The 118,184-nt window shown below is 38.7% G+C and overlaps 4 protein-coding genes, 3 long non-coding RNA genes and 1 pseudogene across 10 annotated transcripts; 3 read left to right on the forward strand and 5 right to left on the reverse strand.

The window, feature by feature from the left end:
• The first annotated feature begins 323 nt into the window (after positions 1-323).
• LOC148850899 (putative receptor-like serine/threonine-protein kinase At4g34500) lies at positions 324-6,144 on the forward strand. 2 transcript variants are annotated; one of them, XM_088944654.1, is made up of 8 exons: positions 349-1,309; positions 2,298-2,402; positions 2,508-2,630; positions 3,627-3,713; positions 3,813-3,983; positions 4,081-4,210; positions 4,336-4,545; positions 5,829-6,144. In XM_088944654.1, exons 1-8 carry the CDS (start codon positions 708-710, stop codon positions 5,949-5,951), a joined length of 1,551 nt encoding a protein of 516 aa, XP_088800780.1. In that variant the 5' UTR covers positions 349-707; the 3' UTR covers positions 5,952-6,144. The 2 variants fall into 2 exon arrangements, with proteins under 2 accessions (XP_088800781.1, XP_088800780.1); XM_088944655.1 differs by lacking the exon at positions 3,627-3,713 and having other exon boundaries at positions 324-1,309.
• A 10,647-nt stretch (positions 6,145-16,791) lies between these two features.
• Positions 16,792-18,023, reverse strand: LOC148850900 (uncharacterized). Its single transcript, XR_016098923.1, has 2 exons — positions 17,882-18,023; positions 16,792-17,343 (listed from the first exon to the last, which is right to left on the reverse strand). It is a non-coding gene; the product is annotated as an uncharacterized LOC148850900 (long non-coding RNA).
• A 2,405-nt stretch (positions 18,024-20,428) lies between these two features.
• Positions 20,429-23,335, forward strand: LOC148850901 (uncharacterized). The gene is made up of 3 exons (XR_016098924.1): positions 20,429-21,254; positions 21,400-21,533; positions 22,500-23,335. It is a non-coding gene; the product is annotated as an uncharacterized LOC148850901 (long non-coding RNA).
• On the reverse strand, positions 22,677-28,043 carry LOC148850902 (uncharacterized). Its single transcript, XR_016098925.1, has 2 exons — positions 27,920-28,043; positions 22,677-22,896 (listed from the first exon to the last, which is right to left on the reverse strand). It is a non-coding gene; the product is annotated as an uncharacterized LOC148850902 (long non-coding RNA).
• A 19,340-nt stretch (positions 28,044-47,383) lies between these two features.
• LOC148850903 (SCARECROW-LIKE protein 7-like) lies at positions 47,384-51,302 on the reverse strand. Its single transcript, XM_088947769.1, has 2 exons — positions 50,379-51,302; positions 47,384-50,286 (listed from the first exon to the last, which is right to left on the reverse strand). The coding sequence occupies exon 2, from the start codon at positions 49,605-49,607 to the stop codon at positions 47,778-47,780; it is 1,830 nt and encodes a 609-aa protein (XP_088803895.1). The 5' UTR covers positions 49,608-50,286; positions 50,379-51,302; the 3' UTR covers positions 47,384-47,777.
• Positions 51,303-67,439: 16,137 nt separating this feature from the next.
• On the reverse strand, positions 67,440-69,244 carry LOC148850904 (flavonol 3-O-glucosyltransferase UGT89B1 pseudogene; annotated as a pseudogene). The gene has a single exon (XR_016098972.1). The product of XR_016098972.1 is annotated as a flavonol 3-O-glucosyltransferase UGT89B1 pseudogene (transcript).
• Positions 69,245-72,861: 3,617 nt separating this feature from the next.
• Positions 72,862-77,859, forward strand: LOC148850905 (uncharacterized). 2 transcript variants are annotated; one of them, XM_088945527.1, is made up of 5 exons: positions 72,862-73,319; positions 74,046-74,089; positions 74,214-76,475; positions 76,616-76,724; positions 77,071-77,859. In XM_088945527.1, exons 1-5 carry the CDS (start codon positions 73,208-73,210, stop codon positions 77,679-77,681), a joined length of 3,138 nt encoding a protein of 1,045 aa, XP_088801653.1. In that variant the 5' UTR covers positions 72,862-73,207; the 3' UTR covers positions 77,682-77,859. The 2 variants fall into 2 exon arrangements, with proteins under 2 accessions (XP_088801653.1, XP_088801654.1); XM_088945528.1 differs by lacking the exon at positions 74,046-74,089 and having other exon boundaries at positions 73,103-73,319.
• Positions 77,860-79,156: 1,297 nt separating this feature from the next.
• On the reverse strand, positions 79,157-104,998 carry LOC148850906 (succinate dehydrogenase [ubiquinone] flavoprotein subunit, mitochondrial-like). The gene is made up of 16 exons (XM_088945529.1): positions 104,623-104,998; positions 104,123-104,284; positions 99,482-99,569; positions 98,895-99,041; positions 98,673-98,813; positions 97,294-97,379; positions 97,109-97,201; positions 96,945-97,008; positions 96,659-96,802; positions 95,955-96,142; positions 95,588-95,762; positions 95,338-95,508; positions 95,143-95,212; positions 94,934-95,054; positions 94,813-94,850; positions 79,157-79,659 (listed from the first exon to the last, which is right to left on the reverse strand). Exons 1-16 carry the CDS (start codon positions 104,734-104,736, stop codon positions 79,557-79,559), a joined length of 1,905 nt encoding a protein of 634 aa, XP_088801655.1. The 5' UTR covers positions 104,737-104,998; the 3' UTR covers positions 79,157-79,556.
• Positions 104,999-118,184: the final 13,186 nt, after the last annotated feature.

Consider the following 118,184-nt stretch of genomic DNA (forward strand, 5'->3'; position numbering starts at 1 on the left):
ATGTGCTGTTGCTGTCAAAAGATGACCCAGCCCAGCCCAGCCCATTAACTAATGTAATCAGTTAATCACCTATTTCAAGCAAACAATCGGTGTCAACTGTCAACACCTATAGGCTATACCATTACTTGTCTTTTTAATTCCATTTATATCCCTATTCATTTATTTTATTTGTTATGACCCAGCTCCCTAATTCTCAACCAACTAACCTCCGTCAAACATCGTTTCTAGGGTTATTTTGGTCAGTTCACCTTTCTCTAACTGGGCGTCAGTCGGGGTGGTACAAATCGTAAATATTTGCTGCAGCCAAGGCCCATAAAACTGATGGGCCCTTCTTTTGGCTCCCTTTCCGCCTTTTACCTGGTACCCGACTACCCGTTGAGAACGCACTGGCGTTGCGTTGCTACTCTCTCTCATTTGCCCAGTAGGCAAAGAAGCACATAACCCCCTCCTCAGTGAGTCTTCACTGCGACGCTCAATGCGTCTCCTTCTTTCCCTCTCCCTCCCTCTCTCTCAACTCAGAATTCCAACGCGTCGCTTTCCGAGCATTCATCCATAGACTTTTTAGGGTTTCTCTTTAGCTGATGCACTCAAACGTCTTTCCAACGGATACTTGATCCCTCTCTCTTTTTCTTTGAAATGCGGTGGAGATTCATGGTGTCTTTTCTCGTTGGTGGGGATCAGTCCTTACCGTTCTCATCTCCCTGCAGATGATGGTGGCTTCCGGAAAACACACTGCCGAAGATCACCATAGCTCAGATACATCTCCATCTCCTAAGCTCATGGCGAAGACGCCAATTTTCGGCCTAAAGCTGTACATCGTTATCGGAATCTGCGCCGTGTGTGTCATCGCCGTCATTCTTGTGATACTTCTCTCCGTCCGTCGATGTCGAAACTCCAGGAAGCGACGAAAGCGTGCAAAGCAAACGGTAGGTTTAACTTCGACGGTCTCTAAGGAGATCGTAGATATTAAAGTTTCGGATCCGAGTGAGGACGACAAGATCGGCGACACAGATAGGGAGGGGAAAGAGGAGAAACAATCTGTCAAAGTGGACTCTAACAAGGCGACTAATGCCAGAAGTCGGAGCACAGAGAGCAACGCATCTGGTGGGAGCCAGAGTTCGTCGTCGGGTGTTTCGGCCGAGAATTCGAATATCGGGTGGGGCCGGTGGTATGCTTTGAAAGAGCTGGAAATCGCCACCAATGGGTTCTCCAGCGACAATGTCATCGGAGAAGGCGGTTACGGAGTCGTTTTCAGAGGGGTTTTGCCTGACAGTTCAATAGTTGCAGTGAAGAACCTTTTCAATAACAAGTGAGTATGGCAAAATAATATTATTAAAAAAAAAGAAATCTAATATTTTTTTCTTCTGTTGAGAGCGGTGCATTTTTTTATTATTTGCATTTCTTTCATATATGTTTTTTATTACTTCTTTGTAAAAAAATTTCTTCAAGTCGTACTAAAAATTATAAGTCGAGATTATCGTCTCTATGTCGTTTGGCTCCCGTTTGTGACGGAGGCCGCCGGTACATGTTTGATCTTGACCATGTTGTTAATGACAGAGTGTGTGCCGACTCATTTCGAAGGTCTCGAGAAAAAGGCCAGCGTAATTCTGGAAATTAATTGTACTGGCGCAAATTAGAAGACTTATAGACTGGGCTGTTTCTTTTACTTTTTCTGGTTGTATGCTTAAAGAAAGACTGTAACCAGACAAGTTACTACACTCTGAACTCAGTAACTAATTATTTAAAGGTAGAACCTTTTTCTTTTGTTACCTCATAGTTGGTCTATATGGATACCCATATGCTCCCCCTTCAAAGGTGATTGATCGTTATTGCTTTTTTAATATATTAATAATCTTCCTAGGCATCTGAAACGGTTTGTTTTTTCTAAATTTTTAAAAGTTTACAGAAAATTCCTCTGGTAGATTTTGGGGAGGCTTTTGAGTTTTGTTCTCATTAGATGTTGAAGACTTGGGGATATTGCTTAGTTTCCATGATTGAGATAATACCTTACTTGGGCTTTTAGTGTGGTATCAGTTCTTGAAGGTTTTCCAGAAATAAAGAACGCAGGATGTAATTTTACAAAGAACATGATTCATCAAAAAAAAAATTACAAAGAACATGGAAGAACGAAATTGTTCTTCATGAATTGTAATATAGAAGTAGAACTATACTGTAGGTTTTTCTTTTCCTTTTTCTTTTCAGCTTTAAACTTGCATGTATTGCTTATTTTTTACTTCTATATCTACTGCAGTAATTTATGGGTGAGAATTAACTATATGTGATCATCTTACTTGTAGGGGTCAGGCAGAGAAGGAGTTCAAGGTTGAAGTTGAAGCCATTGGGAAAGTAAGGCATAAAAATCTTGTAGGACTTGTTGGATATTGTGCAGATGGTCCTCAGAGGTATTTCCTATGTGAGAAATTTGGGATGCTATCATTTTCTCTAGATGGAAGTGAACAAGGATTCCTTATTTTTATTTTCCTAAGATGCTTGTACTGGTTTTTCAGGATGCTTGTATACGAGTATGTAGATAATGGCAATTTGGAGCAATGGTTGCATGGTGATGTTGGGCCAGTTAGTCCTTTGACATGGGATATTCGCATGAAAATTGCCATAGGAACAGCAAAAGGGTGTGATATTCTATCTTATTATCAGTTTCTTCATCTTTCTTTCTTTTTTACAATCACTAAAAGAAATACTTTTAATTTTAAATGCATTGATTAATAAGGCTTATTTGTTAATTTGATTGACCTATTTAAGCATAATTTAGAAACTTCTAGTGTGAAAATCTGGTCATTTTGTGAACTGTTAGTCGCAGGACATTTTTCCATATTGTATCAAATTCTTCTTAAGAGATGATAGTGTGGATTAATTTGTTTAGTTTTTTTGTGTCTGTTTATAAAATCCATTTTGGGTATTCATGGTCAGCATGTTTTTGAATGCAAGTTGCAACAAACATATCCACATTCAAACAGATCCCATATTGCAAATTCTCGACTCAATCAAGTTGCATATTTACATTTTATGGATTTGACTAAAATCAGACTTGGATCTTTTAACCTTTTAAAACTCAACTAAAATTAGTCCTCCAAGAGAGTTTGGAGACAGTGCTCAAGCTAGTTTTACTGATTGAACTTTTGTTAATTAGATCTGCTTAATCATATTGAACTGAGGTTTTCGGTGAATCTTCTCATTAAGATATATGTTTGGTTTTATTTGGATCGGATCCAAATTATTATCTAATCCATTAGCAGCCCTACTTGTACCGGAAATTGACTGAGATTACATTGAAAAAACTGAAAGTCGTGGAGTCTTCTCACTGAAGGCTTTTGATGGGGAATCAATTTTATGATGCAAATTTTTGTTGTACTGCTTTAAGTTTGCAAATTATTTTTATTATATTACTTTTGAACCCAATTACTTGTGTTAATCTAATATTGCATGACATTTATCATATAATGACATTAAAGTTTTTGTTCAGTTACAACAGTTACATGCTTGTGGAACTTACAATACAATAGACTGCACAAATCTTTATTCTAATATCTGTCACATTTTTCTCAGTTTTGTCTCCCCAGTTCCAGCCAGATTTTCTACTCACTTTCTCTACCTGCGCCTGCCCACAGGACATTGCAGCCGCATATCTCACAATACAAGATGGCGATGTGTGGCTGCAATTCAAGGCGGGTTGAGAGTAGTGGGCAGGATATCAGGTTTGGTTCTGTTGGCTGTTTCTTTTATTTTTTATATATTCTTTTGTCACCAGTGGAGCCTCTTCTACTCTTTAATCTTTCTTATGTGTTTTCTTACAGTTTAGCTTATTTGCACGAAGGACTAGAACCAAAAGTTGTGCACCGTGATATCAAATCCAGTAACATTCTTCTGGATAATAAATGGAACCCAAAAGTCTCAGATTTTGGACTGGCAAAGCTCTTAGGTTCAGAAGCAAGCTATGTAACCACACGAGTAATGGGGACATTTGGGTTTGTTCTTTCTTGAATCCTAGATGATTCTTCTATTTATTACTAGTTATTTTGGTGGGTGCTAATAATAATATGTATTGGCACTTCTTTGATGCAGATATGTATCTCCTGAGTATGCAAGCACGGGTATGCTTAGTGAGAGCAGTGATGTGTACAGTTTTGGTATACTACTTATGGAAATAATCTCAGGGAGGAGCCCAGTTGATTATTCTAGACCATCGGGAGAGGTAATCAAAGCTTTTTCCTTTTTCTTTTATCTGTTTTTTTTTTTTGGAAGATTCATTTTTCTTTTATCTGTTGTGCTCATGAGATATGTTACCTAAATTTGCATGCATCCGAATCGCATTGGCAGGTGAACTTGGTTGAGTGGTTTAAAGGGAAGGTAGCAAGTCATTGCGCAGAAGAAGTGGTAGACCCTCTGATTGATGCTCAGCCCTCACCAAGAGCATTGAAGAGGGTAATGTTGGTTTGTCTTCGTTGCATTGATCTAGATGCTAACAAGCGGCCAAAAATGGGGCAGGTTGTACACATGCTGGAAGCAGATGAGTTTCCCTTCCGTGCTGTAAGCCCAATTATCCCAATTATTCTTCTACAATTTTGTGTTGCTTCAAGAGGTGCAAAATGTGCTACAAATGATTTTGTTAATGGCTATATCTTACAATATTTCATAATTTCCAACTACTAATCTAAATACTCTTAGGGACTTCGTAATTGTTTCTCTATCAAGAGTGGTTGCACCATCAGAGTGTGGCCAATAGATTTGGACTTTTTTGGCACCTATTAGTAGTTCTTGGATGCAAATAAAACTCTTCATAGGGTTTTATATATGTTGGCATTTGTTTCTCTTATATCAATGGTCAACACGAGAGAACTTGTTTAGGAACTTTATTTGACAAGGAAGTTCTTGAAGAGCTCTTCAAAAGCTAGCTAATAGGGTTAACATAGTATTAGTAAATTTCAATGAAGTTCTCTACTGTGTAGGCTTAATTGGGTACTAAGGAAACTGTTTGATAACATATGAAGTGGCTGAACTAAAATGCTTATTGCTTTGTCTCCTAGTGAAGAAGTTTTCAATGTGGTTGTGAACTCCTTGATGGATGAAGTAATTGGGTAGATAACCATACCTTTTGATAGTTTATTATTTAATTATTTTATCCACTAAATGACAAAGCAATAGGTCATTCAGTTCAGCAACTTGAGTTGTTATCAGTGGCTCTGAAACTTTCATTTCGCATTGATCCTTTCTACTTGGTTCAACATATCCAGGCAGTGCTACCAAAAGAAGCCCATATTATCATATGGCCAATATATCTATGGTTTGTTTTTGAGCTAGAAAATTGATTGAATTGGGCCCAAACATTAATCAAATTCTGCGAATGGAATAATTCAGACCATCCAATACCTGCTTGTGGACAATCCAGGCAGTGCTACCAAAAGAAGCCCATACTATCATTTGGCAAATATGTCTATAGTTTGTTTTTGAGCTAGAAAATTGATTGAATTGGGCCCAAACATTATTTTGCTTGACAGAACCCAGTTGTATGTCTCACATGGAAACAACATTTGAATTTTACGATAAATTCAAAGTTCCATATTGCATCTGCATGTCATCGAAGTACTTGCTGGTAGAAATTACTGGTGGAGGATTTCTAAAAACATGATTAATGCTTGCATTCTTTAACTCCATCTATTCCATGTTTTTTATTCATCTTAAGATTGCAAGTGTTTGATTCTCTATTAACTTCCTTGGGTTCAATTTTCAACAAGCATGTGTACTCTGAAATTGTTAATATCCATGAGTTATTATTGGCTGGTACTTAGATGTGTTTGTTTCATATTCTGTAGGAGCACCGGGCAGCCCGTGAAGCCCCCCTTCCTCCCCGACCAGGCACTACTGTCACTGATAGAGCACCGTTCTCGTTTCCATCCAAAGCTGCAGGGGGAGGTGATGTTGAGAGGTCAAGGTGAAGATGAGTTGTCCGTTTGGGAAGTACACAACAGTATAGGAAAAGGTGAAATAATTTTGTAGTTTGTAAAAATTGCCATTAAATTATAAAACAAATTCTTTTCACTCATTAGTCACTTCAATTATTCTTGAGTTTATTTATCAACAGCATTCCCTGTAAATACATTTCTGTTCTATATAATGTGGCATTATTCACCTTGGTTTTGGTAAGAGAAAACGATTCATCTTTTTTTGAATGAGAGGACTAGGATTGTTCTGTACAGTGTCAAGAGGGTGAAACCATAGTCAAAACGTCACCACAATTTCCAGATTTGCAAATGAGTTTGGGCTCAAAAGGGTTCTAAAAGCTTTATTATATTCATGAGAAAAAAAAGCCAAAAAATGCTCACCTGTGACTGAGTTTGGGACTAGGATTGTTTCCAGTTGCTTAAGAGTAGGGATGATGCAAACTGAACGGGTCTCGATCCAATCCGAAATCGAATCTGATACGATTTACCAGATTCAGATACCCCTGCCAGGATTTTTAATCGGATCGTATCACAAATAATAGGATTCTTTTCAAAATTGGATTGAAGTCAAATCGCCCCTATTGGATCGAATCCTAATAGCCAATATCAGATTGGCGGTTTTTGTAAATTATCATTTCTACCTCCATTTGTAGGGGTGTTCATATATGGTTCAAACCGCAAAAATCAAATTTAATTTGTAGTTTGTTTCGGTTTATATTCGATTTAGGATAGTTTATTCAATTTTATAAATTGAATTAAATCATAAATCGTAAATTGAAATTATATATAATATATCTGAATGGAATGTATAAAATTATAAATATATAGTGAATTCTTTATTTTATAATAAAATAATAAATAAATGTTTTAAGTTTTAATTTTTAGGGGAGTTATTTGGGCTTTCTAATTGGGTTAAACCTAAAAAAATCATAAAATGGTCCAAGATTCCCAGACCATATTAGAAACTGCACCAAACGGTTTAGTATGGTTTGATTTCCATACCAAAATGGTTTGGTTCAACTTAGAAAATTTTTAAACCGTAATTTACTGGTTTGGTATAAAATCTTCTCCAAACTGCACTGAATTAGACCGTGAACACACCTAGTTTGTCGATAGATAGGTGAGAACAAGAGAGGAAGAATATAGAGAGAGTGAGCTAAACTAGGGTAAAGAAAAGATGATAATTCCAGTTCGCTGCTTCACATGTGGGAAGGTGATTATGCCGATGCTTTTGGTGGATATTATCTGCTTCCTTAGGTAGTTTGTCTTTATTCAATGGCACATCCTTCTGTTACTAATAAAACTATGGCGAAGAACTGAATAGAAGGCAAGGAGTGAGAGAGCTAATTCTATTCTAAGGTGGTTGATGCTGCCAATTCTGAAGCCGAGGGCAATGGGATAATTTTCGAGGTCCGAAGGCTGTGGGTCTCACCTGCTAAGAATAAAAAAACGTTAATGTTTCAAGGGTGAGAATTCTAACGGTCAAGTTAACCGAGAGTTCAAAGTAAGTAAATGTCACCACAAGAGTGTAAGTGATAGCTCAAGTATGTGTATGTACCTATAGCTGTAGTGCCCCTTTTATAATAAGACTTGACCATATGGAGAGTAATGCACAATGTACAACTGTCCCATATATTGATCATGTAAGAGGGTTTAAAAAGGCATTGGCCGACCATGACCCCATGTTAGTGGCTCAGGAGCAGATGCACCCGACATGCACCTGCATTAAATACTCTACGATCGCAAAGGGTGGGAATTACCCGAATGCCCTTAAGAAACTGTCATACTCTTGACCAATGCCGCGTGCCAAGGTCCGATGAACCGACCAAATATGCCTACATCAGTGATGGTTCTATCACCAAACCAACAATTGAACTCACCCAATCTGACAATACATTCCAAAAATATACGCAGCTAGAGAAATACGTCTTAGTAAAGACGTCTGAGGCAATTTTCTCGTCATTACTTGGAAAACTGATGACTTGCTCCAGCCCCAGGAGCTACGAGGTATTTGTAGATTTGATAAATTGAGTGTTGCCTGCACAAGTTGGTGGGTTCAACAGTATTAACATTTAGTGGGTCCTAACTGTTAACACGCCCAAAGCATTTGGATAGAAAAGGGTGTTGGACTGGAATGCATGGTATGGTGTGCTCATTTGTGTTAATTATTTAGTCAGCCAAGAAAGTGAAAGCATAAGGGGAGGAAAATTGAGAAGAGGACAGGGAGTATCTTCAGGTCAGAAAAGGTGCTCATTTGGGTCACCGAACTGCACTTAACAATAGACCCATTTCTGAAAGTACCCATCTCGAGGTTTTTAGTTCTGAAACTCTGAATCGCTTCACTGAAAGAGGGTTTAATTTCTAAAACCCAGAATAATTTCATTGAAAGGGCATGCAGAAAACGTATAATATAATACCACATCTGAAACTCAAATAACTCCAACTTCTCAAGATAAAGGTATAATGACTATTGCAGACAATTGGCAAAGAAACCAAAGGCAGGATATCTATTATTACTGCAAATGTAGTCATGAAACTTGAAACCTTACAGAAAACAACAATTGCATTAAGGCAGTAATTTAAGAAAATGGTTTAGTATAGACCTTGTCAACAATACCAAAAACTTTGGAGACACTTGGGAGCTGTATAGCCAGATGTGGTTTCACAATAATTGGACATAAAAGCTTTAACTTTGGCTCAAATTCTGCATCCAACATTCATATCTGTAGGCTTGAGAGTTGAAACTGTAATTAAGAAGTCTATCTTTCTTCCATGGTTTTTAAGACCGAACCGGTTAGGGTCCGATTCGAACAATTTGACCGTTCAACCCAAATGGTCAACCTGTTCTAACAAAAAAAATAAAAAAAAATTTAATAATAGTCAAAACCGTTTGAACGATTAACCGGCTGGTCAGCAATTTGCTAACCAAAATCAACAAAACAATGAAACCGGTTTTTCCACTCCGATCATCCAGTCCACTCCGATTTTGAAAACCATGATTTTGCTACTTGCGTTCAATTAATAACCAGATTGAAATTCGAATTTTGAGATTTGCATCCAATTAATAATTGAATTGAATTCGAATTTAAGTTTGTAATATTTGCAAAACTATGAAACTCCAACCAAACTAAAAACCAATCCAAACAATTACCAATGTTTTCAATCTATCATTGACCCATCCATATACAAATATTTTCAACCTATCATTGAGCCATCCCGTTAAACTATTCAAACAATTACCTGCCTTAATTCCAGCCCTTTTGTAAAAAAACATTGACCTCAAAAAAACCACCTAACCTGTAAGAGTTCAACTTGACCCATTCAACCCAAAAACTGCATATTTAATGTATATCCATTCAAACCCAAAAACTGCATATATAATGTTATATACAAAATCTGGTTGAAGTAATCGTTTTTTTTTTATTATTATTATTTTTAATTTTGAGTAACTCTTCAAAACCAATGCGTCCTAAGTCCTAAGGTGTCTATAGGTAATTTTTAACATTTTTATAAAAAAAAATTAAAAATTAAATTCAAAATATAAAATAATATATATTTATATAAAATACAATTATACATTATTTATTAATAAAATATGCATTTATACTTAAATACATACATATATATATATATATATATATATATATATATACATTTATTTATTTAACTATGACATGGAATGGGACTTGATGGAGCGCAATCCGGCCGGTCTTAGCTGTCAACGAACTCGCCTCTGAGCTGGAGCGTCGGGGAGCCTGAAACGGGAAAGAAGAAAGCTCCGGGGGGAACCCGGTGTGATAACTCCGAAGCTCAAGTTAGTAATCTCTCAAAGGCAGAGTGTAGACCAGATAGCGCAAAGTTCACATACCTTGTTTGTTGGGGGCAGGGGGTTCTTATAATCACTTCGCGCACTCGCTCTGAGGCCCTTGTCAGGTCGGGTATGATTACTCTTGCGTCCGTCAATTTAACCATCGTCCTTTCTGCTGGGACAGAACCGCCACTGCCTAACCGTCTCTCTAACTGGAGATGGCGGTGGCAGGTGGCCGTTTTAGAGTGCAGTTGTCAAGCGTCAGATCCGAAGTCAGTCGGGTGCGGCGCCCTCGGGTACGGACTTCCTCAGTGTCAGGCATGGTATGACTTGTTTGGTTTTGGTGCCCAGAAGGTGATGCAGAGTGGTGAACGATGCAAAGTCTTGAGTTCGGAGGCATGTATAGGGCGGGCCAGTTCGACGAGGTGTATCCCGAACTACTACAAGGTTGGCCAGTTCGGCAAGGTATATCCCGAACTGAAGGTAGGCCAGTTCGGCGTGTATCCCGAACTGTTTACAAGGTTGGCCAGTTCGGCGAGGTGTATTCCGAAATGTTACAAGATCGGCTAGTTCGGCGAGGTGTATCCCGAATTGTTACAAGGTAGGCCAACTCGGATTACTTTCTGGTTTGGGGCCAAGGGTGAGTTCGGGCCCCCAGTAAGGAGTTTGGTCCGCTGGTGTCCCCTTGGTGTTCGCGCTTTTAGGCTTGCTTTTGTGCCGAGCTGTTGTCTTTGCCACGTGTCGCATAACTGTGAGGTCGGGCCAAATCTTCCTTCATCAATTGCCCCCCACTCCTCGTGCCAAGGGTCTTGCCCTGGTGCGGGGAGTTTTGCGAGGTGGTAGGTGGATTTGTCCCGTCCTTTGAATCTTGACTGCACGAGTTGCTTCTGTGAGGGTTCTTCGGTTTTCGAGAAGGCGGGAAACTGACGGCGCATTTTGAATTTCAAAAATTCACGCCGCTGGGATGTGACAGCGGGTCAGAAAAAGGTGCGTCACTGCTGGACGTGCGCTGGCATTTGTCAGGGAGACGTGCGGCGCGGTCAGTTACAGAAAGACGTGCGCTGACGTTTCACTTTTTTCGGAAAGACGTGCGCCAATCACGTCTTGACCTCAGGGGACGTGCGGTCAGCGCAAATGTGGGCCGTCATATCGTCTTTGATCTGCACGGTCGGTTCTTGGTTACTGTAGCTATAAATAGTGGGGGACCCCAGCCGATTTGTCACTTCTGCGGTTTGCCTATTGAGCTCGCATCCAACATTTCAGCTCGCATCCAAGTTTTTTTCATATCGCGTCTAGGCTAGTTACATATCCTCCAAGGTTTTTTGGCTTGTTCACGTCCCTGGAGCCTTCAAAACTTTCTTCCGGTGAGTACTTTCCTGAATCCACCTCCTTTCCTCAATGTCTAGCTTTGATAGCTCAGACGACTCTTCAAGTAGGACTGACGTAGGTTCTACAAACCGAGCCGTATCCCCCGACTGCCTCAGTGATCCTGAGGTGGAACCTGAGGACTATGAACCAGTAGGCCAAGCCGCTTCGGGCAGTTTGGCGTCTACCTCTCGTCGAGGTCGGATGCTAGACACGTTTGGTCCCTTGACCATGATGCTTGAGGGGCTTCAATCTATACTTGTGTCTTACAATCTGCCTGGGGGTATACATATTTTATTCATTCGGGTAGCTTTCCTTGGGAATACGGTCCTGATGAGATCGTGATTTTTCGAGAGCAGCTTGCTGCGGGGTTGCGACTTCCTTTCCACCCCCTTCTCGTCGAAGTCATAAACCACTTCGGTGTCACCATTAGCCAACTTCATTCGAACTCTATTCGGAACCTGGTGGGGACAGTCTCCCTTTTTTGCGAGCAGAATTTCCCTTTAGACTTAGAGATATTCTCCTCCATCTTGATGCTCAAGAGACAGGCGGGTTCTCTTCCTGGGGGAAGACGGTCGTATTACCTTTCTCCTTGCCCGGGCTTTAAGCTTCTGCACGATCTTCCTAATAAAGTCCCTGTGTGGAAGCGGGACTACTTCGGTGTGTGAAGTGCACAAGGATGGCCCTTTCAGACTGGGTGGGGTGAGGCTGCTCCTGATTCAGGTGTTACTCTCGACAAAGAGACGGTGAAGGGCCTCCGGCAATGGGCGCGGCTAGGTTTGAAGTGCCATTACTACTTAACGGAGGCCAAGCTTATTGCGGCCGGCTTGAGTTCGGGTAGGTTTCTAGTTCTGCGGTTTCTTGTTGCTTTGTTCCTTTATTTTTTCTGATGTCGAACTCGTTTCTGCAGGTGTGATGGACACGGAGAGAACTTGTGGGGGGCGTCTGTTCCAAGGTATGAAGATGAGGAAGCGGGTCGCCAAGCGAACTCGTACCGAGCTGCCCCCGGAAGAGGAGCCTCAAGTTCCAGACAACACGCCGGAGGATCTGCCTAGGGAGCCCGAGGTGACTCCACCGATGCATGAAGTTGCCGGGGTGCCTTACGCTGAGACCACTTATACGGGCGCTCCTGCAAACTCAAGTGCTCCTGCTCACTCTGGGTCCTCGGGATCGGGAGCTCAAGGGGAGTTCAGGAGCGTGTTGACGCTGAACTACGCTCTTCAGAAGAGTAAGGAGGCTACTTTCCCTGAGGAGATCGAGGCGTGGACCGATCTTCCTGTGAACCAGGTCTCCTGCCGTGCCGTAACTCATGCTATGGTGGTAAGTCAGATTTTGTCTGCCTTTTTCATTTTCTGTTGCTTTTGCTGTCATTGCTCAATTGTTTCTTTTGGTAGATGAATTCTTCAATTCATGCCTTAGCAACCCAAGTGGAGAGGAACTCGTGACAGGCGCGAGCTGCTGAGGCTGCCGCTCATGCTGCTGAAGAGGCTTTCCGTGCTGTAGAGGCGAATACCCGAGCTGCTGAGGCGGCTGCTTATGCTGCCGAAGAGGCTGCTCGCGTCGCAATGGCCAGGCAGGCGAGGTCTCAGCATGATGCCAAGGCCATGGGGGTCGTTGTCAAGCACATGGCAGACTTGAAGTTGGATTTGCAGCATCAAGTCGAATATCTTCAGGAGGACATCAGGGAGAAAACGCAAATTTTTTCCCAAGGCATTGAAGACGCCAAGAAGAAGGCCGTTGAAGACTACATTGCCTCTCTGCGTTTTGACGATCTGATGGTGGATTCTTACAGGAGGGGGTTCAAACTGAGCCGGTGGATGATCCAGAACACGTACTCCGACCTTGATGTTAGTGCCATATCCACTTCGCGTATAACTCAGGAGATGGCCAATGCTGCCGATGGCGAGCCGGACTCTGAAGGAGAGGCAGGGCCTTCGGGTGTTGTTGAAGTGCCTTCTGATGGCGAAGAAGTAGCTCCGGGCATGTAACAATTTTTTTTTTGTAAGTGCCTTCTGATGGCCAATGTACTGTTTCTTGCAACGGAATAGATAATCTTTTTGCCCACATGTTCCTTTTTCCCGAACTGTTTCTTTGTCGAGTTGATAATATGCCCTTTTCTTTGCTTGTTTACGCCGATGTTCCTCTTGGCTTTGCATCATGGCCCATAGGACCTGATTTCGTCCACTTCGTTTGGCGGTTTATAGGTAGTATCGCCTTAAGTTCACGATGTTCCACGCTCGAGGTACTTGTTTGCCTTCCAAGGTTTCGAGCTCGTATGCACCCTCGAGCGCTCTCTTTACTTTATAGGGCCCTTCCCAGTTTGGTCCAAGTTTGCCCACGCTGGGTTCGGGCACCATAATCTTACGAAGGACCAGGTCGCCGACTCGAAAACTTCGTTGCTTTACTCTGGCCTTGTAGTAGCGAGCTACCTGCTGCTGGTAGGCCGCTGTCCGGATATGCGCGAGGTCCCTTACCTCGTCCAGTAGGTCAATGTTGGTACGTAACTCATCTCCATTTGTCCGATCATCGTACGTTTCTAGTTGCAATGTTGGTACTTCGATTTCCGCCGGGATCACTTGCTTCAGTGCCGTAGGTGAGGTTGAAAGGGGTTTCTCCCGTGGCAGTTTTTTCTGTAGTTCGGTGAGCCCACAAGACACTTGGTAGCTCTTTGGCCCACAGTCCCTTAGCTCGATCCAGATGTGCTTTCAGTCCGCGCAGGATGGCTCTGTTCATTACTTCCGTCTGACCATTTGCCTGCGGGTGCACGACTGATGTGAAGTTTTTCCGAATCCCCATGTTCTGGCACCACTCTTGGAACTTGATATCTTTGAACTGTTTGTCGTTGTCGAAAATTAGTACCCGAGGTAACCCGAAACGACATACTATGTTCTTCCAAAAGAAGTTCTGTATGTTTCGGGCCGTAACAGTTGCCAGATGTTCGACTTCTATCCACTTCGTGAAGTAATCTACTGCAACAACTAAGAATTTTCTTCCGCCTGTTGCTGGCGAGAATGGTCCCAGGAGGTCGATGCCCCATTGTGCAAAGGGCCACGGGTTGGCGAGGTATTTTAGGTCGAAAGCAGGCTGATGGTGGATTGTGGCGTGTTTTTGACACTTGTCGCATTTTCTGACGAGCTCGACGACTTCTGACTTCATCGTTGGCCAGTAGTATCCTTGTCGAAATGCTTTTTGGGCGAATGCACTGCCCCCAAGTGTCCACCACACAGGCCTTCGTGAGTGTCACAGAGTACGAAATCGATTTCGACAGGTCGCAGGCAACGCAAGCAGGGGAGCATGTAGGACCGTCGGTATAACCGTTCGTCTATTATGTCGTATTTAGCTGCCTGGTGCTGCACCCTCTTGGTCGCATTGCGTTCTACAGGGAGGGTTCCATCTATCAGGAAGCTCACAAGTGGGTCGATCCAGCTCGGCTCCGCTTCGATGACGGGAGCGACCTCCTCTACCCCCCCCCCCCCCCCCCCCGAGATTACTAGGCTGAGGTAAATCCTTTATGTACACGGTTCGGCGAAATGTATTCCGAACTGTTACAAGATCGACCAATTCGACAAAGTATAATATAAACTGTTACAAGATCGACCAATTTGGCGAAGTGTATCCCGAACTGTTACAAAATAAGCCAGTTCGGATTACTTTCTGGTTTGGGGCCAAAGGTGAGTTCGGGCCCCAATAGGGAATTCGGTCCGCTGGTGTCCCCTTGGTGTTCGCACTTTTAATCTTACTTTTGTGCCGAACTGTTATCTTTGCCACATGTCGCATAACTGTGAGGTTGGGCCAAATCTTCCTTCATCAGGACTAACTGATTTACCAATGATGGTTGAAATAACAACCGCACCCAAAATAGTGGGTTAATTTAAAACATTGACCAGTGTATCTTGATTTTGTCAATTTTTAGTATGAAAGGTTAGTTTGGCTTGTTAAACAAAACGCTGAAAACAATAATTTAATTCATGGGTGGGCTTCCATTGCTCAAAATTCCTCCCATACCATATCTTTTTATACGTCATAGATTTTCCTATTATTAAACCCATTTTAATTAAATAATTATAATTAACTGTTTTAAATATTTTAATATTCACTGAATTCCCTAAAATACAATTATTTAGTTTTTTAATATTTAATAATTAATAATTAATTACTATAATTACTCATCTTTATAAATGATTACATATTCATTTTATTAGTTATCAATAAATTGTTTATATATTTAAACAAACCTTATTATATCCATAGTTAAAACGGTCAATTGACATTTTTCAGAATAATTCGAATTTCGAAAACAACATCCAAAACTAGGTAAAATACAATCCTCTCAAAAAATTTATTTCAATTTCATACATTCAATGCAAACGAACAAACTTTTCCTCTCAATTTGGGTGAAGAGGAAATAAACAATTCTCAAGTATAAATCGTTTAAGAAAAATAGGTTTTTGTTTTTTTTAAAGTGTAGGGTGGATTGAAAACATAAATGAAACTGAAGTATCGAAAAATACGACCAACAAATTACTTCATATAGACAGTTGAAACTTGTAAGTAGGGAACCATTACAAAAGACATACAAAAATATCGAAAGAGAAAAAATCCCAGAATAAGCTATGATCCCGGTGGATTCGAACCACCATCCTCCCACAATGTGAGCGCTCTACCAATTTTGAGCTTAAGGATCATCATATTTTAAGGTTAAATTCCAACAATAAGGAAACGGCGAGGATGAGAGAAATTAGATCGATGCCAATCAGAAACCACGGAATTAACAGATCGGTGGAATCTACTGTTTACCTAGAGGCTTTTATGATCTAATTGTTGGAAGATAAGTCGGTATGAATTGGTGTTGGGTAGAACCATAATTCCCAGAGGTAAAAGTTGTTCAAAGACATTGGAAGACCAGCATTGCCGCCAAAAGAACCCTCCCCACTACAACAGGAGGTAGACCAGGCAAAAAGTTGACCCAGCCCCGAAAAGATGGGTTGGGTCATAGATAAGTATTTTTATCGTCTTTACGCCTTGTTTCAAGTATTTCTATTTTATATTTGAAATTTTAAGATCTAATTTAGTAATTTTCAATTATTTTTTTGGGATGACCCGAATAGACCCACAGGTCATTCCTAACCTGAACATTTAGGGTTTAGGGTTAGGGACTAGAATTTGATAACCCGGCCCAAATCAACCGGAAGTGTCTTGACCCAACCCAAACCCAACCGAATTGCCAGGTCTGCGCATCGGGGTCGCATTTTATGTCTACAAGACTGGAAGGAAATATCAAAAGGAAGTCTCGAAAAGCAATTATACCTGAGAGTTTAATGTGCAAACAAAAGCATAAAATTAGCACCAAATTTAAGCCAAATACCATCCATCAAAGGCAATACCAATGATAGAAAAGGGGGGCTAAAATGAGAACTATTTGGTAAACCTTGCCAACATCTACAGTACAACTAAGGTAAACAAACAAGGTTTTGTATAATCCTCCCCGATGGATGCTCGTTATGATTCTGGTTTAAAACTATTTATAATTTCACTTATGGAAAAAAAAATCACATGAACAATTCGAATGACTGATATTGGCGACGACGGATAGACACCATAGATGATACATACATAAGAGTTGATAAACTATAACAAAACATTCCCCTAAAAAGGCAAGAATAAGGAAGCAACTATATATGAAATTGATAACAGAATTGTGCAATATAAAAAGAAAATACAAACAAGAAAACCACGATGTAAAATCCATCTATCAAATGAATAATTTAAATACCAACATTGAACCCTCTTCTATATTTTAACTGAAATAGACGAATAATAAAAATTACCATAACCGTTAGAACGCCTACTTATTTCCGAGTTAAATGCTGTTTGGCTATCGGCGTCGAATTCACCTTGGTTTACCTACAAAGTAGCATGCAGAAAGCATTCTTGCAACGATGACACGTCAACTTCGCCGCCATGTACAGCTGCAATACTACACATCATCGGCAAGAGTAGTAGCAGGCATGAGCAGCAGATACGGGCTCGACCAACTATCGTCACTAGACCGCCATAATACGCGCCATCCGATCAGCAATTTAGGAGTGTGACTTCAGTTAAAAACCAGAGTACGCGTTCAGTGGACCAAAGATACAAATCCAATAAATGAATCGTAAGAGCAACAGCAGAGCCACCAATCTCCAATTCTGACAACCGCCGTGACGAGGAAGGCTGAAACATATAGAACCAGTTCTTTTGCATTGACGCAATACTACAACCACATTCCAAAATTCTGATGCAGAACGAAACTAGGGTCTCCACATGGGGACGCCCTTCACAACTGATTCTTACATCAATGGTAGAAAAAATGGAGTTGACAACGTAAAACAAAGATTTACACAAATACAATATATAGAGAATTCAAGTTGGTTAAGATTATCATGTGAACTGTGAGAAGATGTCTTTTGGACTGATATTTGGCATGAGCAAGAAGTGCAATACCGCGTATTGATATGCAACGACTATGTGCAGTGATTGGGACATGATTGATAATTCATACATGTTCTTGTATCTGAAGAATTTATAATCTTCAATTCATAACGCGGAAACCAAGTGCTAGGACTGGAGACAACATGAAAATATATCGGTAGGATATATCTTCTTGTTCATCATATATGATGGGGCCTTGAAAACAATCTTGATGGATATCTAAAGTAATTTTCTTAAAAATTATGAATGGTAAAACTTGAAATTAAGAACTGTCATTTACCTTATGAGTCGAGGATGACGTATCAGTTCTTCTGTGATCTCTTGATGATAGTGAAACGTCGTTGAGATGTGCGATTGGCCGATTCTGTAAGTAATTCAACAATCGAAAAAATAGAGCAGGAGACGGCACACAACTGGAGAGATCCCGGGCAAAAACCCCGTGCGATCCCCCCAAAAAACCAAAAAAATAGAATTTTATTAGGGTTTTTTGACCTGCCATGCAAGCGCACCTGACATGGCAAAGGTCCGATGACAACAGGGCACTTTCCTTCTTACATCTTTTACAGGGCACCAGCAACACCTTCTCGAACCTCCCACCATTTAAGATCAGAACATATATCAGATCAGGCCACATCTACCTTGATTTACATGGAGACTCGATAGATCGACATGTTGTTCATATTTTCCTTCAGATTTTTTAGAACAAAGACCAATCTTCTCCAACGCCAATAGATCTGTACAACTACCATGCTATCACCGTAACGACCGGATCTACAGCCATGCTGCGTTTCAAGGGAGATAGCATCGCTCGACAACATATATAGAGACGGAGAAAAACCCTGCAAGAATAAAAACAAAAAACAAAAAACAAAACATGGATTTAATAAAGAATATCACCAGATAGCGATCGGTGGCTCCAATAAATCAACCAATTTCCCAGATCCGCAGAGGGTATCTCTCCCACGAGGCGAACGACGGCGAAGATGAACTTGCACGCGAACTACAGAGGCTAAGTGAAAAACAAAACAGAGAAGAAGGAGAAGAAGACAGAAATTCTTGCAACGATGTCATGAGATTCGTTGTTAAAGTGGCATGAGACACAGATCAGGTGTAAGAAATCAGGAAAGCACCGACCAAATAGCACGAAAATAATGATCTCGCCAAGCAGAATAGACTGAAAACCCAAGGAGGAGAAATTAAACGGAGACTCGCAAATCAACGATTTGAGCTAACCAGATAATCGCAAAAACTGGTGAAAAGCAGTATCGATACGTAGATCAAGCCCAGACCTAACAGAATTTGAAGTGAAAAATTGAAAGAGAGGGAAGGGAAGAAGTAGATCTAAGAAAAATTGAAGAAACGAAAAATACAAAATATGGAGGAGAAATCTGCAAGAACCCAATATGGGGAGATGATAAGAAAAGAGAGAGGGCACCCTTATTTATTGAACCCTAGATAGAATCGACGGATATGATGATGTGTGAGCTGTAAAAGATCGACGGTCCATGTGCGCCAACATACGTGAGGCTGTTTCGCTATCTGAGCCTGGGGGCTAAGGCGGTGAGAAGGAATCGTGTACAGTTGTGCAACTGTCTTTATCTACTTTTTGTCGTGTGAACCGGTTGAAGACACGTTTCTTAATCTCCTGATGCTTATCTTCTGATTGATGTCGCGTGTCAGTCAAGCCCAATGTTTGCCTTAATTTATACGCTATTATTTTTTCAGAAGAAACCTTGGGTCGCCAATGAAAAGACTATAAACACCCTGCTTTAGTATTAAATAAATTATGCAAATTATGGGCTTTTTCGATCTTTTCAATTGTTGGGTGATTCAATTGAATTGCCTCGTTGCTTCCTTGGAGAATGGAATTTTAGAGGCAGCAGAATGCCAGATGCTGCTTTGTCCTCTTCAATTCTCGAACTTTCCATTTAATTATCTACCACCATTGTTTTCGTTATTTTCATCTTAACCTTAAGATTGATTCCGGTTTGGATCGTTACGTGGGCTCTCAAGAAAGAAACAATTGGACGAAGCGAGGGCCACGTTAGACGCATGTTTGGGGTTTGAACGAGTTGACCGTTGATGCAGGTGTAATGTGGGCCGATCCGAGTGAATGGTTTCTATGTTGTAGCCTGTAGGTAAACTTTGCAAATCAATGTACAACTCTGTTATTTGCTTTAGGAATGCGAGAATTTTTATGAGAGAAGAGTCATCCACCAACAAATTTTATGAGAAATTTTAATTAGTCAGTTGACATGATTAACCTGATTCCATTCAATAAGTTGTAATGCCTTTAAAACAATGAGAGCTTCAATGAAAGTCTAATCGGTCATTTTTAGATAAGTTTATGGTAGGCTGTATTTGTATGTCATCGATTTGTTTTTGTTGGCATTTGGTAAATAAGTATAATCATTATTGATGTAAAATTATGTTTCATGCGTTTGGATGAAACATAAAATCTCATCACATTTAAAATTTTACATATAATTTATAAAACTTTAACAATTTTTTACACAATCATATATATATATATATATATATATATATATATATATATATATTTAACGTTCCTTGTAAAACATAATCAGTGTATTGTATTTTACACCTCTTCCAAACTGTAGCTTTAAAATCTCAATCCTAAATGCTAACAATTTTGCCTCTCTCTCATCTCTCTTCCATGCATTTGTCTTTTTCCTACCTTTTGTGTCTCTTTCACTTCCTCGCTCTTTTCCCCCTCCTCCCTCTCTCTTGACCTCTTTCCCCCCTCATCCGTCTCTACTTCTCACTTATTTATTTATTTATTTTGTTTATGGGTTTTCCTCTTTTCTGTTATGGTTTTGTGTGCCTTTTGGTTTTCGTGGTAGTGGCAGTGGAGGCGGTGGCATTGTCAATGGGGCTTCTAAGTTTGGCCTCTTTGCATGGTCGACGAAACCGTTTGCATGGGGAAATCGGAATTGCTCCTCAACACGCCTCACAGTGACGGAACTGTTTACTCTGTCTCCGTCGAGTGGGAAAGAGACAGCCAGTTGGTGGTCCCCAAGCCGAGTGAGTTTTACTTGCATTTTGATTTCATCGTAGACAAAGCAGCAGCAGCGGAATAAAATGGAGGCAAAGTGACTCTTGAGTTTGGATTGCAGTTCGCAGAGAGAGAGAGCGGACATGCTGACTGCATGAGGTTTCTCTACATTTTCACATGCCTCCCCTTCTCCTCCATGTTTTTTCTCAAATCGACTCCAATATCCGTCACGTCCCACCTTTGTCTCTGTCTCTCTATTAACACACCAGATCACCTGTAAACTAACGGATTCCAATTTCATCTTCTCTCTCTGATTCTCTTTAGGCATTGGGTTTCTTTACATTTTCATCCGCCTCTGCTTCTCCTTCGTGTTTTTTTTTTCTAAAACCGACTCCATTACCTGTCACGGCTTCACCACCTTTGTCTCTCTGTTACCCCTACTAGATCACCCGTTAACAACTGATTCCAGTTCCATCTTCTCTCTGCTTCTTCGTAGTTTCGTTTTGCTTGTACTTGGTTGGGGTTAGCATGGGTTTTTTTTTTTCATGTCTTTCTTGTTAGTAGACTATTTTATTGTTTTTTCACGGCTTCACCATCTATGTTTATTGTAGAATATTGAAGCGTTTCTCTCAATATGGTAAGTAAAACCAGATCACGTCTTCACCTTCAAAAAGGAGCAGAACAGAATCAAGAATAAAGAGAGAAAAATACGTATTTGGGTGTACATATGATGAAGGATTTAGTTTACTAATTATATTCTATTTTTGGATCCTTTTGGAGAGCCCTCTACTTTGTTGTTGTGGCAACCATTGCTGCCTTTATAGGGCAACATGTAGTGAAGAGGCTTATATTAGGGGGGCATCCCTCATCATCTTCATCCTCTCCATCACAATCTTTGTCACTGCAATCTCACCAGGTGAGTATCATATGCGAATTGTGGGGCAGAAGTGGAAAATTCTCATTATGAAATTTCAAGATGAAAAAAAAAAAAAGAGTAAAAATGAGAAACTATTGTCACGAACCAAACGTTATTTTATTAAAAAATGATTTTTTTTTACGGCAAGAATGAGGGTAATATATTTGTAACCTGTTTCGTTACGAATTTCATTTTCATTCATCTTTTTTATTAATAATGTACCATGCCGGGTCTACGTAAAGTGTGGGTTGTGCCATGTTGCCCTCTCCTGCGATAATTTGCCATATATAGATTGTACAACCCACGAACCTAAAACCCCACACCCAGCACGGCCTACACGATCTTGTTGGTCTTTGGATGGATACTAGAAGCTCTGCCTATTTATCAAAAGGGCAGTCCTGTTTCTTCCAGTTATTTCACAAATCCTACTCAAATGCCATCACAAACAATGGATACCATAAGCCTGAAATGCACCCAGGCATCAGAATATAAAGATGCTGAATCTGGTATTATCTCTTATCTCTCTATTTGTATTTCAACATTCTTATATCATTTAATGGATGATACAAGTATGCTTGATCATAATTTACTTAATATGTTCACTATCAAAATCCTATGTTTCATTGCAAGTTTGCTGAAAATTGATATGGCAGATAATTGCCAAGCAAGTTCCAGATACCACTCTTTTTTTTGAGTCACAAGAATGTGAAGGCGGTGCTGTGATGAACAAGTTGGACACTGGCCTGCTGAACTCGTACCATCCAGTGGACTGTCAAAGTAAAAAAAGAAAAAAAAAAAAAACTTCCATATATCTTCCCCCCTCCTCTTCTGGTGTATTTCTCACCTGTTGCAGCCATATGGCATGAATGTATTTGTGTGTGGATGTTTAGCACCATATTTAGATTCATGAATGTATTTCTGTGTTATATCCGTCTTCCTGAAGTTCTCTTTGTTTGGTGATTCCAGGTGGTCTAATGTTGCACAACATCTACCAGGAAGAACAGACAATGAAATAAAAAATTAATGGAGAATAAGGGTGCAGAAACAAGCAAGGCATCTCAAGATTGATGCTAACAGCATGACGTTTTGGGATGCTATCAGATGTTTTTGGATGCCCAGATTGCTTCAGAAGGTGGAAGAATCTTCTTCAGCTATGAAGACTCAAAATTCGTCGACTCTTCTACACCACTCAATCAGACCTCTCAGGCATCAGCTCTCCCACCACCACCACCTCTAGAGGGGTCAATCAGAATCAGCAAAGCAATTAACAGTTTCGATCATGAGAAGAATTCAAACCCAGAGAATTATTGTACCAGCCCAAGCACATTTTCTTCGGATTCCATGATGAGCATCTCCAAATTCCCTGAAATTTCAGATTACCCAGCAAAAAGTCTTCATAATTTTGATAACAACGATTATAATCCAGTTCTAAGGAGCTCTTTCTATGTTGACAACAATAGTAGTTATGAAATGGATGACTTCAACATGTCTGCTATGTCAGTAATGGGAGGATATGAGACTTCTGATTGCCACGTGGCAGAAAGTAATTGGGCCTACGATGATATGGCAGAAAGCATATGGAACATCGACGAGTTATGGCAGTTCAAAAAGTTACAAGATAGGAGCATCTAGTGTTTGTCATTATCTGATAATCCATTGTTGATTAAGTTTGTAACATATATATATATCTCTTGTGTGGTGCGATCAAGTCGTGTGGTGGGAAAGGAATTTTTCTAGTTATGCACCAAAGCTGATTAAAAGTTGCGAAATTTTCAATATATGGATATTTTTATGTTGGTTTATGTATGTGGCTGCATTAAATTTCTAGAAGTGGATGGTGAAGAAGCCGTCTGCAATGAAATTATTTGTTCCTTGACCAAAGTCTCTAAGGTCAACTAAGAGTATCATATGTGACTATGTGTGATCAATTCAATTAATTAATTTAAGAGAGAGAGAGAGAGAGAGAGAGAGAGAGAGAGAGAGAGAGAGAGGTTTGGGTGGTTTAAGTGATTTTTGAACCCTTTATTTCTTTTATTTGTTTCCTCCAATAGAAGAATGATTTAACCATCAAAATCACTAATTAACTAAATATGTTTAGCACCAAACATCCACACATTTAGTGGAGATACTTGAAAGAAAAAAAAAAAAAAAAAAAGATAAACAAAATGCCTTTGGACAACAAAAATATTACTCTAAGTATAATAATAGGACAGACAAGAACTAGAGCACTGTGCATTATATGAATACAGTGGGACCCAACACCCATTCATCAGTCATTAGTGTATGAACAAGTTACATAAACAACAAGAACGGTAAATATTTATTTCTTTCTTAGTGCTCTCCAGGGAATTTCCTAAAAGAGCAAAATAAAAAAAAAAAATCCTGGGAGTAATGGTTTTCAGTCAATATATTTGGGTGAATCTAGCCAGTCAACTATGGAGCTCAAATATTGAGAAATATATGTTTCCAAAATTAGTGTTTTCTGGGCATAAGCGCATTGGATTATAACAAAAGATGTAATCACTTCACAAAAAAAAAAAAAAAACACTAAGAGATTTTGAAAAGATAAGTGACAATGAAAGTAGAAAGTTTTAAGTTATATGGTGGACATAGAATAAGCTAAGCGTAGTTGAATGCCATCAATCAATATATCAAAGTAGGCATTCTGTTCTTATGAAGCTTCTGAAGTTTTTCAAAATTTTAGCTTCCTGTGGTTCCAATGTTCTATTTCTAACAAAATGAATCCATGAAATTAAAAATCTTAAATTCTTGAGGTGCCAATGGGCTCATCCTCTTCTAGCTCAGTTGCCTAAAAAATTCTTAAAACTCAATCACAAGCGGATAGAGGAAATCTAATTAACAACCATATCAGAGATGACAACAATAATTAAATGAAAATTAGGAAGAAAACAATAGGGAAATAAAAGCAAGACTTCAGGAAGTGGCAACCAATGAATTGGTGCAGGACATGAGGCGATCTATGCAAGGTGGAGTCATGGGTATGGTCTTACTTAGATTCTAATCTGACATCAAGAAAAAAGGTTCCCCCTCATATCTGGAATTTCAACGATAAGAGAAGAAAAATGAAAATGCAAAGTAGTAAGTAAATATGGAATTTCAACACCACCAATGCTTTTATAACTAAATTTACTCCTCCCCAAGACATTCATATGGAAATGGATTGAGGTGTACAATGGGGATGCACACTAGGGGATAGGCTCTTGGCAGAGTCATCCCTGCTCCTTCTGTCATGTCAACTTCTATATTTTGTTTATTTTCTCAGTCACCAACCTTCCACTCAATACACTGGATTATGCTTGCAAGGGTTGTTTCCACAACTTGCAGTGCTAGAGAAGTTCCAGGTAACTCCTCCTCCCACTTCCAAATGGCAAGAAACGGAAATGGTGGCCTCTAACATCTAATTGAGCTCCACTGTTGATGCCGTCTTGAGTTATGAACCTCTCAGGTCGAAATTTGAGTGGGTTATCCCAGTGCTTAGGGTCCCTCCCAATTGCCCATACACTCACATAAGCCCTAGTTTTTGCAGGAATATTGTAACCACCAATTACACATTCTTTAGTGGATTCTCTTGGAATTAAAGGTCCTACAGGATGGAGCCTCAATGTTTCCTTCACAATTGCTTGGAGATATGGGAGATTAGCTAGGGATGTCTGATTCTTCCACCAATCTGTTCTTTCCAACAATAAGAACACTCTCTATAACACAATACATGCTGCATTAGACGCTGATGCTGATCAGGGAAAGTGCCTCCAAGTTGCAATTGAAGGCCCTTATGGGCCTGTCTCCACAAACTTCCAAAGGTGAGAAGGAAATTTTATTCCTTTTAAATTGTCTCATAGCTTTAGAGATGGGTAAGAAATTTTGTAAAATCCAATTGGTGGAAGTTCATTCATGAGGTCACTAAAAGTGTAGACTTAAGCTATGCTGCAGTGCAGCAATAGGGCAGTTTTATTGAAACAAGGGAAGCAAAACCACAAAATGTGCAGGTACAAAAAAGAAAGAATTATCAGTATCATGAAGACCTCTATTTAAACTCTTAACAGACTCATCATGGCTTTCATTCCAGAATTAATGATGGCATGGATTTAATTTAGCAACTGTTGTAATGTTCTCATCCTTGTCTTAGATAAAACTAATAGATTAGACTGATTATGTCCTAACCTGAAGCAATCTGTTTCTGCAGATATGACAGCCTACTTCTTGTCGCAGGAGGAATAGGGATAACTCCATTTCTAAGTATTCTTCAGGAAATTACTTCTTCTCCAAAGAGCAAGAGCAAATTTCCGACACAGATACAACTGATATATGTTGTGAAGAAGTCTCAAGATATCAGGCTGTTAAACCCAATCTCATCTGTAATTTTGAACCAGAAGGCTGATCAAGGAAACAGTATAAAACTAAAAGTTTTTGTAACTCAAGAAGAAAGATCTAGTACAACACTAAGAGAATTATTGAGTGAGCTCTCTCAGGTTCAGACAGTCAATTTCAAGAGAAATTACTCGATTCATGCAGTGTTTGGATTTGAAAGTTTAGTTTGGATGGCTTTTGCAGCTGGGTTTTCCTCCATTATTTTCCTCATTTTACTTGGGTGCTTAAGCCGTGCCTTTCTTCATCATGAAAGGAAAGCCTTTGAGAAGAACCCATCATGGGTTACAGATCTTCTCATTATATGCTCATTTTTTATTGCAGTATCTTGCACCACTTTGGCCCTGGCTTTTATGAGATGGAGAAGAATGAAGAAAGAAAATTTTCAGGTCACCCAGAATCAACACAAGAGCACTGAAGTGATTTCCATTGAAGCAGGGGATACACTTGAAGAACACAAATTCCATTTTGGAAAGAGGCCCAGCCTTCAAGGTACTATTTTCTAAGATTTTCTCGGTAACTTGTTTAGGAAACTAAAATTCATTGCTTTTAATTCAACAGTCATTAACATTGGATCTGGAAGTTCTATCTTAATGTGTATGTCTATGTGTGATCTAAGCAGACATACTTGCTCAATTTCCAACTCAATCTAGGGGGTCAAATATAGGAATTCTAGTCTGTGGACCTTAATCAATGAAAGAGTCAGTGGCATCGTTCTGCAAGAAAAACTCACAAGGTCCCAAGATGGAATCCAAGAGGAGCAAACCTTACATCAGTTTCCACTCCCTCAACTTTGCCCTCTAATTTCACCTTCTTGGTACTTTCTTGGTGTGTGTTCCTGCTGAAGAATGATCTACTTCCATCAATAGCATAGAGGTAAAGTCATCTATTTTGCTTGTTATGCATTTAGTTTGCAAATTTAGGCAGTCAAGGATTAAAATGTAACATAGCAGTGAACTTGACAGTGTAAGTGTATAGCTAGCAAGTAATTATCAAAAAAAAAAAAAAAAAAGTGTATAACTAGCAAGTAAAGTGACTTTTACACATAATCTTCTACTTGAGTAGTCTGTTCTTTGAGCAGCCCTCCTGATGTGGCAGAAACCAAGGGCAATAATTCAATTCAAATATTAGTGGTTGAGGACATAGCTAATAATTCGTCTATTAAAGCAGAGAAGAAGACTAGGTGCTTATTTCTATTTCTAGAATAAAAGATAAAAGGTCAAAACTTGAATCAAGCAAATGCAATTGGATAAAATATGTAGAGTGAATATACATTCACTCAGAATGTGTAATTGGTGGTTACAATTATTAGCTAGCTAATCTCCAAGCCCTAGTTTGAAGATTTCCATTTTCTGAAATGGCACAAATCCGAATCAACCATATTAGCAAATACCCCTCAGAATAATTGAGTCAAGCCTGGCTCATACAGTAAAATATCAAAATTAACATGAATATTTGCGAAGCCTACCTTAGTTTTCAGCTGATCAAATTCATTCAACCATACCAGACTGTAAATTAAAGGGCGGTCAACTTTTTAACCATAAATTAATCTCAGGGGCTGCCTAATGACAAAGCTAGCTCAGCGGTCAGCTCAGAGCAGATTGCTTAACTGATAAACCGCTTGAAATATGCGCTAACTGTTCAAGTATGCCATTAATGGCAAAATAGTGGATTAGCAGTTTTCAGCAGCCAACCCAAAACCAAGGGTACGTCTTAAGCTTCTAGTTCCAGGAGTTGTCTTTCCAACTTCTAAATGGGTGGTTAGGTGCTCACGATCGAAGAAACTCTTAATTGTATTAGTGCAAATTAACTATGGAAAACGTCAAACATAAAAAAGCAAAGCAATAAGATCAAGATAAACAATGGCAGAAAAATAACAGCAAAGCAATAAGGAAAATAACAACAATAATTTATACTTAAAAAATGTATAAATTCCATAATAATTCGAACACACAAATACTAATAAGGAAAATAATGAAGAGACAAAATTGATCAAATACCTTAATCGATGCTGCTTTCTTTTAATGCTTAGAGGGATGGTACTGGTGGTCAACCCAAAAGGGGAAAAACAGAGTAAGAAAAAGAAGAAGAAAAAGAAGAAGAAGGAGGAGGAGGAGGAGGAGGTATCCATCTTCTGTGCGCAGCTTGAGAAGGAAATGAAGAAGAAGAAGACGAGAAAGAAAAAGAAGAAGACGAAAAGAGAAAGTTTATCTTGTACACAGAGAGAGACGATTAGTTTTACCTTTTACAGACTTCAGCAGATCGAGATACCTCAGCAGAGAGAGAGAGAGAGGGACGAGAGTTTACCTAGTACAGAGAGAGAGGGATGAGGGTTCACCTTGTACAGAGAGAGGGACGAGGGCTTAGAGACTTCAAGTCGAGACGAGCTCGAACGAAAAAAAAAAAAAACAGACAAAGGTTTTCGTGCCACCGGTAAGAATGAGTCTTGCGGTAAGAAAACACTATTCTTGCCCATTCTTTTTCTGAATCGGCAAGAATTAAAAGAATGAGGCGATTGGAGCGAACCAAATATGGCCTGCTGCAATTCAGTGGAAAATGAGAATGACTACCCCTTCCCAAGTTATTATCACCATCCATTATAATGGTAGATAAAAACATGACTAATAGTAATAATCTATTATTCTCTATGGTTTAGAGCTGAGTGGTGAAGGAGATTTTTCAACTCCTTTTCAACCACATATTTCTGCTTTTGCTCCAATGCAAACACAGCTTAAGTAAAAGACCAAACAAACTATTCTTCTGCATTCACCCTCAAAAAATTGAGCTTCTTTAGTACTGAAGGCCCTTTGTTTTATTTAACAGGTGGAGTTGGTATATCAAATATGATTTATAAGATCGAGAATAATGAGTACATGGATTTTGAGAACCTCTGCAAGTATGATGCTTAGTCCGATTTTTATTCTTCACCTCTCTTTCTTGTTCTAAGTTGTGCTCGTCAGGCACAAGTTGAGTTTCATTCTTTTGTATCAATTTTTCAATTGGTAGGATGATTCCATAGTTGGTATATTTAAGCTCAAATAGACTTTTTCATTATTTAATTTAATCTTGCATTACTAGTGGGAATTCTGGAACTCCCTGTTTCTGGGTTCTGAGCCTTTTGGCACATGATCATTAATAATAAAATTTTCATTGACTCTAGACATAAAATATATAATTGGATGGAGAGATCAGCCTACATGATGGATTGATTAATCAGACTTTGTACCATAAATTGTCTTCTCTTATAAAAGAAGCAATTAAATACACAATTTCAATCTCAAAGATGCACATGCACTTAAACTATACAAAATCAGCTTCTACTTGAGCACTAAATATGACCAAAGAAATGGCAAGCATCTTTATATGGATTCTCAAAGTGGATCATGGCTTTCACATACCTATATGATACTTTAAAGGGGGTGTCAATTGGATTGGATTTGGTCTAATCCAATCTGATGAATACTTTGGACATTTTGGACCGGTCTGAAAGATCAAAGGCTTACTGAGCTGAGCATGGAAATCCGGGAGGCAAAGAAGGCTATGGTCTTAGCTGGTTGGACTTGAAGTGAGAATGGGTGAAGTAATTTGTGATAGGAGCACTTTTATCTTTCATTTCCTGAGAACCAAATAAAAACAATTTGGTTATTTTTATCATTTTACACAATTGTTTCTTTTTTGGAATAGGTTTGATATTGCAAAAATCTTAGCAAACTTGTAATTCATATTATGGCTTTGTTTAAACCTTTAAAAATGTGAATAAAATGTGGGAAAATATAAGGTTGTTAATTTTAATAAATTCTTAGTTACTAAAGAACACTAATTAAAATTTTGAAACATTTGAAATTTAATATTTACATAGTTGGATCAATTATCAATCCCATTTAAGATAATCAACCACTTATCAACTTCAACTTGTTCTTGCAGATTTTTTAACGTACAATTGTCATCTCCCTCGATTCCTTCAAAGGTCCGACTCTTCTATTGAATAAATTATTTTCTTTCTTTTTCCATCGGAGATATCATCTAAGATTTTTTTTTTCTTTTTGCAGGTTACCATCAAACCCCAATCTCCCCGTGTCCCCATTTTGTAGGAATTTTAAGATCTCAACTCTTCATCGTATTTCTTTTTTGGACTAAAATTACCCTCTACTTCTTTGTTTGAGAAAGACAATAAGAGTCATTTTATTACTGTTTTAGTGCAAGCTTTAATAGCTACTAAAATGCCCATATTGTGTATTAATCCATCTCTAATTACACATGTTGAAAATGTAACTTTAATTATTATTTTCTACCTCATTTAATCAATTCTCATTAAGTCTTATACTTAAGGTATTAACTCTCATTTTTCATTATTAAATCGTATATTTAAGTCATTTTCACTAATAAATGATGCTAATTAAATCTATGTCAATATTTTTAACAAAATAATTAAGCCTATATATTTTAAAATTGACTCAAAAACAAATTCATTCTTTATCCAATTGGTGGCTAAACAAGTCAATAATCCAAATCAAATTGATCAACCTATGAAGTCATAGTTAGGTAATAAAATTTTTAAAATAGAAATAAATATAAAAATTGTAGAAAAAATTAGACACATTTATGATATTTTTATTAATCAAATTAAAAAATGTAATAAACAATAATTATTTTTATTAATAATGAAAATGAAATACATAATTTGGAACTTAATTATTTTATTGTTTAGCAAAGACAAATAGTTCAATTTTTGTGTGAAATGTGTTAACATTTAATGTCATAAATAAATAATAAATATTAATAAAATATACAAATACATAAATTTTATAAAAAAAATATTCAGAAACATGTATAATATCATATTAAAAAGAAGTATGAATAACATATCATAACTATTTTTACAAACATAAATACAGAAAAAAAATGAATACATCTATAATTTTATATTTATACTACTATTAAAAATATGAATAAGATCGTAGAACTTTTTTTTTTACGAAGATACTCAATATTTTTTAATTTAATCTTTATTTAATGTGAGGTTTAAGTTGTAAATTGAACTTCTATTTTTCACCACATTTAATTTTCTCTATTTAAATATTACACTTTATTGATAAATGAACAAAAAATTGTATACAAAAAAGATAAAACATTACAAAAAGAAGAGACTATCCAAGTAGATAGACCTGCCAATGATACTTAAATTTTCATAACTCAATCAGATTATCACATATTTTGTGTTTATGTGATTAGATTTGGTTTTTGCAATCTACATCCAATTAATAACAAAAACAAAAAATAAAAAATATATAAGCAATGTTTTCTAATTGTCATTGACCCTGACGGTTGGACCATTCGGCCCAGAAAACCACCCAGGCAACCATTTTGTTTCACCCTTAACCCGTTCTTGGGTCATAAAACATTGATTTGGTTAGAGAATAGCCGACCCGAGCAATGGTTCACGTTTTCATAGGATGAAAGAGGTTGAGAGATGGGGAGAGACTGAGACTCATATCTAATATTAGATCCTAGTGTGTGTGTGTGTGTGTGTGTGTGGAGAGAGAGAGAGAGAGAGAGAGTGAAGAGAAGAGAAGAGAAAAGAAATATTGCATATCAGAAACTTAGATATGAGATCTTAGAAAGATCCGAAGTTGGCACCGTTGCATTTTCTGTTGTCGCCGTTAAGGGTGTAAACAATATTCGGGTATCTGATTTCGAATTCGATATCCGATGTAAATGAATCAAATTCAGATTATTTGATTAATTTAATGGTCGAATTCGAATTAAGTTTTAGTACTGATTAATTTATCGAATCAAATTCGAATATAGGTTAATTCAATTTAATAAATATTCAAATTTGATTAAATATAAATATAATATATATTATAATATAAAATATATATAAATATATTGTAATATAAGATTTCATGTCTTATACATTTAATACTCTTACACCTTTTCAGAAAAAGGTGTAAGAGTATTATCAAAGACAATTAAAGATGTACAACCTTTTTCAAAAAACTAACAAAAACCAACTCTTTCATCGAGACATGCATAACCCCTCTGTCTTCATCGAGCCTCTCCCCACAACTCTTTCACTTTTACAAACTCTTCTTCTCTCTTTTTTCCCCACAACCCCCCTGTCTTCGTCGAAATATGCATAACCCCTTTTTTTCTCCCCTTTTCCTAACCTACAACTCTTTCACTTTTACAAACTTTTCTTCTCCCCATCTTCTAACCTGCAACTGTGCTTCTCCCCATCTCCATCTCATCTCCCCCTCCCTTGGTCATGGTCGTGTTATCATAACTTGCAATCAGAGATTCGAAGGTAGAAGGGAAAAAAAATGAAAGAGCACCAGGTTTCGTTGAAGACAAATGAGCTTCATGGCATTCTTCTAACTTTTTCTTTTTTGCTCATAGGCCACATCAAAGGGGTTTCTTCTATGTAACCTAATTTCTAGATTTAAGATTTTTAATATTTATAAAATCAGTCGAATTCGAATCGATTTGAATATTCAATATTCTAATCGAAATCGAATTTAGTTGAAATTTCTGAATATTCGACGGATTTTGAATCAAATTCAAATCAATTATTTTGTAATCGGAATCGAATTCGAACATGGCCTGATTCGGTTTGAATTTGCTTTGTTTACAGTCCTAGCCGACACTATTGTCGTCGCCGTTGTTGTCGGTGAATGTCGGATGCTCATCCTCCCCTTCCTCCTTCTTCCCTCCTTTCTTTTTTTCCTTTCTCTCCTCTTTCTTTCTTCCTTTCTCTCTTAACCAACAACCACATCTCTTTTTGAGTTTTTTCTTATAAAAAAGACTAAGGATATAAAGGCCTAATTTGTCAATCTGATCAGATTGCTTGAATTGTTTGACCCAGACAATCGAATCGCTAACCCAAAAACTGGTGACCAAAGCGGTTCCATTTCCGGGTTGGTTTTTAAAACCTCGTATATAAGTTTATAAAAAATTTTTGGATACATTATTATTATCATTATCATCATCTAGAATTGCCACTTGCAAAGCACATAGGCACTTACTAGTATTATATATAAAAGTGTGGATACAATGTAAAACTTTTTTTTGGACTAAAATTACCCTCTATTTTCTTTGCTTCAAAAGGGGTATAACATGTAACTTCAATTACTACTTTCCACCTTATTTAATCCCCTCTCATTAAGTCTTATACTTAAGGTATTAAATCTAATTTTCTCTTATTAAATCTTATATTTAAGTTATTTTTCATTAATAAATACTACTAATTAGATGTATGCCAATATTTTTAATAATATAAACCCATATATTTTAAAACTGACCCACAAACAAAATTATTCTTTGTCAAAGAGGTGGTTAAGCAATTTAACCATTCGAATAATATCGACCAACCTATGAAGTCATAGTTAGGTAATAAAAATTTTAAAATAAAAATAAATATACAAAATTACAAAAGTTAGACACATTTGTGAAATTTTTATTATCAATCAAATTAAAAGATAAGTATATTGAACAAAAAATATTTTTATTGACAGTAAAAATAACATGCATAATTTAGAACTGAACATAAAATATAAAAATTAATAATAAATAGTTCAACTTTTGGGTTACATGTGTTAACCTTTAATGTCATAAATAAGTAATAAAAATTAATAAAATATAAAAATAAAAAAGAAAAATACATAAATTTTGCGAGAAAAGTATTCAAGCACATGAATAATATTATATATTTATCATATTAAACAAAAAGTAAGTGTGACATATTAGAATTATTTTTGCGCACAGAGAAAAACTTGAATAAGATTATGAAACTTTTTTTAACTAAAATACTCAATTTTGAATTTAGTCATGATTTAATTGTAAGGTTTAAATTCAATCCCCTCTATTTAAAAATTGCATTTCTTTAATAAATGAACAAAAGAAAAAAGATACACCAAAACAATGAAACATTACCAAAAGAATAATCTAGCTAAGTAGGTAGGCCTGATAATGATATTTGAAACTTTACAACTCGAACCAATTATCATATATTTGGATGAGGTGTTTATGTAATAAGATTTGGATTTTACAATCTACATCCAACTAATAATAAAAAACAAAAAAAATATAAAAACAAAAAATAAAAAATACATCAATTTGATAGAAAATTTTGGATACAATTTCACTATCATTATCGTCATATAGAATTGTCATGTGCAAAACACATGCACACTTACTAGTTACTATGAAAAGCACTAGCGAAGCCTAAGATTCTACAACATTACTTGATTAAAATACCCCTAATTTTGAATTTAGAAACTCTTTATTTTGTGGCAAAAAATGTAATTTTAATACCACTATTTATTTCATTAAATTCCCTCTCATTAAATCTCATATTTAAGGTATTAACTTCTATTTATTTTTATAATTTTTCTTGGCAAAAATACCCTCATTTTTAATTTGGACATTCTTAATTTTGGGGGTAAAAATATAATTTCAATACTGTTATTTAGTTTATTCAAATCCATCTCATTAAATTCCATAGTTAAGGTATTAACTCGTACTTATTTCTGTAATTTTTCTTAGAAAAAATACTCTTCATTTTGAAATTGGACAATCTTCATTTTGGGGGAAACATATAATTTCAATACTGCTATTTAGTTTATTCAATTCCCTCTTATTAAATCCAATATTTAAGGTATTAACTCCTGTTCTTTGAATCAAATATTTAAGGTATTTTTTTATTATTAGATTCTATTAATTAAGTCCATATTTCAAATATAATTTCAATACTACTATTTAGTTTATTCAATTCCCTCTTATTAAATCCAATATTTAAGGTATTAAACCCTTTTTTTTCATCTAAGTAGTGGGCAAGTAGTTCAATCATCTAAGCCAAATGGATCAATCCAAAATGATAGAATTAAATAATAAAAATTAAAAATAGATAAATATACAAAAAATATAAAACAAAGAAAATTTATATAAAATTTTGGGCATATCACTATTATTATATATCATCATATTAAACACAAGTGTGCTATCTTTTGTAAACTATAATTTTATGAAAAGAAAAAACGAAATATATACAAAAGAAACACCCAAAATGGAAAATGTAAAAACAAGGGCACACAATGACAACCCAAAGAATAAACATGATAAATATGAAGTATTTATTAATGATCAAAATACGATACAAAATTTAAAATCAAATAGAAGTGAAACCATTTTCTATATGGGTGGCAGATTAGTGGTTCAACCATTTGGGTTAAATTGGTGATCCCAAAGTGTCATGGTTAAAAAAAAATTAAAATAAAGAAATACAAAGAATTGTGAAAGAATACAAAAAATAATAAAACAATTTTGGGAGCATATGTCTAATATTATATATTTGGCATATAAAAACTAAGTGTGATAAATAAGAATTGTTTTTATTAATGATAGAAGTAAAACATAGAAATTAGAAAAATTGATGTCTAATTCGTGATCCCATCAACTAGGTTAAATGGTTCAATTAGGTCATCATGTTGATAACCACGTGAATGGTGTTCTGCAAGTTTTGGTTGTAAACAGACTTGGAATCATTGTTAGGTGATGGGTTTACCTATTTCACCAATTAATTTGACCATGAGATAAAACCAATGTCTTAAAAGTTGATTGCAATTGCATTTCCCTCCCAGCAAAAGAGTTAACTTGTGATGTCAAAAAATTAATAATGAAAATACAAAATATTAAAAAAAATAAACATGTCTTTAACAAGAACTAACTTAGTTGTACATATTCTTTATATCTATGATGCTAGAAAAATATGGTACCAAAAGAATCTCTTGTGACAAGTTCAAATAGGCAAAATTTTTGCAATTCTGAGTTGGGAAATCTAGAAAACTAGAAGCCATATGGTTTTCAATGATTAGCCTTCGGACTTGCTAGTAACTACCAAGCATGCTATTAGATTTTTAGGGTCCGTTCATTTACTCCAGTCTAACATCCGAAAGTGCAATAATTACATTAAGAGGTGTATTGGTATTGGTGGATTTTTCTTTCCTCTAAACTCTGAATGCATAGAATGTTGTTTTGAGTTCTGAATTCTGAAAATTATCAAATATCTATTTGACCCCATATATGAGAGTTGTTGTTTGTCTTTTTGGAGGTATCATTGAAAAACAAAAAGTTGTATGATTGCACTTTAAGAGATAAGAGATAAGAGGAAACAAACAACCATTTTTCTCTTAAAGTTAAAAGATTCCTCTCAAGAGATAAGAGTTAAGAGGAAACAAACAAACCCTTAGTTTCAAAACAGGAGGTCTCAGTTAAGTGCCCTACTCCAACAACGGAGGTTAGGACATTGTTCAATGTTGAAGCTTTTATCCTATGTGATACGAGCATGGACAATCAATCAGTAGAAGCTGGTCTTGCTTGTGAAATTTTTAAAGATGATGGGTTGTTGGTATTGGCGGAAGCGTGTCGTTAACTACTTTGAAACAATAGTTTAGAGATTTATAACTTTGAAACAATAGTTCAAACCCACAGAGAAGTGAGGAAAAATTTATTATTATTTGTTATGGACAAATAGAAAGAAAATAGAATTGGGAATTGTAGAAAATAAGAAAATAAAATTTATTAATGATGAAATCAAAGGTTCGGAATTAAACAAAACAATAATTAAAACTCATAAATAAAAGAGCATTGGAAGCAACAAAAGAAATAAATAAAAGTGATCCAAAATTCGGATCTAGTGGCGGTAGCTGTAGATTTGCTAGACTGTTTGCAAGAACCCCTCCTAACAAGATCTGGGTGTCCTTCCCTTCTTCAGCCCTCGAACCCCTCGAGACATCGTAGCCTTGAACCAGATGAATTCGATTCTGCAAAACACACAAACGAACAAAAATTAAACCTAAAAAATTGCTGAAATAAAAATAACATGAAAGAAAATAACGAAAATAAAAGGATGGTTGATCAGATCCAGTGGCGGTAGTTGCAGATTGGCTGAACTGCTTGCAGGAACCCCTCCTGACAAGAACTGGGCATCCTTCCTTTATACAACCCTTGAACTCTTCAAGAAACCTTAGCCTTGTGAACTGAGTGAATTGATCAACCCCTTCTTCGAGGCCCCTGGAATCCTTTTTATAGACAAGGGTGGACATAACTGGGATTAGAGAGAAAGAGGGGGGTGGCAACTGGGTTTTTGCATAAATATGGGTGCCCTAGGGTTGAGAATGGAGGGTTAGGATTGTTCTAAGGAGATCCAAAGGCTGAGAAGAAAGGGAGAGGGCACCCAATATTATGTAGGGCTAAGATCTAGTGGAGATTAAAAAGAGTGGGTGGTACCCTAGAATGGATGGCTGAGATAGAGAATGGAATAGAGGACTAAGATCTAGTGGCTAGGGGCTGAATGGTGAGGATTAGAAGTTAGGTGGCGCCCTAGGGTTAAAAAGCTAAAAAGAGTGCCCTATAATGAATGGTGGAGATTAGAAGAGATGGAAGGTGGAGATTTATCAGCTAGGGGCGGCTAGGGTTTGTTAAGGATGAAAAGAACGAGTTACGAGGGGGGAACATACTAATATAGTAGGAGGGGAGCATGCTAATACAATAGGAGGGGTGCCACCCGGTTTTCCACAACATTGAATTTAACTACGAAGATGGCACATTTTGACTATTCTAAGGCTAAAAATACCCCTGAAATGATGCCCTTAAGGTATCAAAATACAGAGTTATCAGTTGTTTGCTTGGTTGCTAAAGGTGATTACTATCTTATTTCCTCTATTATTGGAGCTGAGATGCAAATGATCAAGCTCGGGATCTGAGAAGCCCTATTTTTTTGGATTCAAAAGGCAGTAGTTTTCCTTGACTCGATAACGACAATCAATCTCCTTGTCACATCGTAAAATCTGGAGTTCCACCTGCTTTAGTCTGTTTTACTAGAGACCATAATTCTCTAGCCCATCTCTAGCTAATCGGATTCGACTAAACATGGCGGTTTTCAACACTTCTTAGACTTCCCACCTGTGGCTTCAAGAAATCTTAGCTCTATCCTTCCAAGATTCGTATTCCCCTTTAGGGGGCGTTCTTTTTCTGGATTTTGAGAGGGGGGAAAGTTGGTCAATGGGATTTTGATTGCCATTGACCAAAACTCTATGTTCTTGTTTATCAATAAATAATGTATAATTATATTTTACATATTAGCATATGCAGAATGCAAAACCTTATATTTTATATTATTTTATATGTATTTGTGCTGTATATATTTTTATTTGTATTCTTTCCAAATTGAGCCTTAATAACCAAATTACCCTAAACAGTGACTGATTTTTTGGTGGTTATGTTGCTAGCTCTTCAATAAGAGAAGCCATAGTCAATCTTTCTCTTCAAAAATCAATTGTTCCGATCTATAGTCCTTTTTTTTTGGTAATGTTAATCTGAAATTCAAACTTAAAGCAGAATACATTAATCAATTATAGTCTATTGTGAATCGTGATCTCATGATCTGTTGTGCTGTTAATATTCCATTCAAAGAGACTCTATCGGCTTCTCATTTCGTTTATTGCCTGACCTTTATCTAATTGTTTATTGTGAATTGGTCTATGAGAGATGTTTTTGTTTTCTGTTGGATTTTTTAATTGGGTTTTGTTCTATCTAGAATGAATTTGTTCACAAGGCTTAGTTTAAAAGGAATACAAATGTAAATATGTACAGTACAAATGTATACAAAATAGATTAGGCTCAGCTTGAAAAGAGTACAAATACAAATATATGGGGTGCAAAATCTTATATTGCGCATGTTTATATTTGTGTTCTTTCCAAACTGAGCCTAAATATATACAAAATACAAAGTTTTGCAATCTATATATTTGTATTTATACTCCTTCCAAACTATCTAAATACATAACAAATAAAAGCTAAGTTTGGCAAATCTTTCCGTGTAGGTTTTAGACTCTTTAGAAGCTGAAAGCTTAAATTCTGGGCTTTTCCCGTTTGGCAATAGAAAGATCTATTAAGAAAAAGCTTCAACCCATAAAAGATGCTAACAAACTCTCATTCCAAACTATCTAAATACATAAAAAATAAAAGCCAAGTTTGGCAAATCTTTCCGTGTAGGTTTTAGACTGTTTAGAAGCTTGAAAGCTTGAATTCTAGGCTTTTCCCGTTTGGCAATAGAAAGATCTATTAAGAAAAAGCTTCAACCCATAAAAGATGCTAACAGCCTGAATTTGGGCTTTTTCAGGAAGCTTTTACAATCTTTTAGTGCCCCTCGTCTTCTTCGAATGTGTGGCACAATGCACACACTTGGAAGAAAAATGGGTTTTTTTCACAAAAAGCTTTTTGAATGTGTAATTGGGACCTACCAATGGTATGTGAGGCCCATCTTGTAAAATGTATATGGACCCCATATACATGTCCACACATGGACCCCACATATATGCCCATACATGGACCCCACATGCATGTCCACCAATGATATGTCGGACCCACCTTGTAAAATGTATATGGGCCCCACATACATGTCCACCAATGGTGTGTAGAGCCCACCTTGAAAAATATATGTGACCCCATATACATGTCCACACACGAACCCCACATGCATGTCCACCAATGGTATGTAGGGCCCAACTTGTAAAATACATGTAGGCCCCACATACATGTCTACACATAGACCCCATGCATGCCCACCAAAAGTATGTGAAACCCGCTTTGAAAATTATGTGGGCCCACATACATGTCGACACATGGACCCGACATGCATATCCACCAATAGTATGTTGGGCCCACCTTATAAAATGCATATGGCCCCCACATACATGTCCACCAATAGTATATAAGGTCTACCTTAGAAAATGTATGTGAATTCCACATGTTAAATGAAAAATTCATTGACCCACATACAAGATATTCATATTCATAAGATAAATAAAAAAGTCTTTGGATTCCACGTGTTAAATGAAAGAGTCATTGACCCACATACAAGATATTCATATTCATAAGATAAATAAAAAACAGTCTTTGGATTCCACGTGTTAAATGAAAGATTCATTGACCCACATACAAGATATTCATATTCATAAGATAAATAAAAAACAGTCTTTAGTCTTCAGATCTATTTGGAAAAACTTACCCTATCTTAATGTTTTTTAACTATCAGATCTTATAACAAATATTCTGAAAGACACTTACTCAGATCTATTTGGAAAAACTTACCCTATCTTAATGTTTTTTAACTATCAGATCTTATAACAAATATTCTGACACTTACCAAACAAGCACAAAGTTTTACAATCTATATATTTGTATTAATACTCCTTCCAAACTGAGGAATACAAAAATATATATTTGCATTAATACTCCATTCAAACTACCATAAATCCAAACAATCAAACCGTTCAACCCAAAAACCATCTAAACAACCAATTTCATTTTACCCCATACCTAATTCTAACAAAAAAAAACGATTGAATCAATAAACGATCCATTAACTCAAACGGTCAAACTGTCGACCCACCAACCCTTTGGCATTTTTTTTATTATTTTATTATTTTTTAATTTTTTATCCGAACGAGCTATACATTTAAACCCAACGATCGAAATTCCATTTCGGAATCGTTTTTTAAACCATGGATTTTATACTCTACATATTCAATAAAAAATTAACCAAAAAGCTCCATTTCAAAATCACCCAAAGTACAAAACGCCCAAAACAAAACGAGCTTCATGCGTTGACTACCGGGATTCAAGAAAAAACAAGAACACGGACGGACTACCGGACTTGTAAGTAAAAACCGACAGTCCATGCAGAAAAACGCGCTAAAAACGTTTAACAGATTAGTGCTCTACGAGCAAATGTGCATGATATCTCTGCATCCTGCCAGACTAAACTGTTGTTTGCCTTTCTCCTTCTCATATCTAACTACCCGAATGTGAAAATAACCCGTCAACTCGCTGACCCGATTATTAACATTATTTATGCATTGCTTTCTACTCTTTAATTTTTTTATTTAATCTTTACTTTTACTTTTTGTTAAATATTCAATTTTTTTAGAAATTTAAGATTAATTTGTTTAATTTTGATATTTTTCATATATATATATATATATATATATATTTAAATTTTAATTATTTTTTAAAATAATCCGAATTGATCCATAGGTCAACCTTAACTCAAACCTGGATTTGACAACCCAACCCAAAATAAACTCGAAGTCACTTGACCCAACCCGAACCCGACCCTCCCAACCCAATTGTCATGCAAAAAATCATGATGAATTTTAGATGATATCCCAAACTTTCGAGGCCCACTCTGCCTGGGTAGATCATATGATTGGGCCAGCCCAAGTACCCATTCCTATAGACATTTATGCGATGATCTGGATTTTTGATAATGTGAATTAATGCGCCCCGGATTTGAAAATTAAGAGAACTTTAACTGCAAAGAGAGAGAAATCCTTGAAATAAGGAATGCAAATGCAACTACTTGGAGAATGGTCCCGCCCTTAATGAATAACGAGTCTTCCAAAAGCAAAAGCACATTATACTAATTAAAGACGGACATCACTCACTCGATTATTTGTGGAATTGGAATTCTGCATTGTACCTACTTCTTTAGCTATATATCATTATATTCTACCAACCAGGTAGTTAGCTCTTTATATATAACCAGATATTGCAGCAGAGTGAACCAGAAATTACAGTAAGTGAGATAGAGATCATAGATATGGATCGTCTCTTCTATTCGACGTTGGTCTGCTGTCGCCCTTTCTCCTTCTCTTTCACTTCACTCCCTTGTGTCTTGTCAAAATCAGAGCTTTCTGGGTTACAAGCTTTGTCCACGACGGACTTCGGGAGGGCTTGATTTCCTCCATAGATCCCTCCGAATCCTTCCTCATCACTTCGAGTGGAGTACCCTTCCCCAAATGAATCCGACATCAAAGCCCTGTCACTATAAGCCGTCATTAATGGTTGTTTATTCAAAAGGTTCTTAGACGATCCGAACCATCTATATATATATATATATATATATATATTCTACAAACAAATCAGATCACAGTTAATTAAAACCAAAAAGGTTGAAGGAAAGAAGTAGAAGTAGTTACCCAGATTTGTCTTTCTGGTGTTGGGTCTTGTCCATGTTTTCGCGCTTTTCTGGTTTCCTGGACTCGGCCCTTGCTTGCGGGAATCTAACGATAGAATCATACTTCCGTCTTCCTTTATAGACGACGTCATAGATTTGGTAATTAGGGTTGTCGCAGAGATCGAAAAAGAGCGATTATCTTTAACAAAAATCAAGTGCACTAGAACCGAAATTGTGTTGGATTTAAACGAATTCATCATATTTACAGCAGGAACATGTGGCAGAGAGAGAGAGAGAGAGTCGGACACCTTCGTAAGTTGTAAAGTATCCGGAACAACGTAATAACAACCACCTGTTGGGCTGCAATTATGCATGTCGATCTTTGGTGGCACTTACTTATTCCAGAGCTTGAATTAGCTCTTTGCCTAGTCAAAGTATGAAATCCCCTCTTTCGATCTCGAACAATTTGGATACGCGCCCAGGAAACTCATGGGCCCATAATGCCCATTATCTACAGCCTAGCGTTACTTCGGGCTCCGGTCCAGTCAGGATACTTAATGGGCTGCCTTGGGCTTCACCTACTGCGAAATCGCTGGCCTGGTGTCATTTCGAAGTGGTTGGATAAGATAAGATCAATGATAAGGCAGTATGATTGGGTCTGAAACTTGGAGTGAGAGTAGGAAATCAGGAGTCACGATTTCAAGGCATCATCCGATTTTTCTGTCCTAACACAGTTCCACAATGTAAGTTTGCTGTTAGAGAACACTTCAACGTAACTATGTGATGTCACAGAATTTAGAGTGAATGGTACGAAGTTCCTAAGAGTGAAGCCTATAGGATTTGGATGTGGATGAGACCGATCCAACCCGACTCAACCCTAACTAATCTACAGTGCAATTGGTGGATCTAAATATCCAATTGTAACTAGTGTAGTAAGGTTAAGTACGAAGTCGAAGTCTCTTTAAAGGATGAAGGAAAGGTGAGGGCAAATGGTAGGCTGAAGGTTATACTGAATAGAATATCCTTCTTCTTTATGATTTGATCCTTTTTTTTAGTAAATATTTCGAGGTTCTGAAAAGAATGAACTAAAAGCATTTAATTTTTTATTATGAAAAAAATATTTAATTTGATGTCGGATGTTAGGAACATTGTTAAGGTTTCATCACCTGTTTTAAGAGATATCTTAACGATGATGTTTCCTTTTATCCGAGGATTTTCATAATACACATATATCACTTCCTTTTGCGAGTCTCTTAGATTGTCATGACATGAATGACGTTAATACTTAATTCACATGTCTTTCTAATTTCATTGGGCATTATATCATGCACGTTGTTAGTAAAACACATGTTTCTTTACTTGCTTTTAACTTGCTACGGACTTGAGCTCACCACAAGTTTGTAAAGGCTCAGAACTCATCAGAGTCTCATGGCGACTCATGCTCATCACACATACGTGACGACGAATCTAAGCTCATTGCAGCCTCACAATGAATTTATACTCATTACAAGTTTATTTTAGGATCTAAATTCATCATAAGTTTTCAAAGACTTAAAACTCATGGCAAATTTATGCCGAATCTTGAATTCATCATACATACCTTTGCCACTTTGATTTTACACCTGAGTAGTATGAGTTACTACAGTCGTCTTGATCAACATATAACTACACCAATACTTAATTTGGGCACATCTAACTGGTTCGTGAATATCCAAAAATCAATCCTGGCCCAATGATATCATACCTCTTTCTATTCGCAAGTGCATTATAGAATAAAATTTAAGGTGGCTACCTCTACGTTAAAGAATGCACGGGCTCCCCACAAGGGATCCGCCAAATGCACCCAACAAACCTAAAATCAGTTTTTTTTTTACTGTTGGTATAAGATAAAAGAAATAATAAACAAGATATCTGGATTATATCAAATAACCTTGTAGAGCAGCGTTTGAATCACAACCAATGGCTAAGATATCTGGATTATATCAAATATAACTACAAGAAGGAGGATAAGATAGAGTTCAAGCTTGAAAAGGATATATAACAACAATGTGTAGGAGAGACTCTACAATCAACACGCCATGTTTTCAATGCACCTGTTCACTATCAGGTCTAGTCACCTTGGTGCCTACTGGTGTGTGTGTGTGTTGAGGTGTCAAAAAATGTTAAAATCAGATTTTGTCTTGTTTTTTTAGATAAAATCGTTCAAAATATTTAATAAATAAATTCTATTGATACCAATAAGTATGCATTTTGGTTCCGTGTTTGTTTCTCGAAAGAAATGAGCAAACACCCTTGCTTTGTATGTAGGCGTTTTGATTTAACCCACCAGCCTTTTATTGATACGAAGAAATGCTTTTATTTTTTAACCCTATATAATGTGTACCGGTGTTTGACTGTCTTAAATAATAATAAAAAAATGTTGTATTGGGTTTTTGTATACACCTCTCTTATTTTTACGCTTACCATGAATATTTGAGGGCACAACTTGCCCGCTTGGGAAAATGACAATGGTACTAAAAGACAAGTTTGAGAGTGCTTAAAAACACAAAATTTTGAAGTTTATCCTTGGCTCAGTTAGGGAAGAGTGCAAAGATAAACTTGTTTCCAAACCTTGTGTAGTGTAAAATCTTGTTCACGGTATTTCTAAATTGTATTTTAAACTTGTAATTGTACTGCGTATATTTGTGTTTGCAGTTTGCACTCTTCCGAATTACAAATTTGTTTTGGTATATATATGTACAAGAATATCTGCAACAATCTAGACAGAAAAGTATAATGACAAACGGAGAAAGAAGATAGAAATCAAGGCAAGTGAATGATTCTTGCTAGATAAACAAAAAGCCAAGCCACTAATAGTGAATAATTCAACAGAACTAACGAAGGAATAAGCTGATTTATGATTGTAATCGAACCTTCACGAGCTGTGGAGGAATTCGAGAAGGTTGCAGTTGCTACTGTAAAAATCACATATTGGAATTGGCTTTTCAGTATTCTGCTTTCGGTCTTTGTGTCTTCTGCCCTCAACCCTCCGGATTCTGCGTGCAAGAAAGAAACTGGAGAGTGACGTTACAGGACTGAGTCTGATGGACGTTGTCGTCTGCAGGCAAAAGAGGCAGTGAGTGATGGAGACGGAGAGAGCTCAGAGTATGCTACCAGTACTATACTACCCGTTCGGCGCGGGCAGCGGGGGGTTCTTCTGAAAAGACCGATCCAATTCAAACGCTATAAACGGGTGAATAGAGTGTGTGACGTAAGCTATACCTGCCCAAGCTGCCCTACAAACCTACAACTAGCACCCTGATATTTTAGGCTAGATGTTACGTACACCCTGAGGCGGACGACGCTACGGATTTTTTGAGTCGCTTTGGCCTTTGACACATCACGTTCCATTATCACTTTACCAATTGCAGATTCAAATGACTAAGTTACCCCTTCTTAGTATAGGACCCCGACGAGGTTAGAGCTTAAAGACAGACCTCTGAAGTTGAATTGAATCAATAGCCTGCCAATTGGCCTCATCCCACACAAGAAGTCGAAATGGATAACACGTGGCACCGTCAAACGCAATTTAGAGGAAAAGTGGATCCCACGGGGGGGGGGGGGGGCAACAAACCCAAAGAATGACGTGAGTGAGCACCATTACAGTCTCCCTCCCGCAGAGAGAGAGAGAGAAAGAGTCCAGGCGGGGGTGGGTTTATTTCAAAAGGACCTTTCAAATGTCGTCGTCCCTTCTGGAAAGAAGGACAAGCTTCTTCCAGACGCCAAACAGAAGCCAGCAGAATCTCTAAGTGTTCTCAATTCCAGTCGTTTTCTCTTGGCCTCTTCTCCATTAATCCGATTTAATATCTAATTTCTCTTGGGCGTGTGGACCGACTGGCCTCTGCCGCTGAACGGGGGCCTACTGCTGGCCCCGCCTCCGGAGCTCCGAGATGACGATGAGACTCCACCCCCAAAGATTTAAATACTTCAGTTTAGTTCACTTCTTTTTATTTGCATTTCAATTTGTACTAATAAGATGATTAACATCTTATGTGATTTGTGATTGAATTTCGTTATTCACCATTATTTAGCCAAATAATGGGCATCACTTCTTTTCCTTTTTTTTTTTTGTCAAAATGCTTGCGTGTCGGTAAAAAACTGTTAGAATTTGATTCGAGATGGAATCCAGATTTGGGATCACATCACGATTTCAGCATTTTAACAAGTAGTTGGAACGTATAAATAAATAGTTCATGGATAAAAAACTTCCAAGTTTAGAAAAATAAAGCAAGTCATCTAGTTATCAGATAGGATTTGACTAGGTTCATATAGATAAAAATTAGGATAAGCTAACCGGATCGTACGAAAAGGAGCGCGCTGATTTAGCTGATCTGTTTGTAGTTGTTCTAGTAGACAAAACAGCCATTAACCAACAAGCTTCAGTAGGGCATTAGGGCTTTGATTAGTTGCTCTCTGCATCGGACTCTTGTATTTCGTAAATGACGGAAATCTTCTCTATCACTCGGTCTAATATTATAATTGGGAAAATAGGAAGACAGCAGTTTGATATTAATCCAAAAAAAAAAAAAAAATGGGAACGTCATCTTGGGTGTTGTGACACAAGATCCAACATAGCTGGCCGATTCCCGAGTTTCAAATCGAGCTCCCTCGCTCGTCTGGAATGCTTCTGAATCTCTGATAAATTAAGATGATAAATAATCTAATCTGCACGTTGTGCTTGTGGTTTGGTCGTTTGATCTCCAGCAAACTTGATAGCTATGGCCATCCGACCAGGAGAGAAAGAAGGGAAAAATGGAGGGTATAATGGAACTTTCGTATAACCGAAAACCAACGGTAAAATTTTCGAAAATCTGGAACGGACGGAGATTGATTTCAATCAGTGCACATCCGTTCGAATAGCCTTTACAACTTGCATTGGGAATATCTCCGTACTTCTGTGTTTGATTTCATTGAGATATTCACAATGCAAGGCTTATAAAGGTCGTTGGAACGCGCCTTGCACTGACTGAATCCGGATCCCGACGGAAATGCAGGCCGGCCTAAGTTTTCCACTGCAGTTTAGAAAAAGACGGCCATTAAAGCCAGTTTAAGGAAAGAGGATAAAATGGGTCAGAAAATTGAAGATTGCCAAGAAAAATTAAGGAAAGAAAAAGAAGAAAGGGAAAGGTGAGAACTGTAGAAGGTTTCTTTCATAATTCCAACTTTCCGCTATCCTGCACTCGATCTAACACTAGGGCATTTGTCAGGCCCCCCTGAAAGAAAATGACCCATTTCCACACTTAGCTTTGCTTTACTCAAATTGCAAGTATTTTGATGAACATGGTGACTGGCGAGAGATTCCAAATTGGAAAATCTGGAACAGATACAGAAAAACCTCAGGGAGAATGGTAAAGATAAGCTCGCTCTCTACTTTTCTCACAGACATTGAATCAGAAGAGAGCCAAAATTATGTACAGATAACTAACGAAGAAGATCCCTTTTTCTTCTTTACTTTTTACAGCTTGTCCCAATCAAACCTATGAAGGAACCAGGATAAGAATACAGAATGGAAAAAAGAAAGATAAAAAAACAAAATGGCAAAATACAAAGCAATTCATTTTTTTTTTTTTTTTCTGATCAAGAAGCTCCAAACATGCACTAATGGCGAACTATCTAAGCCAGTTAAACTTGGGTTAGGATTATCCATGAGAATAGCTGAGCTCCATAACAAGACCCACTCCTCATTGTTCCATCCAAAAGCACTTAAGCACCTAAGAGAAGAGCAGAGTAATCCTTCCACACCAGAGAAAAAAATATCCAGGTGGAAATTATAAAAGAGCTATCTAAAGATTCTAAACTCATCAGCGCCATGACGAAACAGTGAGAAGGGGAACGCTATTCCATGCAAGCGAAAGAAACCCGGGTGGTGATTCCACAAGAGAATACGAAGAACTGTAATTGTAGTTCCACAGAAGAATCTTTGCCTGACTCATCGCATAATGGCTGAGAGCCACAGATTCAAATCCACACCCTTCCATCAAAACTCTCCACTGCTCTTTTTCCTCCATACTTTCTCGTCTCATTGGCCCTTCTTCCCGTCCAACAACACCAGATATCCGCCTCCCAAGCAGCAAGCTTTCAATCCGGAGGCGCTCCGTAGAGTCTCTTGTCAAGCTCGGCTCAAGCGACTCAAAGACCGCCGAGTAGTACCGCAATGCAGTCTTAAACCGGTTCAGGAAATCAACCCGGTTCAAGCCCGCTTCGTACTCTCCGAGCGTCACGACCTTGGGCTTCAGAGATTTCGCCAGCCGCAAAGCCCTCTCCACGGCAACTGTTGTCTCGTCCAACAGGTTATACAACTGAAGCATGAAATTCACTGCCAAAACCTCGTCCGTGACAATTCGGAAGCTTGATTCGTTAAGCTCCTGAATTGGCGTCAAGATAGGCTCGAACTCAAAATTTAGATCGAGAAGCTTGGCGAAATCACGGAGACGATTGCCAGTGGCGGACAGAGATTCCGCCGGTGACCCCCCAAGTGCGGGAGCAGGAATGCCAGATATTCGGATGCTAGAGGGTTTTCCGGTGGACCGAGTTGCCAGGGCTTGGAGGAGCGCCGCCCACTGAACTCCTTTAACTATTCCGAAGTCGACGATGTGTATCCGATTGGCCGTCTCGGTCGCTTCGAGTATCGCTTGGTTCGCCGTCAAATGGGCAAACTTCGAATATGGGCAGGCGTCGTTTAGAGCTTTATAAGGGAGTGTGAAATCCTCCGACGAGGTCTCAAACGTTGGTGCGGTTCTCGCAGTTTTTGAAGAAACCCGACTGTAAAGAGCTTCAGCGAAATAAAAGACAACTCTTTCCGTCGGATCGCCACGTTCGGACACTGATTCCCGGAGTCGAATAAGTGGTTTGACGGCTCGTTCCGGTGCAGAATCGGCCAGTCGGGCACAGTCCAGGAGAGATTCCAGCATCGGCGTCGTAGATTCCGTTTCAGGTGATTGAGCTATAACAGCAGCATCACTCACCCTGTTGAACGGCGGCGGATGAGTCGTTGGGGAATCATCAGCTAGTGGTGGTGGTGGGGGTGGATGTGGAGGTGGCGGCAGCAGTGGGGTCCACGTCGGGACTTGAGCTTGGAGCGTGTTGGGATTTTTCTGGGTATCTGAGAAAAGGAGCCGATTGAGGTCGGACGGGGAAGGAGAGGAGAGATTGAGCCGACTGGAACTACAAACGAAGGGATCGCCGCCGCAGAGAGAGAACTCGTGATTGTGCCATGCGTCGCAGCCGGAGGGAAGCTCCGAGCTTTCCGTCGACTCTCCTCCACCCATTAAACTCTCCATCCATTCGTCGGAGTCGAACTCGCCTCCATTGTTTCCCCCCAAATAAGAAAACCTAAACTCGGTTGCATGATGTGGGTCGTCTAAGTGCGGAAACGGGAGGACAGGTTCACCAGTATCTGACGTTCCGGCTACGGGAAATGGATCAGAGAATCCGGCGCCAAGACCATAAGCAAAAGAGGGAGGGTTGGCGATGGGATGATGGGCCCCGCTCCATGGGTTCAGAGAAAAAGTGTTGATTCCTGCGAGTTGCTGTTGTTGTTGCTGCTGTTGTTGCTGTTGCTGCTGTTTCTGTTTGATGACTTGTTGAGCGATCGCCATTAGGTTTCCACTGTCGGCGCACATGTACGCCATTCTCCGGATGAAGGGTTGCAGAGGAACGCAACTCAGAGTAGCAGACTACCAGTTGAACATGGTGACGACGACAGTGATGCAATGGGTGGTCTCTTTATGTATCCGATCGAAGACAGATGAGATCATAGATTGGTGAATGTGATTAATACCATTTTTCTGTTTGTTTGCACTTGCAGAGCTGCTGCAGCACTGAGTTGTAGATTAAACAAAGGAAAATGGAATGGGGCTTGATTGTGGGCTTTGGCCAAGTATAGAGTATGGATGAGAGAGAGAGAGGGAGAGCAATCGTTTACCTTTTTCCCCTTTCTCCTTTGAAAAGAAAAAGCCCCAAAACCAATGCGATCGAGCCGTGAGAACTGAGAAGCACTTTTCGAGAAGCCCCCAATCCAACGGGATCAGAAATCAGGTTGGGAAATTGAGAGAGAATCAATCTCGCTGGTGATTGAACCGATTTCGGGTTTCAAACTGAAGTGAAAGTGTGTGTGTTGCGCGAGGGGGAGACGGAGAGAGACTCCCGGGGGAGAGCGTATTTGAGAGGTGACAGTGAGAGAGGTTCGTCCCTTCATTTTTAAAGGAGCCCCGTCGGACCACAACCTCAATCAGCAGGATCGAGGACCCACGATAAGAAACCAAAACCCAATGGGTCCCACACTACAGACACCGGCACAGCACAGAAGAACTGCACTCAAATACAATTACCAAGCGGCAAAAATATCAAAATAAAAATTAAGAGAAAAAAATTTGAGAAAAGAAAAGAAAAGGAAACCCTACCTCGCTAGTCGCGGCCCCCAGAGCCCTGCCATGCACGAGTTGCTTTCCGAGCCCCACCATTCCCATCTCTTTCTTATCTGTCTCTCTCTCTTTCCTCTTCTCCATCTCTCACTTATGCGCCACTCATGACGTGGCAGCAATAGCATTTGAAATGACACCACCTGATCTTAGACTTCCACGTGTACTGTTCTGACCCTTCTCCGCCAGAGTCACTCACTTAAACGGGTCCCTGATCCTCCATCCATCTGCTGCGACCGCGGTCACACTATTATCTGGCTACCTCCAATACATATTAAACACGTCACTCAAAGTTTATTCAATCAAACTAAACGTTAACGGCTCAACTCTACATTTAATGGGCCGGTCTGGCCGGACTTCTAAAAATTTTCAAAATTAGTTAATTTTTTATTTTTGGTTACAACAAACCCTAACCGGCTAACCCCCCCACTCACCCCTTTCGTTCCTCTTCCTCTTCTCTGCTAAACCGGGACATGGAAAGCTCTCAACGACAACCCCTCAAACTTTTGATTCCGGCGACCCGCACGGTGGTCGGCGAAGAATTCCGAGAACTAAAGATAAGAGGAAGAGGAAAGGAAAAGTTCCAATTGGATGGCGGTCCGAAGTGAAAAATAAAGGTAACGGAGAGAATTACAAATTACAAACATGAATATGCGGATGAGGATATCTAGTTGATGGTCGTCCGAAGTGAAAAATAAAGGTAACGGAGAGAATTACAAATTACAAACATGAATATGCGCATGAGGATATCTAGTTGATGGTCGTCCGAAGTGAAAAATAACCACAATTGTTTCAAAATGAATTTGGTGAAGAAGAGATTCTGGAGATAGCAGCTGGTTCTCTGGCAAGTAAAATCTCCTGCTAGTTGTGTAGCCAATTTGAACGAAATAGAAAAGAAATTCTCGCTATAAAGCTTTTTCTGCAATTTATCTTAAATATGCACTTTCTATTACATTGGTGCATATCAAATCCCATATGGGTCCCGGCGGTGTGGAACGGAAGGAACGCTTCCCTTGTCACCGGTGAAAAAGCGTTTGGGTTCGCCCCTGTTTGTAAATTGTAACCCAAAAGAGTAAAAAGTTAATTTGAAATGTTGGGATTGTGTCCGCGATGGTGAGTGAGTAAAACTTAGACGTTATCGTTTATTTCAAATATCTTTTAAGTTGGATGACGTGTTCCAATATTATTGGCCGTCGCATGATTATCCTGCGACAGGGGTCGCAGGAGAAGGAACTCCATCATCTAATTTTCTATCGACACATCGGTATACGGCGCGTCTATGTCGCTGTCAATTGACGTCATATAGTAGCCTTTTCGGGAAAGGAAGTAAATCTCAACCGCCCATTTTGTGATTCAGTGGTAGCACCAATGAAGCGAAGCCTGGGACCCACATCGAGGCTCTTTTGAGTATATAATGTTATTTTATTTTTTGCTTGGGTCAAAAAGGAAAACTTGGAGGTAAAAAAGAGAAAGTGCGAAGGAAAGGCTAAACTAAAGAAAGACGTTCTCTCCTAGTCCGAAAGCAGCCAGCGGTTGATTTGTAAAGCGGACGAATTGCGGTTTCGTGGATTAGCCTCCGTTCTTTTTGGACGGTTGATGGGTCTCATTATTCTGAGGGTGAGAGGGGACTACTGACCATGGGAACTCCAGGGCCCACCCCACCTATATACCTAGAGTAGCACTGTGGCACTGTGGCACTGTGGCAATACGCAATCGCGCTGGGAATTTGGGCTGACTCGTCGTGACCCGGGTCGACTCGTGTTGGCTCAGAAGGGGACCAGCCAGGTGGATTGCTAATGCGGGCTGACCATTGTTTTTTTGTTGGTGCCGACGTGCCGTTGCCTTGCCATTAACAAGTGCTAATGGACTCTGGACAGCCTGGAACCCTGATTGTCCAAACTCAGTAGATGTGGGCTGACAGTCCGGGCCGTGGGCCCAATGAGAATTGGCTTAGCTATGGCCAAACTGAAACAATATTGCTAGTCCAAAAGAATATTATGGCTGGGTTGGTTAGAAATTAGAATGAGTACAGAGTGGGCACTGACATTTATGCCCAACTGGCCTCCTTCCCCCTTTCTGAATTATTGGATATGCAAGTGAGGGTTTCGACTTTCGACTTTCTAACCAACCCATTGTGTGGGTTGGTTAGAAATCATTTTCTTTTGAACTGTTTGTTCATGGGGATCCAGTGCTTGATTCGCATTTTACAGATGAAGCAGAGAGAGAGAGAGTCTGGGGTTTGTTGTCTATCTCTTCCATCTCTTTCTTTCTTTCGAGTTTCAAAACATCCGAGTTGGATATTAACTCAGAACCATCTCATGCTTTTTTAATGCATTCTTTTCTCGGAAATCTTTTTGTTAGAAAAGCAAAAAAAAAAAAAGGAAGTAGTTCTTTCATCTGCCGTGGCGTGGGCATTAAAAAAGAAAAATAAGAAAAGCAGAAACTGGTTTGGAGGATGAATGAAATGGAGACAAAATCAGAGCTCGTCGTCCGCCGTCAATGGTTGGATGATTTGACACGAAATCGACGTTTCTCTTATACACACTGATGTGGCCCCACTCGAGCTACCCGACTCCTTTAATCTCCTCCTCTCCTATCCTATCTATAGATTTCTTTCTTTCTTTCTTTCTCGTTCAAGCGCTTAAGCTCAGGAAATGAAATCCTAACGCATTGATGTCGTGACGGATGATCCTATGAGTTCGCTCTTATCGGAATTAGCCGTGAGCGCTCTATCGTGTTTGTCTTGGAATGTCGTCGATCATCATTGATTGCAAAATTGGAACAGCTGTGCCAAAGGCAGTGGAGTGGGGGATATGGTGAAGGCGAACACGGCATGGCGCTCATCGTCTCATGGTCTACTCGGTGAGAGCGCGCTCATTGGATGCCCACTTCATCAGCCAAACACATGTCCAATACAAGGACAGCCACTGAATGACTGAACGAATGGGTCCAAATGTCCAATCCAAACGTATGCGATAACCTATTTTAAGTGATAAAAAGACTTTGGGACTGATTGCAACTGTGTACCTATATGTCTCAAAAAAAAAAAAAAAAACAAGCATTTAAAGCTTCAAATAATAGAAAATACGATAAATCTATTGTAAATTGATTTTGATATTTAGGATGTTCCTCTATTTTAATTTCAGAAACAGTTTTTTTTTTTTTATTGAAACTAAAAGTTTTATTTTTCTCTAATTTCCACCAGTAAGCATTGTAAGTTTTCAAGGATATATAGCAAACCCCTTGGAAATGATATATTGACTAAAACAGTGAAATATTAATAAATTATATTAAAATGTTATAATAATTTTAAGGACATGATTTTTAATTATTGTTTTGATGGCAAGGATTTAGTAGAATATAACATTGTTTAATTTAATCTATATTAAAATAATTAAGGTTCTATCTTTCGTCCATTCTTTACTACCGAGAGAACACACTCCAGAAATTCAGTCACTGTCATTGTTGCGCAATCAAACTAAGGTGACCCAAGCATGCATGGCTAGTGTATAAATAAGTAGCTTAGAATGGACCACAAGCATTTAATAGGCTTGTTCGTGGGATTCTATACTTGCTTAAAAGTTTTGAAGCTATAAAAATGTACACATAACCAAGAGTTGTAAAAGCGTGACAACCCCTTCTGCAGTTGAACTTTTCAGTCCTAGAATACAACCTTCATATCTTCCTCAACCAAATATATTTTGATAAAATGATAGAGAGTTCTTGCTATTGCTACTCCTAATGGATTCAGGACAACACTTTAATTTCACTCTGAAGCCGAGGGCTGGTTGAAGAATCCGAAGTCTGTAGTGGCCCAGGGTTGGTAGATCATAGGTAGGAAAGAGAGAGAACGTCAGAGGACTCGGATACTAGTTTGAGGCGGAGACTTTAACGGTCAAGTTAATACGGGTGTAACATCAAGTGGACAGGTTCTTAGACAATGGCACTTAGACAAAGCTGTGAGAGAAAGACAAGGGGAGTTCTTAGAAGTGAAGAGTCTAGATATCTACCTTGAAAGGGTTGCCCCCTATTTAAAATTAAAGCCGTCTTAGGGAGCGTAGTCATCCGAGGCCGCCGCATGTGGCCACGTTATTGGTTTCGTGTCGTGCGCCAACCTATATTCTACGTGCATCCTCAATGGGTCCGCCCTAAGCGTCGCCGCCATCTGCATGTATGTGTGCCATTGGTTCGGGCCATGTGCGCCTACATCACTTGTCATACCTTTTTTTATTAAACACACAAATTAGCTATTTCATGTTAAAATATGTGAAAACATTGGTATGCTTTTTTTTCCTTAAAATCAACTTTTAATAATTTATTATTTCTCACAAAGTACTAGTAAGCCTGTTAATAAGTATATGTTGGGTTCTATAGGTATTTATAGATGGGTCATTTATTATTTTAAATATTTATTTGTAAAACTTTACTTTTAACATTTTTTACTATAAAGTTTTTTTTTTGTTGTTTGGTTGGACGTTACTTTAAATGTATCTTACTTTTCACCTCATATTAATACCCCATAAAAACTTGCCATATAAGTATTTCATTTCAAGAAATAATGGGGTGTTGGTAAAAACAACAATTTGATGTTTCTCCAAAAGCCTAAAACACATAAGTCCAAGCGTTTATGATTTTTAGTATTTATTTGATAAACAATGAAAACAAACAATGGTTTCATGCACAATAAACACCAATAAGTGTATGATATTGATGTGATGGCGTTTTTTTAATAAACCCCACAAAACCAAAACAATAAATTGATGGAAACAACCAAGATCAAAGCTTCTCCTTTGTTTATCTTGTAAGCGAGTAAACCCCACAGAACCAAAAACAATGAATTGATGAAAACAACCAAGATCAATGCTTCTCTTTTGTTTATCTTGAAAGCGAGTAAGTGTAGTAAACTAGGAAGAAGCCTCTTTTCATTTGCTTTTAAGGATAAAGAGTTCATGGATATTCATCTTCTCTCCTTCCATGTAACAGGTTCATACTAATGAAATCATCAACATCCATACTAAGGGAACGCATGAAGTATTCCGAGCTCGCTGCAAAGTAGCTCGCAGACGAGCCACACGAGCATTCCGTAGGAAAGCTTCTATCTGACAGGCCGTACCAATCAAGCTGCGCCATATCCCTTACTGACGGCGTAGTCTCTGTCCTTTCGTCAGTCTGCGCCCACGTCTCTCAGTAGACAGAGGCGTGCCTGTCACTTTGGGGACGTGTCACTCGCCCGGGTAAGGAGTACGTCGCAACGGCCACCTGCGCAGCCCTGGCAGGTAACGACTGTGGCAGGGGGCCCAGTGGCGGTTATGCCCGATCCCACAAAGAGCGCCCCTATAAAAGCCCCCAGGACAAAGGAGAAACTTCTTCTTGAGACCCCCAACCTCTCGAGTATAAGAAAAAAGCGCAACCTCCACTCTAAGCGTTTGTTTTTCCCTTTACTTCCTATACACAATACTAACTTAAGCATCGGAGTATTCCCACTGGGTAAATCTCCGGGAATCTTTCCTTTCATCTTCTCAGGTGCCATTCGTTGCTAACAAGGAGCCAGTCAACAGTTAGCTAGGAGTGCCCAGATCGCGCTACATCATTTAGAAATTTTTGCATGGTTCACGGCAGAAATGCTCGGTATAGACGCCAGACTCATAAATCACAAGCTGAGCACTGATCCTGTAGTTAGGCCCGTTAGACAGAAGAAATGCAACCAAGCCCCGGAACGGTGGAAAGCGGTTGACAAGAAAGTCGAGAAGCTCCTTGCAATGGACTTCATAAGAGAAGTCCAATACCCGAGCTGGGTATCCAACCCAGGCCTGGTAAAGAAGGCCAACGGCAAGTGGCGCATGTGTGTTTACTACACTGACCTAAATAGGGCTTGCCCGAAAGACTGCTTCCCGCTCCCCCGAATCGATCATCTGGTGGACGCGACCTCAGGGCATGAGTTGCTAAGTTTCTTGGACGCCTATTCAGGATATAACCAGATCAAGATGGACCCAACAGACGAAGAAAAGACTGCCTTCATCACGGAGTTCGGCCTATACTGTTACAAGGTTATGCCCTTCGGGTTGAAAAACACAGGGGCAACTTTTCAGAGGCTTGTAAATAAATTATTTGCGCCGTTAATCAGCAGAAAAGTAGAATTCTATGTGGATGACACGATCGTCAAAACTCAATTCTCACATGAATTAATATGAGACTTGCGTTCAGTTTTTGAAATTTTGCATAAGTTTAATATGAGATTGAATCCAAACAAGTATGTGTTCAGCGTAACCTCAGGTAAGTTCCTAGGATACATCGTTAACCGGCGTGGCATTGAAGCCAACTCGGATAAGGTTAAGGCCATCTTGGACATGAAACCACCCCGAAAGCTTAAGGAAGTTCAGAGGTTGAATGGCCGCATAGCCATCCTAAGCCGTTTCATGTCTAAATCAGCGGACCGTTGTCTACCATTCTTTAAGCCAATAAAGAGCAAAGGGTTTGAGTGGACCCAAGATTGCCAACTCGTGCTCGACGAGCTCAAAGACTACCTTACTAGCGTGCCGACCTTAACCCGGCCCGACGAGGGCGATGCTTTAGAACTCTAACTCTCGGCGAGCGACGAGTGGTCAGTTCGGTACTAATTAAGGAAGTAGATCGGGTCCAATGACCCATCTATTATGTTAGTAAAGTATTGCATGGAGCAGAAAGGAGATACCCAGAGATGGAAAATCTAGCATACGCATTGATAATTGCAACTCGGAAGCTCCGCCCTTACTTCCAAGCTCATATTGTTATCGTCCTTACTGACAAACCTCTGAGGCAAGTATTGCTTAAGCCCGAGGTCTCCGATCAGTTGACAAAGTGGGCCATTGAGCTCAGTGAGTACGACCTCCAGTACAAGCCGCGAACTGCCATTAAGGCCCAAGCCTTAGCAGATTTCATAGCCAAATGCACATTCAGCTCCGAAGCTCCTAGTCCGGTTTAGCGTGAGGCTTCCACCTCGGGTGAGCCTGAAGCTCCCGGATCGGTCGAGTCCGAACCTCGTGAAGTAGTAGCCAGTGTGGTACCTCTCCTAGCTCGGCCAACCGCGAGCTGGGATGAGGAGCCCTGAATCATTCACATAGATGGCTCCTCAAACCAGCAGGGAAACGGTGCCAGAGTAGTTCTGCATGGCCCATGCGGCATAAAACTGGAATACGCGCTACGCTTCGAGTTCAAGGCATCCAACAATGAAGCAGAATACGAGGCGTTGATATCCGGACTAGCCTTAGCCAGAAAAGTAAAAGCCAAGCACATCATTATTTGCAGCGACTCCCAGCTCGTAGTCAACCAAGTCACGAGCGAGTATGAAGCTCGCGATCCGACCATGGTCGCCTACTTAGCCAAAGTTAGAGAGGCCCTACTCAACTTCCAGTCACACTTCATCAGACGGATCCCTAGGTTGGAGAACACCGAGGCCGATGCCCTGTCCAAGTTAGCCAGCATTAGCGACATCACCATGAGAACCGTGTACATAGAGGACTTGTCTCAACCTATCATTCTCGGGGGGGGGGGGGGGGGCAGAGGAGGTCGCTTCCGTCATCAAGCAGAGCCAAGCTGGATTGACCCACTCATAAGCTTCTTGTTACACGGGACCCTCCCTGCAGATCGCAATGCAGCTAGAAGGGTGCAGCGCCAGGCAGCTAAATACGTTATGATAGATGAGCGACTATACAGGAGATCCTACACACTCCCAGACCTGTGTTGCTTCCGACCTACTGAAGCCGAGCTCGTACTCCATGACACTCATGAAGGTCTGTGCAGCGGACACTTGGGGGGCAGGGACCTTGCCCTGAAAGCGCTTCGGCAAGGGTATTATTGGCCAACAATGAAGGCAGACGCCATTGAACTCGTTAGAAAATGCGACAAATGTCAGAGACATGCCAAAACACCGAGCTATCAAAGACCTCGGTGTGAAGAAAGACACTTCAGTGGCGAAGGCAAGGTATGACAAATCAAAAGCGTAAGCAGCTCCGGTTTAAACCCTGTGAAGCATAGCTCATCCCGATACATTGGTAGAACTGAATAGCCAACCAATGCTTAGCTCGGACATACATTGTAATCACTCCGCGGTATACAACAGGGGCCTTAAGCATGACAAATCGGGATAACGCCTACTAAATAGCCCTACTTCAAGTATGTAACTTTAACAGCTGAAATGATGAAATTGCTTTAGTAAAAACAAAGGGAGTTCATCATACTCAGAATAAGGAAGAAACTTTCATTGACAAAAAAAAAACAACAAAGAAAATAACAAGTGCAGTAACCGAGCTAAACAGCTCGGGGAAAGGTTTGATCATCATAGGGCAAACCTTCCAACCGAAAACTTGTGAAAGACTGGGTTTACGGCAGCCGGAAGCCACAGAATCCCAGAGAAACGCCACCTCAAGAATCTGCCTCCTCATCCTCTGGAGAATCAGGCTCCTCTTCATCCGCTTGGTCCGGTGTCTCAGGAGACAGACCCTTCATAGTAATGCCATCGAGGTTGAGCCCGAAAAACTTCTTCCGGACCAGCCACCGGCAGATCTTAAACCCTGAGCGATACGAACCCAAACCATACTCTGCCTGGTTAAATTCCTGGGAGTCCTTAAAATCTCAGACCGCTTTCTCCCGCTCAACCTCCACCATCTGATCAAACTTTCGGGTCTGATTCAAAAGAGTGGACTCCAAGTCCTGCACCTGCTACCTGAGAGGCTCCCTCTCCCCCGCCATCCTCGACGATTCCTCCCTATAGCGTGCGCTCTCTTCAATAGGCCGAGCGATTTGAGCCTCCTGGTTGTGGACGAGCAGGCCTTGAGACTCACTCCCCTTGTGGGTGTGATGGAGCTCGCCCCGGATCCAGTCAAGCTCGACCTGGAGCTTCTAGTTGTCAGAATGCTGGTCGAGGGCGTCGACGAGATGAATGCGTGTCTGGAGAGCCATGGCATGGATGGCAGAATTTACGTATTGGCGAAAAAGAAAGATCAGAAGACAGCGGAAAATGGCGAAACAAGAGAGGAAGAGGGAAAATGGTCACTTACCACCATGCAGTGAGCAGAGGCTCACGCGGAGAGATCCCCGGGCTCCATGTTTCGCCACTGAGCGATTTCATCATTGGTGATTGCCTTCCAATTCCTCTGGCGAGCTACCAGATATTCATTTACCACTTCCCAGTTTTCCACTGGGAATCGAGGGTAAGGACGGGGCTAAAGGGGGTTACAGGGTACCTTCCCCGGCTGAGGGAGCTCGCTTCCCCTAGGGTTAGTCCCACTAGTCCCCTCAAGAGGGGGCATCGGAACCTTGGGCGAAGAAGAGGGCAGGACCGACTCGGCAGACCAGAACTCAGTGCTTCATGAAGGCGGGGTTCGGTCGGGGCTCGTCCTCTTCACCTGGCGTCTTTGGCTGCCCGAGAGAAGGCGGCACGAATCGGCACTAGACATGATGGTTGCCACAAGACCACAAGGCATTAGTCCAACAATAAACAAAATGCATGTGTACACAATAGTCAGAAGGCACTTCGCGACCTAAAAGACCGACCTACCCGGGCTCAAGCTTGCCTGCACGAGCTTCTCCTCAGCTAAGTAGTCCGAGCAATGGAAGCCTACTGACGCCCAGGACAACATCATTTTCTGAGTCTCAGTGTCCAGCTCGGCCCCGGGGTCCTGGATAGCGCCCCTCCAAGCCGTGGAAAAGGGCCACCCCTTGGGGTTACGGACCACAAAGTAATCCCGCTTCCAGGCAGGAATCTTACTTGGCAGCTCGTATAAGAGCTTATAGCTGCGACGGGGGGTGAGGTAATAAAAGCGCCTCTCCAGATGAGACCTAGGAGCAGTATTCTTTATGCAAAGGATAGATGCAAAAATATCAAGGTCCAAAGGAAGGTAGTACTCGTGACATAGGGATATAGTTCCAACCATGTTTCGAACAGCGTTGGAATGAAGCTGGTCAATAGTGACATTAAAATCATTCAGCACCTCCACTATGAAGGGGTGCAGGGGGAGACGCAAGCCAGCCTCGAGTTGTTCTTGAAAGATCACTATATCATTGGGACCATGCTCCCAGGGGAAGTTGTCAATAGGGAGGCTGTAAACCAGGTTCCCAGGGAGGCGAAAGTAGTGGATGAAAGACCTGAGTCTCTCCACTGTCATTAAAGAAGGGCCAAAGTAATCAGGCTCCCTCCCCCTAGAAGCAGACACCATGTCGCCAGAGGCTTCCCGAGCCTTCGGGATATGCTCCCAGGCTCCTCCCGAGCTCAAGGGAGCATCATCATCCTGGCTATCGCCCCTATGGTAGGTATAGCGTGGGTACCCAGACATGGCTGACAGCGATTGGGACTCACCAGAGCAAGACGGAATGGAGCAGACTGAGAAACTCGAGTAAACTAGGCAAACTACGCGACCTCAGAATCCAAAAGATGGTGTGGAGAAAGATAAGGCCTAGGGGGCCCTATTTATAGCCCATGTCCTTTCAAACTGATGGCTTGGATCAAAGCAGATCCAACAATCCACAGATATCCTGACCGCACGCCTTCTAAAAACCGAAGGCGATTGGCGGCACATCTTCCACGATCAAGGTGGTTGCAGCCGCATGACGTTCGGAATTAAAGGCCACCTCAGCACGTTTTCAGAATCCGGAAAGTCAGGGAAGTCAGAAGATCTCTTGATTCCCGTGATTGCATTTAATGAGGGCGCTCAATCAAGTTTGAATTTCGGTCAAATCAGTCCATCGCGCTTCATAAACTCCCTGCGCTAAGGCAATATTCTTAGCCCGAGGAGTGGGGGGCAATTGATGAATGATGATTTGACCCGATCTATGAAACGGCGACACGTGGACACTGACCCGATGTAAGCGACAGCTTAGTATTGCAGCCCAGCAAAGCTAAGTAACGGGCCCATAAAGCAGCTCACCACATCATATCATGCAAAAGGAGAAGCTCGCCACGATGCAAGCTCCGGGTTCCTCGAGCTACCCCCGAAGGGATATTCCGAGGCAACTTCAGCTCGCAAGCTAAGAAAACTAGCTCGCCCGAGCTCCTAAGCAAACAAGTCATCCCGATAACTAATTCTACTAAGGGAACGCATGAAGTATTCCGAGCTCGCTGCAAAGTAGCTCGCGAACGAGCCGCACGAGCATTCCGCAGGAAAGCTTCTATTTGACAGGCCGTACCAATCAGGTTGCGCCATATCCCTTACTGACGGCGCAGTCCCTGTCCTTTCGTCAGTCTGCGCCCACGTCTCTCAGTAGGCGGAGGCATGCCTGTCACTTTGGGGATGTGTCACTCGCACGGGTAAGGAGTACGTCGCAACGGCCACCTGCGCAGCCCTGGCAGGTAACGACTGTGGCAGGGAGCCCAATGGCGGTTATGCCCGATCTCACAAAGAGCGCCCCTATAAAAGCCCTCAGGACAGAGGAGAAATTTCTTCTTGAGACCCCCAACCTCTCGAATATAAGAAAAAAGCGCGACTTCCACTCTTAGCCTTTGTTTTTCCCTTTACTTCCTATACACAATATTAACTTAAGTATCAGAATATTTCCACCGAGTAAATCCCCGAGGATCTTTCCTTTCATCTTCTCAGGTGCCGTTCATTGTTAACAAAGAGCCAATCAGCAATGAACTAGGAGTGCCCGGATCGCGCTACCTCATAATTCATCAAATTTCAAATCTGTATGCTGAGAACGGATTCATGGGATAGATATTGCAGAATTGGCCTCTTCAATTCAACGCCCAATTCCCATTTGCTAATAAAGGAATGCCCATATATTTTTTAATCACTATTCCACAAGAAAGACATTAATAGTTTTGATTAATTTAAAATTTCACCTTGATAATAGACAAGCCTATAAGTGGGGTGGGCTGAAACTTTTTTTTGATGCATGGTTTATAGTTTCACACTTCCACTCCAATGAAAGATGATAAGCAATCTAACTTTGTCAGTTTCTGTAGAATGTGAAACTAACTTTGTCTTCTTGTGCTTAGCTTCATTCATTTGTTTTCTTTTACTTCTTGTGCTCTATAAAACTTAAAAAAAAAAAAAGGAAAAAGAAAAGAGATGGAGACCTCGTATATGGACCACAGCCAATTAAATTTCCTTATAATTCCCTAATGTTTATGTTGTCTATTTATGTTATTACTATAGAATAAAAACCTATTCAAAGACTTTACTTTTTGTTGAAAAAATTTTAGAGATCTCATTTAACAGGTTAAGCGTTTAGGTTGTATGGTTTTTTTAAGGTTCAAAGTATTTATACACCTCTGTGTATTTAAAATCTAAAAAAATATAATACAATACATCCAATACAAGGTATATCGTATCAATACTTTAAACCTTCATCTTTTGAGATGATATGGGAGTTCGTTTGACGGAGTTATCTAGTGTTCAATCCTCGCTACCCAAATAATTATTTATCTATATGACTTCAAATAGATCTCAATTGCTGCGTTATTTGCAATGTACATATGACCAGGGTTTATGAGGGCTGTTAGAAACACAGATAGCAGGACTAGGAGACCAAATCGAGCTCAAGAAAAATAGTTTAGTTAATTAGTCTTATTATTTAGTTGTGATTACGTAAAAAGTTCGAAATTAATAAATCTTCTGGTACATCACAGTCTGGCTGTGTTGTGGTGGTGCTGGTGCAGTATTCTATATAATAATTTGGGTTTTGATTCTCTCGAGACACATGATAAGGTACGTTGAGTGTCTCTCTAGGACAAGTTGATAATTGTTTGGAAACCGTGTCATTTGTCTTGGCCATGCATTTGGGAATTCTTATTCAGGTTTCAACTTCTGCACCGTGTGGCGCTAATCACGCCTGCAAATTAATGCATTATAAGAAGAAGTATTTTGGCTTGGCCAATATATATATATATAACCAAGTTAATAATTAATGGAGCCAAAAAGAATTAATTAGTTGAAGAAGCCTAAGATCACGAGCAACAGATCCCTTTCAACAAAAACAGACAAACAAAAGGCAAGGCATTGTCCAACAATGACAATAGTTCTGTCCTCTTCCTTCTCTCATTACTTATCTCTATCATATAATCTTTACTTTTTTTTTTCATCTAACCCATGTTGGATTTTCTTTTTTTAAGCACATAAGCTCTAAGTTGGAGATTTTCTTAACTTCAGAATAAAACCATGGAATGCAGTCATGGATTTATGATATGGAGAACCTTGGTAATGAGTGAGGAACACATAGGGTTCTTTCATTTGTAATCTGTTCTGAGATCCTCCTATTTTCTCCTCTACTCTCATATTTTAACTTCATCATCAGCAGCTTATATTTGGACTTGACTAGTTTTCCTTACATTGGATCCCACATGACAGAAAACACTTGGGCTCTGTGTGTTGCCTTCATAAGTACCAAGTGAATGGAAACAAATGATACCCACCAAAGAGAGTGGAACACCAAAACTTGTGTCACTTTTAACTGCATGATACATGAAACTTTCTATGAATTTTAGACTGCATTTGGCATTTCTTATTTTAAGGACTTATTTCTTTTTTGTTGTTAAAAATTCAGTATTCATTGGGGCATTTTAACTAAAAAAAAGGAGTAAGTCTTTAGAATAAGGAATGCCAAATGCAGCCTAATAACTTTCAGGCAGACACATGATGATCCTCGTGGTGGTGGTTCTGATGATCCTCTGAATATTTTTGATACCTGACAACCCATGGACCCCCAAACTCTTTTACTGCTTCTGCACCACTGATCTAGCTGTGACCTTGAATTTAATTATATTTAAAAAATATGTATTGTTTTTGGTAAAATATACAGAAAATTAAATATGTGAATATGTCTAAATACAGGACAAGAGGATACAAAGAGACCCACGTTATACGTTTAGTAAGGTTTGTACGTTTGATTTGACTACTTAAATTCATCCAAGGGAGGGGAACTATGCATCTGAGGTGACCATTTTTGTAATTTAGCATCTCAAGGGATTAAAAACATTCTTTTCTACTGTGTTTGTGTTTAGGCTTGCAGAGTCTTAGATATGGGAAAGATACAGCAGGGGACAAAGATCAATGTAGCAACAACATCCTTCTACCTAAAAATGAATGGATGAGCTTTAATATTGAAAAAACAAAAAAAAAAAAAAAGAAATGGTCATGACAAGCTAGATGCCTAAGACAGACAGTGGATGCAACTGGTCATTGTGTGATAGATATGTGAACGGCCCACAATGAGTTTGGACCTCTGAATCATTCAAGATGTCAAAGCCCATATTTGATTTGGAGTAGTTACTATTGTGAACTACCGTTGAAGATGAAGACCCAGAAGCTAAGATGCATCACCTAGTCTAAACTCTAATGCTGTGTTTGGTTTGAAAGAAGAGGAGGGAAATTTGTAGAAACCTTGTTGTGGGTTTCCCTATCCTTAATTTTCTTTCAAAACAAACACAGCCTAAAGGAAAACAAAGATATTATTTGAAGTTGAAAGGAGGGAGGGAGAAGAAAGAAGAAAGGGATGGTTGTTTATTAGAATAATGATGATGGTTGCGAGTCAAAGTGGTAATGAGGAGAGGGGAGAGAGGAGATGTCTCCATCGAAAGACTAGTTTTGGTATCAATGATGGTAGTGGAAGCAATTAATCTGTGATTGGTTTGCGTTTTTTCTTGAATTTGTTGAAGATGTTGGGGGACTAAGAGAGGAAGAAGTAGAAGACTGACTCATGTGTACTGATGGATGTTGTAACATTCAGTGGGGGGTGGGGGGCACCACAACAACGTATATGTATTGCTTTGTTCTGGGTTTTGGCAAGTGGGAAAAGAGACACTGATTTCTGCTATTCCAATAATTGAATATAAGCTTCAAATTTGAATATAGCTCAAGTTACTAGTTGGAGGTGGAGAGGCCAATATAAAACTAGGGATGATTATGAACAGGGAATATCACTAAATTAAAGCATCTGTACAGTTACAGTCTCATTGGTTGATGATGATGATCATTATGACAAGAAGAGAATTGGAATTGAGGGTTACTAAACTTGGTAAGTCGAAACCTCCATGCATGGGTATGAGTACTTCCATTTCTGGCCTGGACCTGATGGAGAGAGAGAGAGAGGCCGTTGCTGATATTACTTGACTGGTCAATATTTTTTTTGGCCACAATTATCTCTTCGTTCTTCTTATTACTATTTACTATTCAGTGGCCACTGCGTAAAGGATAAAACCGGCCGCCATTAGCATTGGTCTTTTGGTTACAGCAAGCTTAAAACATGTAGATTGTGGTTTTAGTATGAAGCCCTTTTACCCATCTCCTCCTAAGGATGTAAACGGTATTTGAAAACTTGATTTCGAATTCGATATTCGATATAATCAAATTGAATTTGGATAATTTTAATATCTAATTGATCGAATTCGGATATGATCTGATTCAATTCGATAAATATCCGAATTCAACAGATTATTTAAATCTTGTATATAATATATAAAATATTTTATATAATTTATATATATAATAGTTAAGTTATATAAATAATTTATATATTTATATACTTTATTTTATTAATTATCTAAAATTATTAATTAATCAAATTCGAACCAAATTGAATATTCGAATATTTAGTCAAATTCGGATTCAGATATTAAATTTCAATATTCGTCGGATTTCTGTTGATCATTTCTTAGGTATTTTAGGATTGAGACCATGCATCCCAAACTTAGAGGCTTGTCCACTCCAAAATAGCAAAACTTGGTAGATACGTTCAATCCAGAAAATATCACATTGTCATTGTTGTTACGCATGTTGTGTCGTTTCTAAACAAGTTTTTATCTAGGATGGATCATGGATGCTTTTATACAAGTTGATCCACTTCAAAGTTAATAACGGGTAGTGTTGCTGCATGGGATGGGGCCGAGGGCAATAGTGTAACTTTGTTTTTAGCCGAGGCTGATGTGTCCAACCTGAGAGTAAGGAGAGAGCACATGTCAAAGGCCTCGGATATTATCCCAGGCACAGAGACTCCGATGGTTAAATTAGTCAAGTGCTTGAGAGGAGTCGGACCAGGTTTGAGACAAGGGCTCAAACAAGACCACTCGAGAGAAGGAGAGCTAGAGAGCAAGAGTGACTAAAATGATTTTAACTTGACCTCGGCGCCCCCTTTAGTACTTGACCTCACCATGGAGTGGTTGGAAGTAGTTAGAGATGAATGCCTAGGATCCCATCCGGTCAATGCCACGTGGCGCCATCTGGGACCTTGCTATATGTGCCTATATCAAGTAGGTTTCTTAAGGAGGCCTTTTACGCTAGGGAAGTTTGAATCCATAATTATGCTTGTACCTATTTTGTAATTTACATATTCAGGTCCCACTTGGCCAAAGAAGAAGAAGAAAAAATTTCCTTCTTTGTGTTGTGTTTGGCAACGATGCAAATGGAGTGTAAATCCTAGTTCAGGGTAAATTTGCATCTAAACCAGTCCATACTTATGCTTGTACCTACTTTGTAATTTAGGTCCATACTTAGTTCAGGGTAAATTCACATATTTAGGTCCCACTTGGCCAAAGAAGAAGAAGAAGAAATTTCCTTCTTTAGGTTATGTTTGGAAACGATGCAAATGGAGTGTAAATGCCGGTTCAGGGTAAATTTACCCTCTGTTTTACTTTTATTTGTGTTTGGCAACATTACATTTATGCATTGACAAATGACAAAAAACACATTTTCAAATGCATATTTAAATTGATAATAAAATATAAAAATACATCAATAAAAAAAAAAGTAAATTTGCATTCAAGTGGGCTTTTGATAAAAAAAGACATGCTTTATTGGAATTTGTGTTTATATCCATTACAGCTATATGTTTGTTTGGTAAGAAGATAAACTTGTTAGTGCAAAACTAACCAAACTTTGCAATTTATATAAATCCTTTTACACTCTACATATTTGCATTGTTTCCAAACGCAACCTTAAGGGGTAGTATCACTTACTCCTCGGAACTTCGTTGATCAAGGTATTAACTCAGATGGTCGGACTGTTCAACCAGTTCTGTTTCATCCTTAAATCATTATTTTCCCAAAACCATTAATCAGTGTCCTGATTCAAGTGGTTGAATTGCCGATTCCTTGATTCACACAATGTTTTTAATTTGGGTAAATTACAAAGACTCCCCTATACTATAGGATATGTGATAAAGACCCCTATACTTTATTTTGCGATAAAAACCCCCTTGTATTACCGTGAGACAAAGACCCCCTTCCATTAGATTTTCCTTAACATTGCAATATTTTTTAATTTCCATACTATCCTTATAATAAAAACAATGTTCATCTTCCCCAACCTTAGGATAAGAGGAATAGTAGTGGCGGTATTCCTTCACATTTCTCTCTCCCTCTCTCTCCAGATCTCTCTTCTTCCCCTTCCCCTTTCTTCAGACTCTCCTTGGTCTTCTCTCTCCACCGCCTGACTGCCTGAACTAAGCTGCTGGTTCTGCAATCTCGCCGTGAGAAAAGTCAGAAAAGAAAGACAAGAAAAGGATTTGCAACTTAAACCTCTCAATCGTTAGCGACTCGGCATTCACGAACTGGTCATCTTCTTTCGGCCAGGTTAACAACAGCACCCCAGCGATAATTCCTTCCATCACCGAGTTCCACCCGCAGTGAGTTAGGAACCCGCCCACGTCTCCATGGTTCAGTGTTGGGACTTGTGGGGCCCATCTACTTATAATCAAACCTCTCCCCATCACCCGATCTTCGATCTACTTAATGATAACCTCGCGATCGTTCGCTTCCTGTTCTGACATCTTCATCTTAACGGTCCAAATAAATCTGACCCCACTTCGTTCCAGCCCGGCTCCCAAGGCCTCCAGCTGTCGTTTTGGCAGTAGCACCTGACTACCGAAACAAACGTAATGCACAGATTCGTCCGGGCAACGGTCGAGCCACTTCAGCACATTAGCAGGTTACACCGAACTGGGCTCATCTTGTTCATCTAGCACCAGCACCCTCCATCATAGCCAAAGGGCCCACACGCCAAACACGGTGGTGACTCATTTCCTCTTCAGGTGATCTCGATACACGCCCTCCAGCGCATCGAACGTGTTCAAAATTCACCCCAGCTCGAGGAATTTGCAATCATGCCATCCTTGACGATCTGCCAGTTGGGAACTGATTCCCTGTAGAGACGGATTATAGAGGGAAGGTTTGCAAGGAAAGGAAGGGGAACGTGGGAGGCTGGGGAAGGAGATGGGAGATGAGGAGGGATGTAGAGTTCCGAGTTTCGGACAGAGAACGTCGAGAATGGAGGCTAAAAATGCGCCGGAGGAGTAGAAGGCAATACGAGGGACACTCAGGCGACAAGCGAGGTGCTGGGTCCAACCAAGGAAGAAATCAGAGAGGATGCCTACGGGTGGGGAAGGGTGAGTGTTGAACCCTGGGTGATGGGATCGGAAAGTGCAGAAAGGGCGCGTATGATGGGAGTATTGTCGCGGTTTCTCGACGCGGGGGGGAAGAGATGGGTGATGGGGAAAGGGAAGATGAGGATTTGGATGAATGGTGTTTGGAGAGAAGAGGATGTAGAAATTAAGAAAGGGGGAGGTTGTTGGGTGTGACAAGTATGGTGATGGTTAAGCTACGAATGGCCAACTGGTGGGTGAGATCCAGAAGCGGTAGCATGTGTCCCTGCGCGCAGGAAAAGGAAATACCAGTATGTGTGCGCAACCGCCGGAGGGATTCGTCGACATCTTGTCAGTGTAGAGAGAGAGGCGTGAAAAACAGAAAGGGGAAAATAATTGTTGTTCTGTAGACTGTAGCACTTCAAGAAGAAAGGGGAGGAGAGAAAGGGAAAGGGGAAGAAGAGAGATCGGGGGAGAGAGAGAGAGAAAATGAAGGTATACCGCCTCTGCTGTTCTGTATGGTGAGATCAGGGAAGCTGAACAGTGTTTTTTTTACAAGGGTGGGTAGTATAGGAATTAAAAAATATTGTAACGGCGAATTTTAACGAAAGTGAACTGACAAATTTTAACGAAGGAGGTCTTTGCCAAACAGAAAAACCAAGTTAAAAGGGCAAAATGGTCTCATAAAATAATACAAGGGTAGTATGGTATTTTAATCTTTTTAAAATGTTCGAAGGGATATGTCATGAAGTGAACTGACAAAATGCTGACAGAAGGGGCGAAATACTTGAATCCAAAGGTCTGTATTGCAAAACAAAGTCCAAAGGGCTAAATGTCATTAGCCTCAAGGTACAATGTGTTTGTCTGTTATTATCAAAAATTTTATAGGTAAAAAGACAACCACCAACACCATCAATAAGAGTAGATAGAAAGCAGAGACAATCCCCCCGAACTACCACTTAGGTCTTCAATAGTACCGAATTGCTAATCCAAACAATCTCATAAATTGGTAGCTTATTTTAATACAAGTTAATTGGATAGTGTTTTTTGAACTTTGAATTTCTTAATCCCAATTAAAAAAAAAAACTCCGAGACATACTACAAATAATTCAAGTTGAAGACTTAAATGAATATAATGCTTATGTTATAGCAGACAATTGTTAATGATAGATCTCCGACCACTTAACGCCTGCTTCTAGACTGCATCTCTACATGAATTTGCTCTCTTTAGCCCATTCAAATCTTTCTGCTGAGTTATTGTCGACCATCAACAATTTTCTTTAAACTGAATTTCAATTTTTCCAGGCTTTAAAACCTTTATGGGTTCAAGCATAACAAGATACAATCAGACAGCAGTTTGTCTTCGAAGAAACTAACTGTGCCACAATGACTTAAATGTAAGGTTTTAATCTATGAAGAAATCCGGTGATCATCATAAAATGGAATGACAATATAACTTGAGATCAATTGACTTGGAGCTAGGATGATGTTTGGGCTGGCCATAAATTGCTTGGGCTGATCATCAGGTTCTGAGCTGGCTTCCATACGATACTGATGCCTTTGACAGGAATTTGATGAGGAAGAAAATTGTTCAATGAAACCCAGGGGCCAACACATTGATCGAAAGTGCTATGGGCCCAATTACTAAATCATCATGGTGGTCTTCAAAATGATGGTTTCTTTCTCACTAATTTTCCAACTAATTTCAAGAACCAGCTCCTCCTTATGGTGGGCAGAATCCTATCATGGCCATGTGGACTGCTTCATTTTTCTTCCTGCACCTATTTTCAGAGAAATATACTTTCTAAATAGAGATTCTATGTAGTATGTATTTGGTTCAGTTTATGTTTATTGAGTAAATACTGTCACATAGGCATCCCATCAGCAAAGGCCTCATAAATATTCTGCGTGCCTCTTCTGTGTGCCTCTTCCGCTTATGTATTATAAGCATCCGTATTCTGTGTGCCTCTTCCGCTTTAGGAAGTTTCATTTTGGAAATTTCTGAAATGGGTAAACGTTTATTGACACTTTGCTGATGTGGTGCCTAATGGCACCTATGTATCATAAACGCCCTCATTATATGTTTTTCTCGGATTTACAGCCACACAAGTACACTCGTAGTAGGCTTTCAAAGCAGAGAAGGTGAAAAACAAATCATCCCTGCTCTGGCCACCTAGAGGACTATTATCAAAAATTTCTCAGCAGTGAGCAAATTAGTTATTGCAAATTTAGCTTCTAAGAACTCTAATCTAGGACCGAGGCCCCCAACAAATTTAAGTTTGCTCAAGTAATTCCAACTAATATAGTTGGTTTTGTTATTATCCTTCATTTTGACCCAACCAGAATTTTCTCTGAATTTTTTAGAGCAAATTATACCTTCCAATAGGTAATAAGACCTTCAGTAATGTTGTCTGTTTAGGGATCTAAATACAAACACTCTCTAGATAACTGCCTCCAATCCATTCTCTCACCAAAGTCCTCCTTTTGCACAATTTTTACAAAAGGCCATTTTACTTTATCATGAGTTCTGCTTCTGCTCATGCAGAAATTCCTTTTCTTTTTTGAAGAATAAACAATCACTTCTGAAATTCCTCCCATAAAAGAACTCGTATCTGTGTTGCTCAATATGACTCCCAATGTTGGACTTTTGGGAAAAAACAAGATAAAAATCAAATGGAATCTCTAAAGGTTATTATTTAGGGGCGTTTTTTTTTCTTTCAAACTTTGAGAGGGGGAAAGATGGTTAATGGGATTTTGGTTCTCATTAATCAAGAACCTCATGTTTTTTTTTTAGATTTATGTGGGGATCAAAGAAAGTTTATTTTCCTGGGTAAGTGATACCCATCTCCTAGGTGGTAATTGCCAACACTGGAATGGGACAAAAATGCCCCTTTTAATAATGGGTTTTTATGACTAAAATGGTCATTGCCATATTTACATGAGAAATAAAAGAATATGGATAAATGCACTTACCCGGATAAGTGTTTCCCAAGAAAAACTTACCCAAATAACTACATTTACCCGGGTAAGTAACTTACCAAAAAGCAAACAGGGCTTTGGTCTTTGTGACCATGGTTTCCAAAATCGGACCGAACCGAACCAGACGATCAGACCAGAAAAACTGGGAATGGCCAGTTCCATTTTTCCCCAAAACCGGATTTTCTCCAAAAACCGTTGATTTTGGTCAGCAAACCGCTGACCTGGGTGGTTAACCGTTCGAACGGTTTTGACCATTTTTTATTTTTTTTAATTTTTTTTTAATTTTTTGTCAGAAATGTTTGTGACACTTCAGCCAAGGAAACCCAACCCTCATCCATCAATTGGATTTTTTTTTGAAAAAAAAAACCACAAATTTGCTTGCTAACGTGAGGATGCTTTCACGTTCTATAGATTTAGCATCAATAGTTAATCTAGCTTTAGTATGAATCTCCTCCTCCCATACAACACTGAGGCAAAAAATGAGGCGCCATCTTTAAGGATGAGAATTTGTAAACCACAAGCTCAAATTCAAGCCAAAATCGAAAGGAAGAGACCCTACTAAGAAGTGACAGAACAATCGAACAGGCCAAAAACCAAAGCATCAAGTTGATTGCAACAGTTTAATGTGTAGGCCTTTTCTCTGTCCATATAGAAAGGAATAAAGAAAAATGACGAATGCCTTCAAATCCGGCATGGACAAGCTCGTCAGAAGCAGAACAAATCACGAAAGAACCGAACGACCTCTGATCTCCTTGGGATGATTCTTTCAGTTTCAGGGTCTCTAGTCCCTCGGCTCCAGTGTCTGACCGACCTCTGACTCTCTGAGTCTCTGAACTGTAAGGCTCGTGGCATTTTGTGTCGAAGGGTCTTAGTTGCAGCAATGGTGGGTCCAAAAGTCCAAACTCCTGCAGCAGATACGCAACTCATCCTGACCTCATGCTCCGTTCCTCCTTCCCTTTCTCAAAAGCTTTTCCATTATAGATTGGTTTATTTAAAAAAATAAAAAAAAAAAAGTAAGAAATTGCTATATGAATTGTTGCCGCGTTACTTTCGATCACGAATTCAACGCGGAATCAGAGTAAGTAAACGTTTCAATCAGATTCTCATCGTCGCAATTTTTTAATTGAATTTTCTGAGCCAAATAGATGATGTTTTTGTGGGGTGGAGAAACCAGAAGTAGGGAAACTTAGAAAGGAAGCTCCTGGGAACTATTGCTATTGCTTGGATTACAATGGAAGTCAGGTATTAGTGAGGCAAACAGGCACAAAAGCTATCGTTCACGTCAACCTTTGAGAGATGAGACAAAAGGCCTACTCTCATCTTTAGTGCTTTGGACAGGACTCCCCACCTCACCTCACGTTGAAAGAATCAACCTAACCAAAAGAGAAAAGAAAACATTCCTCCAAATTCTCTGCCTGTAAAGAAATAAAACCCAGAGAGGGTTAGATAGATTTGTTCCATTTGCAACCGGGAAGAGTTGAAGCTGCTGCCATTGAGAACCGAATATGTCTAAGAGACCGGATTTTGCACAGAAGCTGTTGGATGACTTGCGGCGACGGAAAGAGCAGATGCAGATGTCTCAATCCCAGGCAAATCGTTCGAGCAAGATGCTGGGTGGTAAGTTCAGCATAGACAAATATTGCTTCTATATACTAATCGAGTCGTATAAATCTTAGTCTGTAACTGTAAGCCTCCCTGCAAGCACAGTCGTACACACACTGCACAGACGACAAGCCTATGCATCTCAGCGTCCACTTGGAAGAGTAAAACGTAGTGAGCTCCATCTCTTCCCAGAGGCCCCCGTCAATGACGGACGGAAAACACAAATTCTACTCTCTCGCGATGTGATTGTTGAGATTTTGAGGTATGCTATATTCTGGGGTGATTGCTCATGCGGAAAGACGCATATGCCCTTTGCTTCCCGTTGTCAGAGAAGGGAAAAGGAGGGGCGGGGGTGTAAAAATCAAACAATTTGTTTAAGGGGGGTGGTAAATATACCACCTTCCAGCAACCTAAACAACTTGTTTCTGTTAGTATGGGTATTCTTTCTTCTTTTTTTTCAGAAATAAGAAATAATTCAGGTACATTTACTGCGGATTCCAAATGTGAAAAAGAATCAATCTCTCTGATTATTGATGTCAACAAACAATGGAATATATATCATTGTCAATTAATGAATTCTATTTCATATCACGAGTCCGTATCTGTAGAAATGGAATAAGAAATTGATGATAAGCGTTGCTTGGAGAGCAACCGAGTAACCCACCCGGGCACTCGTTTAACAGTTAACACGTAACACATATTACTGATTCCTATGTTTTTATTGGAAAACTGAATCTGCAGATACTAATGGAAACTTCAGACAACACTCTCGAGGATCTAGACAAGTAAATCCACATGAAATGCTAAGATTTCTTTTTAATTTTTTCACCTGGTTTGTATATCTAATCGTACGACTAAGTTGAAATGAGCATGGTTGTTTGGTCGGTTCCATTACTATTTTTTTTGCAGACAGCTTCCATAGCAGGTGGCAGGAACAAAGGTCTCAGTTCAGCAGGTAATAGAAAACTCTCTGCTGAGGTAGCTTCAAAGGAAATTGTTCCAGTTAGGAAAGCTCAGAGCTCTGCACATATTGGTGACCTATCCATGGCGATCGCTTTTGCCCTAGAGAATGGCGGGAGACTCAAAAAAATGGAATCTCCAGCTAACAAAATGATGGATTTTCTGCATCAAATAGGGAGGAGATCAATAATAGACTCTGGGATGATGGACAGGGGTCGACCTCCAAACAGTCGCTTCCCTGCACTGTCTCAACTCCACGTAAAGGAGATATCCAAAGGTGTACAGAAATTAAACCAGATACTAAAGGCATGCGCTAATGGCCTTAATTTTGACAGATACTCCATAGAAATTGGAAAGGAGTTACTGAGAGGGGCCATCGAATTGGAAGAGTCATTAAGAATGCTTGTAAACCTACAAGAAGCTTCAGAATATATGGTTAGCCCACAGAGAAAGCAGAAAATCAGATTGATCGAGTGTGAAGATGATGAAGATGATGGCAATAATGAAAATAGCAAGGCTATTGTCAAAGTAAATCAACAGAAGCAACTGGACTGGCCACGTTTCTCTTTCAATGGACCCTCAAGAGACTCAAGAGATAATGTTAGAGAAACTAGAAAGACTAGTTTACTTGAACAGAGGGTGAGAGCTCTATCACACACCAGAGAAGCTCCCCACCTGATTTCAGAAAAGCAATCTCCAACAACCTATCCCTTATCTCACAGGCGGTCAGCAAGCTCTGGTGATGCATTCTCAAACCCCACAAAACACTCGAGTTCAATTCACTCAAAACCAGAAAAGGGCAGAATTCCTAATGTTATTGCAAAATTGATGGGGCTTGAGGAAATTCCACCAAACATAGGCTCAAAAAATGCAGTGCAGAAAGACCCAGCCCCAAAGCAAGGGGAATCCAGCAAGGATTCACAGAAAGCTGGACATGGAAATACCAGAAAAGTTGAAAGTATGACTAAGGACTCCAAGAACTTTGTCCCCCAGGGGGCCCAAACAACCATAGAGAAGATGCACCAAGAAAACAAAACCTCAGCAACTCGTGATGCCAGCCTTGATATAGTCCTTGGTGAAAGGAAATCATGTCACAGGGATACCAAGAGCATGGAGAATATGAATCTCATGGCGGATTTAAAGACACTGACCATCAAAGTGAATAACCCACAGATCAACACGAGCCAATTGAAACAAATCACAAGTATTCAGAAAGAGAAAGCAGAGAAGGAGAGAAGGCAAGAGAAACAACATCTCAAATATCAGGGAAGCACCAGAAATGAGGAAACTAAGGAATTTGTCATGAAGAATCCATTGCAGAGGATGGCACAACATTACAAACATGTAGAAGCAGCAAGTGTAAAGCAACAAAAGGCAGAAAGCAAGGAAAGTAGACACCAAAACGAGAACAAAAATGCAAATAGATTTTCAGTGCTGAGCAATCAATACGACAGATCTCAGCAGACTAAAAGAACTCAATCTCAAGATGCAAAAGGAGAGCAACCGACAGTGAAAAACAAGTTGCAAGTGAAATCAAATGGTAGAGAAACCGTGCTACAGATTTCATCAAAACCTACCCATGATGCTATGAATTCACAAAAGAAGCTACCACATGTGAATCACTCAACAACTGAAAAGAGAAATTCCATGGGAGTTTTTGATAGATTGTCATCTGAAGGATCTCCAAAGTACAGCCAACGTGAAAATATCAGAGAAGGTAAATCACCTTCACATAAACTCACCATGAAGATGCCACCCAATGAGAGCACAGAAGATGAAAGAGCCTCACCAAAATATGCAGAAATTGCATCCATTCCACCAGCTGTGATTGAAAAGCCCATATCTTCCCCACGAGCACAGAATGAAGATAACATGCAAGAAGTGAATAAAAAAAAGACTGCCCCAAAGAGAGAATACAGGAATTATGAAATGGAGACAAGAAGAATCGGAAGCCAGAGAAATATGGGTAGTCCATTGAAGCAAAACATTTTAGTTTTGCAGAATCCGAAGCAAAGAAGGGATGAAGAAAATCAATACAAAGGAACAGAAGCAAGCATCAATAGATCCAAAAAAGCAGAGGCAAAAATCAAAACATTGAATCAGGCACCATGTTTGCAGGAAAAAACTGATCCCACAACCATCTTGGGCAAGACAGTGGACAACAAATATGAAAGGCAAAATAAACCAGAAAGTATAGCTCCACATGTCACTGTAAGACCATTTTGCTCAAAAATCATCTTCCAGACAATGAAACTATTCCTGTTGTTTTCAGCTACTTTTCAAACGATATGCACCATTAGATTTGGTAGGTTCTAATTTCCTTGCCCTAAGCTATGATGTCTATTATGCAGATTCAAGATGTGGCCTCAAAATTTTCAGATTCTATGCAAGCCCCAGAATTTATGGTCGACAAAGATCAAGAACTGAAGTGTTCCAACTTGGTTTCCATCCAAACCCAAGGTATGCGACATCTCTAATAGAAATGAATGGTTTTCAAGAAGCTGCCATAGCCTCATCCATAAAATAACTTTAGAAAGAATGACGCAGAAGTTGTCACCATCACCTGGTTATACCTAGAGAATTTTTTTTCTTTTTTCATAAGCCACTAAATTATTCATATCCTACTAGAGGTTTCTCCATAAGCAGTTCAGATTAAGCTGCAAATAGACCTTATAAAACACTACCAACTTCTACCCAGCACACCAAGAAGCCTCAACAAAACTGTTTTTAACCTGCTAACAGTATTTATTCTATGTTTGCTATAAAAAAAATATTTATTCTACGTGTCATTGTCTTTATGATACAGACCTGAATGAAAAAGATAGGGTTGGCATCCTTAGCTCATCAGAACAACAGAACCAAAAAATGCCCATACGTGGGGGACAAGGGCCACTAGGAGAGAATGAAAATAATCTCAAGCAGATACTCGTACAAAGTCAATTGTTCCTTAATGCAGCAGAGGCACTTTACGAACTCCAAATTCCTGTTGGGATCCTACATGATAGTGCCCATAAATGCCAAAATGAAAATAGTAAGCTTGTTTTAGACTGCAGCTATGAAGTGATGAGACGAAAAGGCAGAAGACAAGAGCTCACTTTCTATCCCAGCATGAAGATTTCTATTGGGTCCATGAAGATAAAATGCTTGGATGACTTGGTTAAGAAGTTGCATGAAGACCTCGAGGAGTTGAAGTTCTGGGGTCAGAATGGGAGCAAGGAATGTGATGTTGCACAGTACCTGTATACGATACTCAATAAAGACATTCAAAATAGGAATCCGGATGTGAACTGTATGTGGGATTTTGGTTGGAGTTACTCAATTTTCACATTTATTGAAAAGGATGACATCATAAGGGATTTGGAGAAGCATTTGCTGAATGGACTTATTGATGAAATAACTAGAGATCTTTATGTATAGGGATAACTATTTGATGGAAGGTCACACAAAGTTCTGAACTTATTCACGAGCAGGATTGGTTTTTAGTTGAAGTTTCAAAGTATAAAGGGTTTTACCATGTGTATTCTTGTAAAAAAAAAAGAAAAATGTTACTTTCTTTTTTACTACGGAAATTAATATATATAGTACTCAAATACCATTTTCATGTGTTTGGTGATACTTGACCTATCCCAGCATCAGAACAAATTCTCTTCATTAAGAGTCAAGAAGGTGTATGATGATATATAATAAAGAGGCCCAAAGGCAAAGAATTTACAGTATATTGTCTCTACAGTCTGCACCCAAGACAAACTGCTATCTATAACCAAAATATGTCTTTCAATCCTTTAACTCATTGAAGACAAGAATCCAATCCACCAAAAAACAGAAAGAATCAGCACATCACTCTTCAAATATTCTCCAACTTCAATCCTTCCACACAGCCCAACAAATAGTAAATGAAAAAATAAACCACAAAATGGCCCTATAGAACCCACCAACAATGAAAGCCATCATAAGATTGTTTTACACATCAAAATGGGACAACTCCAAAGAAATCTGAAGAAGAGAACAGAAGAACTCTAAAAGAAAATAAGTGGTGGGGCTACTGATTACTCAGATGATCTGCACATAGGACAACAATCTCGGATTTGCATAGGTGGTCTACGGTAACAACTTTATCAAAGAAAACCAGCCACATGAATGCTTCCACCCCAGGAGGAACCCTTCTTTCCCAAATGCAATCAGAATCATCAATACCAGAGATGCCTTTAGCAAAAGCAATATAAAAAACCTAAGAGAATTTAATTCTCCCAATATATTTTTTTCCTGGCATCAGGAAAAAACAAAAAATTTCAAGTTATTGGAAAATTAATAAACTTCTGTAATTTCCCTACTCAACAATGGTCTTTGGTAAATAGGATACCAGGTGATCCTACTACACTGTACTGTAAAAACCTCAGAGATGTTACTCCCCACCTTTGCACAGTTGTCCAATTAGAACAAATCCGTCAGATTGCAGCATACATGTATATGTAATAAATATAACCTTAGTTCCATACCATTAACTAATCACCCATCAGCAGGTTGTCATCAAGAAGTAACAGGATTAAGGTGTGAATGTGTATATTGGATAATGAATAGTCAACACCCAACATTTTCACAAGATGTGACTTCAAGGAGGTTTTGATAGATGCAATAACCCCAATGGTCAATAATGGAGAATGAAAATAACCCCAAGGCAATGGCAACTATTTTGAAACCATAAAAGATGTGAAGAAGCACATTCTAAATGCTCGTGTTGAGACAACCATGAACCTTTCACATATAAGCATTACTATTTCATAAAAAAACAAGCACACAAATCTGCAAAATAATTCAAATGAAGTTGGTTTGTCATTCAAGTTTCAGATGAAAATGGTTTTACCATATGTGCTGCTGATAGGGGTAAATGATGATGAATGAAAAAGTTTCAGAATTTTTTTTATTGAAAAAGTTCCAGATGAAAACGGTAGCTCCAAAAATTATTTAGTTATTCAACTACCAGTTCCAAAATTGTGCCTAAAGTTTTCATCATACATCAATGCATATGAATTACGGACACTAATATACAAATTCCATAAAATGCACGAAATAAAAGGATCATGTCACAATGACAAGGTACAAAAAATTTATTCAAGAGCGCAAATGTAAAGCCTGATTATTGTGTGAGATTAGAGAAATTCTGATCATACATATCAGATCAACCACTCTGATGTAGCCTACAATAATTGTCAAAATGCCGAGCCATCAATAATTTATTGGATCCCTTGTAACCAGGCCATCCACAGGTCTGTCCCTTCTTCATGAGCAGAAGTATCAATATACGCGAGCTTTGGGAGGGAATGACTCAACCTCATCATCTAATGTATTCATATGGACTGGTCTGTAATCTAGCCGGACCTTCTCATTCTCCCAGTATCTGCACATCATAGTAGACATAAGTTTCCATTGACAAAAGTAAACGTATGGTAGAAGTAAGGAGCATACATACTTGAAACCAACACTTCATTATAAGGAACATCCAGAACCAAAACCAACCAGTTAAGTAGGTTATCTTTTACCAGTAACCATAAAGCAGTTAAGTAGAAGCAGTAGTCACTAAGTTCCAAAATGATTACATGAAACATGCATCTGCAACTAATAGCAACAACAACAACAATGACAATGATGATGATGATGATCCTCTAAGGTAAAAGCTAAACAAGAGCTTTCTTTGCATTTAGCAGACACTAAAGGATCCCATAAGATTGACACAGTATTTTTTCCATCCAATGCATGGTGCAGGAGAAAACAAATCAAAATTGGAGTTTTTGGATTTTTTATTATTTTTGTATTGTCAAAATATTCATGAAAAAATGGAATAAAGAAAAGAAATTTCAGAAAATAGAGGGGTTGAGCCTCTATTTTTGTCATAGGAAAGGAAGAAAAAAAAAAACGAATAGATGAAAGAGGAAGGGGAAGAAGAAGATAATCAATATGTGTTGATTGGACAAATTTTCTTCCATGCTTATCAGTTCAGGTTTTCAAGCCTTCAAGGGTTCAAGACATTATACATGTTGATTGAACACTAAGAAATAAGAAAAACGATAAAAAGAAACCAGCATTTTAACTCAAAATGAATAATTTTTAGAGGAAATGATAACTTTTATTGCAAAAAACAAGGGAAGGATGTACAAAAGCTTTATCAAAGCTGTCCGCACACTATTAAGCATGAGCAAGAGTCAAACCAAATAATTTAGTTTAATAGTGTTCATTTTAATATTAGTCTCAAAAAGTTAAGAGTATAAAAGTATCCAAGAGTACCCTGTAAAAAATATCTTAGCAATTAAGCACGGCCACCCTCCATTAGTGCCTTATCACCTAGGCATTGCCTTGACAACTTTTCTTATCAATAACTGAAAAAAATCATTCATTAAAAAATTAAATAGTACAATGAAAAGGGAGAGATAAACTCTCTTAACTCTCCCAACCAGTTTACAAGATTACAACAAAGCCAAGAAAATTTGATTCCTTCACACACCTTGTTTAGCTAGTGCATCTGCAAAGCCATTTGCTTCTCTTTTACCCACATCAGCTTCAATTCCATTGAAGCCAATTTATAACCAACTTTGAATCCCCTTCTATTATAAGTTTTGAGAAATTCAAATCCTGGATTATTGAACTCTGTTGAAGTTTGGTCGGTTTTTTGTGATTATTTTAGAATAGTTGTGTTATGTTAGGAATTAGATAGGTAGTGGGGACCACAACAGTTATGTGAGTCCAAATTTTATTATGATTTTGAGTCCTATTCATACTGTTTTATGCTTTGCCGCCCTATAAGGGCACAGTAGTCTTTGTATTCTTATATTTTTATTATAAATAACAAAGGGGTGACCAGAATACAGCTCTTCTACTTCTCAAGATTTCTTCGTCTCTTTCTTTCTCTCTCTTCCCTCTTCAAGAAAATACCTTTTTCTTTTATATTTTTTAATTCCAGCAGATTTCCACTTGGTATCTGAGCCAAGTTTTAGGGTTCTTGAATCAATCTCATGCAAACCTAAATCAGCCAACTACATGAAGTGAGAAGAGGCTGACCGATTTGCTATTGATTGCCCAGTTCTTGGATTTTTTGGTGAGGTCGAGTCATCAGGAAGGTGATCTACGTTTTGGAATCAAAGTCAATAGGGAACTGGAGTACGAAAAAGAGTCCTAGAAAAGTTGGACTCTTTGTTCTTGGTCTGATCTTGGGCGCACAGGTATCGTTTGACTTCTTTTATTTTTCTATAGAGGGCGGTTAGTTTTCTGGACCTTTCTGGGCCTTCTGGAGTGGCTGATTCTATCTTCTCTCTGTTGGGAGATTCTGGGAGGAGAGAGATTTCTCACCGGTTAGGGTTTTCTTTTCTCAGAAGGGTTTGTTTCTGTAAGTGTGGTTTTAAATTGTTCCTGGGAGCTCTCAACTCTCTTTTTCAATCTATTAAACTGTTTAAAGTAAGATGGAGAGTGGGAATACCGAGCTGTAATTCACTGGTACCATGGGACTGGGTGGAGGTGGCAATGATATTTTTGGATCTAGAATTATTACTACAGTAAAACTAGATGGAACAAACTATTTAGAATGGGCACAATCAGCCAAGATGGCCATTGGTGTCCATGGGAAGTTAGGGTACATCACTGGGGAGGAAAGGAAACTTGATATAGATTCCTCTCGATGGGTACATGAGAATTGCATGGTGATGTCATGGCTATGTAATTCTATGCTACCCCACATTGGAAAATTTTTTTTGTGGGCTAATACTACTAAGGAGATTTGGGATGGAGTGACTGAAACCTATTCTCAAAAACAGAATGTAGCTAGAGCTTATCAGCTAAGAAATCAGGTGATTAGTATAAAACAGGGAGATAAACCTCTTGCTATATATTTCTCCATGCTAAAAACCCTTGGGCAGGAAATAGACCACTTGGAGACTGTAATGTGGGAAAGTGCTAATGATGCAACAACCTATTAGAAATGGGTAGAGAAAAATAGGGTTTTTGAGTTCTTGGCTGGGCTGAACTCTGAATTTGACATTGCTAGACAACATATCTTCTCTAGGGAGAGTGACACTCTCTCAAGCCTATGCCTTTGTTTCTGGAGAGGAAAGAAGGAGGAATGTCATGTTGAGACAGCCTGGGGTTGACCACTCGGCTATGGTTAGTATAGCCAAACCTAAGCCAAATGGAGATAGGGGGAGCAATGAGGCTAAAAGGGAGGATAAGGACTTGGTGTGTGATTACTGTAAGAAGCCTAAGCATACCAGAGATACTTGTTGGAAACTTCATCCACATCTTATGCTTGCCTAAATAAAGAACAATAAGGGAAATGCAAATGTGGCCACTACAGGAGACTCTTCGGCCCCTCTTTCCCAAGCTGATTGGGAATCCATTACAATAGCAGCTGTGAGAACAAAATTAGAAAGATTTGGATAGCTTATGAGTAAGAAAGATACAACTAGTTCCATCTTTCAGATGGACAACAGAGTGCAGAAACCAACTACACCACCTCTTTGGCACATATAGGTAGTTCATATGCAACTGCAAACCTTGCATCCACTTCAGGTAATGAGAGACCTCCCTGGATTATAGACTTAAGAGCATTTAAGAACGTTACTAATGCCCCTACCCTCCTTAGTTCTTATCAGTTATGCTCTAGTAGAGATAGAGTTTCTAGAGCAGATAGTTCCCATATTCCCATTGCTGGAAGGGAACAGTTAAGAGTGACCAATGATATTACTTTAGTTCGTTGACAAAAAATCTGAATTGTTCAGTGACTTTCCTTCTTGGTAATTGTGTTTTGCAGGATCTGGAGTCAAAAAAGATGATTGGGAGTGGTCATGAGGTGAATGGAGTCTACCTTCTGGATGAGATTCCGAGATATCAAAGTCACCATGTCAACAACAGTACTAGATCAGAGTTAGTGAGTCAGATTATGCTCTGCCATAATTGGCTAGGGCATCTTTCTTTCGGTTCTTTAAAATTTCAATTTCCAAAGTTAAATAGTTTGTTCAATTATCTACCTTAGAGTGTGAGAATTGTCAGTTGGGAAAACATTGCAGACATTCTTTTAAACCAAGTAATAAAATAAGTGCTCTTGCTTTTGATATTGTTCACACTGATGTATGGGGACCATATCATATTCCTTCCATGGGTGGCTACCGTTACTTCCTCCTATTTGTGGATGATTATACATAGTATTCTTGGGTATATTTGATAAGAAACCGTGATGAGGTCCCTAATTTTGTCCAATAGTTCCATCAGATGGTTTTCACACAATTTGGAGTAAGAACTAAGGCCTTCAGATCGGATAATACCAGAGTATTTTGAGGACTTGACCGCATATTTTTTGGAGCATGGTGTAATTCATCAGAGTAGTTGTGCACATACACCGCAACAGAATGGAGTAGATGAGAGGAAAAATAAACACATTGTGTAAGTGGCAAGAAGTCTTATGGTATGTGATTCAATTCCTGTTCATTTCTGGGGAGATGCAGTTCTTACAACTGTGCACTTGATTAACCGTGTTCCTTCATGTATTTTGGGGTTTAAGGTGCCATTCAGCTTTCTTTTTCCAGATACAAAGATGTTTCACATACCTCTGAGGGTTTTCGGTTGTGTCCTTTGTACACATTCTTGGCCCCCATTGCAAGAAATTGGATCCTAAGGCCAAGAAATGTGTGTTCCTTGAGTATGCTCAGAACCAAAAGGTGTATTGTTGTTATGACCCTGTGACAAGGAGCATATTTGTCACGGATGTTACTTTTTTTGAATCTATCTTCTACTTCTCAAGTGGTTCTCCTCAAGGGGAGAGTTTTGGAGAGGAGAACTTACAGTCTATTCCTCTTCCTATTTCTTTTGTGCCTCCATCAATTCCACAGGACCTCCATTAGTTTCTCTACCTGAGCCACTACGAGCAGCCTCACAAAAGTATCAGCGCCAGCAGATGATGGTTGACTCCATACATCCACAACCTACACAACTCTCCATCAGTCCTTTTTCTTCGCAATGGGAAGAAAAAGTGTACAGCCCATTGCATTTCACACCATCTTTCGTATAGTGCCTTATCACCCTCCTATCGAGCTTTCCTTTTTTCCCTGAACTTTGTGTCTACCCAGGAATGTTACAAAGGCTCTTTCCAAACCTAAGTGGAAAACAGCCATGCAAGAAGAAATGGAAGCCTTGATTAAGAACCAAACTTGGGAAATAGTTGATATTCCTCCAAACAAGGAAACAATCGGATGTAGACGAGTGTTCATTGTGAAGTATAGGGCTGATGGCAGTATGTGGCATTGCAAAAAAAGTGTTGTGACCATGACACCATGTAGACTAATCGAAACCAAATCACCTAGGCAAGCACTCACAAGGTGATTTGGTTTTAAATTTGATTATTAGCATATTTGTGACTTATTGGAAAGTCATAAGAAAGTATTTTGACCACGTGAACTCATCAAAATCAATTTACCCAAGCATGCACTCACTAGATGATTTGGTTTTTCCTTTGATTGATAGCATGTTGATGTTCTATTGGAAGATTGTAAGAAAGCATTTTGGCCATGTGAACATCACAACACATGTTAGGCTACCTTGGCATTTCTCAATTGCCATAGTAAGATAGTAGAACTTAGAGTAGTCTCTATTTTTTCATATGTCAGTGGATTATTTTTGTATCATTTGGGATAGGAGAAAGCCACACACTCATTGGGTGATTTGATTTTTCATTTGATTGTTAGCATGTCTATGTTTTATTGAAGGATTGCAGAAAAGTGTTGTGACCTTGTGAACTCAGAGGCCGAATCAACCATGTATGCACTCATTCAATGATTTGGTTTTTCATTTGATACATAGCACATTTGATTTCATTGGAGGGTCGTGAAAGTGTTTTAGTGATGTGACCACATTTTTCAACATGTTAGGCTACCCTAGTATTTCTAAATTGTCATAGTACAGTAGAGACCTGATGCAGGAGTTGAAGAGTCAAATTTGGAATTTTATGATATTTTATGCATTTCCATATTTTTGGATAGTAGGGGTATTTTTTTCATTTTGCAATTTTTGTGGGGTCCAATGATGGGGTCTATTTGTCTAGTTATAGTTTGCTTATGTTTAAAATTAAGAAGTCATTACATAAGTAGGATTAGAGTTATTGAGTCTTCTTTGAATTGAAATAGGATATGACAATTGACAACTTAGTTTGAGTCCTACAAGGATTTATCAAGTCTAACAGTTTGACTCCTAGGGTTATTATGAGTTTAAAGTCTATAAATATGTATGGGCGTTTTACACAAAGGCAACGAATCATATTGAGTTTTCTTCAGCTTATGCTAGCTATGGTGAGTGATTCCCATGCCCTAGAGTGATTCTAGGCACCCTGTGAGTAATTCCAGGTATTATATCTCTTCTTTCTCTCCCTATTTTCTCTCTTATACCTTTAAGAAGCCATTACAGCCATTGACAGCCAATCAGCCATAAAACTCTGACCAAGAAGACCATTCAACATTCTCTAAGAACTAGAACTGAGCTAGTCCTACATCAAGACCCTAGAGTCAATTTCTATTTTTCTCATATATTAGCAGGTTGTTAGTGTGTCATCGAGGTAGCAACAGCAGGATGCACTCACTAGATAACTTTGCTGTTTTTTACCAATAGCATGTATTCGTTTTGGTAGAGGATCACAAGCAAGTGTTGTGTTCATGTGAACACATCAAAACCAAATTACCCATGCAAGAACTCACTGGGTCATTTGGTTTTTCATTGATTGAGAGCATGTGGTGTTTTATTAGAGGGTCAGCAGTGAAGGATATAGCACTGAACATAGTGGAATTGTGGAACAGGATTAGTTTAGCCAACCACATATAATCAGAACAAGGCTTGGTTGAGTTGGGTTGAACTATGTACATGGTCCAATAGCAGCATATTTTTCTCGCAATGGTGAACTGGTGGTTAGCATAAACTAATCAACTCTACTATGAACACAGTTAAGAATCCTCTTAGTATCCAACTTGCATATTGGAATTCTTAGAATTTGCTTTTGGAATTTAAAAATCCTTTGAGGAGAATTTTCGAAGTGGAAACCTCTAGTGGGATTCCATGATCTGTCGATGTTAACGCTTTTTGAGTGGTGCCTTGCAGATGTGTTGGGCTTCATCTCCTCCCCCTACAGATCATGGAAGGAACCTCTCGTGGGAGGTATGAGCGGAAGAGGGGAGGTGGCCAAACGAAGGGACAGTTCACAAGGCTTGTCGCCCAGAACGGCTCCTCTTACATTGAGGCAACTCGAAAGAACTCTTGGACGAATGAGGAAGTAGCTCCTATCAAGGTTGGACCAAGTTGATTTTGCATTGCATTGACTTAGTTAATGCCAAACTACCTCGAAGATTTTCTAGTTCGCTTAGTTAACGCCAAAAACCTCTTGGTGATGATATTCAATGTTGGGCAGTGAGAAGGTGCAATGTCCCTTTCGGGGTGCGTGTGAGGCAGATTTCCTCTAACAGATTCCTATTTATTCTCCCCTTTAAATCAAAGGCCTTACGAATATGGAAAACTAGAGCTAGGTATCTGTTTGGTGAACTCCACCTTTAGCCATGCAAGCCCAAGCTTGTTAGCTGGCAATTTGGGAGAAAAGAACCTTGATATTACTAGGTTTAGGTTGTTGATCTTCCGCTTCATCTCTGGTGGGAGAGTTTGGTTAAGAAGATAGGGACCTATGCGGTGGTTATGTGGAGATGGATAACTCGGAAGAAGTAGCTAAAAACACGGTGGAGTGGATGCCGCCTATTCAGCAGAGCTAATAGATGTTGATCGTGAGTGTGGGTTTGATGACGCTAAAAGGTCAAGATATTGGAGATTTGGTTGCTTCGGCACTCAAAAAGAAAGTGATTGGGGAAGGTAAGCAACCGATCAAAGACGATCACCCTCCCATTAGTTCACCGAAGAGGAAGGTTACGAAGAAGGCATTTTTGGATGGAGAAGAGGGAGACCCTCCTACCCCCCTAAGGTGATAGACGTGTTAGAAGATGATGGTTGTGTTAAAGAACAACCTAACTTGGGTTATTTGATCTTTGAGTTGTGCTAGGAAGCCCTGACAATGGATAAGACCGGGGACCTCAAGTTTCAAATTTCAAATGTTGAAACTCTTCTAAATTCGAAGATTGAAAAACAAGTGGCCATTCAATTGGACAAGTGGCAGAAGAAGCTTTCTAGGCCCACCTGTAATTACAAGTGGCACCTCACGCATAGGGACATTCAACGAGCTCAATCCAAGGGCAATGGCACTCTAGGACTTGTAGAGCAACCGACTCCCTCTCTTCCCACTAACCCAGGGACCTCCCCTCAACCCAGTGGTCCATGCCCCTCAAATCGGCCATGTCGAACCTTTTAACCATTCTCCCCCATCTTTTCATGAGAAAAGGACTCCTAACTATCCCTCAAGGATGGAGACTTGCTCAAATTTTTCTTGTAGTGAGCAGGAAGTCCAACCAGCAACACAACCTTTCCCTCCTCTGGTTCCTCAGGCCTTGAATTCCCCCTCTTCTGCTGATTTGGTGATAGCTAGGCTTTGTCCTAAAGCCCCTAGAGAAGAAGACTTGCCTAACATCTCCTAGTTAGCAGTGATGAGACCAAACTGTGACCTGGAGGTAAGAGACCCAGTCCCTAATGGTGCTTCAAACCCTTTGGATGAAGACCTATCTCCATGGGCGTTGTCAAAGTTCTTATCTTTTGGGGAGTTCCTTGGTGCCTCCTTTAAGGGTATGGAAAGGAAGATGGCTGATCTTCTTATGGAAATAGAAAAGAGATTCATTAAGGAGAAAGGTAGGAAGGGAAGAAAAACTAACCGAGAGCTTTTTTGGCTTGATTGGGCTCTATGATAGGGTAGGTGTTTCCAATAACAAGGCTATAGGGAGCAAGAGGCAGAAATAATTGACTTTCATGTCTTCCTTAAAGATTATTTCCTAGAATGCTAGGGGCCTAAACTCGGGGAGGACGCTTATTTGTTCTTTTTTGAATAAATAGCAGTTGGATATGTTGTGCTTGCAAGAATCAAAGCTTCAGCAGGTGGATGCTTCTATCATTTGAAGAATTTGGGCCAGAGGAAGTATGACTAGGCTTTCTTCCAACTGTTGGCACAACAGGTGGAATTTTGGTAATTTGGGATTGACACCATTATTGAGGTTTTTAATAGTTGGATCAAGGAACTTTCGGTTTCTCTAAAATTTAAGGTGATAAATGGGGGCTTCACAAGTTTGTTGACTACAGTCTATGCTCTGTGGGCCAACTGAGGCTGGTGATAAACCAAGATGGAATCAGGGAGAAGACACATCCACCCATTGATGAATTAGTGGGGATTTTAATACTATTAGGTTTCCTTCAGAGAAAAATGGATTGGTAAAGGGGACTGCGGTATGAGGGTTTGCAAATTTTGTGCAGCAGAAGGGCCAGGCGGACTTGCCTCTTGCTGATGCTATCTTTACCTGGACAAACAACCAGGCTACCCCTACCTTGGTCAAATTGGATCTTTTTCTTATCTCTCTAGACTGGGAGGACAACTTCCCAAATTTATTCCAGTCCGCTCTCCCCAAACCCCTCTTAGACCATATGCCCCTTCTCTTAGATAGTGGAGGGGTGCCTTGTGCCCATGGGCCTTTTAGGTTTAAACACATGTGGTTGAATGGGTCCAGCATTAGATTCTAGGAGGATGACTAGTCTGGTTTAGGGAGGCTCTATGAAATCTGTCCAAGGTTGTACAGTTTGGGTCGGAAGGGTGTACCTATTTCAGATTGTTACGAAGTCTCAAATGGTTTTGTGGTTTGGACTCCAAACTTCAGAAGACCTTTACTCGACTGGGAGTTGGAGGAATGTGTCGAGCTACTGCCCAAATTGCAGCCGGTGGAGATCAATCCGTCAGTTGATGATACCAGGTGGTGGAAGGATTGCAAGGATGGGAATTTACAGTCAAGTCAATGTACTCAATTTTGATCAGAAACATGGTGGAAATTGATCCAGTTCAGGGAGTTTGGGGGAAACCTGTGCCGCCAAGAATGGAAGCCTTTGCTTGGCTACTAGCCAAGGGGTGTATTCTGACTCAGGATAACATTAAGAGCCAAGGTTTTCAATTCCCAAGCAGATGTGTCCTTTGTTGATCTGGAGAAGAAAACATATTGCATTTGTTCGGTGCAGCTTCATTTCCTCAATATGGTCCTATTTTTTCTAGCTGTTTAAGATGGACCGGTGGTCAATTTCAGATCAGGCTGAAATCTTTGGATGCTGGCCAAGAGTTCGGAGTGGTTCTAAGGTTAAGATTCTGTGGAGCTGTATTCCTTTCGCCATGTGCTGGGAAGTTTGGAAGGAAAGAAATAAAAGACTCTTCGAGAACAAGGAAAAAAGTTGGGAAGAGGTGGTGGCTCGAATCAGTTCTTCAGTCATAGGTTAGGTGTTAATCCTACCAGTTTCAAGGACTAAAGAAAGAAGATTTTGGAGCAGACTTTTGGAGTTCTTTGAATGCTTAATTTCTGGTTTTTCTGATGTATTTTGTTTATAAGTTTGTTTTGTTTTTTCTGACTGTTTCTTGGGGGTGACCTCGTCACCTATGAGCCATAAACTCTTTTTAGTAATAAATTTTTTTCTTTATTTATCTTCAAAAAAAATGAGGGCTTCCTTGAGCAGTTGCAACGTTGGTGGGAAAGCATGAGCTTCACAGGTTTAGCAAGTCACATCTTCCACTTGAAATTGAAGGAGTTGAAACATAAAATTGGAGTCTAAAACAAAAAGTTTTCCAGGGAGTAGAAGCTAAAAAGGCAGACTACTTTTAGCAAATTGTTGATCTTGACTTGGAGGGAAGAGAGGGGTCCTTTGAATGAGGACAACAGGAAAAGGACTTCAGGCCAAGATGAACTATGACAAAACTACTTTTCAAGAAGAGGTAAAAATGGAGGCAAAGATCTCGGAGCTTATGGGTAAAAGGTGATAACACTGCTTTTTTTCACAAGATGGCCAATGCTAGATGGCATATTAATAGCACCAAGGCTTTAAAAGCTGATGGGTAGGTGCTGGCCGATGAAAGCCATATTAAAAATGCCATTGTTGACTTCTACTCTTTATCTTTACAAAGAAAGCTGGAGTAGAAGGTCAAGGCTTAATGGGTTGGACTTAAATAGAATTTCTAATGAGGATGTTTTCGACCTGGAGAAGACATTCTCTGAGGATGAAAACAGGGAGGCTATTTTTCATTTGGAAGGGGACAAGGTTCCAGGCCCTGATGGTTTCACAGTGAAGTTCTATAAGATGAGTTGGTCTTTTATCAAACAAGACCTCTTGAAGGTTTTTGAGGAATCCCACTCAACGATCGCTCTAGAAAGATGTTTGAACTCTACTTTCATCACATTGATTCCCAAGAAGTAAGGGGCTTGAAGGACTTCAAACCTATCAGTCTCTGGGAAGTGTCTATAATAAACATCCTTGCGAAAGTCTTAGCTTCAAGACTGAAAAGGGTGATGGGTCAGATTATCTCCCCCTCCCAAGGAGCTTTTGTTGAGGGGAGACAAATTCTTGATGGTGTTCTCATTGCTAATGAATTGATTGACTCAGGGAAGAGAGAAGGTAGAGATAGCTGATCCAAAAAAAAAAAAACGAGGGAAGGTAGAAATAGGCTAATCCTCACGGTGGATTTAGAAAAAGTTTTTGATCATGTCAGCTGGAATTTCTTAGATTATATGCTGAAGAGAATGAACTTTATCTCAAAATGGAGGAGCTAGACCAAGGTATGTGTCACTACTCCCACCTTTTCCATCCTTTTTAATGGTGTCCATTGTGGAAAGTTCAAAAGCTCAAGAGGTCTAATGCAAGGGATTCCTCTGTCCCCTTCCCTCTTCAATATAATTATGGAAGCTCTAAGTAAGCTCACTTGTCGGGCAGCAGCTGGCAGCATTATTCAAGGGTTTAAAGCTGGGGTGGGAAGAGATCAGATCCCCTTGCTCCAGTTTGCTAACGATACCATCTTTTTTTGTGATTCTTCAGCTGATCAGTTGATTTCTCTAGGCTTTGTTCTAAGATGGTTTGAAGCTGTCTCAGGCCTCAAGATCAACCTCTCCAAGAGTGAGCTAATGAAGACTGAAGAAGGATCTCTTGATCCCATTTTGGTTAACATTCTGCACTGCAAGTTAGGGAAGCTACCCTCCACTTATCTTGGCCTACACCCTAGGTGCTAGGTGCAGAGTTCTAAGAGGATCTGGGATACTTTTATTGAAAGATTTGACAAGAAATTGTCCATATGGAAATCTAAATGCCTGTCAAAAAGAGGTAAGCTCACCTTGATCCAGAGTATCTTGTCCTCACTCCCAATTTATTAGCTGTAATTATTCCAAATTCCTACAAGTAGGGGTGGCAACGAGCCGAGCTCTTCACGAGCTACTCAAGCTCAACTCAGTTTCAACCAAGCTTCGAGCCGAGCTCGCGCCCAATTTACATGCTCGATTAATAAACGAGCCAAGCTTGTGAATATATATATATATAGAAAATAATATATATAATAAAAATATTATAATTCTTAATTTTTTAAATATCAAATAAAAATACTTTTTTTTATTTTTATAAAATATTTTTCCTCAAATCAAGCTCGAGCCAAGCCAAACCGAGCTCGAGCTTATGAGTTTTTTACTCGATCCAAGCTTGAGCTCAATGTTCTAGCTCGAGCCTTATACAACCTTGGCGAGTCGAGCTCGAGCCTCGTGCTATTCAGCTTGGCTCGACTCGAATCCACTCCTACCTACAAGTGTTGCAAGGATCTTAGAAAAGAAAATGAGGGCCTTTCTATGGGTTGGGTGGAGGAATAGTTTTAAATTTAATCTGATGAACTAGAAACCTCTGTGCCAGACTAGAAAATCTAGTTGCCTTGGCATTAGAAATATTAAAATGGTTAACAAGGCTCTTCTGGGTAAATGGTGTTAGAGATTCAACAAAGAGAAAGACAGTCTATGGAGAAGGATTATTGAAGATAAATACGGGCTCACAAACCTTGGTTGGGATTCAGGCTCTGATCTATCCCCAAAGGGGTGTGCTCTATGGAGCAATATATTTCTTGAAGGCCATCAGGTCCAAGGTTGGTAAAGGTAATTACCTCAAATCCTGGCATGATCAATGGTGTGAGAACAGGATATGTCCCCTCTCTTTTTGAAATTGCACTTGATAAGGATGTTGTAGTTGAAGGCTGCTTTGACTCTGAATGGGGAGGTTGTTTGGGGTCCCACTTTTAGAAGAAATCTAAATAATTGGGAAATTGGTCCATTGACTAAGTTGTTAAGCCTTGTTCAAAGCATCTTGCCTAATCCTCAGATTGATGATGAAAGAATATTGTATTGGAGTTCTTCAAGAAAGTTTTCTTCTCAGTCCTACAACAATTTGACATCTTGTGAGGACATTGATTTCCCTTGGGCTTTGATCTGGAATTCCCATGCCCCGTCCAAGGTTGTCTTCATGGTTTGGACTGCAGTGCTTGGTAAATGTCTTACCACTAGTCAGCTGCTCAAAAGGGGGATGCTTCTTTCTAATATCCTATGCCCCTTATGCAATGAGACTTCTCAATCCTCCAATCACCTTTTTATCCATTGCAGTTTTTCTTCCCAACTGTGGGAAATGGCTTGGACCGCTTGGTCATGTTTTGGTGTTCAATCCTGTTTACCTGAACTAGTCCTTCAACTTCTACAAGGGTGGTTCCTCAAGGGTTTGAATGCTAGGGGCAAACTGCTTTGGAGGATTTTTCCATCTGCCTCCTATGGGCTCTCTAGAAGGAAAGAAACATTCGGATCTTTGATAACAATTATTCTGATGTAGCTTCAGTTAGAAATAAGGTTGTAAGCTTTTTGTGTTCCTAGTTAAGTGTACAAAGCATGGTTTTCAAAACCAAACCGGACCAGATGGTCGGACCGGAAAAACCGGTAACTGTTCAGCCCCCAGGTCCAGTTATACTATAAACCATTATTTAGTAAATAACCGTTGGAAAAGTCAAAAACCGCTGACCCGAGCGGTTGAACCGCTAAACCGTTCGACCCGGGCAGTGGTTCGTGGGTAGCGAAATTCACTTTTGTTCGATTTAAAAAAAAAAACAAAAAAGAACTCATTCATGTCCCCCGATTTCCCTTACGAGTTAGGGTTAGAACGGAAGTTCATTTTCGTTCTAACCCTTCCAAGTTCCAACCTTCCTTCTTATACTCCAACAATGCGACCGACAACCTGCGGCAACCACGACCGACGGTGAATCACGACGACTAGCGATTGTCGTCCAAATTTCCTTCCTCAAAAGGGTTTCATCTACCGCGGTCGGCAATTTTGTAACGGCAAATTTCCTTACTCTTGTAATCAACAGCAACAAGGAGAAATAAGGAGCAGCGGCAGCCGGCGATTTTACATTAAGTTAAGATCACTTCTTCTCTCAAAAAATCTATTGCTTTTGTTTTCGAAGGAGCACATCTACTCTACTTCGCGAGCAGCGAGAACAGTGTCGCTGCTCCTCCTCCCCTTCCGATCTCTCCATTTGTTCTACCTAATTCTTGTTCTCATTCTCATTCTTCCTCATCCTCTTGCTTTTATTTTATCATTTTTTTAACTTTCTCCATCCTTGTTACAAAGAACAAAGATTGTCGGCTCCATTGTTTATCGTAGTGAAGAAGGAGAACAAAAGAGGATCATTGTTAGGCTGTTACAGAGGACTCTTTTTTTTTGTATTTTCTGTTTGTTATGTATTTTGTAATTTTTGTATTTAGATAGTTTTATTTTTCTGTATTTTTTTATTTTTTTTGTGTTTTTTCTGTATTTGTTAGAATTTTTCTGTTTTTTATTTTATATTTTCCATGTGTTTTGTATTGTATTATTTTTGTATTTAGATAGTTATATTTTCTGTATTTTTCTTTTTTTATTTAATTTTATTCTTTTTTATTATTTATAAATATATTTTTTATTTATTTATGATGTCACGGGTCGAACTGTTCGACCCAGACAGTTGAATCGCTTAACCAGAAACCAGTCCCCTGACCGGTTCTGTTTCTGGTTCGTTTTTAAAAGCCTTGGTACAAAGGGCATTCAAGAGTGTCCAGCTTTTCTCTTTTTTTGCGAGCTGGACCCTTCTTTCGTTGAATCTTTTTGTATATTCCCAATGTACAGGCTCTCATTGTACATGGACTGATGTTATTTGACTCTCATATTTTAAAACAAGACAATACTTTTACCTGTTTCAAAACATATATTAGACCTTCCTTCAGCTATACTGTTGCTAGGAACCATATGTCATTTCACATGAGTTTGCAAAGACCCAATATCCTAATTGAATCCAATGCACAGAAAACAGTAACCTTTATTTTTTTAGATCAAAAGAAGATCACTTATGAGCTCATCAAACACTGCAGGAACAATTTGGACTTCTGAGCAAGAAAACAAGAAAACAAGCATGATTTGTTAACCATAGGAATTCTCGAATCTCGACCTCACAGGCCAAGGCTCATATGGGATCCCTTGCAATGACTACTACAATTATAAGCCTGCAGTGCCAAATAAGGGAAGAAAAGAGAACATTTACCCCAGTGTATGTTTCAGCCAGTTCTCATCATCCCTTTTCTGCAGAACCAAAACCGGATTAGTATATAGAGTTCACGGTAGCCAAAGCAAAGCAACTAAATTTTCAGAAGAACTGAACTGACCGTAAAATCTTCACGGGCATGTGCTCCTCTACTCTCCTTCCTGGCCTCAGCAGAATGCATGGTTATACATGCATTTATCAATAAGTTTTCCAATTCTATAGTTTCTATCAAGTCTGAGTTCCTGCAAAAGGTGTAAAAATGTCAGGTCCATGCTAGGAGGGGAGGCTTTAGGTTAATGCCATCATCAACAAAACGCGTAGGCTATATACCATATCAGGCTCCGATCCTTCAACTTAACATCATGAAAGCTTTCCCATGCTTTGTCAATCAACTGACAACCTAAGGAGACCATTAAAGCAAGGTGGAAATGATCAGAATGCATTAATTGTTTGTTCATTTTAGACAGCAAAATTTAAGGTCATAAATAAGTTAATAAAACGAAAGTAAAGACTTTAATGGAATACCTTCTTCTAATGTTTCCTGAGTACGGAAAACAGCAGCATTGTTTTGCATTATCCGTTGCATATTCAAACGGATTTTTGAAGTTGGCAATGAACCATTTGAGTTTCTTAGTTTATCCAGCCATGCAATGGTTTTTTCTCCAGCATCACTTTCCAATGGCTTTTGTTTCTCCCCTGTGAAGTTTTCAAGTAGATGACATGAATTTAGGATATAAGTCACAGGAAGAAAACTGTGTAGATGATGAAAGCTAACCTGGTTTATGGAGCTCTGCTACCCTATTTGCACAAGCTCGGCCAAAAACAACAATATCAAGTAGTGAATTTGCACCAAGCCGATTGGCACCATGAACTGATGCACATGCTGCTTCTCCAGCAGCCATTAATCCAGGAACTACTGCATCTTGGTCATTACCTTTAATGCGAACTACCTGAGAAAAAGAATATATATATATATATATATATATATATATATATATATATATATATGTTATTAAAAATGGAAATGTAGCCCAAAAATAGAAAATAAAATCAAGCACTGGGATCACCATGCTTGTCATAAATATAGCCTGAAATTAAAATAAATAATCAAACCACAGTATCTGCAAATATCATGCTCATACCTCTCCATGGTGGTTTGTAGGGATTCCACCCATATTATAGTGAACAGTAGGTAAAACTGGGATGGGCTCCTTTGTAACATCAACCCCAGAAAAAATGGCAGCAGTCTCAGAGATTCCAGGAAGCCTCTCCTTGAGAACTTCTGGAGGTAAGTGATTCAAGTGGAGATAGATGTGGTCCTTCAATGGTCCTGTGGAACAGTGGAAGGTTAATGCCAAAGTGGCTAGGAAGATGAAATAGATGTAGCAAGCAAATGCTGCAATAGCTAGATCCCCCATCAATCAGGAAAAAAAAAACTAAAAAATAAAATACTCTCACCAGAGAGATACTTAAAATTTAAGACACACTCACACATATACATGTATGTGTGTATACAGTATATATGCTGTTTTAAATTATGATGCTGGGGAAAAACCCCAAGTCATGAATTGATACCAGTTCAAAGACCCAGCACAACTGAAAGCAGCAGATATTCCGATTTCTGGGAAGCAGAAGACGCTAAGACTACTAGGGTTGACACAAGCCAGCTAGTTCCACCATATATTTCATGCAAGTTCATACCACGAACCTACCACCTACCAACTAGAGAGATCACCCAGTCTGTTATGTATAACATGTTCTATTTAACATAAATCAAAACAAGCGGATAGCATGATAATGTTTATCACAGCATTTGGAATATCTGACTCTGTTGACAGGGACATACCTACGCCACGACCTTCTCGTATTTCCATTGTCATAGATCTTGAGACAACATCCCTTGATGCAAGATCCTTGGCAGTAGGGGCATACCGTTCCATAAACCGCTCACCTTCACCGTTCCTAAGAATACCACCTTCACCACGAGATCCTACAAGATGCATATAGAAACCAAAAAAAAATTGTTCTTGAATAAATTGAAAGCCAAAATGGGAAGCCATAGACAAATTCCATTTTTCTCTGAAGTCAAAAAAATCCAGAAGTACTTTTAACAGCAAATAAACAATACCAACCTTCAGTAATTAGGCATCCAGCACCATATATACCGGTTGGGTGAAACTGCACAAACTCAAGATCCTACAGGAAAGAATATGCAAGTACTTATGGTATGGTAGCAAGTCAAAAAAAGCAAATTGATACAAAAGCTATTCCAGAACTCTAAAAACAAGAAAGAAACCTGAAGAGGTAACCCAGCACGTGCAACCATGGCATTTCCATCGCCTGTACATGTATGAGCTGAGGTTGCAGAAAAATAAGTTCTACCATAGCCCTGATAGAAGCATGAAGTAAAAAAGGGAGAAAATATAAATCAGTATTTCAGATAATATAAGAACACGGAGTTTCAAAAGGGATAGTGGATACCCCTGTTGCCAAAATTGTTGAAGCAGCATGGAACCGATGTAGTGTCCCATCCTCCATATTTAGTGCAATTACTCCTTGGCAGGTACCTAAAAAACAAGAAAATAAGCAATTAATTTCCATTACACATGCATACAAAAGAGTAGCATGTTATTTAATTTCACCAGAACCCAATGGTGGCAAATAATAGGACCAAAGACCTATCAACAAGGTCATTTTAAATTGCTCATTGGGTTGGATATGCTGACTTCAACCCCTGTGCTACATAGAAGTTGATGATTAGATGAGAATACTCTCATCATGATAACCCCTTGCATTTATGGCTCACTCGTTTGGATGTTCATACTAGAATATAATTAGAAAGGACAACTTTAAAATTTCAAGCCAATGATAATACACAAGGGCCAGCCATGGTAGTGTCACAATCTTGTATGATCATCACGTACAAGAAAAAGGATGTAATAGCCAGGTTACTTAATGAACTTGTGGAATGTTCAGGTGGGTGGCCTTGCCAATCAAGAAAAAGTTGCAACTGTTACCAAAATTCAATGAAATATCACATAATCAAAAAAAAATGATTGAAGTGAACAAAATTGAAATCACCAAATTTCAGTCTAAAAATTTGAGCCAGAATTCCAAATTTTAGCTGAAATTTCTCTTTTTTAGGAAAATCAGGAAAAATATCTGGAGAAACGGAAAAACATGATTATTTTCCTTAAAACATCTTGAAAAGAGTTTTAGGATGCACTTGAATATTCTACCCACAAGAACGCTACCCACACCTACCCACAAGACACTACAACCACAAATCGGAAACATCTTACTCACACAGTTACACACTTGTATGTTCTCATTTATGGGGAGATGTTCCTAATGTGTGGCTGTAATGTTCTTTGACTAGGTGCGGGTAGCATTATCGTAGGTGGCAGATCTGGATGCTTTTAGGATAAAAATGTAGACTTAATTCACATACTAAAATTTATTGTCTGAAGTGAATATCAAAGTTTAGAAGCAAATAACATCTAAAAGAAACTAGCCAGGGACAAAAATGAGTTCAACAAATTCTTTTTAGGTATTCTGGGAAAAGGGATTTTCTAAAGTACAACTGTTATGTTTGTAGTAAGTGTAAAACTCTATAATGGAATAGATATTTCAACAGTTATTCTTTGGTGCATCTGAACTTTGAGGTCACATCTCATAGTCCTTAAATAATGGAAAAACAATGTCATAAAAATAAAAACCATTCTTAAGGAACTTTCTTATTAATCAAAGAAATAGCACTTATAAAAAGCTAGAAACCAAATTGCAATGATCAAATTGAAACCAGAAGAAATTGAGACATTTATCGGTGGGGAAGAGTTTACACATCTGTAGTAACTTACCATTACTGTCCATTAGAAGATCCAATGCAAAATATTCCACAAAGAACTGTGTATTATGTTTCATTGCCTGACCATATAATGTGTGCAGCAAAGCATGGCCAGTTCGATCAGCAGCACATGCACAACGGTAGGCCTGTCCACCTATAATAGCAATGTAAAATAAGCAACTTTCCAGATAATTCATGTAATTGAAAATTTTGTACTGAATTTGCATTTTGATACCTTTTCCAAAGTCCAGGCTTTGACCACCAAATGCACGCTGATATATTTTCCCATCTTCAGTTCGAGAGAATGGTAATCCATAATTTTCAAGCTCTATGACTGCTTTTGGTGCCTCCCTGCACATGTACTGAATAGAATCCTGATCACCTATACAAACCCAATACAATTGTGTAGTAAGTATTAACACTTGGAAAAAGAAAAGAAACAAAAAGGCCTCAAGAGAAATTCTTAATCAATCAAAATAACTCTTAATGGGATTTGCATCAGCACAAGAGGAAAAAATTTAACCACTAGCTTCCATTAATATGGCATACATTAAATGTTGGATCTTCCCAGTAGGTATACACCTAAAGGACAGTTGGGAAATGCAGGAAAGAATGTTGAAAAAATATATATAATATGTGTACCACATGACACTTAAGTGAATTTCTCCTGGTCAAGGCTGGAAAGAAGCTCATATAATATAAGAAGCATAAGGTTTTCGCTCAAAATAATTCATACAAGAACAGACCAAGTCTTAGCTATCAAGTTAAGGGAACACCAATATTTTGGAAGAAAACAACTTCTAGTTGAAACAGGTACTGCACCTAACCAATCACTTCCTTTGACTGTGTCATACATATGCCACCTCCAATCATCTTCGCTCATATTTCCTAATGCAGCATTTATCCCACCCTGCATTAAGTTCATTAACATAAAATTAGTAACACATCCATGTGATAATTGTTGACAGAAGTCAAAAGAATAAACCTAAAAACCAATATTTGTACCTGTCATACATACATACATGCATACATATGTAATGGTCAAGAATTGATTTTATACTATTTCTAGGTATACTTACAGGAAATTTTTTTACATAGCAGTACTTCTAGAGAAATCCTGAAGAGCATAGATATAGAACATAAATAGCCTGACCAAAAGAAGAACACAATAGCCATGATTCTAAGTTTCCACCACTATGCTTCCATTAATGAGGCAATCAAAAATGTTTTAAAATGCGGAGGCGTGACGCGAGGCATTCCACTACCTAGAGGCGTGAAGCATAGTTCAGAATGCAAGAGGCGTAAGCCTCCCAAACACAAGGAGGTGTAAGCCTCCTTAAGAGGAGGGGGGGTTAGGAGGATGATGAAGAGTAAGGGGGGATCTCATTTTTTCTTTATTTTTAATAAAAATCTTTTATACTAAGAAGAATAAATATGCATAACATTTGTTGAAGGGGGGGATCTTGTCGATGGATAGATATTTGGCTTTCCACCCATCCAGCCTTCTATTTATTCTCTCCAAAAGTGGTTTCCACAGATTCACTGATTTCATTGCACCCCCAACCGGCAATCCCAAATAAGGGAAAGGGAGTTCTCCAGTCCTGCATTCCAAGACATCAGCAGATTCCCTCAGCAAATCCCTCCCCACTTCTCCAACTGCAATTATTGAGCTCTTAGAAAGATTGATTTTTTGTCATATAATTGAGAACGTTCTAATGATATTGCCCCTAATGCCAAGGGGTAGCAATGCCAACTAGGAGAACATCTTACATATCTTGAGAAAAAGAGTGGCATCTTTCCCAAAAAAAGAAAACAGTGCACTTAAAATAGGAAAATAAACGATGTTCCATTCCCTGTTTTCCTAAACATAGGATGCAAGTGCAAGGAGAAATATACCAAGTGCTTCATTTCTTGTGATCAGCTTCTCAATAAAAAGCTCTGATATTAGGAGAGATGAGAAGATTTTACACAATATTATAAGGGAACAAAGGAAGTGCATTATAACCACTGTGGCAATGGAGGACTCCTTTTAGTTGAGGGTTCCAAATCCTGTGAACTACACCACCAGGACAAATCATGGTTATCAAGACACCTAGCCAACAAGAGGGCATTATAACCACTGTGGCAATGAAGGACTCCTTTTAGTTCAGGGTTCCAAATCCTGTGAACTACACAACCAAGATAAATAACGGTTATCAAGACACCTAGTAAACATATTTATGAAAAAAAAACACCTAGCCAACAAGGCATTTTCGCCACAGGGGAGGGGTGCTTTATGCCACATGATATGCATACACATCAGGCACCCTCTTAGGCAACAAAAAATGCAAAGTCAAGTGAGCACCTTATCAAATTTTATATGCTTCACTATACTATATGATTCATTTGTGTATGTTTTACATTGCCAGATTGCCTACTTGCTTAGTTTATTGCTTCAATGCTTCCTAGCTTGGATTCAATGGTCCGTTACTTTACTTATTTGTTAGCATTCTTGTCAAATAGAAATTCATGATATTAAATTTCTTTCCACTTAGCTAAATAGAATTGATTATATTGAGTATGGAATATTGAATTGTATGATTGAAAGGAATATTTTTATTGGTTTTCTTATTGGTGATTTAACCAGTCCCATATATTTGGGACTAGGCTTAGACGGGTTGAATTGAGCTTTTTTATTGGTAACTGAAAGTAATGCTGTCTTATGAAATGAATGGTGCAATGTTCAAATTTCAGGCTATCCCTAAACTGGTGCATCTTTGAAAGTAATTATGAGACTTCTTATCATTTACTAATATCATGTCCTTTTGTTGCTTGTGTTTGGGAAAAGTTTTTCTCTCTTTGGTTGTAGGTAGACAGATCCCTCAAGTTTGGCAAGACTGATTTGTGCAAAGACCTTTGATTGGCCAACAAAAAAGAGGAAGGGTTTTATGAAGGTGTACAAGGGCTGCAACTGTATGGACGATATGGGAGGAAAGAAAAGCAAGAATTTTTAATGAGAGAAGTTAGGAAGCAATCTTTGAATGCATAATGGCTAAGATGGTGCACTGGGTTAAATCCACAGAGCTATTCTCACCTTTTACACATGGTGACTTGTGGAGAAAGTAGGGAGAGGTGGCAGTATCCTTATCAAAGAAATCAAAAATCCATACTAATGGACACCACCTAAGGAGGCCTTCATCAAGTTAAACTTCGACAGGAACAATGTTGGAAATCCGGCTCCATCAGGTGTGGGATGTGTATTTAGAAATGCTCAAGGACATATCACTGCTATGTTCTCAGGACCAATTAGCCACAGGGCTCCACAAGGGCTGAGCTTCATGCAGTGCTTCATGGATTACAGTGGGTGAAAGAATTGAACATCACAAATGTAGTCATTGAAGGTGATTCTAAAGTTGTAACTGGATGGCTAAAAAATAGTGAGAAAGCAGTGTGGGGCTATAAGAATGAACTCAAACAGATTGAATGGTTGACAGGGAACACAAGTATAAAGACACAATGGGTGCAGAGATCTGCAAATGGGTTAGCTGATGGTTTAGCTAAGCAAGGGGTTAACAGGAATCAATTGTATTGGACTTGCTTGTAACAGTAATAATGATATTGAGGTAAGGTAGCAATTGCTACCCTACCTAAGGGTTGTATGTACTTTTCCACATTTCTGAAATGTTTCAGTTATCGATCAAAAAGACAATAGAAATGTTATTTTGTTCATCCATTGTGGGTAATTTAAAGCATCCCACTTTGTCATTGTATTTGATTGTATAGTCTGTTGAGTAAAGTAAGCACCAATAGAGTCATCTTTTTACCATTTATGGACTAGCACAAATCTGTTCCTTATTCTTCTTTTAATAGGGATAACAGTATCACTACAATAAAAGAGCAACCCATACACACAACATCAGAAGGAACTTAACCACAGTATGAAAATCTATATCCGATATCAAAGCGCATTAGAAAAATGTAATTTCTCATTTACTGCGAAATATACAAAATGTAGTTCAACAAATTCAAGCCTTGAGCCCACCCAAAAACTTGGTGCTTCATCCTACCAATAACTTGGGCCTCTTACCGCTCTTATTTTAGAAACCCCATTTGATTAGATTGATTCCAAATACACCCAACAAACTACTAAAGCTACGAAGTACTACAACAATTATTCCCCATTAAAACATCCCTTAGCCAGCCATCCCCATGATAAGTGCAAAACATTCCAAGCAACCCCAGTTTTCCCATGGGTAAAATGGTGACATACACACAAGTTCGTTTCCATTTCTCTTGTCTATTCTGACTTCTTTTATCGATTCCAATATTGAGTTTCCAACTTGTACATGGCTCTATTGTGGGGGGGTGAATTCCTACATATGGAAATGAAAAATCAATTCCCCCTGAAATTGTGTAGTTTAAATTTAAAGTAATGTTATCATAATAGGATGGACAAAAAAACAGAATGCTCATTGGATCACAGTTTTACCAATTAACTCGTCATTTAGCTTGTTCTGACCATGAAACCCATTAATTAACCAGGACCTCAAAAGGCCACCAAGTCACTGGGCCACTGGTTCAACCATCCAGTCCAGTTCAAGTCTAACAACACTGATTTTAATAACGCTTTGGAATATGGGAGCAAACCAATCTTACCTTGTCAAACATAGGATTTTACATTAGACTTTGAATATAATAATTCATAACAGAGCATTCTGTTCTAATAACAGGTTCTGAAAAGCATGGGATTAAATAAATAGCCACTGATCACAATGTGGCTTAGTGCCACATGGCACTTATTGCACTAAAAAGTTGCATGAATTTGCCACTAGTTGGTGACTAATGCCCCAAAACAAGTGTGGTTGATGCCTTGATGGTTCCTGGCTATAGAATATGATCGTTGTTACATGAACCAGGAGATATGCTTTCTCTGCATGGCTACTAATCAAAAAGGATTAATATGTCTATGGGCTCCATAACTTACTTATACTGTTTGGATTACTGGTCAATAATTATTGTGATCCATACTCTGACCAATACAGATTATTAGCTCTTTAAGGAGTTAGAAATACATTTTATTTACTTAATAAAAGGTAAAGTGCTGCACTTTTTGCTGACTCTTCTCTCAATAATTTGCCAATCATCAAAAATAGATAGAACGAGTTCAACACACTAAAGATGATCTTAAAATACGGTCAATGACCTTCACTTTGGACCACCGAGGATGGCATACACTTCAGGGATTAATCAATTAAAGGGATGGACTAGCACCCTGAACATTAACCGCATGAACAGCTCCACATCACCAATATGGCTCTACTTCGGTCTTAATATCAAAAACAAAGGTTCTTCATTGAATATCAAAACCCGAAGTAATGGGTCAACCAATATTTGGATGGTCCAGAGCAATGAAAAAAACTAAATATCATGCATGGGAAAGGACTAACTTAAAACAGGCCTCCAAAACCCTTAAAGTGTTCGTACCTGTGCTGCGACAGTATGTGAACGAGTTGGGAAAAGTTTGGTAATACAAGCTGTATTGAACCCATGCTCAGAGAGTCCAATGGCCGCTCTAAGCCCAGCGCCACCAGCTCCAACAACAACAGCATCGTATGTGTGATCAACAATGGTGTAAGATAATCGAGGCTGCCACAATAAGGACACGAAAACGATCACGAAAAAACGAAGCACAAACCGGAACAAAATATCTATAAGAGAAAGACAAAATGCAAAACCAAATCAACCAAAAAAAAAGACAGCCAGACACTGAAACTATGCAAGGAAAAAAAGGTAAAAAGTCACCCGATCATCAAGTTAAAAAACTAAAAAAAAAATGAGAATAAAAGGAAACAAAATGGGAAACAGATTAGAGAAAAACAAGTGTCCGGCACGATTTCAAAGTTCGGGTATTATCTCTAATTGAGTTCCAACTTCCAACTAGGTGAGAAACTTTGCTGAATAGGAATAAAAATAAAAGAACGTACTGATTGAGTGGAGAAGAATCTTGAAATGAGGGGTTTAAGAGGTTCGCTGGAGATCGATCTCTTCGATGAAGCAGACGAAGAAAGGCGAAAGCCACGAGAAACGCAGCGCCACATCTTTCCTTGTTCCTGCGTCTGCCTCTGCTCACTCCTCTGTACCTCTCTTTGGGTTGTTTCGGGAGATCGCAAGATTGCGGAGGAAGAAGACCTGGCCACTGGAAGATGGGAGCTAGCCGAGGAATATGATGCTAAGAAAGTTTGCAAAATGCAAATGCCACATATTCTTTAGAAGAATTACTAATATACCACTGAGGAATTAGTAAATCAAAATTAGTGGAATTATCAAATTTCGCCCTTGTAGTTTAATAATTTCCTGTTTGATAATTTGTGCTTGACAAACATGTTTTCTTTGGTAAGTGAACCAAGTTATTGACCAAACATCAAAATCATAGCCATTCAATCGGAACCTGTGTATTTTTACTTTTTTTTCTTCCATGGCGTGACAATCAAGAGGCATGCCTTAGGCGTCGGATCTGCTATCAACAAATCCTTACTTACCCACATCACTACAGCCCAATATCAGAAACATCTCGCCATGTGATGGTCTGATGGATAGTATTAATATCCGTAGAAAATATTGTCGATGTTAGATGAATGTTCGACTATGATATGAGAAAAGATATGATATTCGAAAAATAATTGGCCAATCAAATCCATCTTGATCAAAACTCCTCTCATATCATATTTTTCCCTAGATTTTCCTTAGATGAATAAACTGCATTTAGAATAATTCTAACCCAAACCGACTTCATATGGGTTAGTCTTTTGAGCCCAACGCAACCGGGTTATTTTTTCTTTTCAGGTTGGGTTGGGTTGGGTTCGAGTTGGCCCAATCCAAATTGCAGTCTCTTAAATTTTCTTAGACTATGTGTGGTTATTGGGTGTAGAAATATTTTTAATTGTGTTTCCATCTTAATTTTGCTTAAGCGATATGGTTATTTTTTACAATAGTTTGGATTTCATATCCACTAAAGCGTGAATTCACCCATTAAAGCTATCAATGGTTGGGTATATTCGTGTAGAACCATTTTAGAATCATCTCATAGGTTTGTAGTCGGGATCAAGGGTGCATCAAGCCGAGTTTTGGCATGTCTTGGTTCAATTCGTCAAAAATATTATTAGGTTAAAGTTTTAGCTTAAGTTCAACTTAAACTACATTTTAAATCAAGTTTTGAGCCAAGTTCAATTGACACCTAAAATATCCTTCTAAGACATCTCTTAATTAGGAGTGGCCATGAGGCTTGTGAAAATTTTGATTCAGCTCAGTTTAAATCAAGTTTTGAGCCAAGTTCAAGCCTAATATATAGGCTTGCTTGCTAATGGAGTCAATCTCAAGCTCAACAAAGTCTAGTTCGTGAGGCTTGGGAGCCTAATTGAGCTTTTACATACATATATTATATACATATAAAAATATACTCTACATAATAAAAAATATTATATATAATAATAATAATTAATTTTTTGTATGTATACATAATGTTTGGCTCACAATCTAGCTCAAACTTACGAGCTTTTGACTCAAGTCAAATTTGAGCTCAAGCCCCTAGCTTGAGCCTAATGGTTTTATTTGCAAGGCGAGTTCAAGTAGCTAGATATTCAACTTAGCTCAAGTTGAATCCGCCCATACTCCCAATCTATCTTACATGCCCAATAAATAATCTAATTTTAACTTTTTGGTCCTACCTGGTTTTAGGCAAAAAAAAAATCTATCATGTCCCTGACAAAAAAAGTTTCTCCCATCTACACTCTATCATTGCTTAAGATTAAGGAAAATTAGGGATGGCAAAATCCTTATTAAGCTAAGGCTCTGTTATAGACCTGTTCATGGGCTGGGTCAGGCTTTCACTTGTCACTAATGAAAATATACTAGGTCCGAGCCCGAGCCCGAGCCCGGCCTGATCAACGGGCTTATAACTTGGGCCCGACCCGACCCGACCAACAGGGCTATAACTTGGGCCTGAGCCCGACCCTGATAAAAAGCCCAAAACCCGAGCCCGAGCCCAAAGCCCAACCTAATTGAAAAAAAAAAAGAAATTTTCATATTCAAATTAGAATTAAAAATTCAAATATTTTTTTTCTATTTAAATGAACAATGGGCCTACAAGATGGTATTTTTTTTCCTTTATTTTTATATTTTAAAACACAATTTTACATTCTTAAATAAAAAAAATGTATTCAAATGGACATAATCACATAACTAATTTTAAGTTTAATATTAGGTCCACCCGGCCCATGAATAGGTCTACTCTGCTCTACCATGGCCCACCCTAAATAGGGCAGGTTTCCTTGATCTTAAACGAGGATTGAAAAAATATTTTTACCTAAAAATCAAGAACAAGTGGGGACAATGTTTGCATATAATTCCCCAAACCTAGTGGTAAATCATTAAAATATCTATAAAATTAATATTAATATCTGACTAAATTACCATTGAATTCCCACAAATTCTCAAAACCTTATGATCCAAAAATATAATTTATAAAGTACCTCCAAATTCCTATGATCTCAATTTAAAATATCCCTAAATTTTTATATATTTTCAAGTGATTACCTTGGGCGAGGAAATTCAAGGATGTCTTGCCCCCAATGGGGAGGGAGTGCCTACCCCAAGCCCACACCACTCCTCAAGGGCAGGAGTGGAATGCCCCATCACAAACACGTCCCGTTGCCATTCCTAGGGAAAATCCACCCCATTTGAGGAGGGGCGAGAACTTGATTCAATATGGAGAAAATTGCCACCCCTATGGTTGATCCAATTTGGCATGCCAAATTTGCTATATAAATTTGTACAGATTATGTCTTAATATTATAAGCACTATCAACTTCACAATTAATTAACATATTTTGTTAAAATATTAATTTCACTAATAATTAAAATTTGAATAAAATAAGTTTCTATTACGTTTCCAACAAAATTCTGTTAAAAATTAACTCTTTTTTTTTATAAATTATGTAAAAATGTAACCACTAATTTTCCAAAAATACTTTTTGTGAACATGAATTGTCTCCTATCTTATAGCTCTCTTGCGACGAACATACTTAAAAACATTGAGTGGTGGATTAAAAGTATTAGTTTTTTTCCTGACTTTGCCTATAATTTCATAGGAGAAAATGAAAGTAAAAGAACAAATGAACCAATGCCCCAAAAAGCGCAACACACTAAGAAGATGAAGTTTATAGGTTTGGTTATTTGAATACCAAAAAACATTCGACCCTCACTAGCTTCAATTACTAGTTCATATTGAGTTTGACATTTTGGTCTGGTCAATTCGAGCGGTTATGCATTTATTTATTTTTTTAAGTAAACAAGCAGTTTTTCAATAAAAATAATTTATTAATTAGAAAAATAATAAAAAATAAGAAACGTAAGGGAATATAGCATAAAAATTATTAACAATTTTTTTTTATTAATAGGAAATGCAATAAAACAAGGGATTTTTTTAATAACAAAAACTTTGCAACTTAATGTTCAATATTTTGATAAAATAAAAAATATCACTAAAAATAACATACAATTTTATTATATTAGAAGTAATAATTACTATAAAACATAAAAAATGAAAAAGTAATATAAAAATATAACTAAGGGAAAATTAAAAACCAACATCTTAATTTACACAATTAACTTATTAATTAAATTAAACTAAATCACTTAGTTTTATTAACTTACTCTAAAATTAGTAAAACTAATTTTATAAAAATTAAAATTTAAATAAATAAAGAATTTGACATAATTAAAAAGAATAAAAAGGTTAACATATTTAGCAAAAAGTATCTTAAACTGATATAAATTAATAAAATATAATTAATTAAAATCAAAGAAAATATTTATTTTAACTTAATAAAAAAAGCAATTGTCCCTCTTAATAACCTCTTATGGTCTGTTTGATAGTCGAGAAAGGATGGGATGACAAAAGAATATATTTTGTTCCCATTTTTGCATCTAGTGTTTCTTTTCTATGAAATAGTATCATCAAAATCCATTTTCCTGTGTTTGTTTTCTAATAAACAAAACATTTGAAAGACGCTTATTGAAACATGCATGAGCAAAAACTCATAACGATACAGACCAAGAAGCATTAGATACATACCAAAGAGGCAAGGGAATAAGTAGATCAAATATCTATAACGATAAACCTGGAAAAGAGAGGGAGCTCTTACATTCCCGCAATTGAACGGAAATACTAGAAACTTGCAGACAAAAAAAGTGGATAAGCATGTTAGATCTACATAAAACATAGCTTGACACAGGGTTTATTTATTGGTGCGTGTATGCTTACAAATATGCACCAATAAATAAATGTTAATGTTTTTTTAATAAAGAGCCAAAACGGGCCAGTCCGATAGACCCGATTTTGCCGCAGGTAACTGAATGGTCCGATCATTTCGACTTGCGGACGCTGCCGACCCGCTTCTTAATTGCTAATTAATATGAGGGTTGGTAAAATAATTTTTAGCAACATTAAGGGCAATAAAGTCTTGACGGTATTCCGTGAGACGAGGCTGCTTACACGAGCTACTGGCTTCGCCGATAGCCACGCAAGCATTCAACTCATATACGAAATTTGATCGTGGCTGGGAGAGAGGGAGCGCGTCACTCACCGTCACCAGAGGAGGTACCTTTACAACGCGTCATAGCTTTCCCAGTTCCAACTTTCGTGGACACAGCCCTAGTGGGCTTCGCTCAAATTGATTAATGGATTGGACCGGTCCTGTTGGGCCATCTTTGGACGAGATGGATACCTGGATGGGGATATCAAAAACTGAAATCTATTTTTATTGAATGAATTTGGTTTTGGCATATATAAGGTTATATTATACATAATTTTAATAATTTTTTATTAAATTTACTTTTTTATTTTTTTTGTTTGAGAAAAGGTATAAAAATCATTTTATTATAGTTTTTATGGCTACTAAAATACTAATATGTATTTAGTCCATCTCTAATAGTAAGGGTTGAAAATGTAATTTCAATTATTAATTTTCACTTCATTTAATCACTTTTCATTAAATATTATTTTTAAAGTATTAATCTCATTTTCTTTTATTAAATCTTATATTTAAATTATTTTTCACTAATAAATGTTATTAATTAGATCTATGCCAATATTTTTAACAATGTTGTTATTATTATTATCATTATCATCATTGAAAATCAAGTTTATAAATAACAAATTGTATTTTTTTTAGGAGGGGGGTGGGGGGAAGAAAGAACAGGTTCCACAGGTAGACCTTGGAACCATTAAGGCCAGAGCTGACAGTAGGGCTAATCTTGATACATTAGGCTCTGATTCCTAAAACCTGAAACCTGTAGGGATAGGTTCCAAGTTCTACTTTGGAACCAAACCGAACAGACCCATGCTCACCCCTATGACCACCTATAAATTTTATTAATTAACAAAAGAAAAATAAACAAAAGCACTCCTAGTCACGTTCCATCCAACTTAGAAACAAGGAATAATACATACTAATTGTAATTGTTGTACCAATAGGTAGGAATGCAAATAATTAATTCTCAATGTGTTTGAATGATTTCAAGGAGCCCATATGTGCTTCTGTACTCTTCACACTGACCTTACAGCACTTAATAACCACACATCTCTCGCACTTGTATGTTATCATTCATGGGAGATGCTGGTGGTATGTGGCTGTGAGGAACGTATCTCAATTCGAATTGAAGGAGCTCTAGGAATGAAGTTAAAAATAAATCTTCCTCCTCAAGAGTTTTGTTATCACTCTCCACTTCATGATCTTTGATACCCATACATTATCAAAATTTAACATCAAACCATCCAAAATAACCACAGATTTTACTTGTAAAGAAGTTTTCATACCATATAAAAGTTGTAGAAGCCCAAGCAAAAAACTCCCATTCAACACTCTTCCTCTGCTGTTTAGGCCCAAGTTTCCCAGGCTCGCACCATAAACATTAATTTGAAGTTTTGAACAGGAACATGCGGGGAAGCACCATGAAATCATCTGACAACGCTAATCGGCATTGCCATCGAATAAGCAACAGTGTTTGTAGCAACGTGACCGTGGTCCTGACAGATCAACTTAGGCTTATGGCTCAGCTGCTCTGAAGTGTTCTGGATAAGCTATTCAAATGACCACTGACAGTCGATTTGGGTTATTTGATTTTTTTCGCATTTTCCGATTTTCCAAGGTGGACTTTACATAACAGTCTTTAAGCTACATTTGATGAAAAATTGAGAGAGCCCAAATTGGCTGCATCTCAATGCAGTTAAACCAACTTAGCTGAATGTTCAGCCCAGCCCAACAAATGTGCATTAAATAGGGGATCAGGGCTCAATTGATTATTTAAGGGATCATTTGTCAAGTCTTTTTTGAAAGATTTTCTGGAAGTTCTGACAGTCAAAAGATGTAGTGAATTTTTACATCAATATTTTGATAGTCTGAAAATTGTTTGATTAAGTCATGTCTTTTTGTAGAAGATAAGTTAAAAAAAACTGAAAAACTCCATTTAGAACTTCCTAAAAATAATCTAAAATGGACTGTATGCATCTTTTTGGCACAATATTTTTTGGTGGTTAAATCTCCTGCAAATAAAAAAAAAAAAAAAAAGACCACAACATGATCTGTGAGACTTTTAAATAACCAACATACCGTGCAAAAAGACGCACCAAACATGGCCTAAATAAATAAGCCCATCATCCTCTATTTCCTCTTTAAGCTCATACGTAAAATTGTTAGTTACGAGTACTTAAATCATCTGTTCATTTATTTTTTATATTTAACCATGTAAGATATTATTTGCTTTCTATTCTAGAACTAACCGTGAATCACATTGATACAACTTATAAATTAAATGCCATATTTTGACATGGAGTTGAGTATTTTTGTGTATCATATGCATATAATACTTGTAAAGGTGTATCTATACAGGAAGGATCATATAGAGTGTTATATTAGGGGACAATGTACCGACGGTCTTCAATCATCCACGACCATGCTCATTGGGTGGGTCGTACTAATGGCCCAAAATTGTGACCCAGCCCTGGTCCAAATCGAGCTAGGCCCTGAAGCCCATTTAGCCTACTTGGCACGTTTGTAACTATTTTTTTCAGGCTTATTAGCCTTCTAATAAAAAAATTGTTTGGATAAATGAACTCAGCCTAAGTTTGAATTTGGCATGTTTATAAATGATAATACTTCACATATTTGCTTGTGACTATATTTATCTTGTGTTTATTATAAAATTTGAGAGTCCGTTTGGTTCGTGGGAATAGGGGTTTAGAATCATAATTAAAATGGGTTATTCCAATTTCAAGTGTTTAGTTGGGTGGAATCGGAATCTCATTCCCATTTCTGTTGGAATGGCATTGGGGAATTGACTATTCCCTACCCCTTTCTTGGGAATGAAATTCTATTCCTTCTGATTTGAATTTTCATTCCCATTTTTGCCTGAACCAAACATACTATGGGAATGGACCATTCCAATTCCGATTGTAAACCAAACGGACCCTGAGTTCTGGTACTTATCTATCTTAGGTGCCATTTGATAACTGCTGACCTAAATTAAAAGACTTTTTTTAATGATAAAATACTAAATAATAAAATGTTTAAAGTTAAAATAATCTATCCAATTTCAGCTTAGCCCACAATTTCTTTGAAAATGTATTCAAGCAAAAAACTTTTTAGTTCAGCCACTTCAACTATCATCAAAGGGTCCCTTATATATTAAAAAATAGGATGTTGAAAAATTAGAATATTGGGAAAATACCATTTTATACACACTAGTGTTTGGTACTGATGAGGGGTGATTTGGCTCTTAAGTGACATTACGACATGTGGCTCCACAAAATTGTCACATGATAACTCAACTTCATGTAAGCAGGCTTCAAGAATGTGACAAACACCTCACATCCATCATGGACTCCTCGGCCCCACCTCGGCAGGTCGGATTGTAGATAGATCGGCCAGTGGCAGGTCGACGTATGAGGTGACCTACCTCTGCCGACCTAGTAGATACTCGGCCCTACCTCAACAGGACAGACAAAGAATAGGGTGGTCGATGTTAGGTTGGTGTAGGAGGCGACCTGACTCCGCCAGCCTAGTAAAGATTTGGCCAGTGGCCTGGGTGACGCAACGAGCGACCTCCTCCTCGAGCGAGTTGCCACTTCTGGCCGTCCCAAGATCATGACGCTACATCGATAGAGCTAATTTCCATCCCGCCCGCTTCGGGCACGATTGGATAAGCACTTCTCACCTACGCGGAGTCCAACTACAGGCATAAAACTGCCTCCAAGTCAAATAGGCTAGAAATCTCAAACGCGTTTCGTGGAGCTCACGACAGTTAGCCTATATGAAAGTGTCCCATTACTCAAGAAAGACACACATGATTTAGCTCTCTTGCTTTACTGCAATTAAATACCAATTCATTAACTTAAGCATTAGAGTATCCACCCCGGGTCAAGCAATTCATACTCTGATATTTGTCTTCTTGTAGCTCAGCCACACAACCTACCTAATCCGACATCCAAACTATCTGCTAGTAAGGACCGTTAAATCGCGCAATATCAAATAAGCCGATCATCAGTCCTGAACATGCATTTTTCTGGTTGAAGTGTCTCATTATGTGATGTGATAATACACATTTTTCACCAATACAAAACAATCAAAATGTTTGAAATAGAAACAAGGATGGTATCAAAGACAACCTAAATGGAGAATGAAGGATAGTGCAACTTGGACGGGCTAAATTCCTTACAGCGGAAATTCTTCAAATTAGATGTTTCGTTAATCCGGTAGGCCCATAAAAAATAAGGGTCTCTCCAATTTTATAGTTCAGCTGCATTCTTGGACCAATTACAGACAAGAGTTGTTTTAAAATATGAGCTTCCCCTCTGCATTCCTAATTGGACCGAAAGGAAGAATGTGTACAGCATTTCGCCGACATGCAAAAAATCATGTTTCAAATGCTCTCCCATCGAAAAAATATTCTCTTTCTCATCTTCCTCAAACACCTCAAGTCACAGATTTGCATTCAACCAAGTCTTAGGTGCAGCCGCCCACGTTCATCATCTCTTCCATTTGGGACGAATCTTTTTCATTAAAGCATAAAACAGCGAAAAAAACAAAGCTAGAACCAAACTCCTATCTTCTCGTATATGTCTTGCATTGCACAGCCTCTATCTTTGCTTTTTATGTACGAAAGCATTAATTAAGTATTTGATATATCTTCCGTTTATTAAATAATAAATGTTTGCATTTGATTTGTTTTTAAAATTGAAAAAAGTATTTGATAAATAATTTATAGACAATTAGGCGTCATTAGGTGCCACATCATTGAAACATTGAATAAACTCTCAATTGGGAAGCGACAAAATAAAGTTTTCCCCAACGGTTAGTTGGTATGTATATAAATCAAAATTCACTTTTGTAAATATCAATGCGTAAAGATGAACATGATGGGAAAAATATTGATTTGGTGAAGACATGGTGACATTTTGATAGACACTATCAAGAAATGCCCATGAAACAAAACACATGATAAAAAAGAAAAATTGAAGATAATCAGAGTTCACATTGGCACCCCACTTTTTGTCACTATCATGCAGGGGTGGGAGATGAGAATAGTGTGTCCTCAATAACTTTTTGTCACTATCATCATACCTAGGGATGCAAATAGATCGAATCGGATTTGAATAAGGGGATATTTGAATACGGTTACACTTTTCATGTCGGATCCAATTTGATCAGATATGATTGGACTCGATTTGAATTCAAATCCTATTGGTAAGTCAGATCTTTGAATATGATCCGATTCAACTTGTTTTCTTTAAAAATTAATAAATTATTAAAAGAAAAAATAAATATACTATTTATATAAAGTAAAAACAAAAAATACAAGTATTTTTAATTATTTTCATCATATATGTACATGTTTTATAAAAAATATATTTACAAATAAATAAATAATATATATATGTATGTATTGTATATAAATTTATATTTACAAATATATAATATATCGGATTGAATAGGAGGTGATCCGAATCCAATCCGATTTCTGATCGGACCGAACCCTATTATCTGATCCAAATATCCAAATAGCGGTGATTTGAATTTGACCAAATAGGATCGGATCATGATCTAATTCATTTACACCCTTAGTTACACCTCTTTTGTTTCTCAATGGGGTCACACCTATTTGGTGAGACCTTGTGTTCCATGTTTTGAGAAGGGAATTCTTGTCACATCCCATTATATCACCCAAAATAAACATGAGATTCCTATTTTCTCACCTATGTTGTGCGAACCAAACACACTGTTAAGGTACATGCAAGGAAATTCATTAACTAATTTTTCTTCAATTGAGAATTTTATTAAAAAGAATTCAGATTAGCTGAATAAGATGGTTGTTCAGAGGACAAATAATAAAGATATGTGCAGCCAGGATATGCACCATTTATAATGGGATCCATGAATTTTTTACTAGCATGGAACCTCATTATTGATTCCACCGCCTGCTGAATTGCGTTTAACTAATCCTTACTCTATAGAAACTATGGCTGTGTTTGGTTTCAAGGAAAAAGTAGGGAAAAAGAAGAAAAAAGTGGGGAAACTTTTATAAAACTTGTATAAGTTTCTTTATCTTTCCCTACTTTTTCCCTCAAATCAAACATAGCCTATATTTTAATACTTTGATTTGAAAACTAAGGTGAACATTGTAAGCAAAACAATCTTAAAGAAATGTTTCTTTGAGTAAAACATTTGTTTAATTGGCATAAGAACATTTTAAAGATACCCTTGGGGCATGCGATAAAATTGAATTATGCATGGGAGGGGACAAGAAGACGTGTAATGAATTGAATTGAGAAATGGAACAGAAATTGCACACTCATTAACATATCGTTTGGAACATGGGAAGAGATAGATGTGAAATGAATTGGAAAGGAGGGGTTTCAAGAAGATGTGTGAGTGGGCCAGTTCTCTCGTTGAATTAGGTTTTTCAAGTTTTCATGATTCATGTAAAGTTGAAAAATAAAAAGAAAGAAAAGAAATATAAGGAGTGATTGATAAGATTCATCTTTAATCAATATATGAGTGGGCCAGTTAGACGACTGGGAGGAAGAGACATAAAGTAAAAAAGAGGTGACAGATATAAGTATTGTGTGTAAAGGATTGTAGGTGGTGGAAGAAATTTTGTCATGAAAAGAAAACATGGCAAGTTCTATAGAATGTATGAAAGAGTCTGGTAAGGGGTTTGCCTAGGGGTGCAAATGGATCGGTATTTGGTCGAATTTGGATCATGGTTTTTCGGATTTGATTAAAATCGGATCGGATTTGGATCATCACCTGAAGCAAATGATGATAATTAAGGAGGTGATTAGATGTGTATCATCATTGAAGAAAAATGATGAGGTCAAATTTTTATTCTTTTGTATACTCAATATTTTATTATTTTAATTATTATAACTTTTTTCAATTTTTAAAATGATTGTTTTTTTTTTCAATTTTATTTATATAAGTTCTTTTTTTTTCAATTATGTAATTTTTTATTTTTAATTTATAATTGTATTGTATTTTTATATTTTATTCCATTTTCTATATTTCACTCATCCATTGTATTATTCAAATTCAAGAAATAAAATTCCTATTTTTCCAATTTGTTGTCAATTTTGTATTTTATTAAGTATTTAAGTATTTTTTTGTTAGATTTTTTTTTATTTTTAATTTTATTTTTTCCAATTTGTTCCCAAAGCTCAAAAGAATTATTGAATTAAGGAAAGTGGAATATTTTAGCAAAAAAAAAAAAATAGTTTGACTTGGTTTGGCCTAGGTCCAAGGCCTGACCCATAGCCTAGCCTAACACGGGTCAGGTCCATTACACAACCTACAGCCTGCCCAGCCCAAGCCATGGCATGGACCGGCTCGGCACGGGCTCCCACGAGCTCGGGCCAACCCCTCAAAGTATTATAGGGGAAGAAAACACGGCCCGATCCAACCCATTGGCCAACACGACCCGATACAACCCGATTTACACATATAATTCCCGGTACTTGTGACTCAATTTGAAAGGAGTATAAATGCAAATATGTAGAATGCAAAACTATGTGTTTTGTATTATTTTGTATGCATTTGTATTGTACATATTTATATTTATATTCCTTCCAAACCATAAAGTACAAATATAAATATATACAAAACAAATACATATAAAATAATATAAAATGTAAGGTTTTATACTCTTTCAAAAATGTAATGGAGAGATATTCCCAATGTAAGGTTGCAAGGTGGTGCTGGAACGTTGCCAGTATTGACTTGCCCTGACAGAAGCCGAACTCTTCCACCACACAAAATCGCAAATGTCTCGGTCGGGGGGCCGCATCAGAAAAGCTATTACCAAGTCGAAAGGATTCAGCCATTAATCAGGGGTCAGGGCCCTTCTTATCGGAAGAATCCATTGGCCAAGGGCCCTTGCTCCCCCACCCCTATTCCCCAATGTACGTGCACATTCTGAGGCCACAGGGTCAGACACGGCCGTCCCTCATCATCTCCCCGCCAAAACATTACACGAATCAACACTTTCAGCCTTCGCCATTGAAAAGTAAGTATCGTATCTATTAAATCAAAGTTCGGCCAGAGTCCGGACAGCGAAATGAAACCTAACAAAGGAGGCGACCCCAGACACACATGTTGGATCGGTAAGCGATATTGACCCTCCCAGCCCCAGCCCAGCCCCAGGTCTACTTCCTCGAGCACCCTAGCGTTCTGTCAATCTCTTTAACAAATGCATTGAATTTAAGATGAAACGCATCAGTTCAGTGCAGTCCGGATCTCCTCTACTTAGGCTTTGATTTGTCGAACTGTAAGAGATCCTGACTGGGACTGGATTTAACGAGAGTGACCTCTCACATGAGTTTCCGCGTTTGAAGGTTGATTAGAGAATCCCACTTAACCAAACTTTGAATGGGGACGACTATCCCTCCCTCTGACGCCACTCCAATAGTCCAATCAATCAGAATGGATAAGAAGGGGCTCTCACTCTCAGTGTCTCTCACATTTAAGTGAGACAAATATTTGCTGGAAAAAAAAAAGAGAAAAACAACGGAGAAGTAGGACAGGCAGTTATACGTGTCCATACTCCATACTGATGTTGCACTCCAAAATTGTTTCGCCCTAATCCAGTTCCGCGGTCTGATTGAATAGATTTGGACTTCCACTTGGGTGTCGTTTGGGAGGGCTGAGTTAAGGATTTACTTTGAAAGAGGCTGAAGGGGACAGCCCTTCAAATTATTGACCGACTGTCCATCTGGAGTCTGGACTCTGAAATTTTCACCAAAAATACCTTATAGGCTGTCTGTTTGGCCGTTAAGAGTCCACCTTTGGAAAACCAGAAGCCACTGCGCTCCAGCCCTCCCAAACGGGCTCTAATGCTTATTGGGCGGGCTATGGAATGGAGTGATTCGAACCATTCCTTGTTCTAAAAATATTTGATGTTTTGTTTCGTTGGAAGTAGCCAATTCTTCAAATGTTAC

This window comes from Nelumbo lutea, chromosome 5, assembly GCF_056320005.1.
Source record: "Nelumbo lutea isolate HS-2025 chromosome 5, American lotus-T2T, whole genome shotgun sequence".
Lineage (NCBI taxonomy): Eukaryota > Viridiplantae > Streptophyta > Magnoliopsida > Proteales > Nelumbonaceae > Nelumbo > Nelumbo lutea.

Excerpts from the sequence above, each read along its gene's own strand:
- LOC148850899 (XM_088944654.1), top strand. The coding sequence starts at position 708 with ATGATGGTGGCTTCCGGAAAACACACTGCCGAAGATCACCATAGCTCA. Across the intron at positions 3,714-3,812 it reads AGTAGTGGGCAGGATATCAG|TTTAGCTTATTTGCACGAAG; the intron begins GTTTGGTTCTGT and ends GTTTTCTTACAG. Across the intron at positions 4,211-4,335 it reads ATTCTAGACCATCGGGAGAG|GTGAACTTGGTTGAGTGGTT; the intron begins GTAATCAAAGCT and ends TCGCATTGGCAG.
- LOC148850903 (XM_088947769.1), bottom strand. The coding sequence starts at position 49,607 with ATGGCGTACATGTGCGCCGACAGTGGAAACCTAATGGCGATCGCTCAA.
- LOC148850905 (XM_088945527.1), top strand. The coding sequence starts at position 73,208 with ATGTCTAAGAGACCGGATTTTGCACAGAAGCTGTTGGATGACTTGCGG. Across the intron at positions 74,090-74,213 it reads ACTCTCGAGGATCTAGACAA|ACAGCTTCCATAGCAGGTGG; the intron begins GTAAATCCACAT and ends TTTTTTTTGCAG. Across the intron at positions 76,725-77,070 it reads GGTTTCCATCCAAACCCAAG|ACCTGAATGAAAAAGATAGG; the intron begins GTATGCGACATC and ends TTTATGATACAG.
- LOC148850906 (XM_088945529.1), bottom strand. The coding sequence starts at position 104,736 with ATGTGGCGCTGCGTTTCTCGTGGCTTTCGCCTTTCTTCGTCTGCTTCA. Across the intron at positions 97,202-97,293 it reads CAACAATTTTGGCAACAGGG|GGCTATGGTAGAACTTATTT; the intron begins GTATCCACTATC and ends TGCTTCTATCAG. Across the intron at positions 95,509-95,587 it reads AGCAGAGCTCCATAAACCAG|GGGAGAAACAAAAGCCATTG; the intron begins GTTAGCTTTCAT and ends AAAACTTCACAG.